We start from the raw sequence: 123902 nt of genomic DNA, 5'->3' as shown, positions 1-123902 counted from the left end.
GGGGAGTGTGTGAGGGGAGGGTCCGGGGGGGAGTGTGTGAGGGGAGGGTCCGGGGGGGAGTGTGTGAGGGGAGGGTGTGAGGGGGAGAGTGTGTGGGGGGAGGGTGTGAGGGGGGAGAGTGTGAGGGGGAGGGTGTGAGGGGGGAGAGTGTGAGGGGGGAGAGTGTGAGGGGGGAGAGTGTGAGGGGGGAGAGTGTGAGGGGGGAGAGTGTGAGGGGGGAGAGTGTGAGGGGGGAGAGTGTGAGGGGGGAGAGTGTGAGGGGGGAGAGTGTGAGGGGGAGAGTGTGAGGGGGGGAGAGTGTGAGGGGGGAGAGTGTGAGGGGGGGAGTGTGAGGGGGGAGAGTGTGAGGGGGGAGAGTGTGAGGGGGGAGAGTGTGAGGGGGGGAGAGTGTGAGGGGGGAGTGTGAGGGGGGAGGGGGGGAGAGTGTGAGGGGGGGAGAGTGTGAGGGGGGAGAGTGTGAGGGGGAGAGTGTGAGGGGGGAGAGTGTGAGGGGGGAGAGTGTGAGGGGGGAGAGTGTGAGGGGGGAGAGTGTGAGGGGGGAGAGTGTGAGGGGGGAGAGTGTGAGGGGGGAGAGTGTGAGGGGGGAGAGTGTGAGGGGGGAGTGTGAGGGGGGAGAGTGTGAGGGGGGAGAGTGTGAGGGGGGAGAGTGTGAGGGGGGGAGTGTGAGGGGGGAGAGTGTGAGGGGGGAGAGTGTGAGGGGGGAGAGTGTGAGGGGGGGAGTGTGAGGGGGGGAGTGTGAGGGGGGAGAGTGTGAGGGGGGGAGTGTGAGGGGGGAGAGTGTGAGGGGGGAGAGTGTGAGGGGGGAGAGTGTGAGGGGGGAGAGTGTGAGGGGGGGGAGAGTGTGAGGGGGGAGAGTGTGAGGGGGGAGAGTGTGAGGGGGAGAGTGTGAGGGGGGAGAGTGTGAGGGGGGAGAGTGTGAGGGGGGAGAGTGTGAGGGGGGAGAGTGTGAGGGGGGAGAGTGTGAGGGGGGAGAGTGTGAGGGGGGAGAGTGTGAGGGGGGAGAGTGTGAGGGGGGAGAGTGTGAGGGGGGAGAGTGTGAGGGGGAGAGTGTGAGGGGGGAGAGTGTGAGGGGGGAGAGTGTGAGGGGGGAGAGTGTGAGGGGGGAGAGTGTGAGGGGGAGAGTGTGAGGGGGGAGTGTGAGGGGGGAGAGTGTGAGGGGGGAGAGTGTGAGGGGGGGAGAGTGTGAGGGGGGAGAGTGTGAGGGGGGAGAGTGTGAGGGGGGAGAGTGTGAGGGGGGAGAGTGTGAGGGGGGAGAGTGTGAGGGGGGAGAGTGTGAGGGGGGAGAGTGTGAGGGGGGAGAGTGTGAGGGGGAGAGTGTGAGGGGGGAGAGTGTGAGGGGGGAGAGTGTGAGGGGGGAGAGTGTGAGGGGGGAGAGTGTGAGGGGGGAGAGTGTGAGGGGGAGAGTGTGAGGGGGGAGAGTGTGAGGGGGGAGAGTGTGAGGGGGGAGAGTGTGAGGGGGGAGAGTGTGAGGGGGGAGAGTGTGAGGGGGGAGAGTGTGAGGGGGGAGAGTGTGAGGGGGGAGAGTGTGAGGGGGAGAGTGTGAGGGGGGGAGAGTGTGAGGGGGGAGAGTGTGAGGGGGGGAGTGTGAGGGGGGAGAGTGTGAGGGGGGAGAGTGTGAGGGGGGGAGAGTGTGAGGGGGAGAGTGTGAGGGGGGAGAGTGTGAGGGGGGAGAGTGTGAGGGGGGAGAGTGTGAGGGGAAGTGTGAGGGGGGAGAGTGTGAGGGGGGGAGAGTGTGAGGGGGAGAGTGTGAGGGGGGAGAGTGTGAGGGGGAGAGTGTGAGGGGGGGAGTGGGGGGGGAGTGTGAGGGGGGGGAGTGTGAGGGGGGGGAGTGTGAGGGGGGGAGTGTGAGGGGGGGGAGTGTGAGGGGGGGAGTGGGGGGGGGGGAGTGTGGGGGGGGGGGAGTGTGGGGGGGGGGGAGTGTGGGGGGGGGGAGTGTGAGGGGGGGGGAGTGTGAGGGGGGGGGAGTGTGAGGGGGGGGAGTGTGAGGGGGGGGGAGTGTGAGGGGGGGGAGTGTGAGGGGGGGGAGTGTGAGGGGGGGAGTGTGAGGGGGGAGTGTGAGGGGGGGGAGTGTGAGGGGGGGGAGTGTGGGGGGGGGAGTGTGGGGGGGGGAGTGAGTGAAGGGGGGGGAAAGAGTGTGTGGGGGGGTAGTGTGTGAGGGGGGGGTGGAGTGTGTGAGGGGGGTGGGGGGGGCGGGGGGAGTGTGTGGGGGGGTCGGGGGGAGTGTGTGGGGGGGGTCGGGGGGAGTGTGTGAGGGGGGGGTCGGGGGGAGTGTGTGAGGGGGGGGTCGGGGGGAGTGTGTGAGGGGGGGTCGGGGGGAGTGTGTGAGGGGGGGTCGGGGGGAGTGTGTGAGGGGGGGTCGGGGGGAGTGTGTGAGGGGGGGTCGGGGGGAGTGTGTGAGGGGGGGTCGGGGGGAGTGTGTGAGGGGGGGTCGGGGGGAGTGTGTGAGGGGGGGTCGGGGGGAGTGGGTGAGGGGGGGTCGGGGGGAGTGGGTGAGGGGGGGTCGGGGGGAGTGGGTGAGGGGGGGTCGGGGGGAGTGGGTGAGGGGGGGTCGGGGGGAGTGGGTGAGGGGGGGTCGGGGGGAGTGGGTGAGGGGGGGTCGGGGGGAGTGGGTGAGGGGGGGTCGGGGGGAGTGGGTGAGGGGGGGTCGGGGGGAGTGGGTGAGGGGGGGTCGGGGGGAGTGGGTGAGGGGGGGTCGGGGGGAGTGTGTGAGGGGGGGTCGGTGGGGAGGGAGTGTGTGAGGGGGGGGTCGGTGGGGAGGGAGTGTGTGAGGGGGGGGTCGGTGGGGAGGGAGTGTGTGAGGGGGGGGTCGGTGGGGAGGGAGTGTGTGAGGGGGGGGTCGGTGGGGAGGGAGTGTGTGAGGGGGGGGTCGGTGGGGAGGGAGTGTGTGAGGGGGGGGTCGGTGGGGAGGGAGTGTGTGAGGGGGGGGTCGGTGGGGAGGGAGTGTGTGAGGGGGGGGTCGGTGGGGAGGGAGTGTGTGAGGGGGGGGTCGGTGGGGAGGGAGTGTGTGAGGGGGGGGTCGGTGGGGAGGGAGTGTGTGAGGGGGGGTCGGTGGGGAGGGAGTGTGTGAGGGGGGGGTCGGTGGGGAGGGAGTGTGTGAGGGGGGGGTCGGTGGGGAGGGAGTGTGTGAGGGGGGGGTCGGTGGGGAGGGAGTGTGTGAGGGGGGGGTCGGTGGGGAGGGAGTGTGTGAGGGGGGGGTCGGTGGGGAGGGAGTGTGTGAGGGGGGGGTCGGTGGGGAGGGAGTGTGTGAGGGGGGGGTCGGTGGGGAGGGAGTGTGTGAGGGGGGGGTCGGTGGGGAGGGAGTGTGTGAGGGGGGGGTCGGTGGGGAGGGAGTGTGTGAGGGGGGGGTCGGTGGGGAGGGAGTGTGTGAGGGGGGGGTCGGTGGGGAGGGAGTGTGTGAGGGGGGGGTCGGTGGGGAGGGAGTGTGTGAGGGGGGGGTCGGTGGGGAGGGAGTGTGTGAGGGGGGGGTCGGTGGGGAGGGAGTGTGTGAGGGGGGGGTCGGTGGGGAGGGAGTGTGTGAGGGGGGGGTCGGTGGGGAGGGAGTGTGTGAGGGGGGGGTCGGTGGGGAGGGAGTGTGTGAGGGGGGGGTCGGTGGGGAGGGAGTGTGTGAGGGGGGGGTCGGTGGGGAGGGAGTGTGTGAGGGGGGGGTCGGTGGGGAGGGAGTGTGTGAGGGGGGGGTCGGTGGGGAGGGAGTGTGTGAGGGGGGGTCGGTGGGGAGGGAGTGTGTGAGGGGGGGGTCGGTGGGGAGGGAGTGTGTGAGGGGGGGTCGGTGGGGAGGGAGTGTGTGAGGGGGGGGTCGGTGGGGAGGGAGTGTGTGAGGGGGGGGTCGGTGGGGAGGGAGTGTGTGAGGGGGGGTCGGTGGGGAGGGAGTGTGTGAGGGGGGGGTCGGTGGGGAGGGAGTGTGTGAGGGGGGGGTCGGTGGGGAGGGAGTGTGTGAGGGGGGGGTCGGTGGGGAGGGAGTGTGTGAGGGGGGGGTCGGTGGGGAGGGAGTGTGTGAGGGGGGGGTCGGTGGGGAGGGAGTGTGTGAGGGGGGGGTCGGTGGGGAGGGAGTGTGTGAGGGGGGGGTCGGTGGGGAGGGAGTGTGTGAGGGGGGGGTCGGTGGGGAGGGAGTGTGTGAGGGGGGGGTCGGTGGGGAGGGAGTGTGTGAGGGGGGGGTCGGTGGGGAGGGAGTGTGTGAGGGGGGGGTCGGTGGGGAGGGAGTGTGTGAGGGGGGGGTCGGTGGGGAGGGAGTGTGTGAGGGGGGGGTCGGTGGGGAGGGAGTGTGTGAGGGGGGGGTCGGTGGGGAGGGAGTGTGTGAGGGGGGGGTCGGTGGGGAGGGAGTGTGTGAGGGGGGGGTCGGTGGGGAGGGAGTGTGTGAGGGGGGGGTCGGTGGGGAGGGAGTGTGTGAGGGGGGGGTCGGTGGGGAGGGAGTGTGTGAGGGGGGGGTCGGTGGGGAGGGAGTGTGTGAGGGGGGGGTCGGTGGGGAGGGAGTGTGTGAGGGGGGGGTCGGTGGGGAGGGAGTGTGTGAGGGGGGGGTCGGTGGGGAGGGAGTGTGTGAGGGGGGGGTCGGTGGGGAGGGAGTGTGTGAGGGGGGGGTCGGTGGGGAGGGAGTGTGTGAGGGGGGGGTCGGTGGGGAGGGAGTGTGTGAGGGGGGGGTCGGTGGGGAGGGAGTGTGTGAGGGGGGGGTCGGTGGGGAGGGAGTGTGTGAGGGGGGGGTCGGTGGGGAGGGAGTGTGTGAGGGGGGGTCGGTGGGGAGGGAGTGTGTGAGGGGGGGGTCGGTGGGGAGGGAGTGTGTGAGGGGGGGTCGGTGGGGAGGGAGTGTGTGAGGGGGGGTCGGTGGGGAGGGAGTGTGTGAGGGGGGGGTCGGTGGGGAGGGAGTGTGTGAGGGGGGGTCGGTGGGGAGGGAGTGTGTGAGGGGGGGGTCGGTGGGAGGGAGTGTGTGAGGGGGGGGTCGGTGGGAAGGGAGTGTGTGAGGGGGGGGTCGGGGGGAGTGTGTGAGGGGGGGGTCGGGGGGAGTGTGTGAGGGGGGGGTCGGGGGGAGTGTGTGAGGGGGGGTCGGGGGGAGTGTGTGAGGGGGGGTCGGGGGGAGTGTGTGAGGGGGGGGTCGGGGGGAGTGTGTGGGGGGGGGTCGGGGGGAGTGTGTGAGGGGGGGGTCGGGGGGAGTGTGTGAGGGGGGATCGGGGGGAGTGTGTGAGGGGGGGTCGGGGGGAGTGTGTGGGGGGGGGTCGGGGGGAGTGTGTGGGGGGGGGTCGGGGGGAGTGTGTGGGGGGGGGTCGGGGGGAGTGTGTGGGGGGGGTCGGGGGGAGTGTGTGGGGGGGGGTCGGGGGGAGTGTGTGGGGGGGGGGTCGGGGGGAGTGTGTGAGGGGGGGTCGGGGGGAGTGTGTGAGGGGGGGGTCGGGGGGAGTGTGTGAGGGGGGGTCGGGGGGAGTGTGTGAGGGGGGGTCGGGGGGAGTGTGTGAGGGGGGGGTCGGGGGGAGTGTGTGAGGGGGGGTCGGGGGGAGTGTGTGAGGGGGGGTCGGGGGGAGTGTGTGAGGGGGGGTCGGGGGGAGTGTGTGAGGGGGGGTCGGGGGAGTGTGTGAGGGGGGGTCGGGGGGAGTGTGTGAGGGGGGGTCGGGGGGAGTGTGTGAGGGGGGGTCGGGGGGAGTGTGTGAGGGGGGGTCGGGGGGAGTGTGTGAGGGGGGGTCGGGGGGAGTGTGTGAGGGGGGGTCGGGGGGAGTGTGTGAGGGGGGGTCGGGGGGAGTGTGTGAGGGGGGGTCGGGGGGAGTGTGTGAGGGGGGGGAGTGTGTGAGGGGGGGAGTGTGTGGGGGGGGGAGTGTGTGGGGGGGGGAGTGTGTGGGGGGGGGAGTGTGTGAGGGGGGGGAGTGTGAGGGGGGGGAGTGTGAGGGGGGGGAGTGTGAGGGGGGGGAGTGTGAGGGGGGGGAGTGTGAGGGGGGGAGTGTGAGGGGGGGAGTGTGAGGGGGGGAGTGTGAGGGGGGGGAGTGTGAGGGGGGGGGAGTGTGAGGGGGGGGAGTGTGAGGGGGGGGGAGTGTGAGGGGGGGGGAGTGTGAGGGGGGGGAGTGTGAGGAAGGGGGAGTGTGAGGAAGGGGGAGTGTGAGGAAGGGGGAGAGTGAGGAAGGGGGAGAGTGAGGAAGGGGGAGAGTGAGGAAGGGGGAGAGTGAGGAAGGGGGAGAGTGAGGAAGGGGGAATGTGAGGAAGGGGGAGTGTGAGGAAGGGGGAGTGTGAGGAAGGGGGAGTGTGAGGAGGGGGGAGTGTGAGGGGGGGGAGTGTGAGGGGGGGGAGTGTGAGGGGGGAGAGTGTGAGGGGGGAGAGTGTGAGGGGGGAGAGTGTGAGGGGGGAGAGTGTGAGGGGGGAGAGTGTGAGGGGGGAGAGTGTGAGGGGGGAGAGTGTGAGGGGGGAGAGTGTGAGGGGGGAGAGTGTGAGGGGGGAGAGTGTGAGGGGGGAGAGTGTGAGGGGGGAGAGTGTGAGGGGGGAGAGTGTGAGGGGGGAGAGTGTGAGGGGGGAGAGTGTGAGGGGGGAGAGTGTGAGGGGGGAGAGTGTGAGGGGGGAGAGTGTGAGGGGGGGGAGTGTGAGGGGGGGGAGTGTGAGGGGGGGGAGTGTGAGGGGGGGAGTGTGAGGGGGGGGGAGTGTGAGGGGGGGAGTGGGGGGGGGGGAGTGTGGGGGGGGGGGAGTGTGGGGGGGGGAGTGTGAGGGGGGGGGGAGTGTGAGGGGGGGGAGTGTGAGGGGGGGAGTGTGAGGGGGGGGGAGTGTGAGGGGGGGAGTGTGAGGGGGGGGAGTGTGAGGGGGGGGGAGTGTGAGGGGGGAGTGTGAGGGGGGGGAGTGTGAGGGGGGGGAGTGTGAGGGGGGGGAGTGTGGGGGGGGGAGTGAGTGAAGGGGGGGGGAAAGAGTGTGTGGGGGGGGGGTAGTGTGTGAGGGGGGGGTGGAGTGTGTGAGGGGGGTGGGGGGGGCGGGGGGGAGTGTGTGGGGGGGGGTCGGGGGGAGTGTGTGGGGGGGGGGTCGGGGGGAGTGGGTGAGGGGGGGTCGGGGGGAGTGTGTGAGGGGGGGGAGTGTGTGAGGGGGGGAGTGTGTGGGGGGGGAGTGTGTGGGGGGGGGGAGTGTGTGGGGGGGGGAGTGTGTGAGGGGGGGGAGTGTGAGGGGGGGAGTGTGAGGGGGGGGAGTGTGAGGGGGGGGAGTGTGAGGGGGGGGAGTGTGAGGGGGGGGAGTGTGAGGGGGGGAGTGTGAGGGGGGGAGTGTGAGGGGGGGAGTGTGAGGGGGGGGAGTGTGAGGGGGGGGAGTGTGAGGGGGGGGAGTGTGAGGGGGGGAGTGTGAGGGGGGGGAGTGTGAGGGGGGGGAGTGTGAGGGGGGGGGAGTGTGAGGGGGGGGGAGTGTGAGGGGGGGAGTGTGAGGAAGGGGGAGTGTGAGGAAGGGGGAGTGTGAGGAAGGGGGAGTGTGAGGAAGGGGGAGAGTGAGGAAGGGGGAGAGTGAGGAAGGGGGAGAGTGAGGAAGGGGGAGAGTGAGGAAGGGGGAGAGTGAGGAAGGGGGAATGTGAGGAAGGGGGAGTGTGAGGAAGGGGGAGTGTGAGGAAGGGGGAGTGTGAGGAGGGGGGAGTGTGAGGGGGGGGAGTGTGAGGGGGGGGAGTGTGAGGGGGGGGAGTGTGAGGGGGGGGAGTGTGAGGGGGGGGGAGTGTGAGGGGGGGGGAGTGTAGGGGGGGGGAGTGTGAGGGGGGGGAGTGTGAGGGGGGAGTGTGGGGGGGGGGAGTGTGTGATGGGGGGGAGGAAGAGTGTGTGAAGGGGGGGGTAAGAGTGTGTGAAGGGGGGGCGGAAAGAGTGTGTGAGGGGGGGGGGTAGTGTGTGAGGGGGGGGGGGGTGGAGTGTGTGAGGGGGGTGGGGGGGGGGGGGGAGTGTGTGAGGGGGTGGGTGGGGAACGGGGACCTGGTGATATTGTCAGTGAAGCAGCGGCGGCTGCGGGGATCTCGGGCTGGGAAATGAGTCCCGCCTCCCGGCCTCTGCCGAGTCCCAGCTCCGGCTTCAGGCTCCGGGAGTGAAGTGAGCGGCCGGGGGGGATGAATGTCCGGCCAATCCTGGGTCCCCCAACGCCGCCCTCGGACCGCGCGCTTCACTTACCGATTCCTCCTCCGCCGTCCCGGCGCCGTCCTCACCCCGGCCGATTCCGATTCTAATCGCTCCGCCACCTCGCGCTTCACAACAACAACAATGAGCGTCTGCGCCCGCATGGGGCGCCAGCCCGCTCCGCCAATCCGCGCCCGCCTCTCATAGCTCCTTTCACTGCGGCCCAATCAGCAATCGCTTATCAGGCGGCCTGGACCAATTGCGGCGAGCGTTGCATCCGCGTACGCTGAGCGCGGCCTTGACGTCATGCGCCTGACGACTCCTGACGGTGCGGAGCCTGGCGCCGCGAGTCTGCGCAGTGGCGGGACGTCAGGGGACGGCTCCAGTGCAGGTGGAGGCCATTCAGCCCATCGTGTCTGCCCCGGCCCTCTGAATGAGCAATGCACCTAGCGCGAATCTACCACCTTATCCCCATCACCCTGCACATTCTTCCTTTTCAAATAACTGTCTCATTCCCTTTTGGATGCCTCAATTGAACCTGCCTCCACCTCACTCTCAGGCAGTGCATTCCCAATCTTAACCATTCGCTGGGCGAAAACCATTTTCCTCATATTATTTTTCCTTCATTTGCAAGTTACTTTAAATCTGTGCCCTGCCATTCCCAATCCTTTCACAAGTGCGACTAGTTCCGTCCTATCTACTCTGTCCAGATCGCTCATAATTTTCAATGCCTCTATCCAACCTCTCCTCCAATCCAAACTTTTCCAATCTATCCTCATGACTGAAGTTCCTCATCCATTCTCACAAATCCTTCCTGCACTCTATCCAATTCTTTTCTAAAATGTGGCACCTGGGACTGGGCGCTGCTCCAGCTGAGACTGAAGGACAAGCTAACTGTAACCTCCTTGCTTTTGTACTCCATACCCCAATTAATAAAGCACCCTATGTTTTTTTTAACCATTCTCTCAACCTGTCTGCCACCCAGGTCCCTCTGCTCCTGCACCTCCTTCAGTGTTGTATCCTTTATTTTATATTGTCTCTCCATGTTGTCCCTACCAAAATGAATCACTTCACATTTCTCCACATTGATCTTCAACTGCCACCTGTCCACCCATTCCACCAGCATCATCCAGTCAGCTGCTGGATAGTGAAGGGGCATGTTCCTCAGGAAAGAGAGCACAGAATATTTATGTAAAAGTGAAATACTGTGGATGCTGGAAATCTGATAGAAAAAACTCAGCAGGTCTGACACCTGGATTAGAAGACTCATATTCAACTCACAGAATCACAGTGCAGAAGAGGCCCTTTGGCCGATCGAGTCTGCACTGACCCGTGAGAAACACCTGACCTACCGACCTAATCCCATTTACCAGCACTTGGCCCATAGCCTTGAATGTTATGACGTGCCAAGTGCTCATCCAGGTACTTTTTAAAGGATGTGAGGCAACCCGCCTCCACCACCCTCCCAAGCAGCGCATTCCAGACCATCACCACCCTCTGGGTAAAAAAGCTTTTCCTCACATCCCCCCTAAACCTCCTGCCCCTCACCTTGAACTTATGTCCCCTCGTGACTGACCCTTCAACTAAGGGGAACAGCTGCTCCCTATCCACCCTGTCCATGCCCCTCATAATCTTGTACACCTCGATCAGGTCGCCCCTCAGTCTTCTCTGCTCCAACAAAAACAACCCAAGTCTATCCAACCTCTCTTCATAACATAAATGTTTCATCCCAGGCAACATCCTGGTGAATCTCCTCTGCACCACCTCCAGTGCAATCACATCGAAACATAAACTCTGTTTCTCTCTCCATGGCTTGGCTGGCTCAGTTGTGCAAAGCAAGATCCCACTAACAGCAATGAAATAAATGATAATATAATCCAATAAAGTGACATTTATTGAGATATCTATATCGGCCTACTCTGGAATACTGCTGCGAGATCACTTAAATCACCTGAGATGTTGGCCTTCATTGGAAAGTTGGCACCTCCAAGTGTGCTGTGCTTGCAGTATCTATACGCATATCTCTATACCCACATAAACAGATCATTGCAGAGATAGGGAGGACAGGGAGCCAAAGGGCTCCCTCCTGAAAAGCAACGTTTTATTCATTCACGGTGTGTCAGTGTCACTGGTGAGTAGTATTTATTGTCTATCCCTAATTGCCCTTGAGAAAGTGGCAGTGAGTTGCTGCAGTCCATGTGGTGTAGGTACACCCAGTGTTAGGGAGGGAATTCCAGGATTTTGGCCTAGCAACAATGAAGAAATGGCAAAAGAGTTCCAAGTCTGAATGGTGATATGAAGATGTGTTATATAGAATATTAATTTATAATGTCATCAGCTGGACTTGTTTACATAATAATGTCACCTGTTGAACATACATAAGCATTGAACTTTCGAAAAGGACACTTTTGCTAAGCAAAGTGCACTTGCCTACAACAGCTACCATGTTGCATTTGCAAAGGACACAAGCAACTTTATGGAGACACAGTCTACGGAGCTCACAGAGACAGTGGCTAAGACAAGTTCAGATTGAAGCCAGAGAGAGGTCACGTGACCCAGCTCTTGGATGTAAAATATACTAGATTTAAACTAACTACAGGGCCAATAGCCTTACCCCTTCACTTTCTCTGAAACCTCTCTCATCAAAGCTGTTTGTGATTTGAAACCCACCTGAAGACCTCATTGCTGCAAACAGTTCTTAAAGGAGGATTTTGAATCAACACCACTGTCTCCAAGAGAAAAGAGAATCAACCAGCCATGCCTGCTGCAGTGAGAAACTGAAGTACCAGCAGCTACTGTGGAAAGTGGCCCTTCAGTTGCAAACAAGCATCCAGACAATCCACGATTCTTTTTCTGACTTTAATTTTTACTTGGCCAAGTTTTAAGATCTGATATTCCGCAGAGTTCTATTTCTATTTTCATGCTTGGGGTGGGTGGGAGGTGGGCTTTGTGTCTGTGTTGTTTTTGCATTAGTGGGTCGTTGGACATATTTGTACATTTTAAACCTTTTAACCATTTCTGCATCTTTGAGTGAGTTTTAGCAATAAAACTAACTTTTTACTTGTTAACTTAAGGAACCTGGCTGTCTTATTTCTTACACTGAGCTACACACAGTTATGTATATATATTGAATTGGCAATATCACCTTTTTAAGTTCAAACTCTGTTATAGCAATCGTGTGTCACTTGGAGGGGAATTTCCAGGTGTTGTTCCTAAGTGTCTGTGCTCTTGTTCTTGTGGATGATAAAGGTCACAGCTTTGGAATGTGCTATCAAAGGAGCCTTATCAAGGTGCTGTCGTGTATTTTGTAGAGCTTAAACACTGCAGCCACATTGCACCGATGACAGAGGAAGTGAATATTTAAGGTGTTGGATGGGTTACCAATCAAACAGATTGCTTTACTCTGGATGGTGTTGAGCTTCCTGAGTGCTGTTGAAGCTGTATTTATCCAGGCACATGGGGAGTATTCCATCACACTCCTGACTTGTGCTTTGTGGATGGACAGGTTTTGGGTCGTCAGGTGGTGAGTTGCTAGGCACAGATTACCCAGCTCTGACCTGTTTTTATGGTTACATTATTTGTATTCAGTTTCTGGTCGGTGGTCATCCCCAGCATGTAATGGTGGGAGATTCGATGGTGGTCATGCTGTTCAATGTCAAGGGGCAGATGGTTAGATGCTCTGCTTGGTTGGAGATGGTCATTGCCTGACACTTGTATGGCAGGAATGTTATCAGCCCATTGAAAAGTTGGCCTGAAAGTTGTCCAGATCTTGCTAGGTGCAGGCACATACTGTATCATTATCTGAGGAGTTGTGATGGAACTGGACGTTGTGCAATCACCAGCAAATATCTCCACTTCTGCTTTTATGACGGAGAGAGGGCCATTGATTAAGTAGCTGGAGATGGTTGAGACTTGGCCACTGCCCTGATGAGCTCTTGCAGCAATGTCATGGGGCTGAGATAATTGACTTCCAACCACCACAAGCATCTTCCTTTATACTAGGTATGGCTCCAGCCAGTGAAGACTTTTTCACTATTGACTGGTTTACCATTAAATTCAATTTTACTGGAGTTCCTTGATGCCACACTCGGTCAAATGGTGCCTTGATGTCAAGAACTGTTACTCTCACCTTGCCCCTGGAATGCAGTTCTTTTGTCCATGTTTGGACCAAGGTTGTAATGTGGTCTGGAGCTCAACAATCCTGGCAGAACCCAAACTGAGCATCAGTGACCACATTATGTGTCACCTGATAGCACTGTCAAAAAAAAAATTGCCACTAACAGGATGTAGTCGTCAAGCCAAAAATACATTCTGCCTATCTCACAAATGAGTAATGTGGTGTGTGAATTTCAGTGCCAGTGTCACGCTAGGTATGATGGCTCTATGTTCCAAAGAGTGGCGGATCATATCAAACAGCATGTTCCACCCACTGTTTGCAATGGGCAGGGTACAGGCGGTACCCAACCAGCCCGTGCTTGCTAAACTCAAAACACAGTGTCCAACATAAGATGTGATTCCGTGATTGGACAACATTTGCTAAATAATCCTGAGTGTGCTAAGAATTACTCTGGCAACCCATTTAAGGTGGTCAGTCAGGCTCGCAATGTGGTGCATTTGCGTGTACTGGAAGCTACACATATTGATACACAAGGCTCTGTTCTTTGCAGACAGAAAGAACATGTGCACAGTTTGCGCCTGTGCCAGTTAAACAAAATACGTGACAGCCATTCGCTGACTTATTCCTCAGGGCAATACCTTGACCAATCAGGGTCAAGGTGCCTGGTTTAAATTTCAAACAATGCTTGGCAGAATTCAGTCACCATCACTGGTGCATTCTCCATGGTAACACCTCTACCAGAGTCCACTTGCCAACCATTCAGCCCTCTCCTCACATATAGTATAACTTGTTGTTTTCCCTTTATATCGGTATTCTTGCAAAGTGTCCTCATGAGTACAAGACGAAAAGCTTATTGAATAATTTAATTGTACAACAATACCCTAAATCACAATGAAAGCTTTTTAAAACCCATCAAATTCATTGTCGTCGACGTACAATGCAAAGCGTTTGTTGAATCACTTTGGCTATAGCATCTTTGTAGGAATCCCAAGTTTGGATTGAATGTGGTGCTTTCAGTTTCAGAATCATTCCTCCACAACAAATCATCTTCCTCTCTATCTATTGAATTGAAAATTTTGCATTTTTTGAATGATCTGATGACAGTTTGTGCACTAACAGCATCCCAAGATTTGATGATGAAACCACACAAAATATCAAGCAGGGCAGCACACATATGTTAAGGTTTTTTCTCTGTCAACCATCCACTTATTCCATTTGGTGTGAACATGATCCTTGAATGGCTTGTTGTGGCATACATCCAAAGGATGAATTATGGACCTTAGACCCCCTGTATACCTGCAATGTGGGTGGTATTTCTCGGCAGGTGCCTTCTGATCTCATTGGTTATATGGGATCACAACATGTCCCATACTAATAAAGCTGCATTCATTACATACACCACTGGGATGCCTATTCCAAACATTATCGGTCCATAACTTCACTTCATCCTTACCCAACTAATCTTTGTCATAGATATGTACAAAACCTCCTGCAGGGAACTTGATTTGAAAATTACCAAAGGCTTTAATTTTGTTCCATTGGCCATGCAGGCTGGTACCACCATGAATCTGGTCTTCTTGTGTCCTGTGGTTTTCACTAGAATGGTTTTTCAAACCTCTACAGTCCGGTTGCTGGGCAGATTGAAATTCATGGACATTTCATCCAAGTTTCCAACGTGACACGATGGATAATCATGTTTTTGTTGCTGCCTGATGATGAATCACTGGAAACTGGTCATTTTGGCATTGATGTCTTTTGGTAGTCTCTGAGCTTGGTAGTCTCTTGGTCTTCTGCCACAACACTTGATACTTTCATTCCACAAAGTGACTACTCCAGCTGGCTGTTGTTCTGAAATCTGCTGGACTCACGGTTTGATTTGACCCACTTAACTGCAAATATAAGCATTACATTTCTGGTGACGATTTTCAAGGACACATTCTAATACATGCCTCTCAACATCAGGCCAGTGGCTGGTCCCTGTTCACATGGTGCATTTTGTCTTAGGCATCTTCTTCAGGGCAAATTACTTCTTCCATCGGTTTTTCACTAACATCGAATTCCCTTGCTGCAGCAGTTATAAAGAGTTAGTAAATGTTACGACTTTTAGCTTGAAACCAGCTGCATACTTCATTTATATTGTTGGAAGACTAATTTCTCTTCATTGCTTGCCACGATGGGAGCGGGGTTGGTGGTGGGGGGGGGGTCTGCTGTGTGTGGGTGTATCTTAAACTCCTACACATCTTTGCAACACAGCCCATATCACCTGCTCAACCCCCTGTGTCCAGTTATAAGAAAAACATGCTTTTTGGGACAAAAATTTGAGACTGACTACTGATGCAAGCTGAGCATGGAGTGGCTGAAAAGGAGGGTCAACTTATATGCCCAGTACAGGCAAAAACAAAACTTTTGAGGCCAGAAAAGTGGGGTCAGTTTATATGCTACAATTTACGGTAAGTAAACTTAAAAGGGAACTGATAACAAGGGCTAACAGTACGAAAGAAAATCATGAAAAATAAAGAAAGTGTACTTGGGAGATTAGAACAGTAAAATAGATTCTACAAATGCAAGCAAATAATATATTAAAAATGAGACAACTAAAAAGAGATGCTATGACCACCCAATGAAGGAAGAAGTCTAGTACAAATGATAAAGGTATGCTGGAAATATGAAATAAATATTTTGCATCAATTTTCACTAACCGTAACAGCAGCAAGAATGTAATTGCTCTACAAAATATAGAAAAATTATTATTTCCCCTCTTCAGCACAGTCTCCTCCTAATTCCATCCCCAACATAATCACAATTCTTCTCCATCGGCTTCTCCTCCTTTCCTGCAAGGTCACCTTTGACAAACCCATTCCTTGGCCTTCTTTTACCCCTAGAATTGACTCTCAGTGAGCTGCAAAAATGAATGCCGCTGACACCTACCTCTTTCCACTACTGTCTAATCGCTATCTTACACCGAATATGGGACTTTCTATAAATTACACTCCCATAAGGGCATGTCAGGGATACTCAAGTCCTCTCCGTGGTTAACTCAAAAAGTTAAAGTATCAAACTTTAAGAAAAAGCATATAATTATGCAAAGATGGGTGGCAGGTCAGAAGTTTGGACAGAATATAAAAATCATCAAAACATGACTAAAAGATTAATAAGGAGGAGGAAATTAGGGCGCAAGAGAAAGTTACCTAGAAATATAAAAACAATTACTGAGTTTCTAAAGACATTTAAATAAGAAAAAAATTAAAGTGTGTATATCCACATTCCCGCTTTCTCTCCAAACAGCTCGATGCCCTTAATATCCAATAAATTTATCAATTTCTTTCTCAATATACTCAGTGACCCAGCCTCCACAGCCTTCTGTGGTAGAGAATTCCACAGGTTGACCACCCTGAGTGAAGAAACTTATCTTCATCTCAGTCCTAAATGGCCTGCCTTGTATCCTGAGACCGTGGCCCCCGGTTCTAGACCAGGGGAAATATCCTCCCTGCATCTAGTCTGTCTAGCCCCGTTAGAATTTTATATGTTTCAATCAGATTCCCTCTCATTCTTCTAAACTCTAGTGAGTACAGGCCCAGTCGAACCAATCTCTCCTCATACGACAGTCCTGCCATCCCCAGTATCAGCCTAGTGAACCTTCGTTGCACTCCCTCTATGGCATATATATCCTTGCTTAGGTAGGGAGACCAAAACTGCATGCAATATTCCAGGTGTGGTCTCACTAAGAAGCTGTATAACTGCAGTAAGACATCCTTACTTCTGAACTCAAATCCTCTTGCAACGAAGGCCAACATAGCATTTGCCTTCCTAATTGCTTGCTGCACCTGTTTACTTTCATTGACTGGTGTTCAAGGACACCCAGATCCCTTTGTACATCCACATTTCCCAATATATCACCATTTAAATAATACTCTGCCTTTCTTCACACTGAAGCATATAACTTCACATTTATCCACGTTAAACTGCATCTGCCATGTGTTTGCCCCCACACACAACTCGTCTAAAACACCCTGAAGCCTCTTTGCATCCTCTTCACAACTCAACCCCGCCCAGTTTTGTGTCGTTAGCAAACTTGGAAATATTGCATTTGGTTTCCTCATTCAAATAATTTACATATATCGTGAATAGCTGGGGCGCAAGCACTGATCCACTAGTTACCATCTGCCACCTGCAAAAAGACCCATTTATTCCCACTCTATGTTTCCAGTCTGTCAACCAATTCTCAATCCATGCCAGTATATTACCCCCAATCCCATGTGCTTTAATTTTGCCCACTAGCCTCTTATGTGGGCCCTTATCAAAAGCCTTCTTGAAATCTAAATGCACCAAATCCACAGTGAATCCACCCGCAGCTCCAGCTCCGAAATTCTGTTAGGCAGTAGCTGCAGCTAGACACACTTCCTGCACACAGGGTTATGAAGTGTCATGGCTTCCCACATAGTGCAGGAGGAGCATATCACAGGTGCGAGCTCTGCTGTCATGACTTCCCTTTAGATTAAACTCATTAGTTACTCCCTTTAAAAAATACTAATTATGCCAGGGGCCTTATTCCACTCCAATCACTCCCACTACAGTCCAAAGTCCTCACCATATTTTGTTTAAGCTAATGGACTGCAGGGTGGTGATGGCGTAGTGGTATTGTCACTGGATTAGTAATCCAGAGACCCAAGGTAACGCTCTGCGGACCCCGGTTCAAATCCTGCCACGGGAGATGGTGGAATTTGAATTCAATAAAAAATCTGGGTTTAAAAATCCAATTATAACCAAGACCATTCTTGATCATTGTAAAAACCTAATGCCCTTTAGGGAAGGAAATCTGTTGTCCTTATGTGGTTTGGCTTACATGTGACTCCAGACGCACTCTTAATGTCCTCTGAAAAGGCCTAGCAAAACAAGGCAGACACAAAAAAGGAATGAAACCGGACAGACCACCTGACATCGACCTAGGCACCGACAATGGCAATCGCAGCCCTGTCAACTCTGCAAAGTTCTCCTGACTAACATCTGGGGGCCAGCTGCCTCACAGATAGTCATCCTCACGGAATCATATCTTACAGATAATGTCCCAGACTCCACTCCACTATCACCTGGATATCTCCTGCCCCACCGGCAGGACAGACCCAACAGAGGTGGTGGCACAGTGGTATACAGTCAGGAGGGAGTTGCCCTGGGAGTCCTCAATATCGATTCCAGACCCCGTGAAGCCGCATGGCATCGGGTCAAACATGGGCAAGGAAACCTCCTGCTGATTACCACGTACCACCCTCCCCTCAGCTGATGAATCAATGCTCCTCCATGTTGAGCACCACTTGGAGGAAGCACTGAGGGTGGCAAGGGCACAGAAGGTACTCTGGGTGGGGGACTTCAATGTCCATCACCAAGAGTGGCTTGGTAGCACCATTACTGACCGAGCAGTAAAGGACATAGCTGCTAGACTGGGCCTGTGGCAGGTGGTGAGGGACCAAGAGGGTCCTCACCAACTTGCCTGCCACAGATGCATCTGTTCATGGCAGTATTAGGAGTGATCACCGCAGTCAGTCAGTCATTGTGGAGACGATTACCCTCCATCGTGTTGTGTGGCACTACCACTGTGCTAAATGGGATAGATTTTGAACAGATCTAGCAACTCAAGACTGGGCATTCATGAGGTGCTGTGGGCCATCAACAGGATTGTACTCAAACACCATCTGTAACCTCATGGCCCACTCACATGGCATATTCCCCACTCTACCATTACCATCAAGCCAGGGGATCAGCCCTGGTTCAATGAAGAGTGCAGGAAGGCATGACAGGAGCAGCACCAGGCATGCCTAAAAATGAGGTGTCAACCTGGTGAAGCTATAACACAGGACTACTTGTGTGCCAAACAGCATAAGCAGCAAGTGATAGACAGAGCTAAGCGATCCTACAACCAACGGATCAGATCTAAGCTCTGCAGTCCTGCCACATCCAGTCGTGAGTGGCAGTGGACAATTAAACAACTCACTGGAAGTGGTGGCTCCACAAATATCCCCATCCTCAATGATGGAGGAGCCCAGCACATCAGTGCAAAAGATAAGGCTGAAGCATTTGCTACAATCTTCAGCCAGAAGTGCCAAGTGCATGATCCATCTCGGCCACCTCCGGATGTCCCCAGCATCACAGATGCCAGTCTTCAGCCAATTCAATTCACTCCAAATGGTATCAAGAAATGGCCGAAGGCACTGGATACTACAAAGGCTTGTGCTCCAGAACTTGCCACACCCCTAGCCAAGCTGTTCCAGTACAGCTACAACACCAGCATCTACCCGTCTCTGTGGAAAATTGCCCAGGTATGTCCTGTACACAAAAAACAGGGCAAATCCAACCCGGCCAATTACCGCCCCATCAGTCTACTCTCCCCGTCATCAAAGTAATGGAAGAGGTCATCAGTGCTATCAAGCAGCACTTGCTTAGCAATAACCTGCTCACTGATGCCCAGTTGGGGTTCCGCCAGGGCCATTCAGCTCCTGACTTCTTTACAGCCTTGATTCGAACATGGACAAAAGAGCTCAATTCCCGAGGTGAGGTGAGTGTGACTGCACTTGACATCAAGGCAGCATTTGACCAAGCGTCAAGGAGCCCTAGCAAAACTGGAGTCAATGGGAATCAGGGGGAAAACTCTCCGCTGGTGGAGTCATACCTAGCACAAAGGAAGATGGTTGTGGTTTTCAAAGGTCAGTCATCTCAGCTCCAGGACATCACTGCAGGAGTTCCTCAGGGTAGTGTCTTGGGCCCAACCATCTTCAGCTGCTTCATCAATGACCTTCCTTCCATCATAAGGTCAGAAGTGGGGATGTTCGCTGATGAGTGCACAACGTTCAACACCATTCACGACTCCTCAGATACTGAAGCAGTCCAAGTCCAAATGCAGCAGGGCCTGGACAATATCCAGGCTTGGGCTGACAAGTGGCAAGTAACATTTGCGTCACACAAGTGTCAGGCAATGACCATCTCCAACAAGAGAGAATCCAACCATTGCCCCTTGATGTTCAATGGTACTACCATCACTGAATACCCCAATATCAACATCCTGTGGGATTACCATTGACCAGAAACTGGACTAGCCATATAAATATTGTGGCTCCAAGAGCAGGTCAGAGGCTAGGAATCCTGCGACGAGTAACTCACTTCCTGACTCCTCAAAGCCTGTCCACCATCTACAAAGTCAGGAGTGTGATGGAATACTCCCCACTTGCCTGGCTCAGTGCAGCTCCCACAACACTGAAGAAGCTGGACACCGTCCAGGACAAAGAAATCCGCTTGATTGGTACCACATCCACAAACACTCACTCCCTCCACCACCGACGCACAGAAGCAGCAGTGTGTGTACCATCTACAAGATGCACTGCAGGAATTCACCAAGGCTCCTTCGACAGCACCTTCCAAACCCATGACCACTACCATCCAGAAGGACAAGGGCAGCAGATAGATGGGAACACCACCACCTGGAAGTTCCCCTCCGAGCCACTCACCATCCTGACTTGGAAATATATCACCGTTCCTTCACTGTTACTGGGTCAAAATCCTGGAACTCACTCCCTAACAGCACTATGGGTGTACTTACACCACATGGACTGCAGCGGTTCAAGAAGGCAGCTCACCACCACCTTCACAAGGGCAACTAGGGATGGGCAATAAATGCTGGCCCAGCCAGCGAAGCCCACCATCCTGAGAGTGAATAAAAAGTTTAATTGGTATAAAAAGTAGAAGTACTGACCTGACCCTACTTACCAATCAGCTGCCTCCCCTGCATCGTCACTTTCTGAATCATGACGTCCTTGTGCAGCTTTCAGCCCCAGGTCCAGCTCCTGCTCTGATTAAATCTCCGCTACCACTCTTCTTAAATCTCCACTCTCTCAGCTCCCGCTCTTCTTAAATCTCCACTCTCTCAGCTCCCGCTCTTCTTAAATCTCCACTCTCTCAGCTCCCGCTCTTCTTAAATCTCCACTCTCTCAGCTCCCGCTCTTCTTAAATCTCCACTCTCTCAGCTCCCGCTCTTCTTAAATCTCCACTCTCTCAGCTCCCGCTCTTCTTAAATCTCCACTCTCTCAGCTCCCGCTCTTCTTAAATCTCCACTCTCTCAGCTCCCGCTCTTCTTAAATCTCCACTCTCTCAGCTCCCGCTCTTCTTAAATCTCCACTCTCTCAGCTCCCGCTCTTCTTAAATCTCCACTCTCTCAGCTCCCGCTCTTCTTAAATCTCCACTCTCTCAGCTCCCACTTTTTAAATCTCCGCTCCCGCTCTTCTTAAATCTCCACTCTCAGCTCCTGCTCTTATTAAATCTCTGCTGCCGCTCTTCTTAAATCTCCACTCTCTCAGCTCCTGCTCTTTTTAAATCTCTGCTCTCACTCAGTTCCCACTCTGTTTAAATCTCCGCCAATCCCTCCTCTAGGTGCTGTAGACTGCCTGTCCCAGGATCCTTCACTTGCACTCAATAAGCATGAAGCTATTGGATATTATGGACTGTAAGGTCATACATTGTGAAAGTGGCCACAAACCTCTTAAGATGACTGCAACTTCCCATGTGACTATGGGAATTTAAACTGTGGGCAGTATTCAATTCTGTGGCCAATATTTAGTTAAACACAGACCTAAGGTTACTTCACAGTTACCAGTGAAGATCTCATTGTCTAAGGATGGACCAGAGTTTGAGGAATATGGGATCTCTGGGCTGTTTTTCTCCGTGCTTTATTGAACAAAAGGAGAATATTTGAGCTCAAGTTGGGACAGAGATAAGAGTGAATGACCACTGTCAACTGTCATTATATCATGGTGGTTTGGACATTAGTGTTAACCCTGCAGTCATGTGACTGAAACTAAGTTTCAGGGGCTGCAGTTTAAAATAACCTGAACAAAGCAAATCCAGGAGAGAAACATCTGAAACACCAACATGCAGGTACAGCAAGTAATTAAGGAAGGCAAATGGAATGTTGGCTTTTATTGCAAGGGGGATGAGGTATAAAAGCTACGACTGTACAGAGTATTGATGAGACCACATCAAGAGTACTGTGTACAGTTTTGGTCACCTTACTTAGGGAGGAACATACTTGCTCTGGAAGCAGTTCAGAAAACGTTCATTAGGCTGATTCCTTGGATGAGGGGTATATCACATGAGGAAAGGTTGAGCAGGTTGGATCCATATTCACTGAGGATGTTTCCTCGCATGGGGGAATCTAGAAATAGGGGGCACAACTTAAAAATAAGAGGTCACCCATTTAAGACAGAGATGAGGACTTTCTCCTCTCAGGATTGCTATTGTTTGGAATTCTCTTCCCCAGCAAGCTGTGGAGGCTGGGTCATTGAATATACTGAATGGGAGGCAGGCAGGAAAGTGGAGTTAAGGCCACAATCAGATTAACCATGATCTTAGGGAATGGCAAAGCGAGTTTGAGGAGCCGAATGGTCTACTCCTGCTCCTAATTCGAATGCTCTTAGTTACAGAGCTGACACCCATAATGCTCTACCATTCAGAATTCTTTTCTAACCCTTGAACTGTGGATTGGAGACTCACATCCTGATTATCCAAGGAGTCAGCCAACAGCTGTACCATGCTGGTAGTTGGCACACAAAGATGTTCCATCAGTTCATGTGTCACATTATGTATTAGTTGTGGCTGTGTGGGTTCCAGAGGCTGGAGTACAAAATCTAGGCTGGCACTCCAATACAGTACTGAGGGAGTTCTGCATCGTTGGAGGTACCCTTCTTTCAGGCGAGACATTAAACTGAAACTCCATCTGTCCTCTCAGGTGGTGCCATGGCACTATTTTGAAGAAGAGAGTTATCCCCTGTGCTTTGGTCAACATTCACCTGCAATCGACATTGCTAAACAGATTATTTAGTCCTCAATTGTTAGAATCCTCTCTTTAAACTGGATTTTTATTTTTAAAATATGGAAAGACATTGCATTATTTGGACATTGGGGGCTGCCTGAGAATTTTTGTAAAAGGGTCGAAAGCAAACTTCAAGTTTGAACCTGTGGTTTTACTGTGTCTTTTTGGGGAAGGGCTGAGAGCAGAAGGCTACCCTGTCCAGCTTGCTCTCTTTCTGCTTTGTGAAACAGTGTAGGCTTCTCCACCTGTAGCCAGATAATCCTCATGAGTGCAGTTTGTCTGCAGAATTTTGAACTTGCGAACTGAGACAGGAATAATTGGTCCAGCCATACTCTCCTCCACACGTAGCATCGTTGGTGAGCTTCCCGGCAACTACAAGGTACAAAAATCTAGGCTGGCACTCCAATACGTACGGAGAGAGTACTCACCCGAGGGAGCTTCAGACCTACAGCATTGAACCTCCGTGAACTTTAATTTTTTTCTCTAAGAAAATTTTCTTTTCCATCCGCCCAACTCTGCAGAGACTACCTGGGGGCCTGTTTGTCTGTGTGCGCGCACGTGGGCTGGGGAAGTGTAAAAGGGTTAGTTACTTACACTTCCAAATTACAACCGAGTGTCAGCCAGTTCTTGAAACTTGTTTAAAAGGAGTTTTTTTTTAAAAAGCCTGGTTAGTATCTTTTCTTCTGGTTACTAGAAGTACAGGTAAACAATTGGCCATTTTGGTGAGAAATTAAACATTTAAATTAATGGTAGAGCCTGCAGAATAGTGGGGCTTGATAATTCACACACTCCTCCCAGCCCGGTTGTTACACAATCTAGACATTTCCTACATTACATCATTTCGTGGCACTCTCAGGTCATGAAACGCTGCATAAATGCAAGTCTTTATGTAACTGAACTTCATGACACTTGCATTCTGTCCAACATTTGCAACAGGGTTACCAGTCCAAGGTGATACATAGGGTACTGGTGAAGCCACATCTTGAGTACTGTGTACTCTTTACTGTGTACTTTGGTCTCTTTAAGGATGTAAATGCATTGGAAGCAGTTCAGAGGCAGTTTACAAGACTAATACCAAGAATGAGAGGGGGTTGTCTTATGAGGAAAGGATACAGGCTAGGCTTGCATCCACTGGTGTTTAGAAGAGTAAGAGGCAACTTGATTGAAACATAAGATCCTGACAAGTCTTGACAGGGTGGATGTGGAGAGGATGTTTTCTCTTGTGGGAGAATCTAGTATGAGGGTCCTCTGTTTTAATGGCTGCCCATTTAAGAGAGATGAGAATTTTTTTCTCTCAATGGTTGTCTTTGGAACCCTTCCTGAAGAGGTGATGGGAGCAGTCCTTCAATATTTTTAAGGCAGAGGTAGATTCTTTATAAGCATTGGTGGGGGGGTGGGGAGATAGAGGGGTGTGTGAAAGGTTAGCAGGAATGCAAAGTTTATTCTACAACTAGATCAGCCATGATCTTATTGAACGGTGGAGCAGACTTGAGTGGCCTACTCCTAATATGTATGTTCGAATGTATATGTTGTGCCAGGTCATTTGTGAATGTTGTTCTAAGCAAATGACCTGTTATTAATAGATTTATGTTCATTGTGACTTGGCTAGACTCAGGATCCAATATCATAAATTTAGCCATTTCTTACCCTTGGGTGTATTACAGTATTTATTTACAAAGGGCATGGATACCCTTTACATCACATGATAATAAATGGGTTAGAAGTATATTCCTTTCACATTGCAACAAATATTTTACAAATGCAATTAAATGTTGAATGAAAATTTAGTCCATAGGATACAGGTACAGACTCTAACTGGCTCCAATTAACCTGAGGCAGAGCTCCTGCTTCTGACCATCCCACAGCTGTAGCAGAAAAGGCACATGCAGACATCAGGTAACTTACCTATGAAACCCTCCACAGTTAAATATCTAACCACCACACAATTGCTTGCCAGTCCCATGATTATTCTCTCCTTTCCATGTAGCTAAAGAACAAACATCATGAACAAATTGAAAAGTAAATTACTGCCACTGCCGGAAATCTAAAATAAAAACAGAAACTGCTGGAAACACCCAGGTCTGGCAGCATCTGTGGAGCAAGAAACTGAACATTTCAGGTCAGCAACCTTTCATCAGAATATGCAGAAAAAGGTCTGTTCAGGAACTCCAAGGCGACACTCACAGGAGCCGGTCTCTTCAGTAATGCAGCAAGAGAAAACGCCAAACTATTTACGTGGTAACAAACCAAAGAGAATAGATTCAAGCTGCGATGCCGGAAGATGTCCTGTGTTGCGCAAGCCCCTTCTCGACAAAAAGCTGCAACAAAAAAATCTTTTTTCAACAAGACTCAAGTTCTGTACTACCAAATGACGATCTATCTTTTTACTTCTGCTGCTACCACCTATATTTGGAACAACTTGATCTCAGTAACAGCTGGCAGATCAAATAAGGGCTCATTGCCTGCTGTGCCAAGTTAGCAAATTTCAATTTGGCAGAAATGAAGGCAATATAATCAGCCTCAGTGCCTCTAGGTTTACAAGACGGCAGCTTAGTAATGAGCAATACATTGATCTGCAGAAGTAACTGACGTTCACACACCGCAGACACCAGGGAACTCGGAGGCATGGGCTTATGGTGCCAGGTGCTGCACCAAAATGTGCCCTTATGAAACTTTCTCAAAGGGTACAAAGTATGTACATCCAATGTGATTTGCCCAAATTGGCCTAAAATTTTGACCTGGTGTTCAATTAGAGGGCTCAATCCTCAAAACACCTTAATTTAGCTTCAATCCATGCCTGCATTTATGCATCAAGAAAATACAAACCTGTTTCTTACCTGTATTATTTGAACAAATGACATCATGTGACTGTGACAAAGGTAACTTTCCCTCCTCACCCTTTCTGCAGAATTTGACACCCACATCATCCTCCTCCAATGCCTCTCCCATCCTCCCCTTTTAAAATTCTTAAACCACTCCTATCTTGCCAACTGGAAACAGCTCCTGCAATTCGCTGCTCATCTTCCTTCGCCACAATTGACTCAAGAACTGTACATGAGTGAACAAAATGCAGCCAAGTTGTCCAGCTTTCCTCCTAAGAGTTACCTGTAGTTGAAGGATGCAGTGGTGAATAAAGGTGAATAAGCAGCACCCAAGTGGGACACACACACAAAACACCCCAGAGATGGGATCTGGGAAACACCCAGAATGCTGTGTCGGAGAGGTGGGGCTGGGGAGTAGGTGCTGGGCAGTCCTGGAAAGCTGTGTCCGGATGCGAAACTGGGTTTTCTCAGAATGATGTAGGTGGGGGACAGGAAGATGGGCATTTCTGGAATGCTGTGCCGGTAGGTGAGGCTGGGAATTCTGTGTCAGGGGTGGGGTGAGATATGATCAATGGAATACTTGGCTCCGGTAGGACACCAGTGACATCTAGTGGCGAATGTTTAACAAAAACTGCACAATGCTATCACAGTGCACCTCAGGCACACCAGTGGACACTCCATTTTCATTCCTGAAAACTAGACCGAGGAGCCCAAAGAGATTGAAAAGGTTATCTGTCCGTCTGCTTAAATTACCACAACCTACTGCCCAAAGACAGGGGTGAGGTGAAAGAAAAACAAACACATTAAGTCTGCAGCAGAAAAAACCAACAGCAGATCTTTAGAACTCTAAAATTTTATGATAAACAGATTCTGCCACAAAGTGGCAGAACGTTAATGCAGTCTCCACTCTAAAAACAAGGGACAGGAAGGTTTTAACACAGTAAAAACAACCTCTGAAACTACAATATCCTCAGTCTCTAAGGAAAGAGAATAAACTTTATACAGTGGCATGATGATTACACAATTGAAAAGAACAGAGGGGTTTCCAAACAGAACCATGAACTTCTCAAAATGTAAAAACGTCAAAGGAAAGGAATTAAAAAGCAAAACCTTTGACGTCCGACCATTTGTCAGTTCAAATACAGCTTATATGTTTCCCGAAAAGTCTTCTTTCGTTTCCTGTATAGTTTCGCTAGATTTGCGATTCAAGTTCGGATACCATCAGTAAAACTAGCATCTCCCATATGAACGTTGCTAATCATTTGCTTCGCCATCTGCTTGGGCCATGTAAGCATCAAGCTCAGCATCAAGGTGACCCTTCGTTTTCGACATGTACGCGTCTAGTTGATTGTCCAGCTGCTCTCGGGTCAGTGGGGGACGGGTCGCTCCTCTTCCTCGCCCCCGACCCCTGCCTCGACTTGGGAAACCACCTCTGCCACGACCCACTATTCCTCCACGACCTGAAAGACAGAGAGATGAGAAAGCAAGTAGTGAAGAGGATACAAAGAGCCTGCAAAGAGATATCGATAGGTCAAGCGAGTGGGCAAACATCTGGCAGATACAGCAGAGAATGTGGGAAACTTGAGAATGCCCACTTTGGCATGAAGAATAGAATATTATTGAAATGGAGAGACTACAGAATGCTGCAGTACAGAGAGGTCTGGGTGTCCTTGTACATGAACCACAAAAAAATAGCATACCAGGAAGTAATCAGGAAGGCAAATGGATTGTTGGCCTTTACTGCAAAGGGGCAGAGTATAAAAGTAGGGAATTCTAGCTACAATTGTACAGGGCATTGGTGAGACCGCACCTGGAGTGCGATGTAGTTTTGGTCTCCTGACTTAAGGAGGTACGCTTGCATGAGAAGCAGTTCAGAGGTGGTTCACTAGGCAGATTCCTAGCATAAGGAGTTTGTTTTATGAGGAAAGGTTGAGCAGGTTGGGCCTGTACTCAGAGTTTAAAAGGATGAGAGGTGATCTTATTGAAACAAGATTCCGAGCAGGCTTGACAGGTCAGATGCTGAGAGGATGTTTCCTCCCGCGGAAGAATCTAGAACTAGAGAACAGAGTTTAAAATTAAGGGATCCCAGAGATGAGGGGGATTTTTTTCTCTCAAAAGGTTGTTAGTGTTCCTAGTTCTCTTCCCCAGCAAATAGAGGAGGCTGGGTCATTGAATATATTCAAGGCTGAGTTAGACAGATTTTTGATTTGATAAGGAAATTGAGGGTTATGCAGGGCAGGCAGGAAAATGGACTTGAGGCCACAGTCAGATCAGCCATGATCTTATTGAATGATGCAGCAGGTTTGATGAGCCGAATAACCTTCTCGGCCCCTATTTCGTATGATCTTATGACGAGGGCACAATCAAGTGAATCAGCATTTGTTTGGTGAGACTTTATGCTGGTGCTCTGTGTAAGCCCTACACACCAAAAGTTTCAGGTTAAAATCCAGGGTCTGTATCTCAGCCAAGGTTAGGAATGGGGCTATAATTATCATTGGCATCAATATCATCACTGGGAAAGAAGACAGAATCAGATAGGAGTATGGCTTCTGATCACTATCCAAAGATTCTTGCTGGAAAGGGACTTCTGCAGACCTGAATCCCACCACGGCAGATGGTGGAATTTGAATTCAATAAAAATCTGGAATTAAAAGTCTAATGACCACGAAACCATTGTCGATTGTTGTAAAAATCCATCTGGTTCACTAATATCCTTTAGGGAAGGAAATCTGCCATCCTTACCTGGTCTGGCCTACATGTGACTCCAGACCCACAGCAATGTGGTTGACTCTTAAATGCCCTCTGAAATAGCCTAGCAAGGCACTTAGCAAACCGCTACAAAGTCACCAAAAAAGGAATGAAACCGGATGGATCGCCCGACATCGACCTAGGCACCAGAAATGACAACAGCAATCGCAGCCCTGTCGACCCTATAAAGTCCTCCTTACTAACATTTCTAGGGGCTAGTGCCAAAATTGGGAGAGCTGTCTCACAGACTGGTCAAGCAACAGTTGGGCATAGTCATCCTCATAGAATCATGCCCCAGACTCCACCATCACCATCCCCATCCCTGGGTATGTCCTGTCCCACTGGCAGGATAGACCCAGCAGAGGTGGTGGCACAGTGGTATACAGTCGGGAGAGAGTTGCCCTGGGAGCTCTCAACAACGACTCTGGCCCCAATGAAGTCTCATGGCATCAGGTCAAACATGGGCAAGGAAACCTCCTGCTGATTACCACTGCCCCACCTCAGCTGATGAATCAGTGCTCCTCCATGTTGAACATCACTTGGAGGAAGCACTGAGGGTGGCAAGGGTGCAGAATGTACCCTGGGTGAGGGACTTCAATGTCCATCACCAAGAGCGGTTCAGTAGCACCACTACTGACCGAGCTGGCCAAGTCCTAAAGGACATAGCTGCTAGATGGGTCAGCGGCAGGTGGTGAGGGAACCAAGAGGGAAAAACATACTTGACCTCATCCTCACCAACCTGCCTGCCGCAGACGTATCTGTCCATGACCGTATCGGTAGGAGTGACTGCCATACAGTCGTTGTGGAGACAAAGTTCCGCCTTCACATGGAGGATACCCTCCATCATGTTGTGTGGCACGACCACCGTGTTAAATGGGATAGGTTTCAAACAGATCTAGCAGCTCAAGGCTGGGCATCCATGAGGCACTGTGGGCCATCAGCAGCAGCAGAATTGTACTCGAACACAATCTGCAACCTCATAGCCCGGCATACCCCCCCACTTTACCATTACCATCAAGCCAGGGAATCAACCCTGGTTCAATGGAGGGTGCAGGAGGACATGCCAGGAGCAGCACCAGGCATACCTAAACATGAGGTGTTAACCTGGTGAAACTATAACACAGGATTACTTGTGTGCCAAATAGCATAAGCAGCAAGTGATAGACAGAGCTAAGCGACCCACAACCAACGGATCAGATCTAAGCTCTGCAGTTCTGCCACAGCCAGTTGTGAATGGTGGTGGACAATTAAACAACTCACTGAAGGAGGAGGCTCCACAAATATCCCCATCCTCAATGCTGGAGGAGCCCAGCACATCAGTGCAAAAGATAAGGCTGAAGCATTCGCAACAATCTTCAGCCATAAGTGCTGAGTGGATGATCCATCTCGGCCACCTCCGGAGGTCCCCAGCATCATAGATGCCAGTCTTCAGCCAATTTGATTCACTCCATGTGATATCAAGAAACAGCTGAAGGCACTAGATACTGCAAAGGCTATGGGCCCTGACAATATTCCGGCAATAGTACTGAAGACTCCAGAACTCGTCGCGCCCCAGCCAAGCTGTTCCAGCACAGCTACAACACTGGCATCTACCCGGCTATGTGGAAAATTGCTCAGGAAGGTCTGTACACAAAAAGCAGGACAAATCCAACCCTGACAATTACCGCCCCATCAGTCTACTCTCAGTCATCAGTAAAGTAATGGAAGGGGTCATCAACAGTGCTATCAAGTGGCACTTGCTTAGCAATAACCTGCTCACCGACACCCAGTTTGGGTTCCACCAGGGCCACTCAGCTCCTGACCTCATTACAGCCTTGGTTCAAACATGGGCAAAAGAGCAGAACTCCCGAGGTGAGGTGAGTAGACATCAAGGCCACATGTGACAGTGTGGCATCAAGGATCCCTAGCAAAACTGGAGTCAACGAGCATCAGGGGGAAAACTCTCCGCTGGTCGGAGTCATACCTAGCACAAAGCAAGATGGTTGTGGTTGTTGGAAGTCAATCATCGCAGCTCCAGGACATCACTGCAAGAGTTCCTCAGGGTAGTGTCCTCGGCCCAACCATCTTCAGCTGCTTCATCATAAGGTCAGAAGTTGGGATGTTCAGCACCATTCTCGACTCCTGTCAAAATGCAACAAGACCTGGACAATATCCAGGCTTGGACTGACAAGTGGCAAGTAACATTCACGCCACACAAGGGTCAGGCAATGACCACCTTATTCCATCTCCAACAAGAGAGAATCCAACCATCGCCCCATGACATTCAATGGCATTACCATCACCGAATCCCCCACTATCAACATCCTGGGGGTTGTCATTGACCAGAAACTGAACTAGCCATATAAATACTGTGGCTTCAAGAGCAGGTCAGAGGCTAGGAATCCTGCAACGAGTAACTCACCTCCTGACTCCCCAAAGCCTATCCACCATCTGTGAGGCACAAGTCAAGAGTGTGATGGAATACTCCCCACTTGCCTGGATGAGTGCAACTCCCACAACACTGAAGAAGCTGGACACCATTCAGGACAAGCAGCCCCGCTTGATTGGCAACACATCCACAAACATTCACTCCCTCCACTACCGACGCACAGTAGCAGCAGTGTGTACCATCTGCAAGATGCACTGCAGGAATTCACCAAGGCTCCTTCGACAGCATCTTCCAAACACACGACCACTACAATCTAGAAGGACAAGGGCAGCAGGTACACAGGAACACCACCACCTGGATGTTCCCCTCCAAGTCACTCACCATCCTGACTTGGAAATATATCGGCCGTTCCTTCACTGTCACTGGGATAAAATCCTGGAACTCCCTCCCTAACAGCACTGTGGGTGTGCCTACACCACATGGACTGCAGCGGTTCAAGAAGGCAGCTCACCACCACCTTCTCAAGGGCAACTAGGGATGGGCAATAAATGCTGGCCCAGCCAGCAAAGCTCACACCCTGTGAATGAATAATTAAAAAAAGCAAAGATAGGGCCTGGATTGGCTCTGACACCTGCCCTTCTCCAGGTTGAATAGCTTGCCAACACACATTGCTGCACAAATTAAGAATTGAAAACGTGAAAAATACTCTGGACCAGCGTAGAAATCCATGGAAACAGGCCATTCAGCCCAACTAGCCTGTACTGGTATTTAGCAAACACATTAGCAAATCGTCTTCTTCACATTTACTCATCATGTTTGTAACTCTTCAAATACATATCCCTTCAACCATCTATCAGTGCACTTGAAAGTTGCTGCCTCAACCACTAATCAAGGTAGCGAATTCCACAGCCTCACAATTCTCTGAAGTGTGTGTATTCTAAATCTCTTGTTTTTAAATCTTGTATCTATGGTAATTCCCTCAGATATTCGGATCAGTTCGGTTCTAACTTGCTTCACCATTTCATAAGCTTAAAATTCATTCTTGAGATGCATGCATCACTGGCAAGGCTAGCATTTACTACCCATCCTCAGCTGCACTCCAGAAAGCGGTGGTGGGCCATCTTCTTGAACCGCTGCAGTGCATGGTCTAATTGTGCTCCACAGTGTCAATAGGCAGTGTGTTCCAGAATGTTGACCCAGTATTGAAGGAATGTCGATAAATGTCTAGGTCAGGATGGTGTGCCTCCTGAAAGGAACTTAAAGGTGATGATTTTCTCATGCACATTCTGCCCTTGCCTTTTTAGGTAATGAAGGTTTCAGAAATGATGCATCAACACCTCTGGCAGAAGGTGGTCACAAACACTTTAGCCTTGGTAATTGCATTCATATGCTAGGCTCAATCATCATTGAGAACGGACATGCTCATTCAGATGACTTCTCTTGTTAGTAGTTTAATTGCTCACCACCATCCATCAATGATGTGACAGGGTTGCAAAGCTTTGACCTGATCAATTGTGGGATTGTTTTATTCTGATTATCCAATACCTTCTCTATTTAGGATACATGCAGTCCTGTACATCAATACTGCTCTGAAATTATTCTGAATCAGTCTTCAGAGGTTCGGATGAGGATAATGCACCTGACGCTGTAGGGAAAACATTAATCAAGGAAGGACTGGAGCACTATAAAGGTTAACGTAAGCAAGAAAACAATATTGAAAATAATGGCACTAACGACTGATAAATCCCTAGCACCTGAAAACTTGCACTCCAGGGTCTTAAAGAAAATAGGCGAAGGAATTACAACTGCTTTAGCCATACCTTTCAAAGCTCTCGAATTAGGAATGGCCCCTTTAGTTGGTAAATTGCCAATGTAACTATTATTTAAGAGGGACAAGAAAAAAAACAAATAGATATTAAGTCTAACAGCTGTTGTGGGCAAGTTATTAGAATCTATAACTTAGGACAGGGTGACTGAGCACTTAAGAAGAATTTGAGCAGGTTAGGGGAAGTAACCTGAATTTGTAAATGCTAGGTCATGATAATGGACTTAATTGAATTTTGAGGAGGTAACTAAAGCAGTGAACAGGGGAATGTATATGGGATATGCTCTAAATTGGCTTTGATAAGGATATACACAAGAAACCTAAAATCAAAGTTCATGGAATTGAAGGCATCTGTGCTGGGGCCTCAACCATTCACAACATTAATGACAAGATAACAGAGAGCCATTTATCCAAGTTTACAGATGACTGTATAGTAAGTAGCAGAGACAGAGCATAAAATTCCAGACAAAGACTAAGCAAGTGGGCAAAACCACAGTAGACAGATCTCAATGGAAGCAAGCGTGAGGTCATCCATTCTGGATAAATAAAAAAGGAATTTTGGCTAGGAACAGTGGAGGTCCAAAGGGATCTAAGGGGCCCTTAACATAGCTCACTAAAATGTAATTAAGAGGCTAAGGGAATTTTAGCCTTTATAACTAGGGGGCTATATTATAAAGGGAAGGAAGTTTTACTACAGCTATGCAAAGCCCTGGTTAGACCACATTGGGCTGTGTACAGTTCTGGACACTACATCATAAAGGATATACTGGCCCTGGAAGGAATGCAGTGTAGACTCACTAGAATGTTACCAGGGCTCAAAGAAGAAATTACATACACTTGGCTTGTGTTCCATGGAATATAGGGTGACCTATATAGGATCTAGGTTACAGGGTGATTTGATCAAGGTTTTTAGGATTTTGAAAGCAACTTATAGGGTAGAGAGAGAAACATTTTCCACTGATGGGGGGGGAATCAACCTTAAAACCAAAGTCAAGCAATTCAGGAGATAAGTTAGGAAACACCATGCATAGGGTGATAGAAGCATGGAACTCTTTCTCACTAAGAACAATAAATGCTAGCTCTATTAATAATTTTGAATCAGGGAAAGATGCACTTTTGCTAGCCAAAGGTATAAAAGGATAAGGAGTGAAGGCAGGTGATGGAGTTAGGACACAGATCTGGCATGGTCTAACTGATTGGAGAAATAGACTCAAGCTGAATTGCCTCCTGTTCCCATGTAAATAGTAATTTAATCTTAGAGACTAAAATTTTCCTTATTGCAGATGTTAACTGGCCTGTAGTTAATCACATTTGCTCTGTCATCCTTTCTAAAAATGGATACCACATTCTATCCAGACCCCCTCTGCAACATCTTTCACTTTAGTAAAGACTAACTTGCTCCTTATGAAATCTCTGCACCATCTTCTGACAATCCACAAGAACTCAGCATCTCTCTCCAATCACCCTCTGACCTGCTGTGGCCTCTGCTGATCCAATACATGCTCCTATTATGCAGTGAGACCCTGTTCAGCCTCCTTCATCCAACAGGATAAAACGTTTTGCTGCTTCACACCAGTGTGCTGAATTAGAACATTAGGGATTCTCCTCTGATTCCCAGGCCAGCATATGCTACCCTGGTGTGTAATATGTTGAGTCATTGCTGAAATTCAAGACAAATGTTTGAGAAGGTGAACAGTCAGGACCATGACGTATCCACTGGGTCAGTGGTAGCACGAACCTCTGCCACTGATCCCTCCTCGCCCAGGTGGGCCCCCTCGGCTCAGGCCTCCTCGGCCTCTCATTCCACCTCGTTTCAGCCCCAATCGTGGAACTCCACCACGGCCTCGGTTTGGACTCTGACCTAAGGAAAACAAATACAGACATTAGAATAAGGCTGCTCTGTGCCCCACTTTACAGCTACTTGCTTCAGGGAGGCTGAAATTTGACTAAAGAGCGCCAAAGGAGCCACCGTAAAAGTGCTGGTGGCATCGGATTAAAAAAGATGAAGGGTAAGACCCTGAAAAACCCTAGGGCCGGGGAGCGTAGCCAAATAATACAGATGTTCTTTTAGAAACAATTACAGCAACAAAGGGGCAAGGATCACTGTCACCACAGAGGGAGGGGGACGGAAGGGAGAAAAGAGAACGGTACATAAATAATGAGCGGAAGATGAGGGTCGGATACAAAACGTTACCAGCTGCCCTCTTCCCAGGCCTTGTAAATGTTAAACAAAAACAGGATGTCAGAGCCCCAAGTTGAAGTGAAGCACGGGAATCTTGGTTGGATCACACTTGAACATTCCTGTGAATAGTCTGGTCTCCATTTTACAAAAATAACATAAGTACTAGAGGAGGTGCAAAAAAGATTTACGATACAATGATGTGATAGAATCATCAAAATGATGAAAGGATTTGATCGGGTAGATATAGAGATGTTTCCACTCGGGGAGACCAAAACTAGGGATCATATAAGGTAAGCATCAGTGAAACCATGAGGGAATTCAGGAGAAACTTCTTTATCCAGGGAGTGGTGAGAATGTAGAACTCATTGCACAAGGTATAATTGAAATGAATAGCAGTTACATTTCAGGGGAAAGCTACTCTGCCTATGATGGAGAAAGGAATAGAAGGATATGTCAATGAGGTTAGATGGAGGAGGCTTGTGTGTGGGACATAAGCACAGAATAGGCCTGTTGGGCTGAAGGCCTGTTTGTGCTGTAATTATCATGCAACACTATGCAAAAGCAGATCGGAAATCTGGGCTGGTTCCTCAGGCAATGCAGGTAGAGTCCCTCATGAAACTGGGTCTACATTTCCTCCCCATCAGGAGATATATTAAGCCAGGTTGAGGGCCAACAAGTGCAGGGCAGCCATATGTTTACTACTGCTTTACATCAATGCTCATTTTATTCATCTTCACTCCCTTCCTAAATGTCCTGGGTTGCTTCTGTTCTTATGATTGTAAGCTGCAGGCCTCTCTCCAGCTCCCATTCCCAGTGCATACATCTGTTAAACCCTGGCACCAACAAGCTGACATAGGCAAGGGAAAGCCCTGTGCTTTCAGTCAGACATACTGTGGTTTATGAGCCACAGGAGACTGGACTTCTGTTCCATTCGAGTTTGGCTTCACTTACTTCCAGTCATTATAAGAATGCTTCACTCAGCTTTACCTCAAACTTTGCCACCTGTAAAATTCTGAAACTAAAAGCTCTAGTATGGCAAACAGGTCCTCTTCTCCATAAGTTCCCCTTATCCCCACCCACCACTTTCCTGACTCCCACTGGTCACAGCCCATTACCTCCTACAGGCACAATCCATTGCACTGGGCACCATTTCACCCCACTAACCAAACACTGTTAAACTCTCTCACACATATTCATTGGCATACAGTGTGATTTAACAACAGCCCAAACCTATCCCCCTCCTACCGACTGTCCTGGTTGCCTTCCCCCTCCACCTACCGACTGCCCTGGTTGCCTATCCCCCTCCACCTACCGACTGCCCTGGTTGCCTATCCCCCTCCACCTACCAACTGCCCTGGTTGCTTATCCCCCATACCCTACCGACTGCCCTGGTTGCCTATCCCCCATACCTTACCACTGCCCTGCTTGCCTAGCCTCTAGTCCTTGTCTACCTCTAAGCTGCTTTGCTTCTTTAGATTCACTCATTATAGAGATAACTCACACCCTAATAAACATTGCCACTTGTAAAACAAACTACAAAGCTGGTTACTCAGAAGCATGGACCAGTAATGGCAGTTCACAATCAGCTGCCTTCATTGCCCCACAGTCTCATGCTAATATAGAAGCCTTTAGCTCCAAATGCCTTCCAAAATCAATGTATTCGCACCCCGAGACTTGACATGAGTTATGTCAGTTGTGAATCATGGCACCCCACAGATCAGAGAGCGAGTAATCAGCAAATATAAACAAGAAAGCATCGGATGGCTGCTGCTCTAAATGGTTTCCAAAGTACCGGGTGCAGATGTGGATGACATTTCACAACTGGGTATCACTTTGCTGTTATACATCAGGAGAATCAGGCACCTAATCACCTAGAACACCAGTCTTTCCCTTTGAGGTCTAGAATCAAATCTACACAAACCAAAAGGGAAAAGGTTCCTCTCAAGCACCTCAAGAGGTAGGAAATAAAATTAATGAGGGTCACAACCCAGTTCCTAACAGACAAAATCATAGCAAATAACTATCACATTTACTCAGAGCAACCAAAATGGTGCTCTTCAGTTTTGTTCAGTGAGAAGCTAAGCTACGTAGTGCAGGAATGCTCCAGGTTCCAATCACAGACTACCTGGACTGAGTATAGGGCTGTGACCACTGGCCATGGTGCCCCTCAGCTGGGAAGGTCAACCACTGTGGCTATGTCAGCACGTAGTTGCAATGACCAAACATTCATCCTCATTGCACACGTTAAAAAAGACCAGGTGGACAAGCCAACAATGTGGAACTGTACCACAGCAATGAATTCATACCTTTGAGGAGAAACTAAAATAAAATAATTCAGTGTTACAGCACAGAAGAAAGCCTTGCATCTCAAGTCTGTTCAAGTGTTTTTCTCCATGCACACAAGGCACAGCCACTTCATTTCAAATCTTAGAGTAGGATTGCAAATGGGACACCCTTGTTCAAAGGGGATGCAAGGATAAGCCCAGCAACTACAGGCCAGTCAGTTTAGCTTCAATGGTGGGGAAGTTTTTAGAAATAATAATTGGGGATAAAATTAATAGTCACTTGGGCAAATGCGGGTTAATTAAGAAAAGCCAGCACAGATTTAAGGCAAATCGTGATTAACTTAGTTATTTTGAGTTTTTTGATGAGGTAACAGAGGGTAGATGAGGACAATGAGGTTGATGTAGATGGACTTCCAAAAGGCATTTGATAAAGTGCCGCACAACAGACTTTGAACAAACTTAGGAGTGCATGGAATAAAAGGGACAGTAGCAATATAGATACAAAACTGCTTGAATTGACAGGAAACAGTCGTGGTGAATGGCTGCCTTTTGGACTGGAGGAAGGTTCCCCAGGGGGTCTGTGATAGGACCCCTGCTCTTCTCTATCTATATTAATGGCCTAGATTGGTGCACAGGACACAAATTTCAAAATTTGTGGATGACACAAAACTTGGAAGTATTGTGAACTGACTTCAAAGGGACATGGGCAGGCTGGTAGAATGGACAGACATGTGGCAGATGAAATTTAATGCAGACCAGTGCAAAATAATATATTTAGGTAGGAATAACAGGGAGAAACAATATATTATAAAAGTTACAATTCTAAAGGGGATGCAGGAGCAGAGGGACCTGGGTGTATATGTGCAGAAAGCATTGAAGGTGACAGGTAAGGTTGGGAGAGCGGTTAATAATGTATATGGGATTCTGGGCTTTATAAAAAAGCGCATGGAGTACAAGAACAAGGAAGTTATGATAAATCTGTATAAAACTCTGGTTTGGCCTCAATTGGGGCATTGCATCCAGTTCTGGGCACCACACTTTAGGAGGGATGCAAGATACATAATAATAGCTCCAGTGATAAGGAACGCCACTTAGAGAAGGTTGAGGAGAGATATGATAGAGGTATTCAAAACCATAAGGAATCTGGTCAAAGTAGGTAGGGAGAAACTGTTCCTATTGGCAGTAGAATCAAGAACCGGAGGACCAATTTAACTCACCAAAAGAAAATGTTGACATGAGGAAAACTTCTTTATGCAGCAAGTTGTTTGGATCTGGGGTACACTGCTCGAGTGTGTGTGTGCCAGAGGCAGATTTCATTGCAGCATTCAAAAGATCATTATCTGAAGAGAAGTTCGTAGGACGATGGGAAAAAGGTAAGGCAGTGGCAATAGGTGCATTGCTCTTGCAGAGACCCGGCACAGACAACAGGGTGAACAGCCTCCATCTGTGCTGTATTCATTCCATGTTTCAGTCTATTCCTGTTCCTTATTTTTACATTCAAAATAACGTGAGGTATATTCCTTTCTCCAACATGTCAGGCTCAGCATTTCAGTCTATTTCCACTAGTGTAAAAACTTCCAAGTTGGTGACTGACTAGTCAAACAATTCCAGAACCTCATCGAGCACCAGAACCCCTGCTTAAACACATCCCCCACATTGGCACCAGGTCACCTGCTCAAACACACCCCCTAATCCAGCACAAGATCACCTGCTCAAACACACCCCCCACACCAGCACCAGGTCCCTTACGCAAACACACCCCCTACACCAGCACCAGGTCCCTTACGCAAACACACTGTATAAACCATCACTGGGTCACCTGCCCAAACACATACCTTACACAAGCTTCACACAAAGCAGATTTTAAAAAATATATATTTACACCGAGCAATTCACAAAGTATTTTTCCCATTTGTCATCAAATGCATGTCTTGACCTCCCCAACAGAAATACAAACACACAAGTTGATTGGTAAATAAAGTGCTGATAGCTAATTAAAATTTAGGGGGAGGCGGTGGCATAGTGGTAATGTCGCTGGACTAGTAACCCAGAGGCCCAGGCTGATGCTCTGGAAACCTGGGTTCAAATCCCACCATGGCAGCTGGTGGTATTTGAATTTAATGAGTAAATCTGGAATATAAAGCTAGTTTCAGTAACGGTGACCATGAAACTAACATTGATTGTTGTAAAAACCCAGTTTCACTAATACCCTTTAGGGAAGGAAATTTGTCATCCTTACCTGGTTTGGCCTACATGTGACTCCAGGCCCACAGCAACGTGGTTAACTCTTAACTACCCTCTGAAATGGCCAAGCAAGGGCAGTTAGGTAGGGATGGGCAACAAATGCTGGCCTTGCCAGTGACGCCCACATCCCATGAAAGAATAAAAATAACAGCAGCAATTTAGATTGAACAGTTGGAGCCTGGTTTACCAGGATTCAGGAAACCCAGCAGTTAAAGAGAGGCATGTACTGCCAGATCCAGCAGGAGAGTGCTGCTGTGCTGTGGGCGTGCAGGGTTTGTGCTCTCCTCCATCCAACATCTCTCCCCATACCATCTGATGTTTCTGCACCAACCCCTGCAATTCTATGTCTACCCCCCTTACCCTGGATATATGCTGCTAAATGTGTCAGGACCTCTGCATTTCCGAGATTCTTGGATGTTGACAGTCACCCTGCTCTTCCTTCAAATATCAGGGCAGAAGTCAAATATACAAATGCCTATTGGTGATGGCTCCACCTATGGCAGTAGCCTTGCTGGGCTTTGGCAACAAACAAAGGAGTGGGGAATGGAAAACAAAATAGCATCATTGGTTGGAGGGACCAATGGACAACAGGTCCTAATACCTGTAAAGACATATTCATAGACATGACATATGGCTCTAACATTGGGATTGGGGCTGCAGCAATGGAAGACTAGGACTGGTACCATTATAGTGCATTCCACACCTTCAGGATGCCCCAGGTATTCCATAGGTAACAGGTACTTTTAAATTGTGGGTAAAGGATGTAATGTAGTGAAATTGGAGTAATCTCCCAGCCATCGTGCATCACATCAGCAGCCACTTATATCCAACTCAATGCACTGTAGACAGCTCTTAATTACTTGTACAATACCACCTACCTCGGAGAGGAAGCCCTCCTCTCGCACCTCCTCTTCCACCACGACCAAGGCGCACACCTCCTCTTGGCGATCCCCGGCCAACAATTGGTCCTCGTGCCAAAGCTCCCACCGGTCGTCCCAGGCGTGCTTGGATGTTGCTCTTACCTAGACGCTGTTTCAGACTCTTCTGGGCCAGAAAGTTACAAAATTAACTTTGGAATATAGAAACAGCTCAAGATACATCACACAACTGTGTCGAATACTTTACAGTGCAGGACAATGCCTATAAATGCAGTTTCACATGCATTAGCAACAGGCTCCCACCCACTAAGTGTTAATGGTTAGTTAAATATAGTTAAGATAAACAGGTGAAGAGCACTTATAAAGAGGGGCTGCTGGGGTACTGGGTGATAAGTATGATGCAAACATACGTGATGCATTGTGATTAAACTCATCAAGAAAATTGTCTAGTTTCACACCTCAACTGTCTTGGGATTCGACTAGCAAGATAGTACAGAATGGTTGCCTAAAAGGTGAAGATGGGAAACTAAGAATTTTTCTCCCCCCACCCCCCGGGCAGAAGACTAATTCCAGTAGCTTTTGTGAAAAAAATGGCTGAACGCAGGTAGACAATGTCACATACGACTACCCACTGCTGTTATCCAAATCTGAGTCTGTGACCAATGGAAAAATAGAATGGATACGTGGACATGGGTCACAGATTTACCAAAGAGAAAACAAGGCATTGTCACTTCCTGACAAAAACAAAAACAAAATCAGCAGCAAAGCTTGTGAACTGGATGCTTGTCAGTTGACAGTAAAGGAGGTTTGGATATTCTATTTAATTTCATGGGTAAAATTTATGAGAAAGATGATCTATTAAATGCCTATGAGGCATGGTCAGGCTTTGATAGGTTTAGAAAGATGGATGGATATTCCATAGAGAAATATATGAATTTTAATAGGCCATGTAAAAGATTGTAGAAATTCAATTGGGAAATTCCTTGTTCAGTGCTCACTTTCAAATTGTTGGATTGTGCTAAGTGTCACACATTGATGGGCTCTTGGTTTTAAAGAGTTCAATTTTCAAAGTACACGCTTTTGGATCAGATGTCTTGATGCTTTAATAAAAAAATTCCCGGGAAAACAGTCATTCCCTACAGCCTTCATAGAATAAATGGGACATTCAGCAGGGTCACAGAAGGTGGAGGGCTCAATGATCACAGCCTTCTGAGACCGTTCATATATGGGACGCAGCCATTATACAATAAAAGATTACAGACAAAAGAAACAAGGATGGAGACAGCTTTGGCAGGTCTGGCAGGCAACAGGATTGGAGTAATAATAATATGAATGAACCCCCAGGATTGCCTGGAAAACTTAACAGGTGTTTCAGATGCGACTCGAAATATTAGATGGTAAACTGTTCAAAGCATGACAAAAAGGTTTACAAAACTACACACAACACAAAATTCAGAAGCTTCAGTCTGGTAACGAGTGTCCTAGTCGCAGATTCATTTATTTGTACAACCTCTATCCTACATATCGCAATGACAGTATGTGGGATGGATCGGTTGAAATATTATTTAGATTTACTCAGTAATAAGGATCGAAGTAAGGTCTGGGAATATGAAAGTTCTACTTGTTTCTAGCTCTGGGGACCCGGGTTCGAATCCTGCCACCGCAGTTGTGGAATTTGAATTCAATAAAAATCTGGAATTAAAAAGTCTAATGATGACCATGAAACCATTGTTGTAAAAACCCATCTGGTTCACTAATATCCTTCCCTGGTCTGGCCTGTGACTCCAGACCCACAGCAATGTGGTTGACTCTTAAATGCCCTCTGAAATGGTCTGAGCCACTCAGTTGTAACTCAAACCACAACAAAGAATGAATACAAAGATGGGCGTCGACCGAGGCACCGGAAACGACAACGGCAATCGCAGCCCTGTCAACCCTGCACAGTTTTCCTTACTGACATCTGGGGTTAGTGCTAAAATTGGGAGAGTTGTCTCACAGGCGAGTCAAGCAACAGCCTGACATAATCACCCTCACGGAATTATACCTTACAGATTATGTCACAGAAACCACCACAATCACCATCCAGGCACCAGCAGAGGTGGCGGCACAGTGGTATACAGTCGGGAAGGAGTTGCCCTGGGAGTCCTCAACATCGGCACCGGACGCCATGAAGTCTCAGGTCAAACAAAGGTAACCTCCTGATTACCACGACCTACCCCCAGCTGATGAATCAGTGCTCCCCCATGTTGAACACCACTTGGAGGAAGTACTGAGGGTGGCAAGGGCACAGAATGTACTCTGGGCGGGGGGGACTTCAATGTCCATCACCAAGAGTGGCTTGGTAGCACCACTACTGACCAAGCTGGTCAAGTCCTAAAGGACATAGCTACTAGACTGGGTCCGCAGCAGGTGATGAGGGAACCAACAAGAGGGAAAAACATACTTGACCTCATCTTCACCAACCTGCTTGCCACAGGTGTCCATGACAGTATCGGTAGGAGTGGCCACCACAGTCATTGTGGAGATGAAGTCCCGCCTTCACATTGAGGATACCCGCTATCGTGTTGTGTGGCACTACCACCGTGTTAAATGGGTTAGATTTTGAACAGATCTAGCAACTCAAGACTGGGCATCCAGGAGGCGCTGTGAGCCATCAGCAGCAGAATTGTACTCGAACACAAGTTCTAGCCTGGCATATCCCCCACTCTAGCATTACCATCAAGCCAAGGGCTCAACCCTGGTTCAATGAAGAGTGCAGGAGGGCATGCCAGGAGCAGCACCAGGTATATCTAAAACATGAGATGTCAATCTGGTGAAACTATGATCACAGGACTACTTGCGTGCCAAACAGCATAAGCAGCAAGTGATAGAGCTAAGTGATCCCACAACCAATGGATCAGATCCAAGCTCTGCAGTCCTGCCACATCCAGTCGTGAATGGTGGTGGACAATTAAACAACTCACTGGAGGAGGAGGCTCCACAAATATCCCCATCCTCAATGATGGAAGAGCCCAGCACATCAGTGCAAAAGACAAGGCTGAAGTATTTGCAACAATCTTCAGCCAGAAGTGCCGAGTGGATGATCCATCTCGGCCTGTGAGCATCACAGATGCCAGTTTTCAGCCAATTCGATTCAAGAATTGGCTGAAGGCACAGGATACTGCAAAGGCGACAGGCCCTAACAATATTGCGGCAAAAGCACTGAAGACTTGTGCTCCAGAACTTGCCGCGCCCCTAGCCAAGCTGTTTCAGTACAGCTACAACACTGGCATCTACTTGGCTATGTGGAAAATTGCCCAGGTCTGTCTGTACACAAAAAGCAGGACAAATCCAACCCGGCCAATTACCGCCCCATCAGTCTACGCTTGATCATCAGTAAATGGAAGGGGTCATCAACAGTGTTAACGTGCGGCACTCGCTTAGCAATAACCTGCTCAATGATGCCCAAATTGGGTTCCGCCAGGGCCACTCAGCTCCTGACTTACAGCCTTGGCTCAAACATGGACAAAAGAGCTGAGCTCCTGAAGTGAGGAAAGAGCGACTGCCCTTGACATCAAGGCCACCTTTGACTGAGTGTGGCATCAAGGAGACTCAGCAAAACTGGAGTCAATGGGAATCAGGGGGAAAACTCTCTGCTATATGGAGCCATACCGAGCACAAAAGAAGATGGTTGTGGGAGGTCAGTTATCTCAGCTCCAGGACATCACTGCAGGAGTTCCTCAGGGTAGTGTCCTTGGCCCAACCATCTTCAGCTGCTTCATCAATGACCTTCCTTCCATAAGGTCAGAAGTGGGGGATGTTCGCACAATGTTCAGCGCCATTCACGACTCCTCAGATACTGAAGCAGTTCATGTCCAAATGCAGACCTGGACAATACCCAGGCTTGGGCTGACAACTGGCAAGTAACATTTGCACCAAACAAGTGTCAGGCAATGACCATCTCCACCAAGAGAGAATCCAACCATTGTCCCTTGATGTTCAATGGCATTACCATCACTGAATCCCCCACTGTCAACATCCTGAGGGGGATACCATTGACCAGAAACTGAACTGGATTAGCCATATAAATACTGTGGCTACAAGAGGTCAGAGGCTGGGAATCGTGTGACGAGTAACTCACCTCCTGGCTCTCCAAAGCCTGTCCACCATCTACAAGGCACAAGTCAGGAGGGTGATGGAATACTCCCCACTTGACTGGACGAGTGCAGCTCCCACAACACTCAAGAAGCTTGACACCATCATGACAAAGCAGCCCACTTGATTGGCACCACATCCACAAACATTCACTCCCTCCACCACCGACGCACAGTAGCAGCAGTGTGTACCATCTACAAGATGCAGTGCAGGAATTCAAGGCTCCTTAGACAGCACCTTCCAAACCCACAACCACTACTGCCTAGAAGGACAAGGACAGCAGACACAAGGGAATACCACCACCACCTGTATAAGACATTGGTGAGGCCAACTTTGGAGTATTGTGTGCAGTTCTGGTCACCTAACTACAGGAAGGATATCAGTAAGATTGAGAGAGTGCAGAGAAGACTTACTAGGATGTTGCCGGGTCTTAAGGAGTTGAGTTACAGGGAAAGATTAAACAGGTTAGGACTTTATTCCTTGGAGGGTAGAAGAATGAGGGGAGATTTGATAGAAGTTTACAAAATTGTGAGGGGTATAGACAGAGTAAATGCGAGTAGGCTCTTTCCACTTAGATTAGGAGAAATAAACACGAGAGGACATGGCTTTAGGGTGAAAGGGGAAAGGTTTAGGGGGAACAATTAGGGGGAACTTCTTCACTCAGAGTGGTGAGTGTGTGGAACGAGCTACCATTTGACATAGTAAATGCGGGCTCACTCCTAAGTTTTAAGAATAAATTAGATAGATACATGGATGGGAGAGGTCTGGAGGGTTATGGACTAGGTGCAGGTCAATGGGACTAGCGGAATAATATTTCAGCACAGACTAGAAGGGCTGAACGGCCTGTTTTTAGTGCTGTAGTGTTCTATGGTTTCCCTCCAAGTAACTCACCATCCTGACTTGGAAATATATTGGCCGGTCCTTCACTGTCGCTGGGTCAAAATCCTGGAACTCCCTCCCTAACAGCGCTGTGGGTGTATCTACATCACATGGGCTGCAGTGGTTCAAGAAGGCAGCTCACCACCACCTTCTCAAGGGCAACTAGGGATGGACAATAAATGCTGGCCCAGCCAGCGAAGCCACAATCCGTGAATGAATAAAAAAAATGTTGCAGCGGGCTGCCCTATGGTAGGAAAAGTGATTTTGAAAATATTCTTAGCACTGATAGCCACATATTCGTGGGAATGTATGTCGATCAACATAAAAGCTGTATTTTTGCAGGGTAAAAGTTTTCAAAGTAGTGTTTGAAACCACCCAAAAAAGCAAGTGATGCGTGTGTGTGTGTGTGGTGGGGGGGGTGGAGAAGAAGAGCTCTGAAAATTAAACAAATGCGTTTATGGATAGAATTGAGGGCATGCTATTTCTTGATTAATCAGTCTTGCTGAAAATCGGCTATATTCAGCTAAAACAGATCCAGCAATCTTCTACTGGTATCACAAGAGAAACTGCCATGCATCATAGAGATGCCGAAAATGGTTTGCTATGGGGAGGTTCTGAGGAATTTTTTGTAGATAAGAGAAAAGGGGAATTTAAGATCGGAAGTCAGGCTTCAGAGGTCTTTAAATATATACGCTTAGACATTAATCAGAATAGGCTGGGAATAAGCTTGAATCAACATCACATCGAGAAATTATTAATTGCATCCCGATAAATCAGGCTAGGTCATCACAGAAAGATGATCTTGTATCCAAAGAAGAAACAGAGCAGTTAAGAAGTTTGATTGCAGGGTTAAATTGGTTATGTACTCAGACAAGACCCGATGCCAGTGATGGTGTATTGGAACTTAGCACTACGATGAAACACAACAACTGAGGAGTTTTGCAGGAAATAGAACATTGAAGGAATGGAGTATTGCTGAGAAGAGACATACTGTCAAAGCTTTTTGTCTTGCGCTCATCAGGACAGAATTGCAAGAACACCAAATCTCAAAGGAAACAACAATTTATACAGCATGAGAAGAGGGTGCCGACTGGTTGGCAAGTAGACCTTGATTGGCAGATGTGTTGCCATGGAGAATGCACCATGGAAGTTAACTGCCAAGCTTTTGCTTAAATTCAAATCAGGCAAGTCAGCTCTTGATTGATCAAAGCATTATCATGGGGAAGTGAATCAGGGAACAGTTCTCAGCCAAGCTTTTACTTCATTGAAAAAGGCGCAATGCATGGACATGTTATTTCTGTATGCAAAGGACAGGGACCTGTGTGAATATATGTAGCTTTGAGCATGTGTAAATGAGCCAGCTACACTGTCAGACCAACTGAATCTTAATTTGGTTGTTAGTGTAATTCTTAGCACAACTGGAATTGTTAACAAGTGTTGACCAATCGCAGAATCACATCTAATGCTAGACACTATGTTCTGAGCTGTGCAAGCATGGGTTGGTTGAGTATGGTCAGTACTTTGCCTGTTGCGAACAGCTAAAGGGACTTGCTGTTTGATACAATCCACCAGTCATCGGGATTCAACGCCCATATACCTGGTATCTCACATGGCCTAAAATTCATATGCCACATTACAGATTTGGGTGGTAGGCAGAACATCTTTTTGGCTTGGCGGCAGCATCCCATTAGTGGAGAATACTATTCGTGCTGCTGTTGAATAGTAGCACAAAATGGCTAGCTTCACCTGCTGCTCAAATACTTGAGACACCTTACCATTCCAGGGTAATCTTAGGTAGACTGGGAACTTTTCAGAACCAAAAGTGTTGGCCTTAAGCCTAACTTTGCATGGTACATAGTGCGCAATGATCAGATCAGTACGTAGCCATTACCCAGCAAGATGCACCCTACATTGGCATCAAGCTTGCACGGTGAACAAATGGCTCAGGTTCTATTTACAGTGCGTGGAACTGTAAGAATTTCAACACATATTGACCATTGAAGATGGGTTTCTGATAGACAGTAGCAGAGAACCCATTGGCTGATTTCTCAACTAGCAGAGGAAAGTGAGCTTGTTTGTTCCATTTCAAAAGTGAACTTGAGCGCAGGATGGAGCCCATTAAGGTTAAAAAAAACTTACATGCAACCGCAGATTCAAGTACAGCAAATGTATCATCTGCGTATTGGAAACAGGAGATTAAATTCAGAGAACTCATGACCTGAAGGACATGAAATTAGTCCTTTCTAGTGACGCTTCTAATGCCAAACCTTCAGATGGGTATTCAAGTACAGCTGGGTTTATAATATTCTTGTGGGTAAAAGTGTAAAGTGTTGTCCCTTGGACTGGAAAGCCAAGAAAATAAAGAGGGTAGATTAAAGTACCCTAGCTGCAGAAACACTGGCTCTAGTAGACACGATAGATAGGGGGTTTTACTTATCAAACATTTTGAGGAAAATCCTATACAAGGTATATTCTGAGAAAAGTCTGCCCATTGAATGCAATGTGGATAACCATTCTCCATGAGACAATCATTCGACATAGTGTGACTGAGAAAAGGTTAAGGATTGACCTAGCGAGCATAAAAGAAATGTAAGAGAGAAAAGAGATCTCCAAGATAAAACAAGTCATTGCAAGTCACCAATAATTGGACTGCTCCGCAAAAAGAAATGCCTGCTCAAAGGAATTGTTGGACACCCTAGAAGAGGGATGTCTTTTACTGTGATGGGTCATACAAAATATGGAAAATAACTTCCTTTTGATTTTTGTAATTATTTCAGTATGTTATAAAGTTTTTGTTTAAAGAAAGAAGGAATCTGTTAATGGGATGTTAATGATATAGTTAAGGTACAGGTGAAGGGCATTGTTTAATTAAGTACTGAGAGCACTTTACTGCTGGGACACTGGATGCTCGGCAGGCAGCAGACATATGTAATGTTGCATTCTGTAAATAAGCCTATTATGAAGAAAAGTATTAGTGTTTAGTTTCATCATTCACCAGTTGGGTTGGTATTGGACTAAGGCAAAGTATCACCTCAGCAAACATGCGGTCTCAGCTAGTTCTGGCATCCTAATGCTGGAAGGATGATGCTGTGCTACCTCAACCCTATTTGACATGAGGATTTGAATCACATGGTAAAATATGTTGTCCTCCTACCCTCATTTATTCATGGTCATCCTTGCATGCTAAGTGAGCTAGGGAAAACTCTTACTTTCTCTCACCAAAATGAATCAGAGAACTTTCTAAATAGTGAAAACCTAAAAGCAGTGGAGGTTCAAAGAGATATAGAAACATAGGAAGGAACAGGAGGAGGCCATTTACCCTCAAGCTTGTTCTATCATTCATTTTGGTCATGACTGATCTGTGAAATAGCTCCATATATCCACCTTAGGCCCCTTAATATCTTTATATAACAAAATCTATCACTCAAATTTAAAATTTACAGCTGAGCTAGCATCAATTGTTTGCAGAAGGGAATGCCAAAGTTCTACCACCCTTTGCGTGAAGTGTTTCCTAATTTTATTCCTGAGAGGTCATGTTCTAGTTTTTCACCATGCCCCCTAGTCCTGGACTCCCCAACCAGGAGAAACTGTTTTACCCTTGGATTCCAGGTACCATTCTGGGAAAACAAAAGCAAAATACCGCAGAAGCTAGACATCTGAAATTAAAACAAAAAAAAATGCTGGAAATATTCAGGTCAGACAATATTGGTGGATAGGAACAGAATTAATATTTCAGGTCATCGTAAGGAACATATCTGTTTTATTTCTGTTGGACTGTTGTAAAGAACATATCTTTTTATTTTCTTGGACTGTGGCTTTAAAAACTACCACAGCTGCAGTTGAAGGACATGTTCACTGGAGCAGGATGGAGGAATGTTGACAATGTTGCTATCCTGGAACATAGGGTGCCATAAGAGAACAGGATGGTGCTGGAAAGGGGTTCGGGGCTAAGGGGAGCTTGCTTGATGACAGCATGTTAATTGGCTCCTGACCAGGTGACCAGGGGTGTGTGGGGTAACAGTGCAGCCAGAACAGCTCCTAGCCTGCAAAGAGGGAAGACTCTCTCTCTGTGTTTGTAAGATTCCAGCAATTCTGCCATAACAACTAGCTGGGTATCCCTCATCTCTGTAACCTACTTTCTCTGAAAAACCCTGTCAAGAGAAAAAGGTGAAAAATTACCATTGAGACACTGAAGAGCAAGTTTCTCAACCATTGAGACACAGACTGAAAATGCTGGGAGACCACCTCGTGTCATCAGCAACAAACTGCAAGGAATTTGGAAGACATCAATCAAAATCAACACATCTAACCCTGTACTCCAGATTGGTGCTATTGAACTGTTTTATCTCAGCCTTAAAATCCATGTTTTGTGTGTCATGCGTATATACAGGGGTTTAAGGAGGAGTCGAGTTTAAGTTATTGAGATAGAAGTTAGCAGTTCATATTTCTTTCTTTTGCCACTAGTTAAAGACAATTTATTCAATAAACAGTTACTTACTTATTAAGTTTACAAACCTGGTGCTTGGATTCTGTTAACCTAAATTAAAAGTTAGATAGAATTGGGGCAATCTGATGGTTTGTTCAAACCTTTCACATCTGTCACGGCTCAGGGAACAGGGGGGCTTGACATTACAGCGCACTATCCCCAGTGAGTCATGACATCATGAAGGCCGTTCGTCAGAACCGAGGGAAGACAGGATCATTCTGGTAAACCTACACTGCATGACCGCTAAGGCTAAGATATCCTTCTTAAGGTGCGGTGCCTAGGACTGCTCACAGAACTCCAATTGTGGTCTAAACAAGGCTTTGTATTATGGAAGAATGACCCCTTACACTTGAATGCTAGTCCTCTAGATATAAAGGCCAACATGCAATTATCCTTTTGATTATTTTCTGTACAGGTTTTAATGAGCTGTGTACCTGGATCCTTTCCACCAAATTTCTTCGGACTGTCACTGTTTCTAGCTTTTCATCATTTAGAAAGTACCCTGCTCTGTCATTTTAAGTTGCGAGTGGATGACCTCACATTTGCCTAATTTGAGATCCATTTGCCAGAGTTTTGCCCGTTCACTTCATCTATTAACTATTATCTAGCACCTCTATTTTGTAATTTAAATTATTCCATCTAGGCTGCTTATAATGCCGCCCATCTTTGTGTCATGGGCAAATTTTGATACGTGGCTCTCTATCCCATCTGAGTCATAATATTTAAGGTGAATAATTGAGGCCCCTGCACAGATCCTTGCAAGACACCACGAGCCACATCCTATCAATTAGAGTGCCTGTCCATTAGCCCTATTTTGTCTCCTGCCACTCAGCCAATCTCATAACCAGGTCAATAATTTGCCATCAATTCCACAGGTTTCCACTTTAGCCAACTGTCTTTTATGAAGGACCTTATCAATTGCCTTCTAGAAGAAGGCCACATAAAAGGCATCCACAGACATTCCCCTAAACATGATTTTCATCACCTCTTCAAAACATTCAATCAGGTTCATCAGAATCCATGTTGGCCCTCTCTGGGCAGCTGAAAAATTTCAAGGCATTCAACGAGGCTGTTAATTACAGACACTACCAATTTTCTGCCAATGGATCTTGGGCAAACTGGTTTATAATTCTCTGGTTTTTCTTTGTCACCTTGCTTAAATAAGAGTGGCATGTGTTATTTTCTAATCTGAAGGAACAGTTCATGAGTCAAGAGAATTTGGAAGATTACAGTTAAGCCATTTGCAAGTTTCTCATCCATTTCCTTTAAAATCCTGGGATAGAAACTATCTGATCCTAGTAATTTACTACTTTCTCCATTACTGCTATTTTGTTTGTTAATTTTAGTAATTTCTGGTCCCTGATTTAATATTAAGCTTCCTTGGGACTTGAGTGTCCAGGTACAGAAAATCAAAGCCTAATGAAATACTAGGCTTTATATGTAGAGGACTAGAATACAATGGAGTAGAAGTTAAGCTAAAGCTACACAAAATTCTGGTTAGATCTCACCTGCACATCTGTGTTCAACTCTAGGCATCACACTTTAGAAAGGAAAGACTGGCCTTAGAGGGAGTACAGCACAGATTTACCAGAAAGCTACCTGGGCTCCAAGGTTACAATAACTAGACAAGGGCAAAATAGTGCCGATGCTGGAAATCTGGAAGATAAACAGAAACTGCTAGAAATACTTATCAGGCCTAGTAGCATATGTGGAGAGAGAAACAAAGTGAGTGTTTCCAATCAATGCTTCTTCCTTTATCCACAAATGCTGCCAGAGAATTTCTAGGATTACACAAACTAGGGTTGTTTTCCCTGTAATTTAGGAAACTAAAGGGGTGATTTGATCAACGTTTTCAAGACATTAAGAAGCACTGACAGGCTAGATAGCAAGAAACTATTTCTGTTGGTTGGGAAGTCAAGGTGAAGGAACATGCTCAGAAACTAGACACCTTTCAGGAGCGAAGTTACAAACATTTCTATGCACAAAGGGCAGAAGTTAGGAACTCTCTTTTGCAAATGGCAACTAACGCTAGGTGATGTTAATTTTAAATCTGAGATTAATACCTTTGGTTTACAAAAATCTAATCAAGGCTATAGGTCAAAGGCAAGCATGTGGAATTACATCACAGATCAGCCATGATCTCATTGGATAACGGAACAGGCACGAAGGGCTAAACGGCATACTCCTAATCCTAGGCCCCACAGTGACAGAAGTGTCACAGAAAACGTCCCAGCAAACTGTGATCTCAGGGTGGCATTCCATGACAGGTGTTGAAATGAATTAGACTGAAGACTCAGTAGATGATCAGAAAAATGAGCTTCTGGCAATCAAATAAATTGGAACTATTGACAAAACATGACATTATCCTGTGAAATACCTATTAAGTTGGTAGGAAAATGGTTTATTCTGCAGAAAGCAACAGCCAGTCACATGAAGACAGCATGAGCCAACCTACAAAACAGCCAGCAATTCCAGCTACTCTTCACTCACAACTAATCACTGGAGCTCAGTCCTCCCCAACAAGTAACTAAACTTTGACATGGTAATCCCAAGAAATTACTTCTGTGAAATGCACACAAGAGCTTTTAAAATTCAGACTGAAACCATAAAATGGAGGTCCACCACAAAACATGCAACAATACCATCAGTGCACCAACACCCTGGAAATTAACTCATCAGCAGGAATCCGTAACTAATCTTTTGACAAATTAGCCGAGTTCTTAAACACATAGAAAGGAGTGTATGCCAATCTTGAGACTTGGGTGATATAGAAAAGCTTTTCAGATGCTACTTAAATATCATGTGCCCCTATCCTGGACTTTCCTCCCACTACATAGTGGGAACGCTGTAGCATTAACATCCGTTTTAAACAACTTGTCAGGGGAACACATTTTAGTATCATAAAATCTTACAAAACAGGAGGCCATTTGGCCAATCACACTTGTGTTGGTTCTTTGAAAATTATGTCCCAATTTAGTCCCACATTCCAGCTTTTCCCTCAACACCAAAAAATTACCTTCAAGACACCTTTTAAATCACTGTTTAAAAGTTTGTATGGAATCTGATTCCATCACCGTATATGGAATCTGATTCCATCACCGTATAAGGTAATGTTTTCAAGTCATAAGAACCTTCTGTATTGTTAAAAAGAGAGCGCCAGGTCTAAGCTTTTTGTTTTGCATTCTCAGGGCACTTGCTAGAGTGTCAATATAAGGGGGGGAAACAACAATTTGTACTGTATGTGAAGTGCGCTAGTTGGTTGGCAAGTGGCGTTGCCATGAAGAATGCACCATTGATGGCGACTGATAGTTAACTGCCAAGCATTGTTTGAAAATTAAACCAGGCAGCTTGACCTTGATTGATCAAGGCATGGCCCTGAGAAATGAGTCAATGAATGGCTATCACTTATTTTGTGTAGCTTAAACAGGCGCAATGTTGTACATGTTCTTTCTGTCTGCAAAGGACAAGGGCCCTGTGTATTAGTATATTTAGGTTCCCGTACATGCAAATGCACACATTGCAAGCCCAACTGACAATCTTAAATTGGTTGTCAGTGTAATGCTTAGCACACAGAGGATTATTTAGCAATTAGAGTCAGAGGTCCACAGCACAGAAAAAGGCTCTTTGGCTCATCAAGCCTGCGCCGGTCAAACAAGTACCTAACTATTCTAATCCCATTTTCCAGCACTAGGCCCATAGCCTTGTATGCCATGGCATCGCAAGTGCACATCCAAATACTCCTTAAATGTTATGAGGGTTTCTGCCTCTACTATCCTTTCAGGCAGTGAGTTCCAGATTCCCACCACCCTCTGGGTGAAAAAATTCTTCCTCACATCCCCTCTAAACCTCCTGCCCCATACCTTAAATCTATGCCCCCTGGTTATTGATCCCTCCACAAAGGGGAAAAGTTCCTTCCTGTCTACCCTATCTATGCCCCTCAATTTTATACACCTCAATCATGTCCCCCCTCAATCTCCTCTGCTCCAGGGAAAATAACACAATCGATCCAAGCTCTCTTCATAACTAAAACTCTCGAACCCAGGCAACATCCTGGTAAATCTCCAGTGCAATCACATCCTTCCTATAATGCGGATTCCAGAACTGTACGCAATACTGTAGCTGTGGCCTAACCAGCATTTTATACAGTTCCAGCATAACCGCCCTGCTCTTATATTCTATGCCTCGGCTAATAAAGGCAAGTATCCCATATGCCTTCTTAACCACTTTATCTACCTGTCCCACTAACTTAAGGGACTGGTGGACATGCACACAAAGGTCCTTCTGATCCTCGGTACTTCCCAGGGTCCTACCGTTCATCGTGCATTCCCATGCCTTGTTTGCCCTGCCCAACTGCATCACCTCACACTCATCCAGATTAAATTCCATTTGCCACTGATCAGCCCATCTGACCAGCCCGTCTATATCCTCCTGTAATCTAAGGCTATCCTCCTCACTATTTACCACCCCACCAGTTTTTGTGTCATCCGTGAACTTACTGATCAATCCTCCTACGTTCAAGTCTAAGTCGTTTATATACACCACAAACAGAAAGGGACCCAACACCGATCCCTGTGGAACCCCACTGGACACAGGCATCCAATCACAAAAACAGCCCTCGACCATCACCTTCTGCTTCCTGCCACTCAGCCAATTCTGGGTCCAAATTGCCTTGGATCCCATAGGCTCTTACCTTCGTTATCAGTCTCCCATGCGGGACCTTATCAAAAGCCTTGCTGAAGTCCAATGGACTACATCAAATACATTTGCGTTCATCTACACACCTGGTCACCTCTTCAAAAAAATCAAATTGGTCGGACATGACCTCCCCTTAACAAAACCATGCTGACTGTCCTTGATTAATCCCTGCCTCTCCAAGTGTAGATTAATTCTGTCCCTCAATTGCTTCCAATAGTTTCCCCACCATTGAGGTTAGACCGACTGGCCTATAGTTCCCTGGTTCATCCCTTCCTCCTTTCTTGAATAACGGTACCACATTGGCTGTCCTCCAGACCTCTGGCACCTCTCCTGTGGCCAGAGAGGTATTGAAAATTATTGCCAGCGCCCCTGCTATCTCCTCCCTTGCCTCGGAATCACACAATCACATCTAATGTTGATCACTGCATTTTGAATTTTGCAAGCACGGGCTGGTTGGGTACCGCTTGTACCCTGCCCATTGCAAACAGCGGTTGGAACATGCTGTTTGATATGATTCGCCAGTCTTTGGGACGGACAGCCTACATATCTGGCGTCACACTGGCACTGAAATTCATATACTATATTACTCATTTGTGTGATAGGCAGAGTGTCTTTTTGGCTTGATGGCAGCATCCTGTTAGTGGCTAATGCCGCTCATGTTGCTATTGCACAGTAGCAGCACGAAACAACTTGTTTCACCTGTTGCCCAAACTTGAGAGAAATAATTTGTTTTATTCGCTCATGGGATGTGGGCGTCACCGGCTAGGCCAGCGTTTATTGCCCATCCCTAATTGCCCTTGAGAAGATGGTGGTGTGCTGCCATCTTGAGCCACTGCAGTTCATGTGTTGTAGGAACACCCAGAGTGCTGTTCTGCAGTATAAGGGTCTGGCACATATTGGGTTGATGTGGGGACTGAGGACAGTACTGCCTACAGAGTGATGGAAAAATGCACATAGCCCAGGCGTAGGGTCAGGGTGTCATTGAGCAGAGACATGTACAGACTAAGCATGTAGACAGTTCCTAGCTTGTACTCTTCACTGTAGATAAGAACATGTGCAAATAGTTCTTGTAGTTAATAAAAACTTAGTTAACCTACATAAGACCCCAGGAGACTGATAGCATTGGGATAAAATCCCATATCCTCACTAAAATGCAGAGACAAACCAAATGCTAGAAGGCTGAGAAAAATTCAACAAAGCATTCTGGCCTGAAAAGAAGCAGAGGGGCAGAGGAAAAATTGCCAGAAAATGCTCCAAAGTCCTGGAAGCTGAAGGCACCAATTTAAAATACCTTATTGCGCAGAAGACTCCATTGAACCTCCTTCAGAGGTCCAGCTTCAGAGTGCAGAGGTGACAGAGCCTGTGAGGGTGAGCTAAATGTTTTAAAATTCCAAGCTACAGCAAGTCCTGAGAACTCTCTAAGTATTTCAGTGCCAGAAGTACCATTTGAAAGAAACTTGCTGCCAAAACCCATACCCCAAGCTGGAGCCTGAGCTCGTCTGAAGCTCAGTAAAAAAAACAAGCAAGAGCTCCAATTCGACAGTTTACAAATAGCTGGACAAAAGAGGTCAGGAGGTTGCCAATCCAGGCAGCCATTACTAAATTTTCTTCAAGATTACCATTTTGTGGACCCTGCGAAAACTGGCAAGCATGGGAAATCCCTTTGTCTCCAAGGAATAGCGATGCCATTTTGAATTCTAGACAAAGCTCCAGGAGACTGAGCATGTAGTCGGAGAGTTAAAAGAGCGCGAGAAGGAGCAAGCCTGTGATGGGGATAGTCTTGAACTTCAAAAGGACAGAGACATGTTGGTGGATTGGGCAGACAAGTAACAGATGAAGTTCAACGCAGAGAGGTGTGAGGTGATTTGTTTTGGAAGGGAAGATACGATGAGACAGTATAAAATAAAGGAAGAGTCTCTAAAGAAGCTGCAGGAACAGAGGGGCCTCAGTGTATATGTGCGTAGGTCATTGAAGATGGCAGGGCATGTTGAGAGAGCAGTTAATAAATATAGTATCTAGACTTTACTAATAGGGGCATTGAGTACAAGAGTCGAGGCCTCATCTGGAGTACTGCGTCCAGTTCTGGGTGCCATACTTCAGGAAGGATGTGAAGGCATCGGAGAGAGTACAGAGGAGATTTACAAGAATGAGTCCTGGGATGGAGAACTGTAGTTATGTGGATCGATTGGAGAGGTTGGGACTGTTTTCTTTGGGCAAAAGAAAGCTGAGAAGAGGTCTGATAGAGGTATTCAAGATCCTGAGGGTACTGGGAAAATGTTCCCACTCAAAAGAACATCAAGAACGAGGGGGCAGATTCAAAACAATTGGAAAAAGGAGTAAATGTGATGTGAAGAAAACTTTATTCACCCAGAGGGTTGATGGGAGTCCGGAACAAACATCCTGAAGGGGTGGTGGAGACAGGTTCAATTGAGGTATTCAAAAGCGAATTGGACTGCTACTTGAAAAAAGAGAGAAAGCGCAAGGTTACAGGGATAAGGCAGGGGAGTGGGGCTAGGTGGAATGCTCTTTCAGAGAGCCAGTGAAGACTTGATGGGCCGAATGACCTCCTTCTGCACTGTAAAGATACTGTGAAAAGGTTTTAAAAACTTAAGGTGGAGCAAAGAAAATCGCCTACAAATCGAGTTCAAAAGCTCAGGGGAGCAACTTGTAGGGCAAAAGTATTAGTTTTGAAGGTTCTACAGAGATATTAAGTTTAAAAAGAAACAGCCTGATCAGTGCAATGGTAGCCCGCCGAAGCCCAACAATCCTGGGAACAGCAGAGAAGAAAAGCGGTTACTGCACAGACACTCTTAAAAGGCCAACAATATTTAAAGCTGAAAGTGCAAAAAATATTAAATGACCATGGATCAAAAATGAAACTTACCAGGTCAGTTTGGACTTATCCAAGGGCCAAACCCAACAGGAAATGTGGCATATTTGAAGAGAATTTTTAAATTACTGGAGTACATCAGGTCTAAGAATAAAAAAAAAGAATCAGAAGAGGTCTAGATCATTACCCTTTTTTTCCTGGTTTGGTAAATTTGCGGACAAAGTAATGCTAATGCAGGGCGCTGATGAATCTGCAACCAGCTTCAATGGGCTATTAACAGCCTTCGGCGAATATTTTAATCTTCAAGTGAAGAAGCTTGCACAACTTAAAAGAGGCATAGAAAACCTCCCAGCAAAGCAATTTAAGAGGAAAGACAGTCCCAGAACAAACCATACAAGGGCACCAGAGGCAGGAAACTTTCCAGAAATCCCAAAGGTATGCCTTTTTGGAGACCCCAACACGTTTCCAGAACTCTACCAGCAGCTGTCAGTGAATAACAAGGACGAAACCCTGCTGGAGGCAGGTCAAGAAAAAGCTGAAGTAAAACCAGAAAATGTTCACATCAAAGCTGAAGTGGAAGATTTGATGCACAAGGTTCAAGGTGAGTAAATACCTTTGAAAATGAAGAATTTAGTCTATCATCCAATGAACCAAACTGTTTGAGATCTGAACAAATTTCTGAGATCTCACAAAGGTACCGGGAGGAAATAACGACTCAATTCCACAGCTGGCAAATAGAATTGGGAGTTGGGAAAACTTAAACTTATGTACAGCCAGGCACAACAGCAGGCAGAAAAGGTACTCAAAGAAGTTGCGGCCTTGAAAGATTCTTTGAAGAACCAATACACGCCCCTGGAAAAACACGAGCAGTTAAAGAAGTTGAACACTACTTCAGAAAAAGCTGCATTAGAATTGTCAGTAGTGACAAAGTAATACACTGAAAGGCAGAGTGAGAAGACGAGAGCTGAACAAGAAAATAAACAGTTGAAAGAACAGCGAATTATCCTTCGAGATCAAATTCAAAAACAGTACATAACCCTTCAAGCAACAAGGAGGAATAAAGACTTACCTTGAACAGCAGAATGGCAGAACAGCAAACTCAATGAGGCTCTGTTAAATTACAAGAAAACACAAGACAAAGTAATTGAGCTTCACAACAAAGGGAAACCTAATAAAGAACCTTCACATGTTGCAAGGAGCCCTCAGGTCAGAGTTTGTTCCTCTGGAAAATTGTGAAGTGAAACAAAATGAATTTAACGCTACTCTGAAAGCACTGAAGAACCAGTTGGCAGAGAACACTCAAGAATGTTCTATACTCTAGGAGGATGCCAAGAGATACAAGAGACTGCAGCGCTGATGAAAGCGGCTGCACATTTGGAAGGAATCTTGGAAAAACATTACATTTCCAAAGAGATTGTACATTACATATACAAAGAGATGAAAAGAAGTTCTCACTAAAGAGCATGAGGTGTCTCAAAAACAATTGACAGAAGTGGAAGGGGTCATATCAAAAGTGCGATCAAGTGGCACTTGCTTAGCAATAGTGGTTGTGGTTGTTGTTGTTGGAAGTCAGTCATCTCAGCTCCAGGACATCACTGCAGGAGTTCCTCAGGGTAGCGGCCTCGGCCCAACCATCTTCAGCTGCTTCATCAATGACCTTCCTTCCATCGGAAGGTCAGAAATGGGGATGTTCACTGATGGCTGCACAATGTTCAGCACCATTCGCGACTCCTCGAATACTGAAGCAGTCCATGTCCAAATGCAGCCTGAATAACAACTGGACAATATCCAGGCTTGGGCTGACAAGTAACATTTGTGCCACACAAGCGCCAGGCAATGACCATCTCCAATAAGAGAGAATCCAACCATTGCCCCTTGACGTTCAATGGCATTACCATCATTGAATCCTCCACTATCAACGTCCTCAGGGTTACCATTGACCGAAAACTGAACTGAACTAGCCATATAAATACTGTGGCTACAAGAGCAGGTCAAAGGCTAGGAATCCTGTGACGAGTAACTCACCTCCAGGCTCCCCAAAGCCTGTCCACCATCTACACGGCACAAGTCAGGAGTGTGATGGAATACTCCCCACTTGCCTGGGTGAGTGCTGCTCCCACAACACTCAAGAAGCTTGACACCATCCAGGACAAAGCAGCCCGCTTGACTGGCACCATATCCACAAACATTCACTCCTTCCAACACCGCACTGTTGGTGTACCATCTACAAGATGCATTGCAGGAATTCATCAAGGCTCTTTAGGCAGCACCTTCCAAACCCACTTCCATCTAGAAGGACAAAGGCAGCTGTTGATGGGAACACCATCACCTGGAAGTTTCCAAAGCCACTCACCATCCTGACTTGGAAATATATCACCATTACTTCACTATTGCTGGGTCAAAATCCTGGAACTCCCTTCCTAACAGCACCATGGGTGTACCTACACCACATGGACTGCAGCGATTCAAGAAGGCAGCTCACTACCACCTTCAAGGGCAACTAGGATTGGGCAATAAATGCTGGCCCAGCCAGTGAAGCCCACATCCTGCGAATGAATATAAAGAAAATACAGAATGTGAGCTTGAAAGATAGCAAAGAGGAATTATACTCTGCTAAAGAAAAACTGATCAGTGTAGAGAATCAATTTTCACATACAAAAAAAGAGTTTAAGGAAAAATGAGAACCGAGGGGAACACTGGAGTGCTCACAGGGAGTAGAACACTTGCAAGAGGATTTGAAACTTCTAAATTATGAACTTGTACAAGCAAATTCAACAAAGATTCAATTAAAACTTGAACTTCAAGCATCAGATATCTTCAGTAAACATCGTGAAACATGCCTGGGAAAGGAAAAGGAATTGCTGAAGAATCAGAACAGCTGCTTGAGTGCAGAATTAGTAACCAAAACTGAGGAAATTGTTGAGCTCTGATCTAACCTAAACAGCTTGATGGACGGGATGTGCAGTATGGAAGAACAAATCTCAACTTTGAAAGCAGATAAGGAGAATTCTAAGAAACCCTAAGGATTTGACAAATGAACTGAGTCTAAAAAGGCAGCACCCAGGCAAGAAATGTTCCAAACAGAACTAAATGCCCAGGTGAAGTTATAAAATAAAAGAGTTCCACCGATAGCTCTGAGACAAAGACAACTCAATTCACCAGAATAGTTGCACAGCAGCGTTGTCCATTCTCATTACAGGTCCTGCAAAATCCTCAATGGACAGACCAGCCAACCACGCAGGAGATACCCAATGCCTTCAGTGGAAGAGGTGAAAGAGAATGATCAGCAGCCTGAGGACCCTCTACGTTTGGCCCCAATGGTACAATGGGTTTGCAAAAACCTTCAGCCAGAAGTGCCGAGTGGATGCTCCATCTCGGCCTTCTCCGGAGGTCCCCAGCATCACAGATGCCAGTCTTCAGCCAATTCGATTGACTCTAAGAGACTCTATCAAGAAATAGCTGAAGCCACTGGATACTGCAAAGGCTATGGGCCCTGACAATATTCTGGCAATAGTACTGAAGGCTTGTGCTCCAGAACCTGCCATGCCCCTAGTCAAGCTGTTTCAGTACAGCTACAACACTGGCACCTACTCAGCTATGTGGAAGATTGCCCAGGTATGTCCTGTACACAAAATGCAGGAAAATCCAACCCAGCCAATTACCGCCCCATCAGTCTACTCTCCATTATCAGGAAAGTAATGGAAGGGGTCATCAACAGTGCTATCAAGCAGCACTTGCTTAGCAATAACCTGCTCACTGATGCCCAGTTTGGGTTCTGCCAGGGCCACTCAGCCCCTGACCTCATTACGGCCTTGGTTCAAACATGGACAAAAGAGCTGAACTCCCAGGTGAGGTGAGAGTGACTGCCCTTGACATCAAGGCCGCATTTGACAGTATGGCATCAGGAGTCCAAGCAAAACTGGAGTCAATAGGAATCAGGGGGAAAACTCCCTGCTGGTTGGAGTCATACCAGCACAAAGGAAGATGGTTGTGGCTGTTGGAGGTCAGTCATCTCAGCTCCAGGACATCACTGCAGGAGTTCCTCAGGGTAGTGTCCTCGGTCGAGCCATCTTCAGCAATGACCTTCCTTCCATCATAAGATCAGAAGTGGGGATGTTGGCTGATGATTGCACAATGTTCAGCACCATTCACGACGACTCGGATATGGAGACAATCCATGCCAAATGCAGCAAGACCTGGACAATATCCAGGCTTGGGCTGATAAGTGGCAAGTAACAAGTGCCAGGCAATGGCCATCTCCAACGAGAATCCAACCATCACCCCTTGATGTTCAGTGGCATTACCATCACTGAATCCCCCAATATCAACATTCTGGGGGTTACTACTGACCAGAAACTGAACTGGACTAGCCATATAATAACCGTGGCTACAAGAGCAGGTTAGAGGCTAGGAATTCTGCGACGAGTAACTTACCTCCTTACTCCCCAAAGCCTGTCCACCATCTACAAGGCACAAGTCAGGAGTGTGATGGGATACCTGGATAAGTGCAGCTCCCACAACACTGAAGAAACTGGACACTGTCCAGGACAAAGCAGCCCGCTTGATTGGCACCAGATCCACAAACATTCACTCCCTCCACCACTGACGCACAGTAGCAGCAGTGTGTGTACCATCTACAAAATGCACTGCAAGGATTCACCAAGGCTCCTTTGACAGCACCTTCCAAACCCACGACCACTACCACGTAGAAAGGCAAGGACAGCAGACACACGGGAACACCACCACCTGGAAGTTCCCCTCCAAGTCATTCACCATCCTAACTTGGAAATATATCGCCATTCCTTCACTGTCACTGGGTCAAAATCCTGGAACTCCCTATCAGCACTGTGGGTGCACCTACACCACATGGACTGCAGCGGTTCAAGAAGGCAGCTCACCACCACCTTCTAAAGGGCAACCAGGGATGGACAATAAATGCTGGCCCAGCCAGCAAAGCCCACATCCCTGAATGAATTAAAAAAGGGTTAACACTGCAACCACTGTGCATATGTTGCAATTTACAGCTGGCATGCCAAAGCAACAAGAGATGCTGGAACCTGGTAGCAAATGTCTATGGCCCACAATGAAACGGAGGTGAGCATGCTACTAAACCTTCTTCTTGCCACAGAAACACACTTCCTCAACCAGAAGACATCGAGATGCTCCACATGATGACAGAAAAAGCAAAAGAAGCAACAAGGATATGAACATAATATTCATCTACAGAATCTTAATGGCACAGGAGGCGGCCATTCGGCCCATCGTGTCTGCACTGGCTCTCCAAATGAGCATTATGACCTAGCGTCATTGCTCTGCCTTTTCCCCGTACTCTTGCACATTCTCTCTATTCAAATAATCATCTAATGCCCTCTTGCATGCCTCAATTGAGGCTGCCTCCACCACACTTCCAGGCAATGCATTCCAGACTTGAACCACTCGTTGAGAAAACGTTTTTTTCTCACGTCACACTTGCTTCTTTTGCAAATCGCTTTAAATCTGTGCCCTCTCGTTCTTGATCCTTTTACGAGTGGGAATAGCTTCTCTCTATCTACTCTATCCAGCCCCCTCATGATTTTGAGCATCTCTATCAAATCTTCTCTCAGCCTTCTGCCCAAGGAGAACAGTCCCAACCTTCCCAATCTATCCTTATAGCTGAAGTTTCTCATCCCTGGAACCATTCTTGTAACCTCTTCTGCACTGTCTCCAAAGTGTTCATGTCCTTCCTATGATATGGTGTCCAGAACTGTACACAATGTTCCAGCTGAAGTCTAACTAGTGCCTTATATAAATTCAGCATAACCTCCTTGCTCTTGTACTCTATGCAGCTATTAACAAAGCCCAGGATGCTACTGGCTTTATTAACTCCTCTTTCCACCAGTCCTGCCACCTTCAATGGTCTATGCACATATACATCTATGCTCGTGAACCCCCTTCAAAATTTCACCCCTTATTTTATATTGTTTGTCCATGTTCTTCCTACCAAAATGCATCACCTCACACTTCTCCACATTGAGCTTCATCTGCCGCCTATCTGCCCACTCTACCAACTTGTCCATGTCCTCTCGAAGTTCCACACCATCCTCGCAGTTCACAACACTCCCAAGCTTCATATCATCCGCAAACTTTGAAATTGTCCCCTGCACACCAAGATCTGGATTATTAATGTATACCAGGAAAACCAAGGGTCCCAATACCGAACCCTGGGGAACTCCACTACAAACCTTCCTCCAGCCTGAAAACTATCCATTGACCATTACTTTCTGCTTCCTATTTTTCTGTCAATTTTGTATCCAGATTACTACTGTCCCTTTTATTCCATGAGCAATAACTTCTCAAGTCGGTTGTGTGGTAATGTGTCAAATGCCTTTTCAGGTCCATCTACACCACATCAACAGCATTACCCTCATCGACCTTTTCTGTTACCTCAAAAATACTCCAGCAATTTAGTTAAACATGAATTCCCCTTTAGAAATCCATGCAGGTTCTTCCTCATCAACCCATATTTTTCCACATCACTACTAATTCTAACCCACATAATTGTTTCTAGAATCTTGCCCACCACTGAAGTTAAACTGACTGGTCAGTAATTGCTGGGCTTATCCTTACACCCTTTTTTGAACAAGGATGTAATGTTTGCAATTCTCTAGTCAGAATCTTAACGTCACAGGAGGAGGCCATTTGGCCCATCATGTCTGCACCGGCTCTCCAAATGAGCATTATGATCTAGTGCCATTGCCCTGCCTTTTCCCTGTAGCCCTGCACCCTCTCTAATCCCATCATCTCCAAGAATTTAATTGGATTAGTCAGTTATCAGGTTCATCCCTTCCTTTTTAAACAGGGTTGTTAACATTTGCAATCCTCTTGCTCTCTGACACCATTCTAATATTAAAATCTAGTGGTCAGAGTTTCTGCTATCTTCACCCTATCTTCCCTCAGCAACCTAGGATGCAACACTATTGGGACTGGATAAGTTAACTTTAGAGTAATTCCAAACTATCGAGCACCTGCTTTTTATCTATTTCACTCTGACATCCATACAAATTTGAGATGAATTATACTCCCAACTAGGGAGGTGATCTTTCAGTCATTGAATCCCTGCCATTCTGAAGGCTTGCATTTTTCTCTTAAGTTTTCATTTCAGCAATCTATTCCTTCAATAGGATTTGAACCCAGTAAGAAAGAGGAATTTGTTTTGTGTTCTCTGGTGGGCTGGGGGGGGAACTACTTAAAAATGAACCAACTCTACAGTTCCACACTTGTTTGGTTTTTTTAGTTTCCCATGGAGTCAGTAACCTATAAATGCATTTCCATGAAGGAACAGTCTGAACATAGATATCACGTTGGCTTTCTATTCTCTTGAACTGTTTTATAAACTATAACATTTCTTTAATAACCTGGGTGAGTTTCAGAGCATTTCCATAAGTTGCTATCAGCACCTGCAATCATGGAAAAAACAGTATTAAAATCCAGGCGTCTGGAAAAACGTATGGTCAGTCAGCAGAGCACACGATTCATCACAAATGCAGCTTCTTGTCTGCAATTCTCCTTAAGAACTCCTGCCATCTGAGCACAGCTGAAGACGAAGTCACCATATACTTCCTTGTAAGGAGGGAGGGGACCAATAAAAGGTACAATTACTCAGTAGTTTTTACACATGGACGAGTATCTGGTTAGATAGCACAACAATCAGGAATAGATCATTTCAGGACGCATTGCTGGAGAATGGTGCATGCCATGGAAATCCTGGGATGACAGGGAGAAGAAATGATGTCACCAGGAGGTTGTTGCTCACCTGCTTCAGTTTGAGAGCAGCTTGGACAGAGGGCCTGTTCTCCATCTGCTGCGCCAATCGGCGATTTCTGGCACTTGCCAGTTGCTGCTGCTGCATCGTTGCTCGAATGCTCACCGTTGGAGGCTGTTTGTTCTTCAGCATGTTGGTAAAGCTTCAAGGTTGAACAGAAGTGGTTTAAACAGGTTTTAATACACAGAACTCAAAGGCAATTCGAGCCCCTCAGCTACGGTGCCCCAGTTCCCAGTGAAAACCTTTCAGTATAGAGATATGTGGCACACTTCTTTGTTGTTAAAAAGTGTTCATTCCCCTGTGAGTCTGGGATTGCAACCATTGCAGGCTGAGTTAACAGAGAAAAAAAAGTGCAAGCATTTAGCAGAAGAAAAATCAAAGCAGCAAGATGAGAGCATGAAGGGAAAAGAGCAAGTGCCAAGGTGATTTGAAGAAAGGACTAAAACAGTCATAGCAATAGCAGAGAATATTAAAAGTAACAATACTGAAAAAATCTACTGATCTCACATCCATTCCATCTTGGACACAGGCTTTGCCCAAAGACTTAATTATCTGTAAAGGACAGTATATTTGATATTTTGCCCCTACATCTTACGTACAGCTCTGAGTCCCACACGGATTGTATGCCAACTTCAAGATTCATTTCCAAATGTCAGGCATGGGGGATTCTCACAAACTCCAATCAGCTTCACTAACAAATAGAGCAGCAACATCTCATCTCAACCTTTCCAACTGAAGGAAAGTCTACAATCACCTTTAAATGTGAAACCAATTGTTTAACCAGATTACTAACCAATGCTAAAGACAAAACTAACCAGGCAGGGAAGTATCTTGCTCCCACAGCCAAAACAGAGAATTACAGTGACATGGCAGCGCCAATGGCTCAGGTTAAGATTGGGTTAAGGTTAAGGCTAAGCCAAGGAGACACTGCTATGGTTCTAGGTTAGGGGAAACTGGACAGGTTCCCTCAGAGTATTATCCTTACTGGAATTACTGGGAATGAATCCCTATGAATGTAGGGGGAAGCACAGAACTGGATTTGATTGTTACACATTATATTGCTTACAGCATAGAAATAGGTCATTTGGCCTATGCTGATGTTTATGCTCCATAAAAGTCTCCTCCCATACTTCATCTAACCTTATCAACATATCATCTGTTGCTTTTTTCCTTTAGGTTTATCTTGTAAATTTTATATTGTACATTCTTCAGTGCCTTAACATTCTATAATGGAGATCAGAACTATGCACAGTACTCCAAATGTGACCTAACCAAGGCTCTATACAAGTTTAACTCCTCTGCTTTTCAATTTCATACCTCTTGTTTGTACGGTCTTATTAACCTGTGTCATGACTGTTAATGATTTGAGCACCTCTGCATCCCACTACTCCTCTACCCATTTAAACAATTATTTTCCAAATAGTATGTGACCTCATTATTCCTACCAAAATATACCATCTCACACTTATCCATATTGAAGTTCATTTGCCAATTACAAACCTATTTTACAGGTTTATTGATGTTTTCCTGCATTTCGTCACAATCCACCTCTATTAACTACATTCCCCAATTTGGTGCCATCTGCAAATTTCTAAATTGCATTTCCAATTCCAGAGACCAATTTGTTCACGCAAACTGAACAGCGTTCTTAGCACCAATCCCCTTTCCCAGTCTGAGTAAGCATTCTCATTCTGCTACCTGCCCTGACTCCACATGTTCTGACCTTAGTCATGAGAATATGTGCAACACTTGATGAAAGCCATTTGGATATCTAAAACTACTGAATTACTCTAATCCGCCCTGTTACTTCTTCACAAAGAATTCAATAAGATTAATCAAGCATGATATTCCCTTTTGAAATTCCTGATGTTATATTTCAGTTATTTGATGTTTTTCTATTATATCTTTGAGTAAAGATTCTATTAGCTTTCCTACCACTGGTTTTAAGCTCTATAGCTCCCTAAACATGATCTATTTCCCTTTTTAAATACAGGAATTACATTAACTGTTCAGTGGTCCTCTTGTACTATTCCCTTTTCAAACAAGAGTTTACATACATTTAATAGTGGCTCTGTTTCCTTTGCCTAACTTCTTTCAGTATGTGCAAATGCAATCCATCAAGACCAAGGGTTTTAACCCAAGATTGATTAGTTTATCAATTATCATCCTCCGTACTATTTTAAATATCTTTATCCTTTTTGATCTCTTCTTTCAATATTACATCTGCCACGTTAAGTGCCCAGACAAATACTGAGACAAGTAATTATTTAATTTTACTGCTACTACTTGAGTTAATCGTGTTTATCCCTTGGTGGTCCTATCCCTAATCCTGATTTTTCTTGTTATTTATGTATCTATACAATACTTTTTATATTCCTTGATATGATTTTGTGGTTTCCCTTTGCTGTATCTTTTAGATTTCTTATTCCTTTGTTGGCCATTTACTTAATGTAGGAATTATTTCTTCTTTCACCATTATATTTCGTTACTTGTTCTTGCTTATCAATGGGATACATTTCTTTTATTGATCTCTATTAATCATTTTTATGCTTTCAGCTGTAGTTCTATTTGTTACTAATTCTTTCCAGATTATTTTCCTGATTTCCATTCTATTACTCTTAAAATCTGTTTTATCTACTTCATTACCTTGGCCTTTACCTTCTGTTACTTTCAATCTTTATTTTAAATCTTGATATGTCGTGACCACTATTGCCTAGGTGCTCCCCTCATCTCACTTCTATCATCTGTTCTGGCTCATTTCCCATCATCAGGTCCTCCTTTATTATTTTTATGGCATGTGGGTGTCACTGGCAAAGTCAGCATTGGTTGCCCATCTCTAATTGCCCTTGAAGTTAATGGTTTGCTGGGGCAATTAAGGATCAACCACATTGCCGTGAGCCTGGAATTACATGTAGGCCACACCAGCTAAGAAATGTAGATTTCCCTCCCTAAAGGACATTAGTGAACCAGATGGGTTTTTGCATTTGCAAAAATGTTTCATGGTTACCATTAATGAGACTAGCTTTCAATTCCCGAATTTTATTAATTGAATTTAAATTCCTCCAGCTGCCATGCAGTGCTCCCTCCTCTCTTATTGGGCCTTTCACATACTGGGTAAGATAGTCACCCTGCACAAATGATCACAACTTTATTCCCTGTACTCCTTTTACCAACTTTTCTTGCCATTCTCATTATCAAGATGTCTGTCTAGCTCAGAGTGGAAGCATGGTGGTTTGGGTGCCTATAACATTCATCCAACAGGGCGTCAATGCCTTTGCAAAAAGAGTAAAAGAAAGGGGCTAAGAATACTTTATTGTAACGTTCAGGATATATATTATGAAGCCAGTGAGCAAAAGACTGGAACAAAGTGGGAAAGAGCTGTATGTTACCCAACATAGCTGTGCCTTTCAAGAAAGGCCAGCGCATTTTTACAACTGAAGAGAAACAGCTGAAAGTAGAGAGAAAGCAGATCATGAAGCAGATTTTGTGCCACTTACAAGACTCCAGGTGTATACAGGAGGCCTTTGGACTTGATTTATGGTGCCCACCAGCTGCCTCTTACAGATCAGACCACACAGCACAGCTGATGCGTCTGTCATGGACAGGACAGGGGGGCTGTTGCAGCCCAGATCAACTAGTCACCACTGCTGTAGTTTCTGTTCAAATTTATCAAAAACCACAAATAGCAGCAGGCTGGGGATGCGCAAGACTGTGCCAGCAATCTTACCACTAGGGTTATTTCCACAAAACCACATTCTTACAATCAGCTTGTTCTTACGTTCAGTGCAACAGCCCCGCATCATTCTACCACCTAGGTCACCGTCCTTCACAAAACGTTTTTTTTTGCATCTGATAACTGCTTTATTTAAGTGCCATCAATTACTGGAGCAGTATTATACAAGGGAAGAGCAACATTCTCCTATGGTGAATCCCTGGAAATCACTGTGCACTTATATATCCTGTAATTGCTAATCAGCTACACGATTGGCACTTGAAATGTTGTCGGCTGCCTCACCGCTCGTTCAGTGACATCTTGGTTGTGCTTTTCAGCACAATCTTTGGTGTTGATGGGGCAGACATAATGAGACTTTGATGCTCTGCAAGAGAAAGAAAATTCAAACAATAAACATCCTGGTTGGGGCAGTAACTATTAAGATCTTCACCTACAGTTGATCTCTACCAATTAACGCAAAAAAAGCCTGTAGATTTTCAGGATTGTCACTTGGTTTTACTCAATTACATTGATATCAATTTACACATTAGACGGAATGTTGTTATACAGTGACAGTTCTGTACACCAGCACTGCACATGTGCTACACAGTGGTCAACTTGTACCCACCAGTACTGTACCCAGTGTTAAGTTCGAAGTCCTCATTAGTTTCCCCAAGTGGAGCATAAAAACTTCCACACACTAATATTTTCAGATAGTGAATCTCGAGAATTGTTTTCATTTATTTTAAATCCTTCAACTACAACTTAGCCACATGATTTGTGCTTAATGTTGTTGGCTCCTTTGCCCCTCAATCCTAAAAACAATGCAGCTTGTAACAAGCCTGCAAATTCAGCTTCATTGACATGCAAGCTCAGAGCAGTGAAAACACACAAAGATGCAGTTCCTAGTCAAAACCCTAGCCAATTCTGCTGTCACTGTCATTGCTAAAATGCAACAGTCTTGGTTGTATACACAACAGGTTAGTGCTGGAGTTACTGCTCCCACAGCCAGTGTTGGATCAAACAGAACAAGCAGAAGAAAGGGCAAGAACTTTGTGCCTTTTTTCACTGAATTCTTATGGGGTGAGGTTGCACAGCCCTGGGGTTCCCCATCTATGTGTCTCTTTTGTGAGTATCAGCTAGGTATTGAACTTTGGGTGGGGGCGGGGAGGAAGAGAGTGAACATTGAAGAGAATCACAGCTGAGCCTGTCCTCAGACTCTCCAGCAAGATTCAATAGACAGTAGAGTTGAAACCCCTTGACTGGCATTAGTGCCCCTGAAATAGAGATGTACAATTGTAATGCCAATACTGCCAGCTAAGATCACTAATTCAGTACAGACTGAGAAATACAACTTCACTGGTGCTCTGTATAACCTAAGCAGCAGCTTTTCCCACCAATCTAACATGGAAGATGTTTAAAAGGTGTTTGAAGGTTTCATGGTGACAGCAGTAACATTGATCAAGACAAATTTACGGTTACACCATTTAAAAGTTGAGGGAACAGGCCAAGCCTACATACTAGACTCAATGCCCATCAGACCTACTTTGAACTTCAAAACGGGACAAGTCAGCTATTGTCAAACACGCTCAACTTAATAACCACCACATCCAATGGTCTAATTCTAAACTTCTCATCCATCACACAGTTGCCTACAAGATGCGCTAGGGAGGTCTACCAAAACCACACCCCGTCCAAGATGGGGGCCTTCTCATCAGTGACATTTGGCTACCCTTACTCAACAAACACTACAACCCATTCTACAGTCGACCAATCACTAGCAAAAACGTTAACATGTACTGACCAATCAGCATCAAGAACGTTAACATGAAATGAGCTATTACAAATACAACAGCCTGACCAATCGGCAGTAAGACCCCACTCATATTCCCATCCTTCACTATACTTTACTTCTTTCACCTGTTCCAGTCATTCCTCTAGATGATGGGCAGGGTAGGCAGCCTGAAACATTGGGGCCTATCATTCTTACAAGGGACTCATGATAGCTGCTCTTTTCAGTGCAAGCTTTTACATGACATAACTAACTGTCTTCCTCATAAATGATACTGATTATAGATGAAATATTCAGGAGAAACAGGCCTTGTTACAAGACTACTTGTGTATATACGATTCCCCCATTTGAGAATCTCCACTTATGCTCAACTTTATCCCATGCATCTCCAAACTTGCAACAGGAAATAGTGAACTGGGTTCAGAGACACCCCCCACCTCCACCAGTGCTCAATATATTTGGTGTCAATCGGTATAATTTGAAGGCTGACTACATCAAAAAATGACCAGGACAGATGCTCCCAAATCCCTGAACCCAGCTGTAAAACAACCAGAAAGTACAGTGGCCTTAGGTTTTTCGTGAACTGCAATGCTGCATCTATTATATTTCCATGGAGTAAAACTGCATTTACATCAAGTGCAATACTGCATGTGCAAACTCTCTCTCATTGTGCAGTGATAGAAATAGAAAATGTAATTTATTCTTCCCAACTTAGCTGTGCCTGGAGAACGCATTTTGACCTGTATAATGTTAGGGTATTGGGGGCCAAAGGAGCAATTTGACCAGCTTAACAACAATCAAAATATTAGTGTATTGGCTTCAGTGCGATTTATTCACCTTCAATATGTGGATATCAGTGCAGAGCCTAGCAACACTCTAGAGCAGATGCACTAACTCTCCACTTTATCATTTCTTACAAGCCTGTTTAAGCAGAACATCACTCGGCTGCAACAAGACAGACATCAACAACTTGTATTTATATAGAATCTTTAACACAATAAAACATCCTGAGGTGCTTCGAAGGAGGATAATAAAGAAATATTTGACACCTAGCCACACCAATATTTGGCCAAAAGCTTGGTCAAAGAGGTAGCATTAAGGAGCATCTTGAAGGAAATAAGTGAGGTAGGGAGTCAAGAGAAGTTTAGGGAGAGAATTCCAGAGCTTAAGGCTTAGACAGATGAAGGCACTGCCACCAATGTTGGTGCAACTAAAATCAGGTCAAAAGGCCAGAATTAAATGAGCACAACTATCTCGGAGGGTTGTGCGTTTGGAGGGGATGACAGAGATGGGGAGTGAGGGCATGAAGGATGAGAATTTAAAATTGAGGCCTAGCTTAGCCAGGTGTTAATGTAGGTCAGTGGTGATGAGAGGTAATGAACAAAGCTTTAGATAACCTCAAGTTCTGGCTGAGAATTTCAGCAGATGAGCTGAGGCCAGGTTGGTGTCGAGCAATATTATAGAGATTGAAATAGGTGGTCTTAGTGGTGGTTGGGGGAAGTTCATCCGGCGGTCAAACATGACACCACAGTTGCAAACAGCCAGGATAAGCAACAAGACAATTGCCTGGGAGAGGGATGGTGAGGTGTGGTTGGAGTTTGTAGCATGACCTGTAAAAATGGCATCAGTCTTCCCAATATTTAACTGGAGGAAGTTTCTGTTTATCTAGTACTGCATGTCAAATAAGCAGTCTGATAATTTAGTGACAGTGGAGGAATCAATAGAGGTGATAGTGAGGTAGAGCTAGGAGGCATCAGCTCAATGTCACCGAGTGGCAGCATGAAGATGAGGAGGGGGGGCCAAGGATAAACCCGCACAGTTATGCTGCCTCCAAGGGGAGCAGGAAGAAAAGCCATTGCAATTGATTTGCTATCTACGATTAATCAGATAAGAATGGAACCAGATGAGAGCAGTCCACTTGGCTGGACATCAATGGAGGGGGGAGGAGAATGATGGTGTGGAAACCACATCAAAGGCTGCAGACAAGTCAAAAAGGGCAGGGAGAGTGTGTTTACTCATGTCATGGCTTTGTAGGATGTCATCTGTCACTTCAGTAAGAGCCATTTGAGTACTGCAGCAAAGACAGAAGCCTGGCTGGAGAGATTCAAACTTGGAGTTCTAAGAAAGATGGGCAGGAATGGCGAGCAGACAAGAAACTGGAGTGAAGGCAGAAGATCAGACATGATTGTACTGAATGGCACAGCATGCTCGAGGGGCCAGGCGGTCTGCTCCTACTTCTTATGAATTTGGGAAGTGACAACACATTCAAGGACTTGAGAGGCAAGGGAGCTGGGGAGGGCTGGTCGAGTTGTTTTTTTTTTGAGGGGTGATGATTGTAGTTTTGAAGGAGACAACAATGCCTGAAGAGAACCATTAATATCAGCTAACATGGGAACCTGGAAGGGATATTGGGCAGTCAACAGTTTAGTGGGAATAGTGTCAAGGGAGCAGGATGTGGGTTCTAATGGGCAAGATGAGTTTGGAGAGCAGTGGAGGGATGAGAAGAAGAAAGTTCAGGTCAAAGGGGAAACTTTAGAGGAAGCTCAGCCCAGTGGGAGAGGGAAAGGGAGGGCTGATTAGATGATCCCAATCTTAGTGGCAAAGAAGTCTACTTGCACTTATTGTTGGGGGTGAAGGTGGAGTTGCTGAATCAGTAATTGTCTTGCAGTTCTGATGAAAGGTCGTTGACCTGAAATGTTAACTCTTTCTCTCTCCACAGAAATAGGAAACAAGATGGGCATAGATCATGGATGGAATTGCTGAACTCAATGTTGAATCTGTAAGGCTTTACAGTGCCTAATCGAAAGATGAAGTCCCATTCCTTGAGCTTATGTTGAGCTTCACTAGAACACTGCAGGAGGCAGATGGCAGAGCTCGGCATGAGAGCTAGGTGGAGAATTAAAATAATGGTTTACCAGAAGCTCAGATCATTATCGTTGAATTACGACTGTATAGAGGCAGGTTATGGTGCAATTGTCAGTATTGTCACTGGACGAGTAATCCAGAGACCAAAAGATAATGCTCTGGGAACCCGGGTTCAAATCTCAGGAATGGAATTTGAATTCAATAAAAACCTGGAATTAAAAGTATAATGATGACCCAGAAACCATTGTCGATTGTTATAAAAACATATCTTTCAAACAGGGATCTTGGGGGGTCCCTGAGGTCGACATATTGTTGCTGAAACAATCTCCAGAAATACAGTCCATAGACAGCCACAAGTTTGTCCATGAGAAAGTAACACTTGTTCAGAAATCACAGTGGAAATATTTGCATGCACAGACAGAGAGATAACCTACCCCACCTCTGTTCAAGTCATTAAGGTAAATGAATGGAAGAAAATACACCTTGCTCTGCAATGATGTAGATATGCCCTTGTGGGAAGAACTGACTGGTTACAGCCAAATTATTAACTTTTCATCAGAAATGTGAAATAAATCCCATTGGATATATAACAGTTATGAAGAAAGCCAAGCTCTGAATACTGCGATTCACACTGTCCACATAAAAAAACTCATGAAGATATGAAGCTTCAATGAAAAATCCTGCTGTTCATCAGACTGTCAGGACACCAGCTGAAGAGACAACCCTAGAGGTGGATTCTAATTTCATTTTGTTTCATATCTCTTTATATGTACTCTATATAAAATCTTGACCAAGAAGCTTCAGCTGATACACACAGGCCAGTCGGCCTTTCAGAAGCACGTGGTAGACAGAGCGGTCCTGCCATTTCATTGTGAAATCTGGGGCCTGCCACCAACAAAAATAAATATTACTTCAAATATTTCTCTGTCTACTGAAAAAGAAATTGCTGGCTACAAACAGATGTCTTGGGCTAACACAATGGAAGTTATTTCTACTGATGTACCAATATTCTCCCCCCCCGCCAGCAGCAACAGGAGTGAAGACAAATGCGTCAATAATTACACTTTACACCTCCCCCTCCCTTCTACCCGACTCTTCCCTAATTACCCTCGATCCACACCGTTACCCCACCCCCTCCCTCCCCCACCCCCCTGACTCTTCCCTAATTACCCTCGATCCACACCATTACCCCACCCCCTCTCCCAGCCCTAACGCCTCCCCCACCCCCTGACTCTTCCCTAATTACCCTCGATCCACACTATTACCCCACCCCCTCTACCCCTGACTCTTCCCTAATTACCCTCTATCCACACTATTACCCCACCCCCTCTACCCCGACTCTTCCCTAATTACCCTCTATCCACACCATTACCCCACCCCTCCCTCTCCCACCCCCTCTACCCCTGACTCTTCCCTAATTACCCTCGATCCGTTACCCCACCCTCTCCCACCCCTACCGCCTTCCCCAACTCCCTGACTCTTCCCTAATTACCCTCCATCCACACCGTTATCCCACCCCTCCCCCTCTCCCACCCCTACCGCCTTCCCCAACCCCCTGACTCTTCTCTAATTACCCTCCATCCACACCGTTACCCCGCCCCCTCCCCACCCCCGACTCTTCCCTAATTACCCTCCATCCACACCGTTACCCCGCCCCCTCCCCTGACTCTTCCCTAATTACCCTCCATCCACACCGTTACCCTGCCCCCTCTCCCTGACTCTTCCCTAATTACCCTCCATCCACACCGTTACCCCGCCCCCTCCCCCTGACTCTTCCCTAATTACCCTCCATCCACACCGTTACCCCGCCCCCTCTCCCTGACTCTTCCCTAATTACCCTCCATCCACACCGTTACCCCGCCCCCTCCCCCTGACTCTTCCCTAATTACCCTCCATCTACACCGTTACCCCGCCCCCACCTCCGGACTCTTCCCTAATTACCCTCCACCCACACCGTTACCCCGCCCCCTCCCCCTGACTCTTCCCTAATTACCCTCCATCCACACCGTTACCCCGCCCCCTCTCCCTTCCCTAATTACCCTCCATCCACACCGTTACCCCGCCCCCTCTCCCTTCCCTAATTACCCTCCATCCACACCGTTACCCCGCCCCACTCACCCTCTCTCCCCAACACATCAACCTTCAATAGCTCGCAGGCCCAGGGCGGAACAAAGAATGAATGGGGAGTCCGGACAGGCCACTGGCTCACTGGGGTATTAAATCGGTGCGGGGCGGATTTGCCGGTGTCGGCGGGCCGGCGGGCGGGCGGAGCGGGCCGCCGTGGCCGGGCGGAGTGGGCCGGATTTGCCCGTTTTTAAGATGATTTTCGCTGTTCCGCAAAATGGCGGCGAAGCGGAGAGAAAATGGCGGCGCCGGCTCGTGACGTCAGCGCGGGACTGACCGGTCAACATTTCCCAGAGGAAAACCCGCCAAAATCCCCAAACCCCGAGCGGCGGCGGCGGCGGCCGACACCGCCCCTGCCCCCGGGCCACCGCCGCCGCCGCCGGTCCCGCCCCTGCCCCCGAGCCGCCGCCGGCCCCGCCCCTGCCCCCGAGGGCCGGCCCCGCCTCTGCCCCCGAGCCGCCGCCGCCGGCCCCGCCCCCAAGCCGCCGCCACTGCCCCCGGGCCACCGCCGCCGCCGGCCCCGCCCCTCCCCCCGAGTCCCTGGGGGGCCCCGCCCCTCCGCCCGAGCCACCGCCCCCGGGGGGCCCCGCCCCTCCGCCCCCGGGCCCCGCCCCTCCGCCCGAGCCACCGCCCCCAAAAGGGCCGCCCCTCCCCCAAAACGGCCGCCGCCGACCCCGCCCACAGAGCTGCATACCCCAATACCTCCCCCCAGGCTGTATCAACCAACCCTCCCCAAAAAAGCAGCAACCCTCCCTCACAACCCCAAAAAACATCAGCGGCAAAACCCCAAGCCCCAGCAGTAAAACCCTCAAAACCCCAGCTACCGGCTGCAACAGGCCCCCCACCATAGGGGGCCAGACACCAGCCATCGCTGGTAAACCCCCCCCACCCCAAACGCAGCCATCATCAGTGATCCCCCTCCCAAACTCAGCCATCCGTACCCCAAAAAAGCACAGCCTTCAGCAGGAGCCTCCCCCCAAAAAAGCGCAGCCTTCAGCAGGAGCCACCCCCCAAAAAAGCACAGCCCTCAGCAGGAGCCACCCCCCCAAAAAAGCGCAGCCTTCAGCAGGAGCCACCCCCCCAAAAAAGCGCAGCCTTCAGCAGGAGCCACCCCCCCCAAAGAAGCGCAGCCTTCAGCAGGAGCCACCCCCTCAAAAAAGCGCAGCCTTCAGCAGGAGCCACCCCCCCCCCCAAAGAAGCGCAGCCTTCAGCAGGAGCCACCCCCCCAAAAAAGCGCAGACTTCAGCAGGAGCAACCCCCCCAAAAAAGCGCAGCCTTCAGCAGGAGCCACCTCCCCAAAAAAGCACAGCCTTCAGCAGGAGCCACCCCCCCAAAAAAAGCGCAGCCTTCAGCAGGAGCCACACCCCCCCCAAAAAAAGCGCAGCCTTCAGCAGGAGCCACCCCCCAAAAAAGCGCAGGAAACGCCAAACTCAATAGAAATGAGCAATAAACCCCCTCAATAAAAAAACAATGAGCATTAAATCCCTTCAGTCAATATGCACAGTATTAATCTCCCCTCAATAACTCTCCTCAAACACATAAAACTCCAAACTCAGCATCAACTGCCCTCAATATACAGCCTGGGAGGAAGCAAGCCAAGCTCGGCCTTAAAGACCCTCACTACACCACCTCAATAAACATTCTCAATAATCATACCACCTCAATAAAACAGCCTCAGAGAAGCCACCTCAAGTTCAGCATTGAAGAGCCTCAATAAACACACTGTACTCAATATCCTCACCGCTAACAAAAAAACTACCTCAGTAAACATCCTCAGAGCAACCACCTCAGTAAACCTTCAAACTTAATAAACCAACTCAGGGAAATGTCCTTGATAAACTTCCATATCAGCCACAGATTACCTCAGTAAGCACCAACTGAACAAGCATCCTCAAACTAAACAGTATTCCTGCTTCAGCAAACATTTTCAGCAATAAACCATTAGCATTAATAAAAACTCCCCATGATAAAATGCCCTGCCACAGCAATAAACCCTCAAAAAGCACCACTTCAGCACTAAAACCCCTCAAAAAAAACCCACAATACGAAGCCTCCTCAATATAGCCCATTTCAGAAATAAACCCTCACCTAAACAATAAACCACCTCCATACAGCCCTATTCTAGATCTGGTAATATGCAATGAGATAGGATTAATTAATGACCTCATAGCAGTGATCATAACATGATAAATTTCATATTCAGTTTGAGGGAGAGGAGAGTGGGTCTAAGACTAGTGTTTTAAACTTAAATAAAGGCAATTAAGAGGGTAAGACAACAGATATGGCTAAAATGAACTTATTTTGTCCCTGATTTTGTTAATTTAGTTTATTGTTCGACTCACAAGAGCTAACGTAAACTGGTAAATTAATTAAGGGGTAGGTCAGTAAAGACAGTAGCAGACATTTAGTATATATTTCATAATACTCGGCAAAGATACATTCCAGTGAGAAAGATGCACTATCCATGTCTAACCAATGAAGTTAACTATAGTATTAAATTGAAAACATATATACATTTCATCTGCTAAGATTAACGGTAGGTTAGAAAATTGGACAGAACTTAAAAATCAGCAAAGAACAACTCGGAAAAAGGACAGACAAATTAGAGTATGAGAGAAAGCCAGGTTTCTACAAATATTTATAAATTTAAAGTAATTAAAGTGAGTATTGGTCTTCTGGAGTGTGTGTCAGGGAATTATAATGGGAAATAAGGAAATGGCAGACTTGGAGCAGATATTTTGTACCTGTCTTCACTGTGGAAGACACAATTAACATCCGAGAAACATTTGTAAAGTCAAGAGGTGAAAGGAAGGAACTTAAAACAATTACAATCACTGGGGAAAGGGTACTGAGAAAGCTATTAGAATTAAAGGCCCAGAAGTCCCCTTGGGATAGACTTCATCCTAAGATCTTAAAAGAAATGGCTATGGAGATAGATGCAGTGGTTGTAATTTTTCCAAACTTCCCTAGATTCTAGAAAGGTCCCATCAGATTGCAGCAAATTCCTCTATTCAAGAAAGGAGAGAGATAGAAAGCAGGAAACTGCAGGCCAGTTAGCCTAACATCCGTCATAGAGAGAATGCTGGAATCTATTAAGGAGGTTATAGCAGGGCACTTATAAAATGTTAATGCAATCAGGCAGAGTCAAAACGTCGTGAAGAGAAAATATCATTTGACTAATTAGTGCTCTTTGAAGTAGTAAGCAGCAACATGGATAATGGGGAACGTATAGATGTGGTATAATTGGAATTCCAAAAGATATTTGATAAGATGCTAAATCAAAGGTTACTACACAAAATAAAAGTTCATGGTGTAATTAGCATGGGCAGAAATTTGGTTAGCTAACAGGAAACAAAGAGTAAGGGTAAATGGGTCATTTTCAGGTTGGCAAGCTGTAACTAGTGGAGGTGCCACAGGGATCAGTGTTGAGGCCTCAAGTATTTATAATCTAGGTCAATGACTTGGATGAAGGAAAAAATTTATGGTTGCTACATTTGTTGATGATGTAGATAGGTAGAAGTGTAAGTTGTGAAGATGACATAAGGAGTCTGCAAAGGGATATAGATAGGTTAAGTGAGTGGGCAAAAATTTGGCAGATGGAGTATAATGTGGGAAAATATGAACTTTGGCAGGAAGAATAAAAACAGTATATTATTTAAATGAAGATTGCATAACTCTACAGTACAGAGGGTTCTGGGGTCTTGGTCCATGAATCTCAAAACGTTAGTATGCAAGTACGATTAGGAATGGAAATGGAATGTTATTTATTGCATGGGGAATGGAATATAAAAGTAGGGGAATTTTGTTACAGTTAAACAGGGAGGTTGAGAGACCACATCTAGATGAACCATATACAGTTTTAGTCTCCTTCATGAAGAAATTACACAATTGCATTAGCAGCTCAGGAAAAATTCACTTGACTGATTCCTAGGATGGAGAGATTGTTTTATGAGGAAAGGTTGCACGGATTGGGTCTGTATCCACTGGAGTTTAGAAGAATTGAGAGGTGATGGTATTGAAACAGGGTGGATGCTGATGAGGTGTTTTCCCTTGTGGGAGAGAACTGAGGAACAGAGTTTCAGAATAAGGGGTCCCCCATTTGAGATGGAGATGAGAATGTTTTGGAGTCTGTGGAATTCTCCTCCCCAATGACCACAGGGTCATTGAATATTTCTAAAGCTGGTAGATCAATTCTTAATGGACAAGGGAGGAGACAGGAAAGTAAGAGGTGAAGCCACAAGTAGATCAGCCATAATCTTATCCCATTGCAGAACAGGCTCAAGGGGCCGAATCGCCGTGTCACTAATTCCCGCGTCCCCATAACCCGGGTCCCCATAACCCGCGTCCCTAATTCCCGCGTCCCCATAACCCAGGTCCCTAATTCCCGGGTCCCACGCCCAAAATCCCCGGTATAAAACCCGCTCCCACTCCCGCGGCCTCCACCCGGTGCCGCGGATTCTCTCTCAGGCAAGGCCGGGGCTGAGGCACCGGGACCGGACCGGAAGTCTGAGCCGAAGGGAAATTCGGCCATTGGGGCCCGGAAAAGGGAGGTCGCTGCTCCCCGAGGCCGGGGACTCGGTTCGGTTCCCGCCCGGCGGCTTCGGTCAGTGACCGGGGGGGGAAGAAGCTGCCGCTTAGGTTCGGTTTATTTAAGGAGGAGCCGGCCCCCCTCTCACCTGCGATGGGCAGAGCTGAGCCATACTGCCGCTGGCGAAGCTGAACAGCAGAATCCATTAGGCCCAGTGAGGAGCGGAGCAGGAGCCGCGGCGTCAGAGCAACGCGCCCAAGTCACGTGGTGTGCGCGGCTCCTGTCAATCAACCCCGGTCACGTGGTGAGGCGCACGGCGACCAACCCGGTCAATTGGGGAAGCAGACGTCTGTCCCGTGGGACAGACATCAGTCACGTGGTACAGACATCAGTCACGTGGTGAGGCGCGCGGCGACCAATCCGGTGACACGGTGCTGACATTAGTCACGTGGTGGGGCGCACGGCGACCAATCCGGTGACACGGTGCCGACATTAGTCACGTGGTGAGGCTCCTGTCAGGAGGACGGTGGAGAACCAGGGGGTATTTTGGGGGGAAAGCAGTGAGGGGCCGAGTTGGGCCTTGTGAGTTTATAATAAGCAGACACGACAGTCATTGCACCTTTCAATATCCAGAGGTTAACTTTACAACACTGGACAAACTTAAAGGACATAGTTTAGGTTTTAACCTGTCTAGTTTAGTAATGGGGAATATGTAGATAAGAATTGCTTTGCTTTTATTCAGCTTTCTCCTGATGGATCCAGGGATCCAGGCCCAGGAAGGACAGGTTCAGCAGTTTTTATTCCTGAATTTAGATTGTGAAAAGGTTATCCGATAGTTTCAAGTCTTGGCAATAATGTTGGCTTTAGAGTGGGCAATGGAGGCAAAGCCATTGGGAGTGGTCATTGGTTCAGATCCATCGCTGGTATTGGTCTCTGTCCAATCCTATTTTTTCTGAATTCAAACAGGATTCAGCTCTTGAAGTTTTTCATTTATTGTACAATGCAGCAGTTGGGTATTGTGGTGGGTTTTTAATGGATGCCAGCACATAAAGGTGTGGTAGGGGATGAGACAACAGATTCGTTGACTGAAAGGTCTACAAATCACTTGATTTCTAGATATTGAGATTTCATTCGGAAAGGTGGAAATGAAATCATTATTAAGAATAAATATGTGCATTAAGGCAACAAAAGTGGGATATGGACGAGAAAGGAAGACATTTATATCAGATTTGAAACAATGTGAAGTTCTCTAGTAAATTCACTGGGAAGTGTAGAAGGGTGTCATGAGATATCAACAGCTATAAAGTTATTGGAAATTATTTTTAAAATGTAATGGGGTCTGTGTGTCTTAATTGGACCAGCTAGTCTGGGTGCTTTGTGGAGTAGTTTTGAGATGTTCATTAGATGAACATAAAGAGGATAGAAAGTAAAGTGTAACTTTGCATTTGTTAAATAAAGCATTCAAGAATGGGAGTAAAATTTTGCACCTAGCTGGGAGATGCCAAGCAATGTGTTTCTTTTTTCTCAGCTTAATAAAATTGGTGGAATGAAAGGCTATTATTGTTAGGAGATGTAACGTTAACAGTCTGGTGATACAATGGAAAATTTACATTCAAAGGAAAAGCTAGGCATAAATAGAAAGGAGTTTGTGTGTGTAAGGCAGAGAAATTTAAGAGCTAACCAATGTGTAAGCCTACGACTGCAAAGGAACCAAATTGCAAGGGACCTCATTTTGAATTCATAAGGTCAAATGAGCTTTGCCTGGTGTCTGTCTAAAGTAAATGGGTTATTGTTGCCTTGGTGAAGGTTTACCTGGGAGTGATTAATTTGGGGATTTGTTTAGAAGTTATTGTGGTAGCAACTTGTAGACATGTGTATGTGTTTAATTTGTTCTAAATTAATAAGTGTTTAATTTAGTTTTATATAAAAAAAACTTCAAGGCTTGGTGGTCTTATTCCTGAATTCAGAGCTGCATCTCAAATATACGAATTGAAACTATAGGTTATGACAGTTGTTCAGATTTCCCACTGGGGTTTAACAACTCAGCCTTTACCAACTGCTGTGTTATAAGAGGGATGAAGTGATTATGTGCAGGATTAGGATTGGGAATTGTGGGTTAAATAAGTCTCTATTTAATATGGAAACAAGTTGATGATTTGTGTCAGGAATGTGGGAGAGGATTCCTGCAATTGGTGGAGCATGTTTTACTACACTGTACTAAGTTTGCAGCTGAAAGGGGAGCTATGCAGTCTAATTTATATCAGAAGGATATACAGTGATATGGTGGCTAGTATTTTAGCAGCTATTGGGATATTTATAAAGTCATGTTGTCTATTTTATATTTTTCAACACAGAGTTTAGGTGTTTTTATTGCATTGCACTTGCTCCGATACAGTAGGTGGCAGTAATACACTAACCAGGTGTGAATTTGACAGAAACCAAGAGGCTCCTGCCAATCTGGTCACTGATACTGGATCTGAACCTTTTGCAGCTGATCAGCCATGTTGTTTCATTTGGGTTGACGTGAAAAAGCAAAGTCAATATTGTCCAGTGGACAGTTCTCCCTGCTGAGTCAGAGGGTTCTGCTTCCCAGTCTCACTGCAGAAACCTCAGCAGCACAGTAAAGGCAGAACCGCCCTGTCGGAGGGTGGGATATTCAGCCAGGTCCTGTCCACCCTCAACATGGCGTTTGGAGCTGGAGAGTTATTCCTGATTTCTTGGTTCTCCCTCAGCACTGACCCCGCCCCCTCAGCACCAACACCACCCAGCGCATCAGCGACTGCCCCCCCCTCAGCACCAACACCCCCCAACCACCCAGCGCATCAGCGACTGCCCCCCCCTCAGCACCAACACCCCCCAACCACCCAGCGCATCAGCGACTGCCCCCCCCTCAACACCAACACCCCCCAACCACCCAGCGCATCAGCGACTGCCCCCCCCTCAACACCAACACCCCCAACCACCCAGCGCATCAGCGACTGCCCCCCCCTCAACACCAACACTCCCCAACCACCCAGCGGATCAGCGACTGCCCCCCCCCCCCCCCCAAACTCAGAACCGAACACCCCCAACCACCCAGTGCATGGCTGGCTCCCCCCACCTTTCCCCCTCAGCACCGACTCTTCCCCCCACTCCACTGAACTCCTCCCCGCCCCCCCCCCCCAACCACCCAGCGCATCGCCGACTCCCAACCCCCAGCACCAACTCTCCCCCCCCCCCCACCCCCCCCACCAAACAGGTGGACAGTGCTGAGGGGGGGGAAGGGGGGCTCGGTGCTGGGGGGAGGGGGGGTCAGTGCTGAGGGGGTGGATGGGGAGGGGGGTCAGTGCTGAGGGGGGGTGGAGGGGGAGGTGGTTCAGTGCTGATGGGGGGGGCTGCTCTGTGAACAGGCAGGTCTGAACCCACAACCTCCTGACTTCAGCAATGACACTTCCACTGAACCAAGGCTATTAACATGAATGGAAATCAATCTGTACCTTGTCCAGTTCCTCCAGGCAGTTTGTTACACCTGGACGTTTTAGGGTTTTATTTTTCTCTTTGTTGATATTTTGCCCTGTCATTTTCTGTTACTTTAGGACACAAGTGTGGAGCTGCAGATGCTGTAGGCACTTTCCTTCACTAGGATGTCAACTTTCTGGTTCTCTTTTTGTTTGCTTCCTCTCTGGACATTCCTTCCAGTCACAGGTAAACAATCACCGTGTAAGTGGAACTGAAACCTGCATTTCCCACACTTCTTATGGATGCTGAGTTTTGGTTGGCATCCTGATTACACCAAACTTTGACTTCCATTTTCAAACAGGTTCCTTTTTTAATGTCAGGCTCCCCTAGATTGATGCATATCACTGGGATTCTAGCAGAGATATTGGCCCGCTTACCCAGAGCCATCTAGACACTAAAAACTACTGTGTTGAGGAGGATCGACATCTGAGGTGACCCCACAGCAGGACAAAGTTTCGGTGTAAGGTCCCAAAACCTGCTTTGGGAGCTGGCCTGATGCAGTATGATTATTTCTGTGAACAATACAACGTACCACTTCGCTCTGCACAAAGTTACTGGACTGGCTGCTGCAGCATGCTTTCCATTACCTCGCCCTCATTTCCCATCCAGCCCTTGCATTCCACCCTGTGGTTTGGACATGCCCTGGCGAGACCAGAAGTCAATGGAGGGCTCTTTCCAGGGGTTCAGACACCATTGGAAATTTGAGTTTTGGTTTCCTGGTAATTTTGCAGCCTGTGTGTTTGTTTTACTTGGAGGTATTGTGGAAAACATTGACAAAAGTTTGACCTATTAAATGAGTTCAAATAGAACTGACAGGAGTACAGAAGAAATTTGTTCGTTTTATTTAATAATTAAGGCTTCATAAAACTTTTGGCAAAATCCTAGATTAACAACTGAAGGAGTCACAGAATAGGGGTTATAATGCAGGTCAGACTGGATGTAACATTTCCTAAACAATAGGAAAGTGCTCATAAATGGGAACTATACAGGCCAGAGAAATGTGCTGCACTATTACATCTTCATTCATTGTACAATGTCCCATCAAACACTCAAGGTGTGTACCATGCTTTTTAGAAAGTATGGCTTCCCCTAATCTCAAGAACACCCTCTTATTGCATCACTGATATTTTTCCACATCCCACAATAGTCATACCAAGGCTTTTGAGTGAGGGGTTCCAAATAGAGTAAATGTTGTGCCTATTGTCATTCACAATTGTAAAACCTGTTATATCACAGGAAAAATGGCTATTTTTCATATACCAGAAGGCAACTAGTTATCACCTCCAGGAGATTAAGGAGGGGGTTGAAAATGGGATGAAAAGCTGCTTTAACAATTTGTGTTTCTCTTGCATTCTTAGCTGGTAAACCGTGTGCTGCCCAGAGTTTTGGGGGGACTTCAGTGGTTTGTGTGTGCAATGCGACATACTGTGATACGATAGACCCACTGGTGTTACCAGAGAAAGGCTATTACCTTTTATATGAAACCAGCAAGGCTGGCAAAAGGCTTGAGAGCAAAACCGGAAAAATCCTGACTAATACCAAACAACAAGGTAATGTTACAATTGATGCTTTTTAAAAATTCTTTCATGGGATGTGCTTGCCAGTATTTGTTGCCCATCCCTACTTGCCATTGAGAAGGTGTTGGTGGTGGTGAGCTGCCTTCTTGAAAGGTCACAATCTAAAGCGATAATTTGCTGAAGTAAAACCATATTTAAACATTCCTATTTTTGTCAACAGTTGCTTTTGTGCATCTTTATTCAATGATGATCAACACACTGTGGCCATTGTGCACAAACTCTGCAGCATTTCAACAAGTTTGGCCACACCATTCTCTTCCAATGTCTCTCCTCTGTTGTCCAGCTGAGTTTGACTTCCACCTCTAACATTGTTTCAGCAGCAGATGGGAAAGTTGGGCACTCAGTTATGTCTTTGTTACCTCCAGACTAGACCATTCTGGCACTCTCCTGGCTGGTCTTCTACCTTTCACCATAAATTTGATCTCACCCAAAACTGCTGCCCACATCTTAACTCACACCACGATCCATTCCCCCATTATCAGCACAGCTTTGCTCACTGGCCTACATTGGCGCCTAGGCTGGCAACATATTGATTTAAAAATTCTTATTCCTGTTTGCAAATACCTCCATGCCCTCGCCTCTCCCCCCATCTCTGTAACCTCCAACCCTCTAAGATCTGTGCTCTCCTCCAATTTTGGCCTTTTGCACCTCTGATTTTCATTGCTCCACTGTTGGTGGCTATGCCTTCAGCAGTCCAGGCTCTAAGCTCTGGAATTCTCTCCCCATACCTCTCTGCCTCTGTCCTCCTTTAAAACGCTTCTTAAAACCTACCAAAGGAGATGGGGAGCAGGCAGGGAAGTGGAGTTGAGCCATGATTGTATTGAAAGGCAGGGCAGGTATAAGGGTCTACTCATATTTCTTATGTTGTTATCTTTGACCAAGCTTTTGGTCACCTCTCCTAATGCGGTTTGGTGGCAAACAAAATTTGACAATGCTTCTGTGAAGTGCAGTGAGCTATTTTAATACGTTAAAAATACTATATAAAAGGAAGTTGTTGGTGCCTTCACTTGATTCCACATTCCTGTCTTAGCCAGAGAATCTCCTCCAACGGTTTCTCTTTCTGTCCCTGCAATGTTACCTACAAAGTCCCTCCTATTTCTCATTGACATGCTAACTCTTAGTATCAAAAAGACAACATCAAGTTTCACATGATAGAGCTCTACCTCACTACCACATCTTTCAACCCCTTCACTTCTGATTGGTCAGATTGCTTTTTCGACATCCATTATTAGATATTTTATTAATTATTTCACTGGATGTGGGCATCACTGGCTAGGCCAGCATTTATTCTTCATCCCTAATCGCCCTTGAGAAGGTAATGGCAAGCTGCCTTCTTGAACTGCTGCAGTCCATATGACGTAGGTACACCCACAGTGCTGTTAGAGGGCAGTTCCAGGATTTTGACACAGTGAAAGTGAAGGAACGGCTAATTTAGTTCCAAGTCAGGATGGTGTGGTTTGATGGGGAACTTGCAGGTGGTGTTGTTCACATGTATCTGCTAACCTTGTCCTTCTAGGTGGTAGGGGTCATGAGTTTGGAAGGTGTGGTGGAAGGAGCTTTGGTGAATTACTGCAGTGCATCTTGTAGAAGATACGCACTGCTGCTACTGTGTTGGTGGTGGAGGGAGTGAATGTTGTTAATTCCAAAATTGTATGTAGAGGAAGAATGAGTCTGAAACTAGCTTGTACCTTCAAAAAGGTTTGTTTCCAAGTCAGTCCACTTATCCAGCTTGCAGTCCTTCTTATCTAGATGGGTATTAAGTACCTCAGACCTGTTGGACAAAGTCAGGGACTGAGGCTCCTCCATTACTGCATGCTGGTTTCCCTCACCTGCCTGACTCTCAGTCATATCCTTCTATTCCTGATCGCTGACTAACTCTAAAGTTTTGTCTAACCCAAGGGGAGTGACTGCCTCCTGGAACAAAGTGTTCCAGTAACTCTCCCCCTCCCAATGCCCCATAATGTCCACAACTCAGACTCCAGCTTAGTAACTCAGAGCTAAAGTTACCCAAACTGCAGACACTTTCTGCAGAAATTATTACCCAAGATTGCAGTGCATTCCACAGCTTCCCACATGCTGCAGTCACAGCACACCACCAGCCCTGCCTTTGCTGTCCAACTTTATTTATTTACTCAATTAGTTCATAATTTACACCAATAAAATAATAGAAAGTTGCACCCACCTAGCTTGGAAAGAAGGAAGAAAACTCATCAACCACTGGAGGCTGAACAAAACACCTCTTTTCCCCTGTGGACCAAATTGCCAACTCTTCACTCAATTTACATCTCACTCAGGCATAGTCTGGTACCCACACACCCCTTTATGTGTGTTGGTTTAAAATTATCTGCTTATACAGAGTCTCTGATGATTACTAGCTAGCTCAGCTTTTTACAGTAATTAACATCTATTGAGGCCAACTACTTTCAGCTGATTGACAGATAACTGCCACTTCCGGCAGCTCCCTGTTTAACTAGGCTATTCAACTAACAATGTTTTGAAAGTAAGAACCTAACTCGTAATCTAAATTTAAAGTTCAGAAAAGCTTACCAGAAATTCCCACCTGAACCAGACACCCAACTCCTCACTCAACCCACGTCTCACTCGGGCATAGCCTGGTGTCCTCTCATTCCTTTCTGAAGACAGAAGCCATTGTCCTCGGCCCTCACCACAAACTCTGTTCCCTTGCCACCAACTTGATCTCTCTTTGGTCACTGTCTCAGGCTGAAGCAGCCTGTTTGCAGCCTCTATGACCTATTGGACCCGGAGCTGAGACTCTGATTGCCATATCATTCTCGTCACCTAGATTGTCTACTCCCATCTGTGTAATATCTCCTGACTCCACCTCAGCATCAGCTTATCTGCTGCTGAAACCCTCATCCATACATGTCGCCTGCAGATTTCACTGTTCCAATACTCTTTTGGCTGCCCTCCCATAGCCTTCCTTCATAACCTTCAGCTCTCCAAACCTCTGCCCCATGTATCCAATCTCGCCCACCATCACCCCTATCCTGGTTGATCCACATTAGCTCTCTATTCCCCAACATGATTGAATTTAAATTCATCATTGTCTTCAAATCCCTTTAAGGCGTTCATATCTCTGCAACCTCCTCCGGTCTTGGACATCTTCATGCACCCTTCAATCCTAATTCTTTTTGTGAATCAATGGCAAAGAGTTGAATGTTGCTGAGGTTTCCTTTAAATCCATCTGTATATTTACTGTCCCTTTGATGCTGGCCTGTTTGCCTAGGTTTGCAGCTGATCTTTGATGTGAAGAAGAAATACCAGCGGATTAAAGGCTTTGGTGGTGCAATAACCGACGCTGCAGCCATTAACATTCTGTCTCTTTCTGCCGGGTCCCAGGAAAATCTCCTCCGATCCTATTTCTCGGAAGAAGGTTTGTGTGAAACAGAATTAAAATGTTACCATACTGCAGTGCAACCAGAATTATGACCATGCAGTTGTATGGTTATATACTCAATGTTCAAGCCTCATGTTTCCCTGTGCTGTTGCCTATTTTCTCTACAGGGAAGCTCTGGTCTGGAAACACTGACATTTTTAACGTTTCCAATTTTCCAAAATGCAGGAATTGAGTACAATATTATCCGTGTGCCAATGGCAAGTTGTGATTTTTCTACACATGTGTACACGTATGATGACTATCCTGGAGACCTGGATCTCCAACACTTCAGTTTGACAGAGGAAGACACCAAAATGAAGGTAAAATGCTTCACCTATAGAAATTTAAAAGGGGAAATGCGATGAGACCAAGTTTGAGATTTGGGAGTGGCAGTCACTGCATTACAGACATGCTTGTATCAGCAGCCCTTCCCTGTTCCTACACTCGATCTCCCTTTCATGCCCCATCCTTCAATGTCCCTTCTCTCCCATTTCCCCTCCCTCAACCCCTTTCTTCAGCTCCTCCTTCCCCCTACTTCCCTATCTCGCCCACTCCTCCCCTTTCCCTTATACATGCCCCAACCCCTACTGCCCCTCCTCTCCTATTCCCCTGCTCCTCTTTCCTCCTAACCCCTCCTCTGCTCACCATTCACCCCTCCTCTCACCATTTCCCCTTCTCCTTCTATATTTTAAACATCCCAAGAGGTGCCTTTAAAATCACCCCATGCATGGTGGATCCTATCCACACTATTTTAATTTGATTTTTTTTTCTCCAACTAGATCCCAATAATACAGGCAGCCAAGGCATTGTCCAAACGCCCCTTGCACCTGTTTGCCAGTCCATGGACTGCTCCGTCCTGGATGAAAACAAACAATTCACCGATTGGGAAGGGTACCTTGAAGGGAAAGCCTGGGGGACAATACTACAAGCTATGGGCAAACTACTTCATCAGGTGAGAGAGAGAGAGAGCAAGAGATGCACAATGTGATTGGATCAGCAGCTTCTCCCCCAGAAGATGCACAGGACAAACAGTCTTGGTTGTCTTTCAGTCCCTGGTGGGGACACACTGTCCTTTATCATGCGTTGTGAGAACTGGGATCCCATTAACATCCATCACTTGGTTTTGTGTGATTCTGTTCTTTAAGATTAAAGCCTGTTGAATTTAGAACAACACATGCAGGTGAAAAAGTCAGACACTAGTTCTGCAACAAAAACAGCATTACCTGGAAAAACTCAGCAGGTCTGGCAGCATCGGTGGAGAAGAAATCAGTTGACGTTTCGAGTCCTCGGTCGTGAGGACTCGAAACGTCAACTGATTTCTTCTCCACCGATGCTGCCAGACCTGCTGAGTTTTTCCAGGTAATTCTGTTTTTGTTTTGGATTTCCAGCATCCGCAGTAGCTTTTAGCTTTTTGTTTTTATCACTAGTTCTTCTGTTCTTGTTTCTGGCCTCTGATCTGAGCATTTCTTGTCACAGGTTGTAACTCTCTTTATAAATTAATTACATTTAGGAAATCGATTTCTGAAAATTCACCCATTTCTTAGTGAGAATGATTTTGTTATAGAGCTCAGTTCTCGATATTCTCTCACTTTCACCCTGTGTTCTCTCGCCCTTTGTAAATTTCCACAAGGTCTGTTTCACCTGTAGGGGATGACATTTTCTGACATGTCCTTCCATAAATCCCTCCCCATCGAATTAGTGGCCCCACCACACGCCAGTGCTCAAGAACTCAAGCACCACGCATCGTAGATTCTCCACATTCAGGGCTTTAAACTCAGTTGCCAGATTTGAATGACCATTCCAAGGTGAAAAGGGGAACAATTTAGGGTGACACTTTAAAATGTACTCTTGTAAAGAAATGAAACTAATCGGTCTATTTTAATCTAGTCTATTTTATTGTCCATTTCCCCATAATCTTGTTTCCAGGTTTCTGGATGAATATGCAAAACACAACCTCACTTTTTGGGCAGTGACAATACAGAATGAGCCCACCACAGGGCTGATTTCTAACTACAGCTTCCAGTGCATGGGATTCACAGCAGAGCTGCAGCGAGACTTCATTGTGCTTGATCTCGGGCCTGCGTTACACAACAGTCCTCACAAGGACGTGCAGCTCATGATCCTCGATGACCAGAGAATCTTATTGCCGTACTGGGCAAAAGTGGTGAGTGCGATTTGAGATTAAGTCTCAGAAATGGCAGCTACATTCAATTAGGTCTAAAAATCAGCTTTTTATTCATAACCTGAGAGAGAATAATAGGGCATTCGATGCTTCTTAGAAGGTAAGAACAGAAGAAATAGGAACAGGAGTAGGCCACACAGCCCATTGAGCCTGATCTGTTATTCAACATGATCACGGCTGATCTTGGGCTTCAACTCCACTTTCCTGCCCGCTCCCCATATCCCTTAATCCCCTGAGAGACCAAAAGTCTGTCTATATCAGCCTTGAATGTATTCAATGATGGAGCATCCACAACCCTCTGGGGTAGAGAATTCCAAAGATTCACAACCCTCTGAGTGAAGAAATGTCATCTCAGTCCTAAATGATCGGCCCCGATCCTGAGACTGACCCGCTGATTCCATGACCACCAGAAACCCCTCAGATTTTACCCTATGAAGCCCCTTCAGAATTTTGTAGGTTGCAATGAGATCGCCTCTCATTCTCCTATATGCAACTGCTGAAATTTACCAACAAAATCTCGGTCTTGTAATCCAGATTGAAGAGAAATGAAACCACCTTTGAATTAACACCTGCAAAGCACCAATTCAATAATATTACAGGAGGGATGGACAGGGGTAACTGGTGGGCAAAGAGAGAGAGAGAGGTGGTTGGGCAGGAGAATGGATGTGCAGGAGGGAGAGAGGACAGGAAGCCGGACAGGAAAGGACTGGGCAGGTGGCTAAAGGGTGGATGGGAGAAAGGGTGCGTGCGTAGGTCATAAAGCAAACTTCCGGTGCCTACTTCCTCCTCATCTCTGCTCAGAGCGTGGGTGAAGAGCAAGTCCATGCACAATCACTCTGAAACCCCCAGAGAGTGGGCATGAGGACTTGTACAGGCTGGCCAAGGATCAACAGCACTGGCTCTGAAACATCTTTTCCTCTATCCTGTCAGGTCCTGGGTGATGTGCATGCAGCTCAGTATGTGCACGGTGTTGCAGTGCACTGGTACCTCGATTTGCTGACACCAGCTGATAAAACCCTGGGTACTACACACTATCTCTTCCCAGAATATTACCTGTTTTCTACAGAGGCCTGCACTGGATTCATGCCATGGGAACACAGAGTGCAACTGGGGAGCTGGGAACGAGGTGCCATGTACAGCCGCGACATCATCCAGGTGAGTGGACAACTGAATGGAAATGAGTTCAGCGAATCTAAACCCTGAGGCCCACCATGTGGAGCCCCCAGGTAGCGATAATGAGATCCTGGTAAATGCCCCACAATTAGTTAGGTATTTGTTTTGTGACATCTGCTATCTTAATGGGGATAAATCAAAGTATTGCCACTTACCCCTTCTCGATGTCTCCTAGTGTGTGGTTAACAGTGGCTGCTCAATTAACCTCAGCACCAACAGCCAATGGAGAGCAAAGTCTCACTGGCCCCTTCATGATCATTAGCAAGAGTAATGATTGGTGGGTGGACTCGACACAGAGTAAACCTGGTTCTGGGGTATACTACAGGGGGAAGCAGACCGAGGCGTGAAATACTCATCTTCATGTTCCTTCTGACACACATTCCAGAATCTGAATTATTTTGTAACCGGTTGGACAGATTGGAACATGGTCTTGAACTTGCAAGGTGGCCCTAACTGGGTGAAAAACTTTGCAGACAGTCCAGTCATCGTGAACAGCAGTCAGGACACCTTCTATAAACAGCCCATGTTGTACCACATGGCACACTTCAGGTAAGAGCCATTTGTCTTACACACGGTATAATTCTGCAGTGGGTGGTGTTTACACAATGCAGACATCAAATATTAGGCATATTGAGTACCAAATAAAACCAGGTAAACATTCCCTGATGTTCAGCCAGAGTTCAGTGTGACAAGACTTGATACTGAGAATATGTCCCATTTCCAAAATCATCCCCACAGGAAGATTGCAGCTAAGACCTGTTGCTGCTGGACAGAGAACATTAATCTGTCTGATATTTGATTTAAGAGTAAGAACCCTGTCTTGTTTTACTGTCACTTCTGGCTTCCCACTGTCTTTCTGACCACTCAGGTGTCTGGAATGTACACCAAGTGTTGGAAACTGCAGCCTATCTCTTACAGTACGTGGCCAAAGTGTTTGTCTCGTTCAGTCAGACCTTCTAACTGGCAGAAGTCCAGTTTGTGGGAAAATACTTGCCACCTGCTGTTTAAACAGGAATCGAGAAAATAAGAGCCATGAAGGGGTATCACTTCACCTCGTTCTGACTTGGAACGGAGCTGGTCTCGTGTGGGGTTTGGATGGCTTTAATCTGTTTGACCATTTTCCTTTCTCTGCAGTAAGTTTGTTCCTGAGGGCTCTCTACGTGTTGGACTTGATCCCAGTGCTGCTGCTGAGCTGGAAACCGTGGCTTTCCTGCGTCCAGATGGAAGTGCTGTCGTCAACGTGCTCAACAGGTGAGGAGCAGCTGTTACTGTGGCTCAATGAGAAAGAGCTGGAAACAGGAGGCCATTGAGCCTATTTACTCCATGCCAACTCCCTGTAGACATATTGAGCTCTATCCCCGTAGCTCTGCAAATTTATTTCCCTCGAGTGCCTATCCAGTTTCCTTTTGAAATCACTCGTTAGGCAGAATCGTCCCAGATTTTCACTAACTGCAGCAGTGAGCAGGTAAACAGTGTTTTACCCACTGGCTGCAATGGCGGCTTTTCGTGTCATACCCTCCCAAACCCGCCACGTTAACCATGCATTTCCGGGAAACACGCCATGTCCATCGCTGGCCGGCTCTCATTCGCCCACCATGCCATCACCTCGCCACTTTAGCAGGCTGGCCGCCATATTTAAAGCCCAACCATGCACATATCTCTCAGCGCTTCCAGCCCACAACTGCTGCAAAGAAAAGCAAAAAGACTGCAACCCCCAGGTTCAACGACGCAACCCTCGAGCACCTTTTGGACGCAGTGGAGGCTCACCATGATGTCCTCTACCCCCTCTCTGGCCGCAGGATGGGCAGCAACCTCACTAACCCGGCTTGGGAAGTGGTGGTCAGCACCAACACCCTTCAAAAGGGGACAGCCACCCAGTGCTGCAAGAGGACGAATGAGGGTAAGTCACTCATCTCATCACTCTCAGCTCACACACTCACAAACCCATCAGACATCCACAGGGCCCTCACTCACTGCCGGTTCAACGGACATTACTCTCTCTCACTCATCTTCATTGTCTGCATCTCGTCCATGGCACCGCTCACCACCCACACATGCCAGGCATACTTACCATCTGGCCTGGCAGGCGTCCTGATACACACTCCATCCATCTTCATGCAGGACAAGCTGGCACACAACAAGAGGGAGAGGTCGCAGACTGCTGGAGGAATGCTTGAAATGAAGGTCCTCAAGGACTTTGAAAGTAGAGCCATCCTGCTGGCCGGCGAGGATCTGGACCGGTCCTGTGCTGACGGTGAGGTCGGCGCTGCTCTACCAAGTGAGGATCCAGCAGTGCAACATCCATCAGATAACCATGCTGTGAGTGATGTGTCCTGTTTCACAGGCCACTGCCAGGCACTCATTATCTCCCCTTGCTTTCACAGGCACATCTGGGAAACAGCCAATGGAGTCCATGACCCAGGGCCTCCAATCAAGCTCCGAAGAAACCTCTGAAGAGGAATCAGAAGGCACCCTCTTTGAAGTCCAGTCACAGCGCTCACCCACACCCTTCACCAGCGCAGAGACACACACCTCAGTGGGACCTAGCTTTGGAGTAGCCTTGGGGTCACAATCTGGTGAGCACATCGCACAGTCTGATCCATAACAGGCAGAGGCAGGGACTTCCCAGGTGTCCAGCATTTGGAGGATGGCTGGAGGCCAGAATGTTGCTGAGTCCGAGTCAGATGATGAGCCTCTGGACTTGGTCATGTCACAGTTGCTGGAGCTGCTAAGGCAAACTCGGGAGCATCAGGAAGGGATGTCCGCTGCACCCCTCAGATTGCAAGGCACGAAGGAGGAGTCTGTCCGTCTTCAGGCTGAGGTGATAGCGCCGGCATTGCAACACACCGAGGTCAACACTGGCAGGATAGCAGCCGCCATGGAGACCTTGATACAGGACGTCACTCCTGCACTGCTGTGTGGGCTGAACTCCATCGCTGATGCCATAGTTTGCCTCCAGTAGTATGTACGCAAGAGAGGTGCGGGGCAGCTCGATCTCACTCCAGCTACCCCTTCTCAAGGAGTCAGCCGGGGCTCTTGGGCACCCATAGGAAGGAGGATCAGCAGGTGTACCCCCCCCCCCCCCCCCCCCCCCCCCCCCACCGCAAGGGCCATCCACCCAGGTGACTCCAGGAATGCCCAGCCTATCTGAACCTCCTCTTCCTGTGACCTCAGCAGCTCCAGCTCCACTGCCACACAGCAGGACACTGAAAGCAGGCCGGGGCCCACCAGGTCTCGGCCCTCCTGAGGACACCGGTCAAAGTCATCACAGACAGGGCATCACAATCAACAGGCTACCTCCACCTCCACTGTGGATGTCCAGGGAGCACCAAGATGTAGTGGCAGGGTTAGGAAAGTTAAGAAAATGTAGTTGCACAGCCTGGGCACGTGTGTTAGATACTTGTACATGCTGTTCACTGTTGTCGATAAACTCCTAAGAATGTCTCCCAGCCTATGGCTCCTTGTTCTGATGAGCAATGTTCATGCTCCTCGGATGTGAAACCTTTCTGCTCAAGATAAAGGCAGGTGTCTCAGTCCATGGCCTCTTCCCTGAGCTTTGTGCAGCCTTCAGACCAAAGTGCTGGTCTGGCCTCACCCTCCCTGGACTCATTACTGATGCCTGCACCTTGACAGTGCTGGTCATTGCTGCCCATGTCGTGGGAAGGCATCACAAGTACCATCATTCTCTCTGTGCTCTCAGCATCTTTAAGGTGGGCTGACACCCATCTGTTCAGCATCTGTGACCAGTGACGCTGTGCTCCTGAAGGGGGTCAGGTGCTGAAGGCGGACAAAAGATCAGGTGCTTTTAAAGTTTTACAGCTGCATCTCCATGATATGACCCTGATCACGGAGCGCAAGTGAGCTGCCCTTGGCCAGACAGGAGTCAGACATTCTCAGAGGCTGTGTGAAGATCTATGGAGTGTCCTCACTGCATGTTGTCATCATCCTCTTGCAATCGAGCGACTATTAGGGCCTCCAGTGCGTCTCCATGACAGGAGCATTCTCACAGAGGGTATGTGTGTTGCCATAAGCCAGACTGGAGCCAAATGTTCACAGATGCAATTTGAGGATCTACGGTGTCTCCTCACTGCACGTTGTCAACATCCTCCACAAATCTGGCAGCTGTGAGGGTCTCCTGAGCGTGCCTGCCTCGTCTGGCCAGTGCGAGGACCTCATTCCCATCATCGTTGCCTTTGAGGACCTCCTCACCCTCATCCCAGTTGGCGTCCTCCTCATCAGAGTAGACCTCCAACTCCTCCATCACTTCCTCAGCCAGCTCCTCTCCCCTTTGCAGCACCAGGTTATAAAGGGCACAGCAGACAACGACGATGCGTGACATCCTCTGTCACCAGACCAGTGCAGGAATCGGAACCTCATTTTCAGCATCCCGATGGTCTGCTCCACCAAGTTGTGAGTTGCAGCATGAGCCTCATTATAGTGTCTCTCTGCTGCAGTCTGAGGCCACCGCACGGGTGTCATCAGCCACACCTCTGTGGGTAGCCCTTGTCCCCGAGGAGCCATCCCTGCAGCTTCTGTGGACCCTGGAAGACTGCAGGGATCTGTGACTGACTGAGAATGTAGGAGTCGTGCACACTCCCTGGAAACCATGCGCAGACCTGCAGGAAGCGTTTGTGGTGGTCACACACCAGCTGCACATTCAGCGAATCGAATCCCTTGCGGTCGACATAGTTGACCGCATGTTGCGATGGAGATCTGAACGCCACATGAGTGCAGTCGATGGCACCCTGCACCTGTGGGAAACCCGAGATCTGGGCAAATCCAATCACTCTTGCATCCTGGCTGTCCTGGTCCCGGGTGAAATGCACAAAGTTGTGTACCCTCGCAAAGATGGCGTCAGTGACCTGATGGATACATTTGTGGGTGGAGGCATGTGATATCTCAGAGATCACCTGTGGAGCTCTGAAAGGAGGCACTGGCGTAGAAATTAAGCACCGTGGTCACTTTCACAGCCACTGGCAGTGGATGCCCTCCATGTCCCTGTGGCGCCAAATCCTACAGTAGCTGACAGACGTGACCGACCAGTTCCCTAGACACGCGCAGTCTTTGGCGACACTAGTTCTCCACCATCTGCAGGAATGAAAGGCAGCGTTTATAGACCCTGGGTCTAGCTAGGCGCTGACCAGCGATGGCTCACTGTGGCTCTTCAGCAGGGTGTGCAGGAGCCCCAGCCGCCTCTTCCTGAGGGTGCTGCTCCTCCCTCTGTGCAGCCAGGCACCTCCATCACTCTCTTCTCTGTCCTCTTCGCTGTCTGTAAACCACGAGGCCACAGCTAGTTCACCAGGCCCCATGATCCTGATGTACTCCTCCTGCAGGATGAAAGAGAGAGACCCGTGGGTTAACATGGATTTACTAAGAACCTGCCTTAGTTAAGTCTGAAGGCCCCTTAACACATCCCAGACACTGCTGGCCACCACTTGGATGGCCAGAGGTTAGTGCGCTGCGTGGCTGCTCGAAACCCCACCCTCCGCCCCACTCCACCTGACCGATTGGCAGCAGCTTTGCCCATTGGACTGCAGGCTGTGCTCTCAGCTCAGGCACAGGCATTCTCCTAACCCGCACTGCAAGGCTGCACTGTTAGCTTGAACCACGGGGAGACTGGTCTGAACCGAGATGCTGACAGTGCAAGGGGCTGCGAGTACCTCCCAGTGACTGCTCCATGGCCCAGCTTTAGCAAGGAGATTGCACAACGTGCCCGGTCGTCCAACTATTCTGCAGTCCATTAAAACACTCATTGCCTTGCAGTCTATGCCCGAGGGGTGAAAAGCTCTGGAGCACTTGGTGGCACTTTGCCTCTGCGTTGCAGGAGTGGGCAGAGAAGCTAGAGGCCCGACTCCAGTCATATCAATGTGACTGCATGTGAACTGTCTCAGCTGCAGAGGAATGGTCACTTTATACAAGGCTTCCCTAATGGATGGCTGCTTCCCTCCCTCCAACCACCTCCCCTGCCCCCCACCCCGTCTCCCCCCCCCGCCAACGTCACACATGCTCGTACGCTACCTTCAACCTCAGGGCAGCCCTTCCCCTCCCCCTCCCCAATGTGCCTCAACCTCAGGGCAGGGCAGGGCGGGGATGAGTCTGGCGGGCTGGGCAGATGTTATACAGATGTTTTACAATGAGCTTCTCAACATCTGGTGGCGGGAAACGCGGCCCAGATGATTGCAAACTAGTTTCACGATGTTGTGAAACCAATTTTTGGCCTTCTTGCCATATTGTGCGTTCATGCCACCGAACATACCCTACGCCAGCGGACACAGATGATTCTGCCCATTGTCTCTGATTCCACCATCCTCGTAGGCAGAGTGTTCCATTACCACTTGCCCAAAACTTTAAATCTGAATCCCCTATTCCTTGTACCATAAACTAATGGGAACAGTTTTTCTATGTCTACATTATCTAAACCTGTCATAATCTTGTACACCTCAATCAAGTCTCTCCTCAATTTCTTTTCCTCTAAGAACTCAGCTTTTCTAACCTGATCTTGCAACTAAAATCCCTCAACCATGGAACCATTTTGGTAAATCTTCTCTGCACCTTCTCAAGGACCTTCACATCCTTCCTAAAGTGTGGCAAACAGAACTGGACACATCACTCTCGTGTGGCCTCACCATAGCTTTAGAAAGGTTCAATATAACTTCCTGCTTTTTACTCAGTACCTCTATTTATCAGATCTCATGTGCTTTGCAAATCACTCTCTCACTATGTCCTGCCACCTTCAGTGATCTCTGCACATGAATCCACATGTCCCTGCACACTCTTTACTACTGTGCTATTAACTCTGTCTTTCCCCTCCCTAACCCTCCTGCCACTTCTCTGTGTTAAATTCCATCTGTCACTTGTCTGCCCACTCCACCCAACCTATCTATGTCCTGCTGGAGCGGGTTGGTATCATCCTCAGTTTGCCACAAGTCCAAATTTGGCATCATTGGCAAATTTCTGAAATTTTACTCTGTATTTCAATATCCAAGGCATTTATATCTACTTAAAAATAAAAGCCCTAGTGCTAGCATTGACCCTTGTGAAATACCACAGTCTATAATCCTCCATTCTGAAAAATAACCATTTACCACGACTCACACTTTTCTGTCCTTTATAGAATTTTAAAAATCCAAACAGACACAGGCCGTCCTATTCCACGACCCTCAACTTTGCAAACCAGCCTTTTATTTCTCAAATAAGGATGTCCTCTCTTTGCCACTCTCCAATCCTCTGGCGCCTACCCTATATCTTGGGAAGATTGTAAGATTATGGCAAGTCCTTCCACTATCTCCACCCACCACTCTTCTGGACCAGGTGACTTATCCACTCTAGGCATAGCCAGCCTTTCCAGTACTTCCTGTCTATCAATTTTCACCCCACCCATTATCTCTAACATATTTCCTTGTAGTGATATTTTGTCAGCATCCTTTCCCTTAGTAAATACCGGTACAAAGTGCTCACTAAATATTTTAGCTTTGACCTGTGTCTCCAAACAAATATCACCTCTTTGTCCCTAATTCGACCCATCCCACCTCTTATAACCCATTTACTATTTGCATGCTGGTAGCAGAATTTTAGATTTCACTTTATGTTAGCTGCTATTTAATTCTCAGATTCGCTCTTTGCCTTCACCTCCCCTCTCAACTTATTGTATTTGGCCTGGTTCTTGCTTGAAGAATTCACCTAACATGCATCATACACACTTTTTTGTTTCATTATATTCTCTATCTCTCTCGTCATCCAAGGAATCCTGGCTCTGTTCCCCTGTCTCTCCCCTGTGTTGGAATGTACCTAGCCTGAGCCTGAAATATCACTTCTTAAACATCACCCCCTGTAACAGTTTTTCCTGTCAGACTTTGATGATCCTCATCCCATTGAAGTTAGCCCTCTTCCAGTTTAGAAGTTCTACTTTCCATCGTTCCTTACTCTTCTCCATTACTAATCTAAACCTTAAGATGGATGATCACTCTTACCCAAGTGTTCCCCCCACAGCCACTTGATCTTTCTGTCTGTAATGTTTACTGAAATTACATTCATTTTAGTAACTGTCTTCTGTTTGAGGGTTGGGGCAGGCTCCAGACATTTATTCCTATCTTATTGCAGTTCCATTTTCTCTAATGAACAGCACAGGTTTACAGTCTCAATTGCAGCTGCCTTTAAACATATTTCCATGACCACACCCCACATGATAAAATCCTCATTGATTCTCACACAATCACCGAATGTTACGGCATTCAGGAGGCCATTCGGCCCATCGTGTCTGCACCAGCTCTCCGAATGAGCATTATGACTGCGTGCCATTGTCCTGCCTTTTCCCTGTATCCTTACACATTGTTTCTATTCAAATAATCATCTAACCTCTGAATGTCTCGATTGAACCTGTCTCCTACACACTCCCAAGCAGTGCATTGAGTCACTTAAGAGTCTGAAAGTGGTGATTCTCCCAATTGCATTAGATGAAATGAAACAATGAAAGAACTAAACTGATACCTTATATGAGGATCTTTGGTAACTGCAACTGGTAATGTTCACATTGCAGAACATGCAAGTGCAATATTATTATACACGATTATTGAAAGTACAGATGAACTGAAAGCCATTAAATTCAATCACAATTTTGAATACCAGAGTATTGGATTCGAGGTGACAGTGAGGAAACTGAATGAGCATTTGACTTTAAAACGTCATGCCGATTTTGAGGAGAGACAGTGGAAGCAGATGGTGATTCAAAAGGCAACTGGATAGATATTCAGCAGAGAAAGCAGTTATGGAGAGAATAATCGATATTATTTTGCCAACTTTGAGACTCAGCAGTTGAGGCTGAAGTGATCTTTTTCAGCCTGTACAGTACCAAATGATATAAATGATTGCCTTTTACCTGTTGTGTACAGTACATGTGCAGGGAGCTGACAGTGAGACAGACAAGGGCAGTACAGTACTAGACTGGAGTGAACCGTTCCCTTTTACCCACTGTGTACTGTACCTGTCCAGGAGCTGACATATACAAGATAGACAGAAAATAACATCATTTCACCCAGTTTAGAATTTTAAGAGCTGATGCTAACTTTTCCTCTTACTGTTTCAGGACCCCGAATGACATTGATTTTGTGATCTGGGACCCCGAACATGGCTTTATCAAAGCCCATTCACCTGCAGAATCTATCCAGTCTTATTTATGGAAATTGTACTAAATCTTTCACAAGATGTGGCAGTGAGGTCATCCCTGATGTGAAGAACCATTAATTGCACAATGCTAATAATTACACAAATTTATTAATTTGTGTGCTTTGGTATGTTCTTTTCTCCACTTTATTACACTTCCTCAACTTGTGTTTATTACTCCATTCATGATCAATGGAAAGTATCAGTACTGCATATCATAAGCAAATAACTGTTTCCACCCATGATGCAGTGCTGGTTATAGTGAAGCAGAGTGTAAACAACTTTCCAATAATTCTCCTTGGTGGTGGGGAAATTTCTAGTACTACAATTCGGGACAGAATTAATTGTCACATAGATAATTGTGCATTAATTAAGGAGACCCAGCATGGATTTTTTAAGGGAAAATCATGTTTAACTAACTTGCTAGTGCTTTTCAAAAAGGTAACAGAGAAGGTTGATGAGGGTAATGCTGTTGATGTGGTGTATATGGACTTCTAAAAGGCATTTGATACAGTGCCACATGACAGATTAGTGAGCAAAGTTATAGCTCAGGGAATAAGAGGGACAGCAGCATCATGGATACAAAATTGGCAGAGTGACAAGAAACAGAGTCGTGATTAATGGATGTTTTGGAAGCTGGACAAAGATTTGTAGCGGAGTTCCCCAGGTATTGGCACCCTTGATTTTCCTGATATATATTAAATCTAGACCTGGTGTACAGGGAACAATTTCAAAATTTGCAATGATACAAAACTTGGAAACATCGTAAACTGTGAGGAGGACAGTATAGATCTTCAAAAGGACATAGACAAGCTAGTGGAAAGTGTGGACAGGTAGCAGATGAAGTTCGATGCAGAGAAATATGAGGCCATTTTGGTAGGAAGAACATGTTATGTGAATGAGACATTAAAGAAATCCAAAGTGTGTACATTAGACTTTATTCTTTTTAAATGGATTTTTTGCTGAACTGCAACAAGATGGCTGCTACAAGTCACATGACCACAGGATTACCCTTTGTTCTGGAAGCTTCCAATAGGAGTTGCAAGAACAAAAAAGTTCTCCTGTCATCACTGTGGAATCTCACCCAATTGTAAGGACATTATAATCACAAAACCTTGGACTTCCAGGGATTGAAACTTGTTATTCTTGCCGAGGTGCGAACGCTCCCATCTCGCACTTGGAACTGCCAAGGTCCATTTCAAAGGGGGACCACTGAGAGGACAATGGACATCTTTTGCACCTTGATAAGCTTACCCCTCTAGCGGAGTCAGACAGTCTGCCCAAACAATGGCTTCCCAACCCAAGACCCTCAACATGGATGGTAACACTTTCAAAAGCTACTGACTGGGACATTATCAGTCCTGAAACCAAAGCCTGTTCCAGACACTAGATAAAGATCCCTTTTGAAATCAATGTGGAGAACGAATGTCACATGACTCGAGTGACCATTTTGACATCTCTATATTACCTTGAGAACTGAGAACCCCTCAGTCTGCTGAATTACCAACGAATCAAACAGGCCTACAGCAGGACTCCCAGCTGACCAAGCTGCTGGTCACCATGTCTCAACTTCTCAAAGCCTGTTTCATTGCCTGCCAAGCAGACTAAGCACAGAAATCCCCACATGCTGCATTGTTATTCATTTTAAGGACTCGTGGTGCTATCCCCAACCAGGAACTCATCTGTACTGAACTTCGCCATGAAGGAAACACCCTCTGGACTTTACCTTTCTGGACTCTGGAACTTATGTAAACTAAGATTCATTTCTGTGGTTCTTTTGCTATTGTTATCCATAGTTGTAAAAACTCCCTCTTTTCCATCTCCCTTTGTGTGTGTGTGTGAGGTTGCAAACATCTTTCCCCCACCCCCTGGGCTTGAATGTGAAATAAACTACAGTTAATCCTAAAGAGAGTTTGCTGCATGGTGCTTATAAAATAAGACCACACAAACTGAAGGTTTGGGGAAATTCACCACAGCCTATTTTTAAAATAAATCAAAAACACCTCTGCTTACGGATAGACAGGGAGACAATAAGGGAATACAGTTTGCCTTTCTCCGGTACGTAACGATGGAGAGACAGTATAAAGTAAAGGGTATAACTCTAAAGGGGGTGCAGGAGCAGTGGGACCTGGGTGTATATGTGCTTAAGGCATTAAAGGTGGCAGGACAGGTTGAATGAGCACTTAATAAAGCATACATTATTCTTGGCTTTATTAATAGGGCATAGAGTACAAGAGCAAGGAGGTTATGTTAAGCTTTTATAATACACTTGTTGGACCTCAGCTGGAATATTGTATCCAGTTCTGAGCACTGCATTTTAGGAAAGATGTGAAGACATTGGAGAGAGTGCAGAAGAGGTTTATGAGAATGATTCCAGGTATGAGGAACTTCAGTTATGAAGATAAATTGGAGAAGTTGTGATTTTTTTTTTCCCTTGGAGAAAAGAAGGCTGAGAGGAGGTTTGATAGAAGAATTCAAAAGTCATGAGGGACCCGAACAGAGTAGATAGGGAGAAACTGTTCCCATTGAAGGAAGGATCAAGAACAAGAGGGCACAGATTTAAAGTAATTAGCAAAAGAAGCAAGTGACATGAAAAACTTTTTTATACAGTGAGTGCTGAGGGTTTGGGGTACGCTGCCTGAGAGTGTGGTGGAGAGAGGTTCAATTGAAGCATTCAACAGGGAATTAGACTGTTATCTGAAAAGGAAGAATGTGTTGGATTACGGGGAGAAGGTGGGAGTGGCACTAAGGGAATTGCTCATTCAAAGAGCTAGTGCAGACATGATGGGCTGAATGGCCTCCCTTCAGTGCTGTAATAATTTTATTATTCTGTGAATACTCTAGCCTGGACTGAAATCCCCCAGCCTGGTCTGAAATAATCCAGTCTGACCTGAAAAACCCTTCATTAGGATGGAAACTGAAGAAGTCCGATCTGAAACTAGAGTCCTAAATCTTAACAAAGGAAATTACGAAGGTATGAAGTGTGAGTTGGCTAAGATAGATTGGGGAACTTCATTAAAAGGCATGATGGTGGATAGGCAATGGCGAATATTTAAGGAGCGAATGCATGTATTGCAACAGTGATACATTCCTTTCTGGTGCAAAAACACAACAGAGAAAGTGACTGAACCATGGCTAACAAAAGAAATTAAGGATAGAATTAGATCCAAAGAGGAGTCGTGTAAAGTTGCTAGAAAACATAGCAAGCCTGAGGATTGGGAGCAGTTTAGATTTCAGCAAAGAAGGACCAAGAGATTGATTATGAGGGGAAAAATAGAGGAGAGTAAACTTGCTGTAAAAGCTTCGAAAAGTATGCAAAAGGAAAAAGATTCGTGAAATCAAATGTTACATTCCTTACAGTCTGAAACGGGACCATTTATAATAGAGAACAAGGAAATGACACAACAATTAAGCAACTACTTTAGTTCTGTCTTCATGGAGGAAGACACAAATAAATTCCCAGAAATACTAGGGACCCAAGGGTCTAGTGCGGAGGAGGAATTAAACGAAATTAGTATTACAAGACAATAGTGCTGGAGAAATTAATGGGACCTAAAGCTGATAAATCCCCAGGGCCCGATAATCTACATTCCAGGGTACTAAAGGGGGTGGCCATGGAAATAGTGTTGGTTGTCATCTTCCAAAATGTTGTAGATTCTGGAATATTCCCAGCAAATTGGAGGGTGGCAAATATAATCGCACTATTTAAACAAGGAGGGAGGGAGAAAACAGGGAATTACAGTTAGAATAGTCAGAATACAGACCAAAACATAAAAACAAAAAACTACTGCGGATGCTGGAAATCCAAAACAAAAACAGAATTACCTGGAAAAACTCAGCAGGTCTGGCAGCATCGGCGGAGAAGAAAGGAGTTGACGTTTCGAGTCCTCATGACCCTTCAGAATACAGACCAGTTTGCCTAACATCAGTAGTAGGGAAAGTGCTAGAGTCTATCATAAAGGATGTTATAACAGGACACTTAGAAAATAGCAATGGGATTAGACAAGTCAACATGGATTTGTGAAAAGGAAACCATGTTTGACAAACCTACTGGTGTTCTTTGAGGACGTAACTAGTAGGATAGATAAGGGAGAACCAGTGGATGTGGTGTATTTGGATTTTCAGAAAGCTTTTGATAAGGTCCCACATAAGAGGTTAGTCTGTAAAACTAAAGCACATGGGATTGGGGGTAACATATTGGCATGGATTGAGAATTGGTCAGCAGACTGGAAACAGAGTGGGAATAAATGGGTCTTTTTCGGAGTTGCAGGCAGTGATTAGTGGGGTACCACAAGGATCAGTGCTCGGGCCCCAGCTATTCACAATATATCAATGATTTGGATGAGGGAACCAAATGTAACATTTCCAAATTTGTTGATGACATGAAACTTGGTGAGAATGTGAGCGATGAGGAGGGTGTTAAGAGGCTTCAAGGCAATTTAGACAGATTGAGTGAGTGGGCAAATAAATGGCAGATGCAGTATAACGTGGATAAGTGTGAAGTTATCTACGTTGGTGGGAAAAACAATGGCCGAGTATTATTTAAATGGTGATAGATTGGGAAATGTTGATGTACAAAGGGACCTGGGTGTCCTTGTACACCAATCACTGAAAGCAAGCATGCAGGTGCAGCCAGCAGTTAAGAAGGCAAATGGTATGCTGGCCTTCATTGCGAGAGGACTTGAGTACAGGAGCAAGGATGTCTTACTGCAGCTGTACAGGGTCTTGGTGAGACCACACCTGGGGTATTGTGTGCAGTTTTGGTCTCCTTACCTAAGAAAGGATACACTTGCCATAGAGGGAGTGCAGTGAAGGTTCACCAGACTGATTCCCTGGGATGGTAGGATTGTCGTATGAGATTGAGCCAACTAGACCTGTATTCAGTGTAGTTTAGAAGAATGAAAGGGGATCTTATTGAAACATATAAAATTCTGACAGGGATGGACAGACTGGATGCAGGGATGATGTTTCCTCTGGCTGGGGGGGTCTAGAACAAGGGGTCACAGTCTCAGAATATGGGATAGCAGAAAAAACCACTTAGGACTGAGATGAGGAGAAACTCCTTCACTCAGAGGGTGGTGAACCTGTGGAATTCTCCAGCACAGAGGCTGTGGCAGCCAAGTCAATGAGTATATTTAAGAAGGAAATAGATAGATTTCTAGACTCTAAAGGCATCAAGGGGTATGGGAAGAGCGCAGAAGTATGGCTTTGAGATAGAGGATCAGCCATGATCATATTGAATGGCGGAGCAGGCTTGAAGCTCTGAATGACTTAGTCCTGCTCCTATTTTCTATGAAATACTCCAGTCTGGTCTGAATACTCCTGTCTGTCCTGAAATACTCCAGTCTGGTCTGAATACTCCTGTCTGCTCTGAAATACTCCAGTCTGGTCTGAATACTCCTGTCTACTCTGAAATACTCCAGTCTGGTCTGAATACTCCAGTCTGGTCTGAAATACTCCAGTCTGGTCTGAATACCCCAGCTTGGTCTGAAATACTCCAGTCTGGTCTGAATACTCCTGTCTACTCTGAAATACTCCAGTCTGGTCTGAATACTCCAGTCTGGTCTGAAATACTCCAGTCTGGTCTGAATACTCCAGTCTGGTCTGAAATACTCCAGTCTGGTCTGAATACTCCAGTCTGGTCTGAAATACTCCAGTCTGGTCTGAATACCCCAGCTTGGTCTGAAATACTCCAGTCTGGTCTGAATACTCCTGTCTGCTCTGAAATACTCCAGTCTGGTCTGAATACCCCAGCCTGGTCTGAAATACTCCAGTCTGGTCTGAATACCCCAGCCTGGTCTGAAATACTCCAGTCTGGTCTGAATACTCCTGTCTGCTCTGAAATACTCCAGTCTGGTCTGAATTGTCCTGTCTGCTCTGAAATACTCCAGTTTGGTCTGAATAGTCCTGTCTGTTCTGAAATACTCCAGTCTGGTCTGAATACTCCTGTCTGTTCTGAAATACTCCAGATGGTCTGAATGCCCCAGCCTGCTCTGAAATACTCCAGTCTGGTCTGAATACTCCTGTCTGTTCTGAAATACTCCAGTCTGGTCTGAATACTCCTGTCTGTTCTGAAATACTCCAGTCTGGTCTGAATAGCCTTTGCAACAATCTTCAGCCAGAAGCGCCAAGTGGATGATCTATTCACGCCACATAAATACCAGACATTGACCAGCTCCAACAAGAGAGATTCTAACCATCTGCCCTTGACATTCAATGGCATTAACATTGCTGAATCCCTCATTATCGATTTCCTGAGGGTTATCATTGACCAGAAACTGAACTGGACTAGCCATATAAATACTGTGGCTGCAGGTCAGAGGCTAGGAATCCTGCAGTGAGTAACTCACCTCCTGACTCCCCAAAGCCTGTCCACCATCTACACGGCACAAGTCAGGGGTGTGATGGAATACTCTCCACTTGCCTGGATGAGTGCAGCTCCAACAACTCTGAAGAAGCTGGACGCCATTCTGAGCTTATTGATAGAAGTCTGGTTAAAGGGGGCATAGGTTCAAGGTGAGGGGCAGGAGGTTTAGGGGGGATGTGAGGAAAAGCTTTTTTACCCAGAGAGTGGTGAGGATCTGGAAAGCGCTGCCTGGGAGGGTGGTGGAGGCGGGTTGCCTCACATCCTTTAAAAAGTACCTGGATGAGCACTTGGCACGTCATAACATTCAAGGCTATGGGCCAAGTGCTGGTCAATGGGATTAGGTAGGTAGGTAGGTCAGGTGTTTCTCACGTGTCGGTGCAGACTCGATGGGCCGAAGGGCCTCTTCTGCATTGTGTGATTTTGTGAAAGCCACTTTTATTCTGGGTCTATAATAATTGGCCATTTTGGTGAGTGAATTAAACTTTTAAACTAATGGTGCGACCTGTGGTGTAGTGGGGCTAGATAAACTGTGCACTCCTCCCATTCCAGTCATAACAGTAACAGAGAGGGTGATGAGGGTGATGCTGTTAATGTGCTGCACACAGACTTCCAAAAGGTATTTGACGCACTGCCAAACAACAGGCTTGTGAGCAAAGTTATAGCTCATGGAATAAAAGAATGAGTGCCAGCATGGATAGGAGATTGGCTGGATGACAGGAGACAGAGAGCAGTAGTAAATGGATGTTTTTCCTGCTGGAGGATTTGGGGGGAAAACATGCCAGGAAAACTGTTTTTTAAAAGCGGACAGGCTGTTTTGCTTTGGGGGAGAAAGCAACAAGGATCAACTACTTGGGTAAAGAAGACAACAGCTCCTGAAGCTCCAACCCAGTCAAAGCCAAAAGTGAAAGGAAGTTGCTCCGAAGTCGCTCTACATTCCGAAATCGACTGGCTGCAAGTTTTCTACGAAGTCCGCCAAAAGTAGTGCAAGAGGCAAGGATAGTTTCGCAGACCAGAACTGAGAAACCAACCATATAACCCAGAAACCATGCCAACAACATTTATCCCTTCCTCTTGAACATTGACTTTTAACCTTCTGGCATAATTCCTCTATTTTATCTGACTATTTTTGTGTGTGTGAGAGAGTTAGGCTATTTAGAAAGAGTAATTATTGTAATTTCATACTGTATATTCATACAGTACTTGATAAGTCTGGTTTTATAATAAATTAGTAATTTTGTTGTTTATTGAAGAAACCTGGGCATTGAGCGGTCATTCTGAGATTCATTGATAATACACATATTTGGCTGTATAGCTGGCTGGGAGAACTATATGTTGTGACCTGTGGAGTAGTGGAACTAGGGATAGACAGTGCACTCCCCCCATCTCTGTTGTAACAACAGTAACACCAATAGATTGTTACCTCTATCAGAGGGAAAGTGGGCAAATCCCAAACTTATCTTCAGCCTGGGGAACTGGACTGGCCCTGGCCTGGTTCAGGCCCAAAGGTTGATTCGAATATTGTTTCATGGGATGTGGTGCCACTAGAAAGGCCAGCAGATATTAATTGCCCTTGATCAGGCGATGGGAAGCCACTGTCAGATTCCAAGACTGATTTGAAATTTTTCAACATTCATAACACGAGCTGGGAGGATGTGGCTTAAAGACCAGACTGGAGTATTTCAGACCAGACTGAGGTATTTCAGACCAGACTGGGGTATTTCAGACCAGGCTGGGGTATTTCAGACCACACTGGGGTATTTCAGACCACACTGGGGTATTTCAGACCAGACGGGGGTATTTCGGCCCAGACTGGGGTACTTCAGACCAGGCTGGGGTATTTCAGACCAGACTGGGGTATTTCAGACCAGACTGGAGTATTTCAGACCAGACTGGGGTATTTCAGACCAGACTGGGGTGTTTCAGACCAGGCTGGGTTATTTCCGACCAGACTGGGGTATTTCAGACCAGACTGGAGTATTTCAGACCAGACTGGGGTATTTCAGACCAGGCTGGGTTATTTCAGACCAGGCTGGGGTATTTCAGACCAGATTGGGGTACTTAAGACCAGACTGGGGTATTTAAGACCAGACTGGGGTATTTAAGACCAGGCTGGGGTATTTAAGACCAGACTGAGGTATTTAAGACCAGGCTGGGGTATTTCAGACCAGACTGGGGTATTTCAGACCAGACTGAAGTATTTCGGACCAGACTGGGGTATTTCGGATCAGACGGGGGTATTTTAGCTGAGACTGGAGTATTACAGATCAGACTGGGGTATTTCAATCCAGACTGGGGTATTTCAGACAAGACTGGGGTATTTCAGATGAGACTGGGGTATTTCAGATCAGATGGGGGTATTTCAGCCCAGACTGGGGTATTTCAGACCTGACTGGGGTATTTCAATCCAGACTGGGGTATTTCAGACCAGACTGGGGTATTTCAGACCGGACTGGGGTATTTCAGACCAGACTGGGGTATTTCAGACCGGACTGGGGTATTTCAGACCAGACTGGAGTATTTCAGACCAGGCTGGGGTATTTCAGACTGGACTGGGGTATTTCAATCCAGACTGGGGTATTTCAGACTAGGCTGGGTTATTTCAGACCAGACTGGAGTATTTCAGACCAGACTGGGATATTTCAGACCTGACTGGGGTATTTCAATCCGACTGGGGTATTTCAGACCAGACTGGGGTATTTCAGACCAGACTGGGATATTTCAGACCTGACTGGGGTATTTCAATCCAGACTGGGGTATTTCAGACCAGACTGGGGTATTTCAGACCAGACTGGAGTATTTCAGACCAGACTGGGGTATTTCAGACGACACTGGGGTATTTCAGACCACACTGAGGTATTTCAGACCAGACTGGGGTACTCCAGATCACACTGGGGTATTTCAGACCACACTGGGGTATTTCAGACAAGACTGGGTTATTTCCGACCAGACTGGGGTATTTCAGACCAGGCTGGGTTATTTCTGACAAGACGGGGGTATTTCCGACCAGACTGGGGTATTTCAGACCGGACTGGGGTATTTCAGACCAGACTGGGGTATTTCCGACCAGACTGGGTTACTTCCGACCAGACTGGGATATTTCAGACCTGACTGGGGTATTTCAGACCAGACTGGGGTATTTCAGACCGGACTGGGGTATTTCAGACCAGACTGGGGTATTTCAGACCAGACTGGGGTACTTCAGACCAGACTGGGGTATTTCAGACCAGACTGGGGTATTTCAGACGACACTGGGGTATTTCAGACCACACTGAGGTATTTCAGACCAGACTGGGGTACTCCAGATCACACTGAGGTATTTCAGACAAGACTGGGTTATTTCCGACCAGACTGGGGTATTTCAGACCAGGCTGGGTTATTTCCGACCAGACGGGGGTATTTCCGACCAGACTGGGGTATTTCAGACCGGACTGGGGTATTTCAGACCAGACTGGGGTATTTCAGACCAGGCTGGGTTATTTCCGACCAGACGGGGGTATTTCCGACCAGACTGGGGTATTTCAGACCAGACTGGGGTATTTCCGACCAGACTGGGTTATTTCCGACCAGACTGGGGTATTTCCGACCAGACTGGGTTGTTTCCGACCAGACTGGGCTGTTTCCGACCAGACTGATGTATTTCAGACCAGACTGGGGTATTTCAGACCAGGCTGGGATATTTCAGACCAGACTGATGTATTTCAGACCAGACTGGGGTATTTCAGACCAGGCTGGGGTATTTCAGACCAGGCTGGGTTATTTCCGACCAGACTGGGGTATTTCAGACCAGACTGGGATATTTCAGACCAGACTGGGGTATTTCAGACCAGGCTGGGTTATTTCAGACCAGGCTGGGGTATTTCAGATCAGACTGGGGTATTTAAGACCAGACTGGGGTATTTCAAACCAGACTGGGGTATTTCAGACCAGACTGGGATATTTCAGACCAGACTGGGGTATTTCAGACCAGGCTGGGTTATTTCAGACCAGGCTGGGGTATTTCAGATCAGACTGGGGTATTTAAGACCAGACTGGGGTATTTCAAACCAGACTGGGGTATTTCAGACCAGACTGGGGTATTTTAGACCTGATTGGGGTATTTCAGACCGGACTGGAATATTTCAGACCAGGCTGGGGTATTTCAGACCAGACTGGGGTATTTCAGACCAGGCTGGGGTATTTCAGACCAGGCTGGGTTATTTCAGACCAGGCTGGGGTATTTCAGATCAGACTGGGGTATTTCAGACCAGACTGGGGTATTTAAGACCAGACTGGGGTATTTCAAACCAGACTGGGGTATTTCAGACCAGACTGGGGTATTTTAGATCTGACTGGGGCATTTCAGACTGGACTGGAGTATTTCAATCCAGACTGAGTCTGCATTTGCGGAGGTTTGAAAGTGCAGGAGACAGAACCCGCCTAACCTTCCCGTCAGGCTGTGCGGTCAAGGGGGTGCGTCCTATCCTTCCCGTCAGGCTGTGCGGTGCAGGGGATGTGTCCTATCCTTCCCGTCAGGTTGTGCGGTGAAGGGGGTGTGGCCTATCCTTCCCGTCAGGCTGTGCGGTGAAGGGGGTGTGGCCTATCCTTCCCATCAGGTTGTGCGGTGAAGGGGGTGTGGCATATCCTTCCCGTCAGGCAGTGCGGTGACGGGGGTGTGGCCTATCCTTCCCGTCAGGCTGTGTGGTGAAAGGGGGTGTGGCTTATCTTTGCCGTCAGGCTGTGCGGGGTAATGGCGGTCGAGGCTCCGTGTGAGAGCGGCTCTGTCCAGAACCTCCTGTCGTCCGGCCTCCTGGAGCTGCTGAGACCGGCGGTGAGGGAGGTGGATCAGCAGGTTCAGGGTGTGAGGTGGGTCTGGGCCGCAGGGAGGGGGGAGGGGGGCGGGGCTTCGGGGGAGGGGGGCGGGGCTGGTGTGAGGCTGGTTTCTCGGCGCCTGTTGCAGTTTATTGTGTTTTTATTCTGTTTGTTTAGGGAAAGTCAGCTGGATCTTCGCGAACAGATCGACAACCTGGCGGCGGGTAAGAGGCCGGGGGGCTGGGGTCGGGGGGCCGGGGCACGGGGTGTCTGGGGGCCTGGGCGGTCGGGGCCGGGGGGGCTGGGGTCGGGGGGTCGGGGGGCCGGGGGGCCGGGGGGGCTGGTGCCCGGGGGGCTGGGGTCGGGGGGCCGGGGGGGGCTGGTGCCCGGGGGGCTGGGGCCGGGACCCGGGGTTGGGGTCGGGGGCTGGGGGCGGGTCCATGTTAAACTTCCAGCCGGTTCCATTGCTCATACCCTGTGTAATCCTGATGGGTTTGGACTGTCCCATTCCTGAGCTGAGCAGCGATGAGCTGGTGCCGGGCAGCGATGAGCTGGTGCCGGGCAGCGATGAGCTGGTGCCGGGCAGCGATGAGCTGGTGCCGGGCAGCGATGAGCTGGTGCCGGGCAGCGATGAGCTGGTGCCGGGCAGCGATGAGCTGGTGCCGGGCAGCGATGAGCTGGTGCCGGGCAGCGATGAGCTGGTGCCGGGCAGCGATGAGCTGGTGCCGGGCAGCGATGAGCTGGTGCCGGGCAGCGATGAGCTGGTGCCGGGCAGCGATGAGCTGGTGCCGGGCAGCGATGAGCTGGTGCCGGGCAGCGATGCTGTCATTGGCCTCAGTGCCCTGAGGGAGTGAGGATGTCGGTCAGAGTTTCTGTTCTTTATGACCTGCTGCAGATTATTGGCAGCGTTGGGAACTTTGTTGTCTAGAGTGGGCGAGCAAATGGTAAACTCCTGTTCTGTGATCACACCTCTAATCTTCACCTGAAAGGCAGTTGAAGGACTGGTTGTTTTTCTGAGTTTTGGTGATATTTTTGAAGCCACTCATTTGTGTTTGGATTTGTAATTTTTATTTCTGTTCAGAATTGTGTCGGATTAATGAAGACCAGAAGATGTCACTGGACTTGGATCCATATGTGAAGAAGCTGCTGAATGCCAGACGAAGGGTGGTGCTGGTCAACAACATCTTACAGAATGCGCAGGTGAGAACAGTTGGCAATGTCACCTGGACTGTACTGGGATCTTTTACAGAACAGTAGATCAGAATCTGTAGGGGTACAGCCCTCTGTTATATGTGCAAATTATTGGAAGTTTAAATGGGGCACACAGTGATTGTTTTGAAGGAGGTTGGGAAATGCTGAACCTGGTTGTCTGTTGGAATGTTTTTCAGGCTGTGAGGTGCAAGATAGGCCTGGCCTAAAGGAAAGCTTATCTTTTATTACCTTACCCAGAATTACACCATATTTTAACAATATCTTTATACTTTTGACAGGAGCGACTGAGACGGTTAAACCATAATGTTGCTAAGGAAACAGCTCGTCGTAAAGCCTTGCTAGAGTCTGGAATTCTTCTTCCTGGTTCTCCAAATAAATGAAGAAATCTTGTGAAGAACCGAAATACTACAAACTGCTGCAGTTGGGGGAAACTATATGATCTCTATATGGATTCACTGGATTGTATTTTCGAAGCATGGAAACTAAGGCAAAACTGGAGAGCTTGTGTGGGGAGGAGATACAAAAGGCTTAACGCTATCAGAATAGCATTGGGCTTCTACAATTCCTAATCTCTGCTACAGGTCACAGCAACAATCCTATAACTCATTGGTGGCTTCATTTAGTAGAGTCAGATCAGAATATCTCCTGAGGTTTTACATGTTTGGGCAATGCTTGAATTATGGAACAATTTAGAACTGCTGCATCCTGCTTAAATCTAACATCCAATGAGGTTTCTTAAATGGTCACTTTTTTTTGAATAATGTTATGCACCAGTCAGAGTAGAGATATTTAATTTCTGCAGCTTCCTGTTTATTAATTTTAAAATTAGTGACCAATTGTGTGACTCCATCCCTCCTGAGTGACGACCTTGACATAATTGATAAGATGCTAATTAGAAGCTTTGTTTAAAGTGCTTCCTAATACTGATCCAGAAATGGAACCAGGCAGTGCCCTTGCTGAGAATCATGTCCTTATATCACAACACGCTTTCCCCCTCCCCATTCGAACTGATGCTTGCAAAATCTCTATTTGACTCCGACTGAGCAAGAGTCACTTGGGTATTAACCTTTCCCACCTGTATACAAATACGTAATACAGTAACTTTTTTGTGATGCAGAATGTGTCTTATGAGATTCTTTTTGGCTGTTTCCCATTTCTAATAAGTTCTAACTGATGCCAGTGATATTGTTCAATGAGCCTCTCGGTGGTTCAGTAGGTGGCTGTAGGCGGCTGCTTAGCTCCACAGAACTGAAGATTCTAAGGTTTCATCTTGTGCTGAGTTAGGGAAAAAAATAGAATTCCAAACTCACTGTAGTTAGCTTAGGCTTTTTTCTGTAAATATCCTAACCTGCCGTTCTAATGAACAGTCAGCATTTTGACAATACTTTGAACAACAGTTTAAAAAGAACAAAGATTATTTTATCTACTAGAATAGCCTGGAATTCACATCAAAGTGCAGGAAGAGGAACAGAAGAAATAGGAACAGGAGTGGGCCATTTGGCCCATGAGCCAGCTGTGCCATTCCGTAGGATCATAGTGGATCTTCAACTCAGCTGCATCTTCCCGCATTATCCCTTAAACCTGTTGATCTCTTGACTGGAATATAAGAACATAGGAACAGGAATAGGCCATATGGCTGCTCAAGCCTGCTCTGCCTTTCAACTAGATCATGGCTGATCCACCTCAACACCATCTTCCCACATTATCCCATAGCCCTTGATGCCTTTAATACCTAGAAATTTACCTATCTCTGCCTTGAACATAATGACTGAGGTTCCCTAACCCTCTGGGGTAGAGAACTCCAAAGATTTACCACCCACTGTGTGCAGAAGATCCTCCTCATCTCAGTCCTAAATGGACGACCCCTAATTCTGAGACTGTGTCCGTTGGTTCTAGACCCACCCCCCACCACACCCTCCCAGCTAGGAACATCCTTCCTGCATCTACCCTGTTGAGGTCTGTAAGAATTTTGTATACATCAATGAGTTGCCTCTCGATCTTCTAAACATGAGAGAGTACAGGTCCAGTCTCCTCAAACTTTCCTCATAGGAAACTCGAATAACTTCCCAGAAAGACTAGGGAACCAAGGGTCTAGTAAGAAGGAGGAATTAAAGGAAATTAGTATTACTAAAACAATAGTGCTGGAGAAGTTAATGGGACTGAAAGCGGAGAAATCCCCAGGGCCCGATAATCTACATCCCAGGGTAGTAAAGGAGGTGTAGATTCTAGAACAGCCCTGGCAGATTGGAGGGTGGCAAATGTAACCCCACTATTTAAAAAAAGGGAGAGGGAGGAAACGAATTACAGACCAGTTCGCCTAACATCCGTAGTAGGGAAAGTGCTAGAGTCGATTCTAAAGGACACTTAGAAAATAACGGGATTAGACAAAGTCATCATGGATTTATGAAAGGGAAATCATGTCTGACAAACCTACTGGAGTTTCTTGAGGACATAACTAGCAGGATAGATAAGGGAGAACCAGTGGATATGGTGTATTTGGATTTTCAGAAAGCTTTTGATAAAGTGCCACATATGAGGTTAGTGTGTAAAATTAAAGCACATGGGATTGGGGATAATATATTGGCATGAATTGGGAATTGGTTAGCAGACAGGAAACAGTAGGAATAAATGGGTCTTTTTTGGAGTGGCGGGTGGTGACTAGTGCGGTACAGCAGCAATCAGTGCTCGGGCCTCAGCTATTCACAATATATATCAATGATTTGGATGAGGGAACCAAATGTAATATTTCCAAGTTTGCTGACGACATGAAATTTGCTGAGAATGTGAGCGATGAGGAAGGAGGGTGTTAAGAGGCTTCAAGGGATTATTTAGACAGGTTGGGTAAGTGGGCAAATAAATGGCAGATGCAGTATAACGTGGATAACTGTGAAGTTATCTACTTTGGTAGGAAAAACAGAATGGCAGTGTATTATTTAAATGCTGATAGGTTGGGAAATGTTGATGTACAAAGGGACCTGGGTGTCCTTGTACACCAGTCACTGAAAGCAAGCATGCAGGTGCAGCCAGCAGTTAAGAAGGCAAATGGTATGCTGGCCTTCATTGCGAGAGGACTTGAGTACAGGAGCAAGGATATCTTACTGCAGCTGTACAGGGCCTTGGTGAGACCACACCTGGAGTATTGTTTGCAGATTTGGTCTCCTTACCTAAGAAAGGAAATACTTGCCATAGAGGGAGTGCAGGGAAGGTTCACCAGACTGATTCCTGGGATGGCAGGATTGTCATATGAGGAGAGATTGGGCCGACTAGGCCTGTATTCACTGGGGTTTAGAAGAATGAGAGGGATCTCACTGAAACATAAAATTCTGACAGGGCTGGACAGTCTGGATGCAGGGATGATGTTTCCTCTGGCTGGAGGGGTCTAGAACAAGGGGTCGCAGTCTCAGGATACGGGGTAGACCATTTAGGACTGAGATGAGGAGAAACTTCTTTATTCAGAGGGTGGTGAACCTATGGAATTCTCTACCACAGAGGCTGTGGAGGCCAAGTCACTGAATATAGCTAAAAAGGAAATAGATTTCTGAACTCTAAAGGCATCAAGGGATCTGGGCAGAGTGTTGGAGCATGGTGTTGAGATAGAGGATCAGCCACGATCATATTAAATGGTAGAACAGGCTCGAAGGGCCAAATGACCTCCTCCCATTTTCTATGTTTCATAGCATAATCCCACCATCCCAGGTGCCAATCTTCATTGTATTCCCTCTGGCAAGTATAGCCTTCCTTAGGTAAGGAGACCAACATTGTATGCAATACACATGGTGTGGCCTCACCAAGGCTCTATACAATTGTAGCAAGACTTCTTTACTCCTGTTCAATGAAGAGTGCAGGAGGGCATGTCAGGAGCAATACCAGGCATACCTAAAAATGAGATGTGAAGTGGTGATACTCCAACAGAGGGCTACTTACGTGCCAAACAGCGAAAGCAGCAGGTGATAGAGAGAGCTAAGTGATCCCACAACCAACGGATCAGATCTAAACTTTGCAATCCTGCCACATCCAGTCGTGAATGGTGGTGGACAATTAAACAGCTCACTGGAGGAGGAGGCTCCACAAATCTCCCCATCCTTAATGATGGAGGAGCCCAGCACATCAGTGCAAAAGATAAGGCTGAAACATTTGCAACAATCTTCAGCCAGAAGTGACAAGTGGATGCCCCATCTCGGCCTCCTCCGGAGGTCCCCAGCATTACAGGTGCCAGTCTTCAGCCGGTTCGATTCAGTCCATGTGATATCAAGAAACGGCTGAAGACGCTGGATACGGTGAAGGCTATGGGCTCTGACAACAGATTGTGCTCCAGAGATAGCTGTGCCCCTAGCCAAGCTGTTCCTATACAGTTACAACGCTGGCTATGTGGAAAATTGCCCAGGCATGTCTTGTCCACAAAAAAGCAGGATAAATCCAACCCGGCCATTTACTGCTCCGTCAGTTTTCTCCCGATCATCAGCAAAACGATGGAAGGTGACGTCAATAGTGCTAACAAGCGGCACTTACTCAGCAATAACCTGTTCACGAGCACTCAGTTTGGGTTCCGCCAGCTCCTGACCTCATTACAGCCTTGGTTCAAACATGGACAAAAGAGCTGAACTCCCGAGGTGAGATTAGAGTGACTGCCCTCGACATCAAGGCCGCATTTGACAGAGTGTGGCATCAAGGAGCCCTAGCAAAACTGGGTGGTGATGGTCTGGAATGTGCTCCCTGTGAGGGTGGTGGAGGCAGGTTGCCTCACATCCTTTAAAAAGTACCTGGATGAGCACTTGGCACGTCATAACATTCAAGGCAATGGGCCAAGTGCTGGTAAATGGGATTAGGCAGGTAGGTCAGGTGTTTCTCACGTGTCAGTGCAGACTCGATGGGCCGAAGGGCCTCTTCTGCACTGTGTGATTCTGAGATTCTAGAGTCATCACGAATTGGGGAAAACTCTCCACTGGTTGGAGTCATACCCAGCATAAAGGAAGATGGTTGTTGGAGGTCAGTCATCTCGGCTCCAGGACATCGCTGCAGGAGTTCCTCAGGGTAGTGTCCTTGGCCCAACCATCTTCAGCTGCTTCATCAATGACGTTTCCTTCCATCAGAAAGTCAGAAGTGGAGATGTTTGCTGATGTTTGCGCAATATTCAGCACCATTTGCAACTCGAATAGTGAATTAGCCCATGCTCGTATGCAGCATGACCAGGACAATATCCAGGCTTGGGTTGACAAGTGGCAAGTAACATTCGCACCACCCAAGTACCAGGCAATGACCATCTCCAACAAGAGAGAATCCAACCATCGCCCCTTGACATTTAATAGCATTGCCATCCTCCACTATCAACTGCCTGGGGGTTACCATTTAGCAGAGACTTGACTAGCCATATAAATACTGTGGCTGCAAGAGCAGGTCAGATGCTGGGAATCTTGTGTTGGGTAACTCACCTCCTGACTCCCCCCAAGCCTGTCCACCAACTGCAAGGTGCGAGTCAGTAGTGTAATAGAATATTACCCAATTGCCTGAATGAGTGCAGCTGAAAATGGTTAGGCTCGGACACTACCCTGAGGAAATCCTGCAGCGATGTCCTGGAACTGAGATGACTGACCTCCAACAACAACCACCATCTTCTGCTACAAAGTCAATAAAAAGGAACGATACCAGATGGACCACCCAACATTGACCGAGGCATCGGAAACGACAACGGCAAACTCAGCCCTGTTACCCTGCAAAGTCCCCCTTACTGACATCTGGGGGCTTGTGCCAAAATTGGGAGAACTGTCCCACAGACTAGACAAGCAACAGCCTGACAGTCATCCTCACGCAATCATATCTTACAGATAATGTCCCAGACACCACCATCGCTATCCCTGGGTATGTCCTGTCCCACCAGCAGGACAGACCCAGCAGAGGTGGCAGCACAGTGGTATACAGTCGGGAGGGAGTTGCCCGGGGAGCCCTCAACATCGGCCCCATGAAGTGTCATGGTATCAGGTCAAAGATGGGCAAGGAAACCTCCTGCTGATTACCACTGAGGGTGGCAAGGGAACAGGATATACACTGGGTGGGGGATTTCAATGTCCATCACCAAGAGTGGCTCACTACCACCACCACAGACTGAGCTGGCCGAGTCTAAAGGACACAGCTCCTAGACTGGGTCTGTGGCAGGCGATGAGGGGACCAACAAGAGGGAAAAACGTACTTGACCTCACCTTCACCAACCTGTCTGCCACAGATGCATCTGTCCATCACAGTATCAATAGGAGTGGCCACCACAGTCATTGTGCAGACGAAGTCCCGACTTCATATTGAGGATACCCTCCACCGTGTTGTGTGGCACTACCACTGTGCTAAATGGGATAGATTTCAAACAGATCTAGCAACTCAAGGCTGGGCATCCATGAGGCACTGTGGGCCATCAGCAGCAGCAGAATTGTACTCGAACACAATCTGTAACCTCATGGCCCGGCATACCCCCGCACTCTACCATTACCATCAGGCCAGGGGATCAACCCTGGTTCGATGAAGATTGCAGGAGGACATGACAGGAGCAGCACCAGGCATACCTAAAAATGAGGTGTCAACCTAGTGAAGCTATAACACAGGACTACTTGTGTGCCAAACAGCATAAGCAGCAAGTGATAGACAGAGCTAAGCGATCCCACAACCAATGGATCAGATCTAAGCTCTGCAGTCCTGTCACATCCAGTCGTGAATGGTGGTGGACAATTAAACAACTCACTGGAGGAGGAGGCTCCACAAATATCTCCATCCTCAATGATGGAGGAGCCCAGCACATCAGGGCAAAAGATAAGGCTGAAGCATTTGCTACAATCTTCAGCCAGAAGTGCTGAGTGGATGATCCATCTCGGCCTCCTCCAGACGTCCCCAGAATCACACATGCCAGTCTTCAGTCAATTTGCTTAATTCCACATGGTTGAAGCCACTGGATACTGTGAAGGCTATGGGCCCTGACAATATTCTGGCAATAATACTGAAGACTTATGCTCCAGAACTTGCCGTGCCCCTAACCAAGCTGTTCCAGTGCAGCTACAACACTGGCATCTACCCAGCTATGTGGAAAATTGCATTGGTAAGCAGGACAAATCCAACCCGACTAACCCATCAGTCTACTCTCGATCATCAGGAAAGTAATGGAAGGGACCATCAACAGTGCTATCAAGCAGCACTTGCTTAGCAATAATCCGCTCACTGATGCCCAGTTTGGGTTTCACCAGGGCCACTCAGCTCCTGACCTCATTACAGCCTTGATTCAAACATGGACAAAAGAGCTGAACTCCCGAGGTGAGGTGAGATTGACTGCACTTGACATCAAGGCCACATCTGACCAAGTGTAGCATCAAGGCAAAACTGGAGTCAATGGGAATCAGGGGGAAAACTCTCCGCTGGTTGGAGTCATACCTAGCACAAAGGAAGATGGTTGTGGTTGTTGGAGGTCAGTCATCTACGCTCCGGGACATCACTGCAGGAGTTCCTCAGGGCAGTGTCCTCAGCCCAACCACATTCAGTTGCTTCATCAATGACCTTCCATCATAAGGTCAGAAGTGGGGATGTTCGCTGATGATTGCACAATGTTCAGCACCATTTGCAACTCCTCAGATACTGAAGCAGTCCATGTCCAAATGCAGCAAACCTTGGACAATATCCAGGCTTGGGCTGACAAGTGGCAAGTAACATTCATGCCACACAAGTGCCAGACAATGACCATCTCCAACAAGAGAGAATCTAACCATCGCCCCTTGACATTCAATAGCATTACCATCACTGAATCCCCCACTATCAACATCCTGGGGGTTACCATTGACCAGGAACTGAACTGGTCTAGCAATATAAATACTGTGGCTACAAGAGCAGGTCAGAGGCTAGGAATCGTGTGACAAGTAACTCACCTCCCGTCTCCCCAAAGCCTGTCCATCATCCACAAGGCACAAGTCAGGAGTGTGATGGAATACTCCCCACTTGCCTGGATAAGTGCAGTTCCAAAAACACTCAAGAAACTTGACACCATCCAGGACAAAGCAGCCCACTTGATTGGCACCCCATCCACAAACATTCACTCCCTCCACCTGGGGATGAGGGTTGTTTTAGTGAAGAGGGGTGGTGGGTAGCAGTTGCACACTGGTTTTCTTGAGTTGAGAATTTTTGGTTTCTGGCACTTGCTTCCAGAACTCAACTGTAGATTGTGATTTATGCATCATCTTTAGGCGCTCGTCCTCCTGGAAGTCCAACATCTCTATTTCTCCAGCCGATGTTTATGCAACCAGAGCTTGAAGAATTGGAGAACCATTGTTGACCGCATCAACCATGAATGGGTTTACAAGAAAGGTGGAACAGGATCTCAGCTTCTGCAAGTCATCAAACCAGGCTTGAAAATGATCAAGCAATCCTTGTAATTTACCCCTGTATTCTCTGAGTTTGGGATCTTTCACTCCAACATCAGGAAATGTGTTAACTCTCTTTTGAGATGGGGAAGTGGTTGAAGTTTCTTGACAGGAGATCTCTTTGCAAAAGCCGTACTTTATTCTGGAAGCTCAAAACTGTCTAAGTAAAGGCAGAACTAATCTTCTCCTTCCCCCAGGATACCAAGTTGAGAGTTTGTAGATGCTGCATAACATCAGTGAGAAACATCAGACCCTGCACCCATTCATTCTCTCCCAGCTGTGGATCGGAACTGTTCTTCATGAAAAGCAATGATAAGCTTCAACAGTTCCACGAACCTACTTAAGACATTGCTTGTTGACAACCACCTCACAATGCAGTAGAACAAAACTGTTTTCGAGATCCAGCTCTTCAATAACATTCCTGAATTGTCAGTGAGTCTTCCCGCTTGAGCAGATGAAATTGATAATTTCAAGGATCATTTTCCTAACATTTTCGTACTTCAAGTATCCGGATGCCAGATGTTCACAATGAATGATGCAGCGAATAGGGAGAAACTCCGGAAACTTGGGATCATTTTTCCTGAGTGTGATTAGGCCGACATTTCTCCCCACCATTGCAGGTGCTCCATCCGTTGCGACACTGATGAGAATTTCCAGTGGTATATCGGCGTTAGCCAACGCTCCGACAAGTGTGCCTTTTATCTCAATGCCACCAGCTGCCTCTTTTAATGCCACTAAGTCCGACATTTCCTCTTTCACAATTACACCGGAGGAAATATAATAGTTATGGGTTGTCTTGTGTGTTTGTGGATTCATCAAGAGCCAAGCTGAATGTTAGTGAATTCTGCTGATGATTTTGTAGCATCCACACTGACCTGGGAGATGTGCCTCTCTGTAGTGTGGTGTGAAAACGGGAATTTGTTGCTGAAGTTTTGTGTTACGTGGATCTAAAACTGCAACAGCTTTAACAATATTCTTCTTAACAAATTCTCCATCAGAGTATGAATTTTTATCACAAGCGAGATTCCGTGCCGTATAAAGCTAGTTTCAGTTGCTGTGTTAGCTCCCTTACTGAACGCTGAGTGTAGTGTTTGCTGGCTGATTGGGGATGACTTTAGCAGGGTTAATTTGTGTTTCCGTAATTCTGATTTAGGAGGATAGTCAGAGGAAAATTTTTTGTGATTTGTTTTGAGTTGGTGTTTCAAGTTACTGGCTTTGTAGTGAATCAGTGAGACATAACAGACAAGGCAACCATGTTTCCCACCTTTAACAGTGAATGCAAATTCTCCCTCCCACTCTGGCTTACACCGTCGGTTTTCATTTTCATACTTTTGTTTCTTGCGATTTGATGATGTCATTTTCGTTCACCAAACTTACACAGGGTTAACATTGAAATCTTCCGTTTTCCTCCAGGATCCTCCACGCTTCAGAAAATAGCCACCGAGAGTCACAAGGCTCGCTGCGGGGTAAACTACAAAAGAAATCTTGTGACAGTGCTGGAACAAATGAGCTATTAGGAGGAGGGGGGCTAGATGACCAATGATTCATTCCAACACTGTCTCGAGATTTCTTTTGGAGTTTCCCGTTGCTGCTGCATCGGGCCGTGTGTGTCTGTGGAATGAAAGATGCAGTGTTGCCCATTTCTGTTCAGAGTCATCCATGTTCTGACTCATCTGCGGCCACATCTTGGACTGAACTGGATGGGAAATGTTTTGTTGGACATTAAATCGGAAACAGGCAGCAGTGAAAGCACACGGAGGCATCTTCTGTAAAAAATTTAATAAAAATCGAGTTTGTGCCTTTCTTTGATATTGTCAGGGGCAATAAAGACAGGAAAGCGAGCCAATTGTTAACCGGGCCCCTGTCACCTGCCCTCAGGGTGAGCAGGTAAGAATAAGAATAGGGTAAGAATATGGTGGAATGGGTGGAAGGTTAGAAAGTTAAACAACTGACAACAGAGTAAGGGGAAACACTGCCATTTGCCATGCAGTCAAAACACCCTGCCCAATGTTAACCCATAAACAATCACCCCCTGTGAACAAGCCCCTTCTAATTACCACAAGCAGATTGCCCCTCTCCATCTAATTCCGCCACCCTGTGAACAGACCTGTCTAAATAGCTCCCCCCACCCTGTGAACAAACACTGGGCTAGACTTTGGCTCGGTACAATTGTGCAAAAGGGCTGCTTCTGAACATACTGCCCAGAAAGTGAGGAGGAGAAATGCCAAACTGATTTGATAATTTGGCCCATTTATAAGAAGACTTGCTAGTTTGGATTGGTTGTGGTGGGGCTGTGGGGGAGGCATCAGTAGGTATTGAGTTTAAAAATAATGATTCGAGCCTCCACATCCAACTTTACAAAATCTTATATCTGCGTCTCGTAATGTTTACATCCCTCTCAATCCCCAGAATTATGCTTTTATCGGTTTTGAAGTCATGAAAGTTCATTTTAAACAGACTAAGCCTCACACATAATCACAGAATTATTATGGTGTAGAAGGGTCCATTTGTCCCATTGTGTCTGCACTGGCTCTCTGAGCATTTTAACTTAATACCAATTGTTTTTATTTAAATAATCATCTAATATCCTCTCGAACGCCTGGATTGAACCTGCCTCCACCACACTTCCAGGCAGTGCGTGCCAAACCCTAACCACTCGCTGTGCGAAGACGTTTTTTCTCATTTGCTTCTTTTGCAAAACACTTTAAAACTGTGTCCTCTGGTTCTCAATCCATTTATGAGTGGGAACAGCTTCTCCCTATCTACTCTGTCCAGGCCCCTCATTATTTTGAAAACTTCTATCAAGTCTCCTCTCAGCCTTCTCCTCTCCAAGGAGAACAGTCCCAACTTCTCCAATCTTTCCTCATAACTGAAGTGTCTCACCCCTGGAACCATTCTCATAAACCTCTTCTGCACTCTCTCCAGTGCAATCACATCCTTTCTATAGTGTGGCGCCCAGAACTGTACACAATACTCCAG

General features: G+C 47.0%; 4 protein-coding genes across 17 annotated transcripts in view; 2 read left to right on the top strand and 2 right to left on the bottom strand.

Annotated features, from left to right (window-relative positions):
• Window positions 1-8093, bottom strand: part of smad10a (SMAD family member 10a) — a 139648-nt gene extending 131555 nt beyond the window's left edge. The window contains exon 1 of the mRNA XM_078534038.1: window positions 8076-8093. The gene's annotated coding sequence lies outside the window, so the exon portion shown is untranslated. The remainder of the gene's footprint in view (window positions 1-8075) is intronic.
• Window positions 8094-25647: 17554 nt separating this feature from the next.
• On the bottom strand, window positions 25648-79580 carry chtopa (chromatin target of PRMT1a). 9 transcript variants are annotated; one of them, XM_078534064.1, is made up of 6 exons: window positions 79335-79580; window positions 68181-68262; window positions 64157-64307; window positions 39341-39506; window positions 33490-33612; window positions 25648-26270 (listed from the first exon to the last, which is right to left on the bottom strand). In XM_078534064.1, the coding sequence occupies exons 1-6, from the start codon at window positions 79390-79392 to the stop codon at window positions 26065-26067; spliced, it is 786 nt and encodes a 261-aa protein (XP_078390190.1). In that variant the 5' UTR covers window positions 79393-79580; the 3' UTR covers window positions 25648-26064. The 9 variants fall into 9 exon arrangements, with proteins under 9 accessions (XP_078390190.1, XP_078390191.1, XP_078390197.1 ...); XM_078534065.1 differs by having other exon boundaries at window positions 39341-39503; window positions 79335-79488; XM_078534071.1 differs by having other exon boundaries at window positions 39341-39503; window positions 67944-68262; window positions 79335-79438.
• Window positions 79581-79670: 90 nt separating this feature from the next.
• gba1 (glucosylceramidase beta 1) lies at window positions 79671-101100 on the top strand. 6 transcript variants are annotated; one of them, XM_078534050.1, is made up of 11 exons: window positions 79671-79727; window positions 82762-82870; window positions 84043-84234; window positions 87509-87655; window positions 87845-87978; window positions 88438-88610; window positions 89585-89822; window positions 90771-90995; window positions 91399-91562; window positions 92148-92264; window positions 100096-101100. In XM_078534050.1, the coding sequence occupies exons 2-11, from the start codon at window positions 82810-82812 to the stop codon at window positions 100199-100201; spliced, it is 1557 nt and encodes a 518-aa protein (XP_078390176.1). In that variant the 5' UTR covers window positions 79671-79727; window positions 82762-82809; the 3' UTR covers window positions 100202-101100. The 6 variants fall into 6 exon arrangements, with proteins under 6 accessions (XP_078390176.1, XP_078390181.1, XP_078390177.1 ...); XM_078534051.1 differs by having other exon boundaries at window positions 79681-79746; XM_078534053.1 differs by lacking the exon at window positions 79671-79727 and adding an exon at window positions 79739-79758.
• A 10152-nt stretch (window positions 101101-111252) lies between these two features.
• Window positions 111253-113658, top strand: snapin (SNAP associated protein). The gene is made up of 4 exons (XM_078534157.1): window positions 111253-111381; window positions 111505-111551; window positions 112409-112527; window positions 112818-113658. The coding sequence occupies exons 1-4, from the start codon at window positions 111266-111268 to the stop codon at window positions 112917-112919; spliced, it is 384 nt and encodes a 127-aa protein (XP_078390283.1). The 5' UTR covers window positions 111253-111265; the 3' UTR covers window positions 112920-113658.
• The last annotated feature ends 10244 nt before the right edge of the window (window positions 113659-123902 follow it).

This window comes from Cetorhinus maximus, chromosome 36 (assembly GCF_964194155.1).
Source record: "Cetorhinus maximus chromosome 36, sCetMax3.hap1.1, whole genome shotgun sequence".
In the NCBI taxonomy this organism is placed as follows: domain Eukaryota; kingdom Metazoa; phylum Chordata; class Chondrichthyes; order Lamniformes; family Cetorhinidae; genus Cetorhinus; species Cetorhinus maximus.
The sequence above is the reverse complement of the archived record's forward strand: the minus strand, read 5'-3'. Positions and strand labels throughout refer to the sequence as shown.

Bases quoted from the DNA above. Each gene is read 5' to 3' on its own strand.
- chtopa (XM_078534064.1), bottom strand. From the start codon at position 79,392: ATGGATTCTGCTGTTCAGCTTCGCCAGCGGCAGTATGGCTCAGCTCTG. The intron at 68,263-79,334 runs GTGAGAGGGGGG...TTTCTCTTGCAG, and splicing joins CTCAGCTCTGCCCATCGCAG to AGCATCAAAGTCTCATTATG. The intron at 33,613-39,340 runs GTAGGTGGTATT...TGTTTTCCTTAG, and splicing joins AGGAGGGCTTCCTCTCCGAG to GTCAGAGTCCAAACCGAGGC.
- snapin (XM_078534157.1), top strand. From the start codon at position 111,266: ATGGCGGTCGAGGCTCCGTGTGAGAGCGGCTCTGTCCAGAACCTCCTG. The intron at 111,552-112,408 runs GTAAGAGGCCGG...ATTTCTGTTCAG, and splicing joins GATCGACAACCTGGCGGCGG to AATTGTGTCGGATTAATGAA. The intron at 112,528-112,817 runs GTGAGAACAGTT...TACTTTTGACAG, and splicing joins ACATCTTACAGAATGCGCAG to GAGCGACTGAGACGGTTAAA.
- gba1 (XM_078534050.1), top strand. From the start codon at position 82,810: ATGTCAACTTTCTGGTTCTCTTTTTGTTTGCTTCCTCTCTGGACATTC. The intron at 87,979-88,437 runs GTAAAATGCTTC...TTCTCCAACTAG, and splicing joins AGGAAGACACCAAAATGAAG to ATCCCAATAATACAGGCAGC. The intron at 88,611-89,584 runs GTGAGAGAGAGA...TCTTGTTTCCAG, and splicing joins TGGGCAAACTACTTCATCAG to GTTTCTGGATGAATATGCAA.